Source organism: Pipistrellus hanaki (genome assembly GCF_964339955.1).
Source record: "Pipistrellus hanaki genome assembly, chromosome: 2".
Classification (NCBI taxonomy): Eukaryota; Metazoa; Chordata; class Mammalia; order Chiroptera; family Vespertilionidae; genus Pipistrellus; species Pipistrellus hanaki.
In genome coordinates this window covers 71,174,125-71,318,303 of record NC_140504.1, presented here as the reverse complement: position 1 = coordinate 71,318,303, position 144,179 = coordinate 71,174,125, and the positions used below count along the sequence as shown (strand labels likewise).

Below are 144,179 nucleotides of genomic sequence, written 5' to 3'. Positions count from 1 at the left end.
CACCTGAAACAGTAACTTGCTCCAGGCTCACTTTGCTCTAGTGTCTAGGAGATCTTGCAATGTGTCTGCCATGAAGATTCCCAGCATACCTGGTACTCCCCGCACTCTTGGTTTCTGCTGCCAGTCCAGGGGCTACCATCAGAACTATGATTCCTAGAATTCTTGGTGCTCCCCGTGCTCTTGGTTTCTACTTCTGGCCCAGGGGCTGCACAAACCAAAAGGACTGTAAACACTCCGACTGTGAACACTCCACCTGCCCCCAGGACAGGCTGACAGGACCGGACACTCCAGTGACGTCCCTGGGACCCCAGCCACCCAGTGCTGGCTCGTGTGTGTGCTGGCCAAAGGCTTGAAGTGGGTGGGGTCCTAGGAATGCCTGCTCTGTCACTCTGACTACACAGAGGGCAGGTGGGCACCCTGCCCTGCCCCCGTCCGCTTGGTGCCTGCACATATGTGTGCTGCCCACAGGTCTGCTATCTCTGCTGGATTAATTTGCATACTCACTCCTGATTGGCTGTGGGTGTCATAGAGGTATGACCAACTTACATATTTATCTATTATTAGTATAGATAATGCTACAATAAGCATAAGGGTGCATATCTTATTTCAGATAATTGTTTAAGGTTTTTTCAAGTACAGTCCCAGAAGTTAAATTACTGGGTCATAGGATAATCTTATTTATTTATTTTTTTTGAGGTAACTCCATACTGCCAATAGACCATGAGGATTCCCTTTTCTCCACATTCCCTTTCGCCTCTCTGTAGTTGTCACATCGTCTACACTGACTCATATCTCAATCCCCCTTTCTCTGCTTGCCCCATATTTTCCACAGGTGAACTCACTGATCTTGTGAGCCAGCATTTGTTGTTTGTTGATTTATTAATGATAACCATTCTGAATGGTGTGAAGTGATATCTCATGATAGTTTTAATATGATTTCTTTTATGATTAGAGATGTTGAACATCTTTTCATATATCTATTGGCCATCGATATGTTCTCTTTAGATAAACATCTATCAGGCCTTCTGCCATTTTAAAATTAGATTGTTTAGGTTTGGTTTTGTTTTGAGTTTTATAAGTTCTTTATACATTTTTGACATTAACCTCTTATCATATGTATCATTGGTGAATATCTTCTCACATTCATTGGGATATTTTCATTTTGTTGATGGTTTCTTTTGCTGTGCAAAAACTTTTTAGTTTGATGTAGTTCCATTTGTTTATTTTTTCTTTTGTTTCTCTTACTCAAAGTGGTATATCAGAAAAAATATTTTTATGAGAAATGTCAGAATTTTACTGACTATGTTTTCTTTTAGGCTTTTTATGGTTTCAAATATAACATTTAAGTCTTTAATTCATTTTGTGTTTATTCTTGTGTATGCTATAAGAAGGTGACCTAGTTTCATTTTTTTACATGTGTCTGTCCAATTTTACCAAAACCATTTATTAAATAGACCATAGACTATCTTAACCCTACTATATGTTTTTGCCTCTTTTGTCAAATATTAATTGACCATAAAGTAAATCTTCCCCTTTGGGGCAGCATGGATGGACCTAGAGAACATTATGCTAAGTGAAGTAAGCCAGTCAGAGAAAGTCAAATACCATATGATTTCACTCACATGTGGAATCTAATGAGCAAAATAAACTAACAAACAAAATAGAAACATACTTATAAATAGACAACAGACTGGCAGCTGCCAGAGGGGAGCAAGGCTGTGGAGCTAGGTGAAAAGAGTGAAGGGATTAAGCAAAAACAACAACAACAACAACAACAATTACAAAACCCTACAAAAAAGCAAACAACTACAACAAAACAAAACCAAAAGCCTCATAGACACAGATAGCACCGCCGTGATCACTGGAGGTAGAAGGGTATAAGGGGTGATAAATGGTGATAGAAGGGGGATTGACTTTGGGTAGTGAACACACAATATAATATACTGATGATGTATTATAAAATTGTACACTTGAAACCTGTATAAGTTAATTAAGCACTGGGCTGACATTGGTTAATAAAACATGTTGTAATTATGAAGGAATTTTAGGAACTTCAATCTATCTATTCCATTTGATTGGTCTTTGCATTGGATCACCCTTTTTACAGTTCTGGGTGAGGACACAGTCGTTGAGATATTCTTGCTGCAAAACTCACTTGGCACATTTATCTTTTCTGTAATCACTAGGACTCTCACATGGCTTTTACATCACAGTTTCCTCTAACAGAGAGTAGGTCCTCTACACTTGATTTTCTGAGCCCAGGGTCACTCTGCACCTCAGTTTATAGCACTGATCACCATTTCATGCTTTGCACTAAAATCCTACATGTTCCCAGAAACCTTTTAAAGCCTGGAACTTGCTTTCTTCCTGGGGATGGAGGCCAGCTCCTAATATCGAGCAGCCCTCCTTGATGCCTTTTGGCAATCTGGGTTTTAGAATATCACTATCCCCTGGATTCTCTCACCACTGCTTTTCACCACCTGCTGGCATATTTTAGACTCCTTGGAAATTTAGAACTTATAAATTACCCCATTTGTGGTTAAGATTTCATGATCTCTTGGCCTCCATGTATTGTGTACTAGACTGTGCTGTCCTCAAACCTGGTTGCCAGTCTGCCCAGCTGTGTAAGGTTCTTATCAGGCCCCCTAACCATCCTTTCTCACTCCACTGTCTTACTGTGAGTAAGTAATGTGTTTTATATGTATTATTGCCTCAAATTCTTCAGAATAAAGCTCAATGACAACTTATTAACATTGAGGACATCTATACATCACCATTTTATGAAAACAGGGTCCAATCTTGGTTAAATATTCAATGAAAGTGATTTCTGATGCCAATTAGATCTGATATATGAGAACATACATCTTAGTTTCTATGCTGACATACTGATCATATTCCATAGAAATTTAAATATATTACTGAGATAGAGACAAACTTTTTTTTATGAAACTTATCAAATAATAGAATCGTCAAGAAAATCCACTTTGTTCTTTTCCGCCACTATTATCTAACTATGCAACTGTGCTTTCCCCAAGTTCTCCATCTCTGATATTGCCCAGTGTCTGAGTTTCAGTGGCTCCCATTGTTCACAAAGTTGTGAAATTTTGATTGGGCGAAGCTTTGTACACTTCCTGGGAAAACAATTTGATTCAGAAGGAATTTCACCCTTAAAACAGAATTGTACATCTTCCTGAACATTGTCTCAGTAACATCTTATTACTAAGATGTAATTCTTAAAATTCAAATTCATAGTCTAACATTTTTAGCTGCTTAAGCTGCTGTGCAAGTCAGAGGAAAGATATCTCAATAAAAGGAAACTTTTCAAGAAGGATACAGCAGTCTTATGCTCAGGAAGTCCTGATAATATGCTGGCATAGCTGTCTTAGCTTTTTGTACAGGAATATGATTTTTTATAATTTTGAAAAATACAGTCATGGAAATTACATAGTATATGTTTATTAGATTGATAATGTCTGTCATATGTTCTGATCAGCCCCAATTATTAAAATTGTATTACATATGATAATCATATTTATATATTATTTATTTATAATATTATGTATAAATCTCAATATTTTAGAAAGATTAAAAATTAGAAAACCTGTAAAATTTAATATTATTAAAATATGGTATCTGAAAATATTAAAGTTTATCTTAAGATGATACAGAAGCAAACTCATATTCTAGAACTAGTAGTTTGATCACCTGTTTACAATGGCTTGGCCTGTATTGCTACCATAATAGGTTGAGGCTATGGTTAGTTTTTATAAAACTTTGCATTTGAAATTCATGTGTTGCTAATACCTAGACATATCTGTGGATTACTCTCCATTCTAAATTATTTCTATTCTCTGCTACATTATAACAATTACCAGTACTCTTCTAAAAGCACATTCAAAAAAATGAAATCTTAACCATTTTTCATCTGAGTTAGGTAACTATTGAGGAAAAATATAATGCATTTATATGTCATATTTAAAATATAATAAATCAGTTATAGAGTTTTACTAGTCAATCAACTTATTATTCATTGAATAATTAGTTCTATAGAATTTATCAATTTATTGTTGTAAAATGAAAAATATTTAATTATGGCTACCACTTACTAAGTGCTTATGTGCTATGTGTTTTAACTATTGTATATAAATGTTCGTCCCCACAATCACACTATGAGGCAGATAATTAATTATTTTACAGATGAGGAAACTGAGATTTAGAGATTAAAGATCTTGACCAGATCACTCAAATAATGAGGGGGAGGCCTGGGACTTTTTCTGACTCCCACGTTTTTTACATTATTGCCTCCAACACTTCAGAATAAAGCCCAGTGACAACTTAACATTGAGGACATCTACACATAACCATTTCATGAAAACAGGGTCCTATCTTGGTTAAATATTCAATGAAAGTGATTTCTGATTTAATACCAATATCAAGTAGGTGATGTTACAGTGTATGAAGCTACAGAAAGGTATGAGGGAGAGTAGCCAACAACACTCTACACTGGATATCATCAAAGTGTCACTCCAGATCAACGAGTCCACTGATGAGCAACATTGTTCATAGGGGCTGCTGAGCCACAAGCAGCAGGGACTACACCCCTGCCAGACAGTGGGAGAGAACAGACTGGGTCTCTTTGTCAGATCACCACTCACCCCAACCTAGGGGAGCTAAGAAAAAGCTCTTTAAATGAAAAAAGCACAATAACTTCTAATGTCTTGACCATTATCAAGGCTATTAAAAAGATATAAAAAGCACAGCAGCTAACCACATTCATAAATAGTAAACTAGCCTTTGAGAAAGCAGTAAGAAGTCAGTCTCATAAGTAAGTAGATGTACGTTAATTTAATTTTATTGGCAGGAGAAGTAGGAGAATATAAAACATTAATCACTATCTCAGGAATGATTTATTTTGCATATATGCCTGCAGAGAGAAGGAAAGCTGTTTGCTTTTGGTAATCTTCCAGCTGCTGCTTCCTTCTTTATCATCAAGGGGCTGGAATCATATATCATCCAAATGTCTATAGTAGATTAGCCCTGATGTGGCTGTCCTCTGCTTTCCTGTGCAGCCAGATCCACTGACTTTCATGGGTGAACAGTGGTGAGTTCGATATTTGTGATTAAGCTATCATACCTCAGACCTCTGTGCCAAACGCTCTGATCCAAGGACTGTAACAGATGCCCAAATAATTACTTCTCCCCTATTATATATGAAGGGGCCCTCTTTTTTGGTATTTTTCTAGGCTTACCGAGATATAATTGACATACAATACTGTGTAAATTTAAGGTTTACAGTGTGTTCTTTGCTATACATATACATTGTACGATGATTATTGTTCGTCTTATAGCTGGGAGTTTGAACCTTTTGACATCTTTATCCATAACTCCCAACCCCAACCTCTGGCCACTGACAACCATCTTTCTAATCTGCTTATATGAGTTTAACTTTCTTCAGATTACACATTAAGTGAGATCAGATGGTTTTTTTCTTGACTTATTTTATTTAGCTTAATCCCTCTAAGTTCATCCATGCTGTTGCAAATGGCAGGGTTTTCCTCTTTTTTTATAGTTGAATATTATTCCATTGTCTACATATACCAGTAAACCATAATTTCTTTATTCAGCCACTGATGGACATTTAGGTTGTTTTGTGTCTTGACTATTGTGCATAACTCTGTAATGTACATGGGACTACTAAAAATCTCTGATTAGAAAATTTTATTTCCTTTGGATATATATCTAGAAGTGTGATTGTTGGATCATATGGTATTTTTATTATTTTGAAGAACCTCAATACTGTTTTCCCCAGTGGCTGCTCCAATTTACATTCCCATCAACAGTGCACAAGGGTTCCCTTTTCTCCACATTCTTGTCAGCATATTTCTCATTTCTTTTTGATAACAGCCATCTTGAAAGGTATGAGGTGATATCTCATTGTGATTTTGATTTGCATTTTCCTGATGATTAGTTATTTCGAGTACCTTTTCATGTACCTATTTGCCATGTATGGTTTCTTTGGAAAAATAGCCATTCAAGTCCTTTTTGAATGAGCCTTTTTCTAAGAAAATGTGCCTTTAATTGAAAATTCCTGATGGACATAGGTTAGTACATACATTGTATTCTAGTTGAGGGAATTGTTTTCCTATAAAGAGTTACACAATGGAATACTATGCAACTGTAATAAAGAAGGATCTCCTACCCTCTGAGACAGCATAGAGGGAACTGGAGAATATCATGCTAAGCAAAATAAACCAGGCAGAGAAAGACAAGTATCACATGTTCTCACTCAAATGTGGAATATAATGAACAAAATAAACTGATAAACAAAATAGATCCAGAGACATAGAAGCATAGAACAGACTTACAAATTTCAGAGAGAAGGGGTAGGAGGGAAGAGATTAACCAAAGAACTTGTATGCACATATACATAACCCATGGACACAGACAATAGTATGGGGAAGGACAGGGAGTTGAGTGGTGGAGGGCTTCACTGGGGGGAAAAGGAGGACATCTGTAATACTTTCAATAATAAAGATAAAGTAAAAAAAAAAAGAGTTATGAGAAGTTCATCTAATACATTGATAAAATATAACATCCATAGTCAGCTTGGCTTTTATTCTGCTTGGGTCTATCTGTGTCAGAAATTGTAGGAATAAAATAAAAATGTTAAACTTAAAAATAAATCAAGCTACCCAGGAAATGACAATCCTAGCTACAAGGAGACCACTATGTGTAGAAAACCCACTGCAAAATCCAACATGCCAAACCTGAAGTCAAGAAAGGCTGTGGACAGGAGGGTAGATCTACTGGAATGCCACTGGTTTGACTTTTTATATTAATGGAAAATACCCAAACATAAATCTTAACCAGAAGATTTTATTGTACAAAGGGCCAGTATACTAATAAGGTAATTTTCTACTGTTAGAATTGTTTGGTAATAATTCGAAATTACCAACTCCCCAAAACAATTTCAGTAAAGTTAAGCCTTGCTGAAACTTGTGTTTCCGATGGAAATATATAAATACATGAATTTTGTAAGGTACGTTTTTAAGCTTTTACAAGTGAGGGTTTTATTCTTAAAACTTATCAGGAGATTATAAGCATTATAAACTATCCCATTATTACTCAAGACATTGTTGTCATTAGGCGCATCTTTTAGGAAATTTCCTACTAAAATTATTTCAGCAGAAGTTATTATTATTTTTGAGTGTTTCTTTAGCTTTTTTGAGGTGCAATTGACAAAAAAACTGTAAGAAACTTAAAGTGTACAATGTGATAATTTGATATTAGTATACATAATGAAAGGATTCCTCCCCATCCAGTTAATTTAACACATCCATAACCAGAGGAATTATCCTGACTTTGGTGGGTTCTGAGCTTCTGAAGAGGTCAGAAGGGATTCTGAACTAAACCTGACAGTTAAATTGAGGAACAGGATGGGACCATATGATTTACATGAAGGTCTGATGTTTTGCATAAGTTGTTAACTATCTCTAAAAATTTTTCAAATGAATTCTAATCCAGGCTTGAGTAACAACAACCTTTATCAAAATAAGTAGTTAGTTCTCAAACATATAAACATTTTTTAAAAACAGCACTTACTGGGGATCCTACTTTAGCATGTTTATTAAAAATCCACTTAAAATCTTTCAGTTTAGCAGGAGACCAAAAGCTAGGCATTGAACTCAGAGTGTCTAATTTTAAGTTTCAACTTGCCCAGCCTAGAAGTAGACTTCTTTTGCTCAAGGATGGAGTCTATTTCCAGGATTAATTTATATTGCTCTGGAGACAAGTACTAGGAAGTAATATTCTTTGTAATTATAGTTACTAACCCCAGCCCACATTAAAAGCAGTCTTATTGTGTGCCAAAAATGATGGAGAATTGGGAATTGCTTCATGACATTAAACCTTATCTTTATAAAAACGATGCTAAGCACTTTTTACTTTCCAGGAAGTAAACTTGACTCTCTGTTGAAAATAAGTGAGAAAAACATTGCTGCTTCCAAACTGTAGGTGGGAATTGAAACACTTTAATAATACACAGTTAAATGTTCACCCATTAAAAAAATTCTAAAGTGGTTATTTTGGAGCAGCAGAATTGTAATACTCTAAATCATATAAATTGATGGGTAATAACAGCATCAAAGTTACAGACAAAAATCAGTATTTTTGTGGATAAATTAATGCCTGCTCTGCAGAAAGTCTAGAAATGCTCAGATTCTTCACCCAAATACAGTGACTCCCCAAAATGTATACACACTTTAAAACCTGATAGCTCAATTTTGAAAATGAAATGTATTTTAAAAAGCACTGCCTTTATAATTATTCAAGGTGTGTGAATACATTTTGGGGGGACACCCTCTATATTGGGTTTGCCAAAAGGATATATCATCTGGCCTCTGGGAACCAGTTTCTCGGTCTTCCTGTGGTACTTGCTGTAGGTGTCCTGTTTAGCTTTGACTTATTGTGGAGGTGCTTGTGTTGGCTCTAAAGTTTAGAAGCAAAACCAGCATCTGGCCAAAACCGGTTTGGTTCAGTGGATAGAACGTCGGCTGGGGGACTGAAAGGTCCCGGGTTCGATTCCGGTCAAGAGCATGTACGTTGGCTGTGGGCATATCCCCAATAGGGGTTGTGCAAGAGGCAGCTGATTGATGACTCTCTCTCATTGATCTTTCTAACTCTCTATCCCTCTCTCTTCCTCTCTGTACAAAATCAATAAAATATATTTTAAAAAAAAACACAAACAAACAAACCAGCATCTGTATCTTTCCAATCTGCTAAGGGCCTGTCTACTTTCCATAATGCCTGCCCATGTCTTGTTATGTGTCTCTAGTTATCCAGGACAGACTAACCCACCCTGTGATGGTTAAAACTTAGCCTGAACATGCTAAGACACCTAATTCAGAGTTTCTGTTAATGAGCCAGCTCTTTACTTACCTGGAGTTTACTGACCAGGAATTACTGCATCATTGAGATTGTCACTATCTCTTAGGAGTTTTGCTTCAACTACTAAAGGGTGAAAATGGAGAAAATTGTAATAAAAATCATAACTATTATAACAGCAGGTAGCTAACATAAAGTCCTACTGTATGCCACAGATTGTTCTGCATTGTGTTTTATATTGATTAACTCAATCTTCACAATAACCCTTTAAATAAGGGCACTTGTAGCTCCCATTCTACTGTGAGGACAGAATGTGCCTGAAGTCATGGCTGCTGGATTCAAGTCTCAACATCTGATGACTAGAAAGAAAGGGGAAGGGAGAGGAGTGAAATTTCGCCTCTGTTATATTTTGTTCTTTATTCTTATTTTTATGAGTAATTAAAGGGAAATAAAAATATTTCTCTCACATTCAAATGGTAAGTCTCACAAAGCAGCGGCCATTGTCTGTTTTCTCTCTCCAGGATATCTCTGGCACCTAGTTTGTGTCTAATATAAAACAGACAAACATTCATGGGGCAAATGAATGAATGATCTCAAAAAATTTTACTTTTTCTTTGTGATCTACATCCTCTTTCTTGTCTTTCCAATTTCTGTGCCTGTTCTAATCTCCTGTAAAATAATTTCTGAACAATGTCTGGATTACAGTTATCTAACACTTTGTGAATAATTAACACAGATTTTTGGTTGCTATCATTGCTAGAAGAATTAGGCTTGGTTTGGAAGATGAATCCATTAAGAGCACGTTTTCCTTACAGGATGTCATCGACAAGACTTCTCTGAGATCCATAATGAAGACCATACTAAAATATGGAGTTTATATTTAGATGGTGAGCATCCTGTTGTGAGATCCTTTACTGCAGATGCCAGATGTGGTGGGGGCCAGATATGGCAGGGATCTCCCTTTTCTGTGTCCAGAACGGAAAGAGAGATGAATAAATGGGTTCTAAGTGGAGGCAGCCAGGATTTGAGAGAGACAAGATAGAAAAATAGAAACAAAGCTGTGAGCCGGGTGGGATGCTGCCACTTTGATGAAGAGACAGGAAGACCCTGAGCCCATGTAGCACATTTATTTTATACCCCCAAATACCAGGAAGTATCACTAAAACTTAGGATCAAAGGAGTTTATTTGCATTCTTGAGTAGACCCTAACATTCCTGGTGCTGGCTTTGATTTACATATCAAAGTCCAATAGGCAGGACACCTGGGCTGAATGAAGGCCTAGCTGATAACACTATGCCTGTGGGAGTGTATATCCAATACGGAGCTCTGCCAGTTGTCTCAGACTCAGCAGACAATTTAAAGAAATGCCCGTGTGCCTTCCTATGTGGTCCTCTACACTTTACCTTATACTATTTTGTAATTATTTCTGGTAGTAGAATATCTCTAAAGAACAATCTCTAGTTGCCTGTGCCAAAGCTGACAATGCTGATAGAACTAATTAAGTTTTATATAATGTGTCTATAAATTGACTTACAAAGCTATTTATTGACTAGTACATACAAGGTTTATGTAAGTATGTAGCTTCTAAACCAAACCATGGGAATTCCAAGGGAACTGTATTTCAGTTCTTTATTTGATTATTAGTCCTAATATTCCTCATAGTTTATAACTTTTGACCATCTTTTATTTATTGGTTCTGAGAAGATGCTAACCATCTTCATTAAAGGAATAATAAAATAACTTTACTTCATACAATGCTTTTTTTTTCTTTCAAATTCCTTGATAGCATCTTAGAATTTAAAAACATCCATTCATAAATTATTCTTATGATTGGACCTTAATTAACTCACTTAAATTTAATGTACCCTCTTCTCCATTTCCAAATGAAAGGATAGTCTTGACCTACTTTTCAGAAGAGCCAATAAAATATGATTATTTAAGCCTTCCCTATAAAGTACTTTAAACATAAATAACTGTTCTGTATATAGGAAAAACTAATCACAATTAAAAAAAATAAAAAATAGTTTAAAAATATAGGATGCAAATAAGAACTTGCTAATGCTAAATAAGGCAAAAGAACATAATTTTCCCACTTAATTATAAAAATCTAATTAATCAGTGATGGAGTCATTCCTTTTAGTGAGTGTCTAGTAGGGGAGCTTCAGAGCACAATCATGACCTCCTTCTGTTGTGCTAAGTTCAAGATCACATTTAAGGAAATGTGACAATGGGGCAGTTCCCTTGATTAAAGCACTTAAATAAATAAATAAGTAGATAGTAGACACATTTGCCAGCTAAGTGGGGTAGGGGGCCGCGGAGAGAAAATGGAGCTATAAATCCTGTAAGAATAGTTTTATTGTTTTTAAAAACTTTTGTGGATTATTTAAATTGTGCTCCTCTGATTGCTATAGTTTATAATGTTTCATTTTGTTGCAAAGCATTTGCTTTGATTGTCTCATAATCATAGTTAGCAAATTGCTCTAGCATCTACCTTACAGTTTCTCTCCAGTAATGTGAAGGATAATTGAAGTTATGTGAATGTGCTTTCTTTTTCTGTCCCTAGAATGAGACCATAATAGTCAAATCTGAAGTTTTATATTTGTAGAAAATTTATTTCAGAGAACCTTACCGATTTGCAATATTTCAGACTTGTTTCTTGACAGTTTAATTTTATATACTCATCCATTGTAATCAACCCCGCACAAATTTTAATAATCCTATTCAGTTTGGCAGTATTGAAGCAGAAAGATAAATTTTCCCATTTTTGTTCTTTTTCTTTTTGAGTAGATCCACAGCATTGCAGAGAACATTTTTTTTTTTTTTAAATCAATTGTCTTGTGTGCCAAAACTCTGCTCTTACCTTGTACCCTAATCCTCAGCTCCGGTTTCAGAGGTTATCAATGGGGAGAATCCTCTCCCTCCCTCTTGCTTTGCATGATCTCCTAGACCTGATGTCCATTTATGCAACTTTCCCAGGTTGATTTGAGAGTGAACAAAAATGTCATTGTGCAGGAGTCAAGCAGGGGCTCAAACCAGTTTGTGAAGGTTTTGCTTTACCTTGTCTTTGCTCATGCATCTTTTGATATTTAAAGGTGTGTGTGTGTGTGTGTGTGTGTGTGTGTGAGAGAGAGAGAGAGAGAGAGAGAGAGAGAGAGAGAGAGAGAGAGAAAATGGTTATATCTATTCTAATAATAACATAATCACAACCAGGTCAAACAACATGTCATTGATTATTTTATAGTAACTATAGTTCCTGTGGAAAGAAAAATGGTGTTGTAGTACAGTAGAGAAAATAAAGGTTTAAATTTCAGCTCCGAATTCATAGATAGTTAGCTTTCATTTCCTTCACAAGTTCATTAAACCCATCTGAATCTGTTTTCTTATCTGTAAAATAGAAATAATAATACAATGTTATGTGTTCTCTTCTGCTCCTTAGTACTCCAGTGAGGTGGCTTATCATTATATATAGAAATATGATTAATATCTGAAACAGAGCTATCAAAATATCCTAATATGTAAAAAGCCAGAGGCTGTCACAACCTGGATGACCTACATACATCATGGTAGGGAGCTGAGGGAGAGGGAGCTGATCAATCTGTTGCAGCGGTGACTGGGAGCAGCTGGAAAACAGACCTCTTGGTCTCTCCTCCTGGCTCTCAGTCTCCAATCAATAGGTGGTGGAGGAGGGGTGGAACAAGGGACTGGCTCATTTAGTAGTGCTGCAGGTTCAGTCTCCAGAGGACAGGCCAGGTACCAATGGACCAGCGCTGCCAGCATGATCCTAGCAGTGCTTCCAGCCTCCTGGAACTTGGCCTTGGGCACTGAGGCTACTTCCCCTTCCTAGATGTTCCACAAGGAAGAAAGGATACCGCCAGCAGCACCAGGAGCAAACAGCAGTGACTGCTCTCCCCATGCTTCCTCCAGGTCACTTGAGCTGGCTCCAGATGAAGTGTGATCACTGCACATGGAAGGAATATAGTAAAAAAAAAAACAAAAAACAAACAAACAAAAAAAAACAATGACCAAGGGCCTGCCTCCACGAGCTCTCAGAGGCCTCTGAGCACTGGGGACCCTGACTATTTTAGGGGCTTCAGGTGAGTGGGGGACTCAGAGAGGTCAGGAAACCTCCCTCGAGGTTCGGCTGTGGGTCTGATCGTGGATCCAGCCATCCTGCCTTCTGCCAGCAGCCACCTCAAGGAGAATGGGAGAACAAAGGAAGGGGGTGGTTCAGCAAACCCAAGAGGGAATCCATGGTCCCAGGTACTCTGCGCTGCCCGCTGACACTTTCGGTTTCTCCCCGAGTCAGAGGTGCTGCCTGAGAGACCCTGGCTGGGCGCCTGGCACAGCCACCTCTCCGCATTTGCCTGTTCGTCTTTGTGTCTGTCTCTGTGTCTGTCTGGCTGTCCCCAAGTTTGCCTCCATTTCTAGAACTAAACTTCTGGTATAGCGACAACCTCTGAACTCTCATCCCTTTCCTATGGCAGGATACTTGCCCCCCACAGGCTATACCCCTTAGCCCCTCCTCCCTTCCCTATGACCACTAGGCAGCCAGAGCAGGTGCAGCATCCTGGGCCTGGACCAGCGCCAGAGCCCACCCACGTGCCTGTCCCTGTGCTTGGCTTCCCTCTCTTCCCCTCGCCCGGCCCCAGTGCCCTGGGGTCTGCTGCCGGGCCTGCTGCCCTCCTCTTACCAATGTCTGGGTTACCTTCTGGCCTCGAATTCATGGTTCAATCTCCAGAGGACAGGCCAGGTACCAATGGACTGATTCACTAGAGGACTGAGCGAGTGGAAACGCTCCTAGGCTGGGAGACAAATAGCAGGTATGAACTGCGCTCAGGGGCTGGCTTAAGAAAGAAATTGCTGTGCACGTCTGTGCTGTGGGACCCACTGGCCTCTTCACATCCATCTGGTGGACCCCGGGGACGAGAGATGGAAGTACAGTCACTACCAGGCACCACCATTGGCCATGTGCTGCAGACCTGGCATCCCTTCTGCCCAAAGTTCTCCATTCAAGATGCCGATCGCCATAGGAGCCGTGTGTGCCCCATTAGCAGTGCGTGTGTGTGTGTGTGTGTGTGTGTGTGTGTGTGTGTGTGGCGGGGGGAGATGGATGCACATGACTTTGGCTTGCAGTTCCCCCTGGATCTGGATGTGAGGGTGAAGGCTGTACTGCTAGGAGCCACATTCCTCATTAAAAAAATTGACTACATGTTCTTTGAAAAGCAAGGAGGCAGTGGGCTCTCTGCCATCAGCCAGAACTCAAGGTGGTCACCTGGCCTGACCCCTCCTCAGAGGCAGCCCTTTCCTCCATGTACACTGCAGAGACAGACCAGGATGCCTAAGAGGCTGGGACCATGATGCCCCATGCCTACCCTACTCCCCTGGCCTCCTTCACCTGTGGCCCCCACAGAAGGATATGTATGAGAGCCTTTCCCCTGCTACCTCTCACCACTGTCTCCAGCCATCCCTCAGCACACAGGCATATCGGCTTTCAAACGTGCCCTACTCATTTCCTCTCACCCCTTTCCAGGGCCTCTGCTGTGGATGGGGCCTTGGGAATCCAGGGCTCCGGGGTTTTGCAACAGAGCTGCGGTGGGAAAGGGTAAACAACACCAAAAATGGCTGATATGGCCACCCACCTCTGCCTCAGCTTGACCAATTAGTTCAGCCTCAGAACATGGCACTCAGAGGGGATCCCTACTTCCCCAGCAATGGCTCTAGGACCTCAGGCCCAGTAGCAACCTCCTCTCCCCTTCAGCCCTTCCCATAGTTGGTGCTTGCTGCAACTCCATGTGCCTTACTTAACCACCCCTTCCTTCCCTGTTCTTACAAAGGAGGGTACATCTTTGTATGTCATATTCATATACATTTTGTAACATTTTGGAAAAACAAAACAAAACAAAAACAACAACAACCAATAACCAATAGAATGCCGCAGTCACAATCCGGAGTCCGGCTCAGGAGAACGGAAAGAAGGGAGAATTCCAAAAGTTGGCCAATACAAAGATATTTCTGAGTGACTGCTTGACGTGTGACAGTTGTGTGACTGCAGAGGAAGGAGCCCAAGTTTCTCAGCAGAACACCAAGGACTTCTTTCGTGTTCTGAACTTAATAAGAAATGTGATACCTCACAGCACAAGGTGCTGGCAGTATCCGTGTATCCTCAGTCTCTGCCTTATTTTGCTGCTAAATTCAGCCTCAATGTCACTGATGCATCTAGAAGGCTCTGCGGCTTTCTCAAAAGCCTTGGGGCTCATTGTCTTTGACATGAAGATAGTTGTGGACTTCAGCATCCTGGAGAGTCAGAGGAATTTATGCGTCGGTACTGCCAGCACCATGAGGAAGAGCCCCGGCTACCCATGCTGACCTCCGCCTGCCCCAGCTGGGCCCAATATGCAGAGCATGTGCTCAGTCACCCCATCACCCCCACCTCTGCACGGCCAAGGATTACTTCACCAGATGGCAGAACCTGTCCCCAGACAAGATTTTCCACGTCATTGTGGCCCAGTGTTATGACAAGGAACTGGAAGCCCTTTGAGAAGATGTTCCTATAGCCTTGCATAATTCGCAGGGTGCTGACTGCATGTTAAACTCAGGTGAAATTGTCCAGATAATGGAGCAAAGTGACCTTGCCTTGAATGACTCTACCGTGGATACTCTGTTTGGAGACATGAAGGAGGAAGAGGTGAGGCTCCATGAGGGTGCCGGCTCTGATGGGTACCTGGCTCACATCTTCAGGCCCATGGCCAAGGAGCTGTTCAACGAGGATGTGAGGGTGCTCACCTACCACCCCCTGAGGAACAGACTTCCAGGAGGTCACCCTTGAAAGGGACAGAGAGGTTCTGGTGCTCTTTGAGGCTGCTTATGACTTTCGGAACATCCAGAAGTGGTCCTGAAGCTGTAGAGGGACAAGTTCCCCTGCCACTTGGTGGAGGTCCTGTCCTACACCGGGGATGCCTACGCAGCAGGGGCCAGGCCCAGGCAGACAATGGGCCTGCAGACAGGGCACTGCTGGGGCAGATGGAAGGCATCTATGCTGCCATCCCAGTGTGGCCCCCGGAGACCAGTGCCCATATGCAGGAGCTGTACCAGGGGTGACTGGGGAGAAGGCGACTCTCCCCAAGGCCAGGCTGCCCTGCACATCACCTAGCAGGACTCAGGGCAGCCTGCCAGGACATCAAGTGGTAAAGGTCCAGCAGATGCCCGGCCTTTAGGCCGCCTGAGGAGGGGTGTCAGACACATGGAGGAAAGGCTTAGTATCTCTGTCATCGCTTTGGTTTTCAAAATTCCCTGCTCCCCATCTGTTGTCTCTCTCCCTATGAGGGGCCCTGTCATCATCACATGGGTGCAACCGGAATATTATATCTCAAGAGGATTGCTCCAATGTATGTATCTTTTTATCCGTCGATGAAGAATTCCAAATAACAAAAATGGAGACAGACTACTGTCCTTTAGGCTTAAAAAAAAACAAAAACCCATAAGTGTCTTGGGAAGAGTTGAGACTTAGTTCTGTCCACACACCTCAGATAGATTGGATGAGGAAATGGCCTGGCTTGGCCCTGACTTTACTCACTTATGTTACTCTTGAAAGTGTCTTTGCCAAAAGATGAATAAACTGACACCTTTTGGAATAGGGGCTCATAAGAAAGTCTGCCTTCCCAATTTTTCTTGAAACAGATCTATGTTCTGGAGCTGTGGCCACTGTCCTGAGACCAGGCCCTGTCGACCAGGTCCTGTGGATGGAAATCGGGGGGCACTGGAGTGGAGGCCCCATGCCCTTTTATATTCAGGGATTGAGCTGAACTCACTTTGGGGGAGGCCTGGCAAGGGTGACAGGTGTCACAGATGGAAGGATGGAGAATGGAGAGGCGGACACTCTGCTCGGTCCCTCCCTGAGTGGGGTCAGGCAGATGAAGGCCGGCCAGCCCGCCCCACAGTTGGGTGAGATGCTGTCCTCTGTGTTCACCTCTCACCCTGTGGGCCCGGCCACTCCCCTCAACTCTGGGCAGCCCTCTGCATTCCATGACAGCACGCTTTGCCCTCACATGATGCTCGCCCTAAATGAGAAGGAAGAGAGCAGTTGGCCTGGCACACAGGCAACTATACAAAAAGATAGGGCTCACGTCTAGTGAGTTCAGTGGTAGTGGTGAGAGCCTCTTCTGCCTTCATGGCAGCACTAAGAAGCAGTGAGCTGAGTGGTAAGGAGCAGTGAGCAGGTGGGCAGTAAGGAGCAAGGGGTCCCAGACTATGAGAGGGATTTCCACCTGGGGACTTAGGCCGACATCCTCTGAGGGGTCCGGGACTGCAAGAGGGTGCAGGCTGGGCTGAGGTACCCCCCTCACAGTGCACACATTTTATGCACTGGGCCGCTAGTGAATAATAAAAAGGAGGTTAAAATAATTAGACTAAACTAATGCCTAATGTTGATACTGCAACAAATTGTAGTACTTAGCTCTCAGATTCTCTTTGTCTTGATGGACAAAGTGACAAGATAAACACAATAGGTTACATTGTTACTGATATTTGAGAAGATAAAATGAGACTCACCAACTTTTTATGTATTACTTATCTTACCTAATAATAGACAAACATGTAAATTGACCATACCTCTGCTACGTCCACAGCTAATCAGAGTGAGTATGCAAATTAGAAGGCCGAAGATGGCGACCGTCCAGCTGCTCCAGGCATGGAGTGACCAGGTGGGGCAGGATTCCTGCTATGAGAGGGAGGGTGTGGGGCAGAGGGAGGGGGAGAGGCAAAAGGGATCTGCAGGAGTGGAGTGCCACAGCGAAGATAAGACTGCAGTGAAGACAAAGAAGGCAGACTCTGGCTTGAGCGAAGGCCTGGGTCTTCATAGCAGAATTATGAAGGTTCTGCTTCATAGTTCACCTAGATTTGGTTCTGATTTGCCAGTTTCTGTGCCAGTCAGTGCCTCAGGGCCTATCTCCAGGCCTGATCAAAGAGGTGGGGCTGATCAGCCGCTGCTCCAGGCTGCTGACGGTGGGCTGAACTTCTGACCTCTCAGGGAGAGAGAAGAGAGGTGTGGCTCTTGCATGGCTCGGATAGAGAGAGAGGCAAGGCTTGATCAGCAGTTGAAACAGAGCCTGCGGATCAAACCCTGCTTCTCTCTCTCTCTCTTCAAGAGGTCAGCAATGCAGCCCACTCGCCAGTCCTTGCCCACCTGAGCCTGTTGTGTGCACAGCCTGTTGTTCAGTTGTCCCTTAGGTTGTTTCGGATGTTACAGACCCTGGCTCTTATATATATAATGAACTCACAGAAAAAGAAATAAGAAAAACAATCCCATTTACCATTGCAATGAAAAAATTGAGATAACCAAGGAGGGCTGAGACCGGTTTGGCTCAGTAGATAGAGCATCAGCCTGCAGACTGAAAGGTCCCAGGTTCAATTCCAGTTAAGGGCATGTATCTTGGTTGTGGGCACATCCCCAGTGAGAGGTGTGTGGGAGGCAGCTGATCGATATTTCTCTCTCATCAATGTTTCTAGCTCTCTATCTCTCTCCCTTCCTCTCTGTAAAAAAATAAAATAAAAATAAAAAAAATATATATATATATATAAAGATCCTGTACTCAGAAAATCACAGGTTGCTGAAGAAAGAGATAGAGGAAGACATAAAGAAATGGAAGAATATACCATGTTCATGGATTGGTAGAATCAACATCATTAAAATGTCCATACTATCTAAAGCAATCTAGAACATACTCTCCAAAAACTCTTCTGGAATAAATAAATAAATAAATAAATAAATAAATAAATAAATAAATAAAAGACCCCAAATAGTTGCAGCAATCTTGAGAAAGAAGAACAAAGTTGAAGGAATCACAATACCAGATATCAAGCTATATTACAAAGCCACTGTTCTCATAACTACCTGGTACTGGCACAAGAACAGAAATATAGACCAATGGAACAGAACAGAGAACCCAGAAATATACCCAAGCCATTATGCTCAATTAATATTTGACAAAGGAGGCAAGAGCATACAATGGAGTGAAGACAGTCTCTTTAATAAATGGTGTTGGGAAAATTGGACATATATATGCAAAAAATTGAAACTAGACCACTAACTCACACCATACACAAAAATAAAATCAAAATGGGTAAAGGACTTAAATGTAAGATGGGAAATCAAATATAATATTTAAGTTAGCAGTGTTTGCAAAGAACTATAACTGATAGTGCATACTCAAACTCTGACAAACACCAGTAAAGAATACTGGATTATATTCAACTAATGGAATGTTCTGAATCCTAGCAAAATTAACGTCTCTTACTACACAGGATCATGTACCTAAATTGCCAATATAAGGACTTATTTTGTTTCCCAAACTTACTTCTTATGACATTATTCATAGGATTTGTTTAAATTTATATAGCACATGCATATAAATTTATTAATATTTATTGTATTTGCAACCATGACTTACTGTTAGCAGCAAACAGGGCTATGAACACACAGTTAGCAATAGCCACACGCCATACAGGAAACTCTCCTCTTGCTCCTATTCAGTTTCCATAACTTCTGTGTCTCCTGTCACCATTTCCTGCTTCCTCTCCCAGTTGACTATTAGAATATTTTGAGCCAGTGCTATTTATTACATTTTAATTCTTACAAGATAATTATAATTTTTTGCTTTTTCCATATCTCAACTGATCTTTCTCCTGATTCCAAAGAAACATATACACCACCCAGAAATGTTAGGAAGAGATTCTTTATAAAAACACCCCAAAATAGGCCCTCTTTTTAGGACTGTGATTCTCAACGTGGGTGGCACTTTAAATTCACATACATGCTACTTTTGAAATAGCTGTGCCTAGACAGTGTACCCCAGGGAGTTGACTTAATGGGTTAATTTTTTCAAATACTGGCAATTCTGTTATGTAGCCAGGCTTGGCAACTGCTCCTCTGGGAAGCACCCAAAGGATTACTCACCATTTTGTAATGCTATGAATAGGCTTTTAAGTATTTTTCATTCTTTCCTTGTACGTGACTTTACTTCTGAATTCTCTAAAATTGTTTGTAAGATTTGTAGGGAAAGATATATTTACTGTTGGAAGCTTATTTTTAATCGGTAATTTCAAAAACTAAGAGGTTGTTTGCATCTTCCTAGATATTTTAGAAGTAAATTGTATAAAATGACATCTAAAAAGAAGAGGTTGGGTCTTATAACCCCAAAGTTGGGTTTTAGAAGTAAATGGGTATATGAGAAATACAGGAAACCATAATATTTAAAATACTTAAGAGATTAATATATTAAATGTTAGTACCTTTATTTTATATGTTGGCAGTTATAAGTATTTAATTTATCTTATTTTTTAGTTATCAAAGAAACATGCACTTGTTAATAAATTATTCATAATAAAAATAAGACTTGCGTTCCAAAGCTTTCCTCTCCAGAAGTATCCAGTTTTAAGTATTTCAGCTTTGTCCACTTGCTATCTTAGAATTTCTAAATAATATGATTATGCTGTTATTTCTTAATTATTTCTTTAACATCTATTAATTTCCTGCCATGATAGGAAGGATTTAGCCATATACCATCCCCAACATTTCCTCCATCCTTCCATTAAATACATTATTATTTTTCTATTCTCTCCTGGCCACTTTTCTGATTTCAATTTATATATCTGTATCATTTTTCTCACACATTACTTATGAGCTGTATCTCTTGAGTCCTCACTTTATAAGACAAGGATATTAGCACCCATGACCTTCTCTTCCATTCTCATGCATCTTCCAACTTCTGTCATTTTTAATTTTACGCAATCAAGCTTGATCAAACACATTCCATTTTATAGCATATATATTTTTCCTGTAGCTGTCTTAAAATTTGATAGCTAATATACATTTTCACATTACCCTGACTATATAAGGATAGTAAATTGAAAAGATGGTTTGACTTCTGGACTTTGAGATACCCTTCTCCTTTTTCTTCCCTACTTTCTTTTGTATCTTGTCATTATTAAAACATTCATTATATTAGATATAAAGTCCCAGTGCATGAAATTCATGTATTGGGGAGAGGGGAGGATCCCTCAGCCTTGCCTGTACCCTCTCGCAATCGGGACCCCTTGAAAGATGTCTGAATGCCAGTTTAGGCCTTGTGGGATCGGACCTAAACTGGCAGTCGGACATCTCTCTTGCAATCCAGGACACCTGGCTCCTCACCACTGGCTCCTAACTGCTTGCCTGCCTGCCTGATTTCCCCTAACCACTCTGCCTGCCTGCCTGATTGCCCCTAACCACTCACCTGCCTGCCTGATTGCCCCTAACCACTCACCTGCCTGCCTGATTGCCCCTAATTGCCTTTGCCTCAGCCTCTGCACTCAGGACCCGGGCTTTTATCTCTCTGGCTGGCCCTAGGCACTTGAGAATCCGGGCAGCACCACCCAGGCCCTGGCTTTGTCAGGAAGGAGGACCAGAATGCCCTCCAGAAGACGTCTGGTCTATCTGGTATAATTAGCACATTACCCTTTTATTATAATAATATAGATTCTTTCTTGAGTCCCTTCCTCAAAGACCACTATCCTTGTTCTTTTTTATGAAAAGTAACTATATTTTCCAAAGCAAAAATAATTTAGTGAGAAGTAAGGCATTGTTTTCATTTTTACAAACCTCTTTAATATCTGGCTTCAAAGAAATGAGCTGGATTATTACATTTGCATTTTTAAAAAAATCATTGTTTAAAGTATTACACGAGTCTCCATTTTTCTCCCATTGACCTTTCCCCCACCACCCTCTCCCCCAAGCACAGAGACCACTACCCTTAATTACTAATTTGGTTTTCCTGTTCTAACAATCTATACTCATTCTTGATTCAAAGCTATAATTCTGGCACTTCCTTCTATGTTAATAATAATTTTCTCTCCTATTTTGAAGGAATTACCATATAATTTTCTGTCATCCAGTATTGATGATGTCTTCTGGCGATAATTTTCCTCCATTTTTAGGTAAATTTAAATCTCCCCAAAGCATTTTCAATTTTCTCTTTATCTTTAACACTCCAAATTTTCACAATAAAATGTCCAAATATGGGTATTTTTTTCTTTCATTATGATAGCACTGAAATTGATGTTTCAATCCTGAGATTGTGTCTTTCAATTTTGAGTAAATCTCACTCATTTTTTTCTCTTATGATTTTCTTTTTTTTTTTTTAATATATTTTATTGATTTTGTACAGAGAGGAAGGGAGAGAGATACAGAGTTAGAAATATCGATGAGAGAGAGTCATCAATCAGCTGCTCTTGCATACCCTCCACTGGGGATATGCCTGCAACCATGGTACGTGCCCTTGACCAGAATTGAACCCGGGACCCTTCAGTTCCCAAGCGGACTCTCTATCCATTGAGCCAAACCAGTTTCGGCTCTTATGATTTTCTTATCTCTGCCTACTCTGGTTTGATCATCTGAACTCTAATAGGTTAGATGTTGGATGTTCTCTATACCTTGTATTTTCTTCCATTTTCTGTCCAGTTTTTCTAGGATTTTGGTAATATTTAAAAATATTTATTTCTCAATGATTTTAATTTACTTTTTAAGCTATAATTTTTTTTCTAAAATATATTTTATTGATTTTTTTTTTTTTTTTACAGAGAGAAAGGGAGAGAAATAGAGAGCTAGAAACGTCTACGAGAGAGAAACATCATCTGTATATTGTATTGTGAGTTCACCACCTGTGCTGCCTCTTGCACACCCCCGACCGGGGATGTGCACACAACCAATGTACATGCCCTTGACCGGAATCGAACCTGGGACTTTTCAGTCCGCAGACCGACGCTCTACCGCTGAGCCAAACCGATTTCGGCTAAGCTATAATTTTTAATTTAAATATATACTGTTGGTTTCCCCCCTGTGATATCTATCTATCTATCATACATCTATCATCTATCTATAATCTTTATGTCTATATACACTACTTTATTTCTGAGGATGTTATTTCCATTATATTAATGTTGTCTTCTAAATCCTATATTATGTACATTTCCTCTGGAATGACATTTTTCTCTTTAACATTAGTTTCTCAATGTTGCAGGCTTGCCTCAAATATCTCCTGCTTGCTGCCAATTCATATTTAAAAACAAAACAATATAAATTACATCAGAGGTTAGTGCACAGTTGAGACTTTTGATAGGTTTTCTGTAGAGCAGTTGGGCATATTTGTGACTGTCAAAACTGTTAGAATGTGATACATTAAAAATTTTTTTTTGCACTTGGGGAATCATTTAGAAGAGGCTTTCCTTTTTTTGGTCCAAGCAATGGATACCATAGTGTCAGATGATGATGAAGAGAGTGGGAGCTTGACTTTTAGTTAATGTTCCTATTTTACCCCCAAGTCTGACCTTTTTCTTGGTGTTTAGAAATCCCAACCTCCACCCTCAGCTGCATCTCTTTTCAAGTTCATTTTCCCAAGCAAATGCTATGTTTCCCAACACCATCATTTTTGTTGCACAACCTCCCCTTTGTGATTCTTTCCTTGTGGACACAGGCTGTACACTCAAGCGCCCACATACTCAGGTAGGGTAATTAAGTGAATGAAAAGGGCCAGTCCTTAAGAAATTAGAATGGGGCTAGTATGCCTTGATATGGGAGAGATTGTCACCACTAAGTTTCAATTATTATGTTTTATTCCTTTACAATTGATGTACTGGATTTTTCCCGAGGCAAAATGATAAATATTTATAGTTGGACCATTATCTTGACTCAGAGAGTTTCTTGAGCACTAAGATTTGTGCTGGTTATTTTTATTATTGAATGTATTGGGGTGACATTGGTTAATAAAATTCTATAGGTTTCAATGATATAATTCTATAATTCATCATCTGTATATTGTATTGTGTGTTCACCACTTCAATCATTTGGAAGGTTCACCTTCCATCATCATTTAACCCACCATTACCCTCTCCTATTTCCCCTCATCTCCCTTCCCCTTTCCTTCACTATACAGTAGTCTCTCTATGAGTGTGGTTTCATTTTTTCTCAGTCCCTTCACCTTTCTGACTTAGTTCCCCCTCCCCCACAGCTGTCAGTCTGTTCTCTGTGTATATCAATCTGCTTCTATTTTGTTAGTTAGTTTATTCATGGTGGGGGTTTTAGGTCCTACTTTTTCCCATCAAATGTTTCCAAGATACCTCAAATGAACATAAATTCTAGGTTAAACCATGTCCTTGCCATGCTCAAGCAACTTCAAAGAAAACATTGTATTTCCTATTCAACAAATTTCAAAGTAGGAGGTTCTGAATAAACGAAAAGCAATAACTCTAACGTGATTTTACGGTGCCATGGCAGCATGCTTCATGTTTCTCATTTGGACTCGAGGTATAAATTTTGGAGCTGAATATTAAGACATAACTCAGGGAAAGTGATTTTGCATGGGTCTAGGTTAATGTGGCTCATTTATATAGCTTTCTGGTTCTATAACTTGATCCAAAGGTAGGGATGAATTTAATTTATAACCCAAGAATCAGATGAATTGCATATTTTTAGATGGTCACTTTTAATATCTTCTCTCTTGCCAGGCCTTTAGATAGTGCAACAGAAAGTTAATGATTATATTCTTAAATGAGATCTTGAGTGTCATGGTTTTCTGATGCTGATTGAAGTACAGATTATTGAGGATTATTTGCATTATATGAAAATGGTAAGGCTGATAGCATATTGGATATTGAAAATATGTAAATGTGTTTTGAATTTGAGGAAGGCTGGCTTGTAAATGAGGCCAAAAGGGATATCCAATTTATTATACCTTTCTTGTTATATTGGCAAATTTGTCAGTTTTCTGCTGAAGGGTGGCAGAATATGCCAGCTCAAAATATGATTGTAGGAGTTCAGGATATGCCACCACTAAGTGTTCTGCTTTAGTGTATTATCTTGAGCTGAAGGCATAGAAAAAACAGTAAATGTAGAGAGGCTTTCTCTGAATTCCCTTAATCTGTTTGGAGAGAGGAACTCCATTGTCCTCAAACCCCTCCAGGGGAAATTCCGTTATTCAGGGATGATTGGCACATCACAGAAGAGGTGACTAGTCTTTGACACCATATTCAGATAACTCTTGTCACAAACTGTCCTACCTCCCATCTATTCCTCAAAAGACACATTCCATTCATTTTTCTTTCTTTTTTTTAATGTATTTTTATTGGTTTTTAGAGAGGAATGAAGAGGGAGAGAGATATAGAAACATCAATGATGAGAGAGAATCATTGATCGGCTGCCTCCTGCATGCCCCTTACTGGGGATCAAGCCTACAACCTAGGCATGTACCCTTGACTGGAATTGAACACAGGATCCTTTAGTCCACAGGCTGACACTCTATCTACTGAGCCAAATTAGCTAGGGCCCATTCATATTTCTTAAAAGTCATTTCCTGTATCTATATTACACCTTCCTTTTCCCTGTTTAGATAGTATTTAAGCCTGAATGCTAAGCCACCTTAAAGAGTTACTCATTTTCCTCTTTGGGATCTCCTATGATACATGAGTTATACATGTTAATAAACTTATTATTCTTTTGTTAATCTGGTTTTGTGACCCCATTGAGAATTTAGAAGGGTAATAGGAAAATTATGTTTTCTCCCCCACAATTATAAGGCATGGCTTGATAAAAGGGGATTATCAGGAGTGAGTATGCAAATGAACCCGACAAAGATGGTGGGTGAATTTGCATACATGGGCCCCGAGTGGCTGGGGGCAGGGCAGGATGCTTGCATCATCACTGTGGCAACGAATCAGGCGTTCCTCACCACCCCAGCCGCTCAGGGACTCTGGGCAGCATGGGAAGGTGGAAAGATGGCTCCTGCTGGAGCAAAGGTGATGCCAGCAGCCTGGCAAATGAAGGCCCATTCTTGGATGAATCTTCGTGCATCAAGCCTCTAGTATATATTAATACCATGTGCTTTTCCCACAAAGGTAACACACAATATAAGAACAGTGTGCTTTCTCTTGTAAATAGCTTCAAAGCAAGTTCCCAACTTCAACTCTCAACCTGATTTCTAGCCTTAAGTTTCTCCTATTTAGAAAATTTGTTAGCACTATCATATTATCAAAGGAAATATTATAACAGCATGTAACCACAGTTTATAATCATATCTGTACTCACAATCTGCTGAGAAATAGGGCACATGTGTTTTGAAATCCATAAAAACATGTCTTGAAAGCTTTAATTCAGTTAAGTCTGGTGTGCTCAGCTATTTAGAGCAAACAACAGGTTTTTAAGTTGTGCGCATTATCCTAGCAATTCAACATGATGCAGATGTCTCCATTAAGGCTGCCTGTCAGCTCCCTCCCTGAGCAGGAGAAAATCAAATCAAAGCTCAACAAACATGAAACGCCTGGTTTGCTGCTATGGGTCTTCATGATGGATATAGAACTCTAAACAATTGATAAAGTTGTGGTTTTCTAAATTGATTGCTGAAATGGGCAGTGGTGCACACCACAGCCTGTCTTATCCTTGCCACACACTGCTTAACTCGTCACTCATAGCCATGTGTCTAGATCAATAACCCAACCTGTGAGAGCTTGTTGGAATGTTGCAAAGTGAAGCAATTTAAAGGTAGGTATAAGCTGTTAAAATTGAAAAGCATCTCAAATAATAAAGGTGTAAGACCAGTGATATTCTAGATTCTCAAATAAAAATCTTAGAAAGGGATCTCATGTCCTTTTTAAGTAAATTTTGTCTCCTTGGGAAACTACCCAGAAGGGAAATAATACATTTAATAAATTCTTCTGTTTTGGTTTGCCAATATATTGACTTACTTTGTTTTTTGATTGACTTTTTTAGGTGCCATTGGTTAATAAAAAGATGTATGCTTCAGGGATACTATTCTATAATTCATATCTATATATTTTACTTTGTATTTACCACTGCAAGTAAAGTCTTTTTCCATCACCATTTATCCCCCTTTTATTCTCTCCTACTTCTCCCCCTTCACTCCTATAATCACTGCTGTCTATGAGATTTTCTGTTGCTTAATACCTTCAATTTTTTCACCCAACCCTTAAAGCCCCCTCCTCTCTGACAGATGTCCCAGTCTGTTCTCTGTATCTGTGAGTCTGTTTTCTATTTTGTTTCTTAGTTTACTTTGTTCATTAGATTCCACATATAAGTGAAATCATATTGTATTTGTCTTTTTTCTGACTGGCTTATTTTATTTAGCATAATATTCTCCAGGTCCATTCATGCTATTACAGAGGGTAAGATTTACTTCTTTTTTTATGGCCAAGAAGTGTTCCATGGTGTAAATGTACCACAGCTTTTTTGTCCACTCATCTACTGAAGGACATGTGGGCTGCTTCCAAATCTTGGCTATGTAAATAATGCTGCAATGAACATAAGGGTGCATATGTTCTTTCAAATTCATGTTTTGGATTTCTTCAGATATATTTTCCAGAAGTGGAATTGCTGGCTCATAAGGAAATTCTATTTTTAGTTTTTTGAGGTAACTCCATACTGCTTTCCACAGAGGCTGCACCAGTCTGACTTTGTTAACTTACTTTATACAAACTGAAGAGTTGCCCTTCTGCCAGTTTTTATTTGTCATTGTTTTTAAAGAAGCGTACAGAATCTACTGTCCATATTTAAATCCTGCAAATAAATATGTTAAACTTGCAGAAAGTTTTATAAAGTACTTCAAAGACTTCTCTAAGATTAGACAATAAAGGTATATATTTTAATGTAGCTATGCTCAAACCTGCCCCACACTAGAAGCAAGGAGAGAAAACTTGAACTGCAGGTCCCAAGGGAAAAGTATATCATTTTTTGAAAAATTTGCTTGGGTACCGTGAGGTGGTACATTCCCAAAAGGGCCACAACAGTGTCTCCCATCTCACATTCCTTTCTTTGAAGGTCCTCCCATTGAGGTGGGATGTCAATGTTCCAACTCCTTGACTCCGGGTGGACGTGTGGTGACTATAGCGAAATGATATAATGAAGCTAGCTATAAAAGGTAATACAACTCTGCTTAATTCTCTTGGGACACACTCTTAGGACAGTCATCATACAAAAGAAAATGTACGTAACTGGGAAGAAACCAATATCCTGAACCCTTTCACCAGCCCTGAATGAACTATTGTGGACACTAATCCTCCATTTCCAGCTGAGCCCTAAGCTCACAGTCCAGTGGTGCAGCAGGGCTCTCCCCACTGAACTTGGTATACATTGCAGATCTATGAGCAAAGTAAACAATTGCCTCTGTGCTTTTGAATTTTTGAGTGCTTTGTTAGGCAACAAAGGACCACTGGGTCAGGGACTCAAACTTAATTTTGCTGAGAATTAAACAGGATATTGTGTTGTTGTTTTTTAAATATATTTTTTTACAGAAAGGGATAGAGAGAAACATCAATGAGAGAGAAACATTGATCAGTTGACTCCTGCAAACCCCCTGTTGGGGATTGATCCCACAACCAAGGTACATGCCTTTGACTGGAATGCAACCTAGAACCCTTCTTCAGACTCGGGCTGAAGCTCTATCCATTGAGCCAAACTGGTTAGGGCTGGACATTGTTTTTATTTCCTCCATACCAGAAGTTGGCAAACCTCAGTCTGTAGGCAAATTGAGACCCATAGTTAGGAATGGTTTCTATATTTTAAAAGTGTTATTGAAAATAAAAACCACAAACAAGCAAGCAAATAAACAGAAGGCCAAAGAATGTGTAACAGAGACTACATGTGGCCTGCTACAACGAAAATATTTACTATCTAAACCTTTACAGAAGAAATTTGCTGACCTCTACTCTATAATCGTCTGCTCTCAGGCACTTAGTGTGAATTAGTGCCACTGGTTTGATGCTGGAACAAAAATTTGGCAACAAGAAGAACACTCAGAAATAAGGACCCTACCATGACATTTTTTTACAACTAACTTAAACTTCAAAAGCAGTTGAGTTTTACTGAGTTCAGGCAAATTTATTGATTTCCTCATTAAGATACAATAGGCCAGAGGGATCCAAGATAGTAGTAGAGAGGATGAAAGCTACACTCACCTCCTTCCAGGACCAAATTGGAATTACAACTAAATTATAGAACAATCAGCCTGAATAACCAATTGAAGACTAGCTGAATAGAAGTATTATAACCAAGGATTTACAGAAGAAGCCACATCAAGAAAGGCAGGAAGGGTGAAGAGGTAAAAAGGGCAGGCCCTACTCCTAGAGGCAGCAGCTGAGATTGTGGAGGGAGAACTCAGCTACAAAGTTTCTTCCTGAGTGGCATGGCTTCCCACCTCACGGTTGCTCCCCAGCCCACAGCACCAGTGCTGGGAAGAGGCACCCACATAACATCTGGCTGTGAAAATGAGTGGGGATTCTGTCCATTAGGGGAGTTCACTAGAGACACAAGTCCCCTCTTAAAGGGCCAACTCACAAAATCTCATTCATGGCAACTCACCCTAATTCCCAGGGGAGGGCAGAGCAGACGAGTCCTATGAGGAGAGACTGTGGTTTATGGCTCTGGGGAGAAGGATGAAGGGACAGCTGCCAGGATCCCTGAGCTGAGTTCTTTGCCCACACTACAGAAGCCCTTTTTCTTGGGTGGAACACTCTCCTCAATATGCCATCAATTGAAAGGAATGCAATAGCCTCACCCTCTGGATTTGCTGTCACACCACTCTGTGGAACTTTCACCCTGCTGAGTAATCAGCTAAGAGGGGCAGGGTTTAGAAATCTTATAAGTGACTGAATGGAATGTCAGGAGCCATTTCTCCCACATTCCCATGAACCTAAGTGGTCCTCTTCCCTCATGGGAGATCCACTAGCCTCACTCTCCTGAGTCATGGCTCCCAAATACTATCTCCTGCTGGCTCTGTCCTGCTGAAGTCTGGGCAGATTCCAGGTCAGACTGAATAGTATGGCTCTTGGGTGAGGGTCACTCTTCCCATATTTTTCCAGGCCTAACCAGAACCTGCCCCTCAGGGAGATCCACTAGCCCACTCTCCTGACTCTGGCAGCTCTGCCCTGCTGAGATGGGGTTCTGGGCAGAATCTCAGACAGAGTTGTGTGGCTCTCTTGAACATTTTCCCCTCCTATGTTCAACTGGTGCAGAGCCCTCCCTTTACACGGCTAAATCTGACTCTGTTTGGGCCTGATAAACTCTGCTGGCCACACCCTGACATCTCCCTGAAACCCTGCTCCATACCACAAAGGTGTGTGAATACCCAGTGGATGGCTGCTGGACTTAGTAAACCCTGCAGCATTTTTTGAGTGGCCTGACACCCAGCACTGGTACCAAAAGTGAGCCTGTATTGATCTGGTGAGCACCACTTGCCCTAGACTCACTGAGAATCTACCCATGCAACCTGAGTACCACTCTTTCAGTGACTGAGCCGAACGGGCATGTGGCAGGCAAAGGCAGGTGAAGGTGGGTCATAGGGAGCCTAGGGCCTTTTGCTGACATGCCTCCTAGCCCCGTGATGGAAAGGCCAGTTTTGGTGTGCTTTTTGGTCCTTCCTATGCAGAGCCAAGCCCATAGAAAATGAACGTAAAGCAAAGTGGGATTTAATGAAAATACACTCTAAGGGAGAAGTAGGCCAGTCAAGAGAGAAAATGGCTCTAAACTCAATAGGTTATTTGGTTTAAATGAGGGATTTTATGGATGAATGAATGACAAAAAAGGGTTAAGTAACTATATTTCTTCTGTGCATGCCCTTACCCATAATGCATACAGAAAAACACATACAGAAAAAAACCATGGATGAGGATTAAAACCACAATGCAAATTTTATTATAATTGGTGAGGGGCCTAGTAAGGTCCCATGAGTTCACTGTTCCCATTGGTTCTCTGCTACACTGAGAACCTGCTCCAGCAGCTTCAGCAACTGCTGGCTGTAGGGCCACGCATAGACAGGCAGTATGAAGGCCACGTTGGTTAGATCTCTGTCAGGACCCCAGGCCAGGCTCTACCCCAGCTATTCATGTCTGACTTTCTACCTAACACTATGCCAGCCAACTACCAGCCCAGAATTATACTAAGCATCTGTGCTGTTTCATGTTTTCAGTGTACCTGTAAAATCATAGAATTTGGCCAAAAAATAATTTTGTCTTTGTTGTTACTACAATGAACAGATAGTTCTATCATGTATCTAATCATAGGTTCAACAATTACTGGTATACAAACTTTCTCAGTGTACTATGAGTAATAATAGTATTTTAGTATATTAGTATTTGGATTTAGATGAGAAACAATGTAAGTTTGTGTATTTGAATTCTATTCTGCTTACTCTTCTGAATCAAATTTTCTTCAGGGAGATGGGGAGCTGTCTGAGGACGAGTAGATGTGAGCCTATGGATTTGTACTCACACCTTGCATCTGTTCTTTGGAATCTTTGTTTTTCTTTCTACTTTTTATAAAACCACTTATTCTGTTTCAAAGCTAGAGTTTTGAGTTGGTAAAATTTTTAATTGGAATATCTTTGATATTTAAACTACTATCACTTTGTCATTTGTCACTGAAATGTGTCGATGGAAAATGAATATCAAAGGAATGATTCACACAATCAGCATACTGACTCACTGACCTCTAGCTGGGGTCTTGGTGATTTTTAGAGAAAACAACATAATACAGGCTATATAAGGCTGCATTTAAAAAGCTCTTGTTAGGTTGGAAATTGCTGTGGAGCTTTAATTTTTTTGAAATATGTTTTCAGCACAAAGTAAAATTGATGTGATAACATAAAGAAGCATAACAAGTAACAACCTTTCAAAGAGATTCAACATAATTGTTACAAAGTGAAAAACCTTTTAGAGCCCCCATACATTTCAGCAAGAATTGTGTTGTTTTCCATTATGGTTTTTATAGAGCTTCTGTAATGTTGCTTCATAAAATGTGTGTCTGCAGAAATTATCTACGGAAGTTGGAGGTAGAAAGACCTGTTAGGGCATCTATTTCATTTACAAGCCATCAATAACTAATGTAAGACACGACAATAATGCAACATTAAGGTTATACATTTAAACACAAAAGTCAGGAAATGAAAAAATCAAGTATCTCATAATAACATCAAACACCACAGTGCACAGATAAAATATTTTTGATTGCTAATTATACTGTTAAGTGTTATACCTTAAAATGAAGCACATGAAATATGAACAAGCTAATGTTCTCTTGAGATACTTAACTTACATTTCCTGGCTTTTATGTTTAAATTGGAAACTTGAAGAGTTTCATTGACATAGATTTCTGTTTTTCATTTCCTTCCTTATTTTTTAAGAAAGTGGGGGGGAAAGATGTCCATTGATCACTAATGTTGTTAACTGAGTTAAGAGTTACCCACAGTCTCCATAGAGCAGACTGAAGTGATTTTAAATCAGAGTGGTAAAATTAACCAGAATCATGGCCTCAGTCCCCAGTTTGTGGTCATCCATATCTTTGAGCATGAACCTGGTTTTGTGGTTTGACCCTTTCATTTAAACATAGAGCTGCCTTCTCTAAACAAATGGACTCTGACACATTTATCTATTTCTAAATTCTATGAAGTATAATTTGAAAGGGAATGGGGGGGGGTATGCCCACATCTAATAGATTTCATAGTGTTAACATATGAAAACATTCAAGTTTGTAAAAAAATAAAATAAAATAAAATTGTGAGTTTATTTGGCCAAACTGTTGACAATTGCTAGGAAGCAAAATCTCAATGTATTGAGAGAATGCCCCAGAGTATGGTGGTTTTTCACCTATTTTTGTAAGTTACCAGCAAAAGTGGAGATGTAAGTGGGTTCCATTAAATCCATTGGTGATAGATTAGTGAGATGGGAGAAAGCAAAGAGGGGAAACCTCTGGCATTGAATAAAAAGTAAAATAATAGACACATGCTTTTTTTCCCTTATAGGTAGGTACAAAATAGTTAACAGTCAACAGTTAACAGGATAACAATAACAATGAGGGAGTTTGTGGTCTCCACCCAGGCACCATTTGTTGTGCTCGGAGGAGTCCAGAAAAGGGGAAGTTACAAGTTACCTGACATTCTACAAGTATGTTACCTTAGATACAAGAGGATAATAGGCTCAGTAAAGATCAAAGATGATCTTTGAGAGGGACAATACTGACTTAGGACATTACTACCCACTATAAACTGCTTTTTTAATTAAAGGTTTTAATTTCAGACCATCCTTTGTGGTTACTTTAGGTCTCTAAGTTTGCAAGGCTACCATGCAAGCCTTCTTTGAATTAGTCAGGTTTGCATATGGCCCCTTTTTACCCCACGGAATGCAGTGTCGCCCTTTCAAAAGACTACTACTCTTAAAATATGATGAAAAGAGAGAGAAGAATTAAAGATGTGGAATACAGCATCAGAAAAAACACACCTGAACTGTGAGATTAGAAACTGAATATTAATTTAGATTAGAAAATAGATAATAGCAAGCAAAAACGTCAACAGGGTAGAGGAAAAGAGGACCCAGGAAGTAGAAGGCAATCTTTATTAATGCTTTACTACTTTGATCAAAAAGTCTAAATGTCTGATGTGATAAACAGAGTTCTCTCCAATTGACATTCTTGCACTTCATTATGCCCTGATAGGAGCTCTTGTCCCTCCCAGCGATCTTCCTGTTATTCTCATTATAGGTTTCATGATAATGATCTTAGGCTTCCAGTAAACTGCCTCACCCAGTTTCCAGTGGACCACCTACACCTGGCCCCCACCTGCACCTGGCTCAACCAGTTACCTTGACTGACCCTTATAAGAGACATGAATATCCCACTCTCCCTACTCTGCCCCACTGATGTCATTTTAGCCTCATCCCTTCTGCTCACAGATATAACAATCCTATATAATAAAAGCCTACTATGTTAAGTTTCTGGTTGACTAGTCAGCCATTCAACCAATCAAAGCATAATATGCAAATAATATGCTAAAGCCACTCAACCACTAGCTATGATGTGCACTGACCACTAGAATTCAGATGCTCTGACCGGTAGTTTAGCTTGCTGCTGGGGTCCAGCTGATTGGGACTGATCAAGATGGGCCGGACACACCCTGGAGCTCTTTCACAGTCCTTTCTTGGCTGGCCAACCTCCCCAGCCTTAATCGTGCACTGGTGGGGTCCCTTGGCCTGACCTGCAACCTCTTGCAATCTGAGAGCCAGTTTCAGCCCCATCCCACAGGCCAGGCCAAGGGACCCCATTGAAATTAGCATTTCCAGAGACCCCCCATGGGGGGATGAGATGTGGTTAAAAGCTTTATTTGCATGAAATTATATCTACACCCCTTTTGGCCTCATGTATTCCTCCTTTGGTGACCCTAACAAGACCCAGCTTACCTTATGTGATGGGCAGAATCAAGGACACCCAAGGATGTCCAAGTCTTAATCCCCAGATTATCTGCCTATTATTACTTTACATACCAAAAATGTGATTAAATCAAGGGTTTTGAGATGGGGAGATTATATTGGAATATCCAAATGGGCCCAATAGCCCTGACTGGTTTGGCTCAATGGACAGAGTATCCGCCTGTGAACTGATGGGTTCCAGGTTTGATTCTGGTCAAGTGCATGTACCTGGGTTGTGACATATCCCCAGTAGGGGGTGTGTAGGAGGCAGCTGATCAATGTTTCTCTCTCATCCATGTTTCTAACTCTATCCCTCTCCCTTCCTTTCTGTAATAAAAATTAAAAAAAATTAAAAGAAAAACAACCATCAACAAATGGGCCTAATGTTCTCACGTGGATCCTTATAAGGGACAGAGAGAGATAGGAAAGTCAGAGAAGGAGATACAATGACAGAGGCAAGAGTCAGAATTTCTGGCTTTAGAGATGAAAAATGGCCAAGAAATGCAGACAGCTCTAGAAGCTGGATAAACAAGGAATGGATTCTTCCTTAGTCCTCCAAAAGGAAGGCAGCCCTGTTGACAACATTGTAATGAACCTAAGGGGAAGGTCAAATATTTTGGGCATGCCATTTGTGCAGCTTTGCTAGACTGCTGCAATTTAGACACATGCCCAGTAAGGTCTGGGTGAAATAGGGACGATACTTGTCTTTCATTCACACCTATGAACAGGTAATTGGCCAGAGTAGGCATGGCCATTACAAGTGTAGGAGGATTTGAGATCTATTTAATTTCCTAAAAAAAAAAAAAAAAAAAAAAAAAAAAAAGGAGCTATCTCTATTGCCTCTTGCTCTCTTGGGATTCTTGTTGCAGAGGGGCACACTCTCTTGGCTCCTCTGCATTCACCCACATAGTTCATGACCATTTGGACCCCACACCCAATGGACTAATAGACTACAATTAGCCTGATGCTACACTGGACCCAGCTACACCATGACATGGAGATTCTGGAGGTTGGCTTTGTTTCTAACTCTGCTGAATCCCCAGCTGTACCTCCTCCAGGACTGGATTAAGGAAAATGGGACTTTGGAATTTTAGGGGTATAATTCCATGCAAATAAAGCTTTCAACAACATCTCATCCTCTCATGGGGGTCCCTGTAAATGCTTATTCCAATATTAATCCAAGAATTCCACCCCCACTAACAACAGAGAAATTGCACTTATGCATTTTTCTGATAACACTGCCCTTATAAGACCTAGTTTAGATTTCTGACACCCAGAACTATAAGACAATATATTTGTATTGTTTTAAGTAACTAATTTTTTAGTAATTTGTCACAATAGCAATAAGGAAACTAATACACTTCTACACACTCATAATGATAACATCATATTACTTTGTCTCAAAGATGCTATTTATTGTAAGTTACAAAACTAATTTTATAAAAGATTTGGCAGTGAGTACAAAACACAAACATTTGTTTTATGAGTTAACAATAGCTTATCTTAATCAATGCAATTACATATTTTAATCTTTTTTTAATATGACAAGCAAACTTGGAACTCAAGTTTTCCTTGTAGTCAGAATCTAATGATACTTCTGATATTCTTTAGGTTATTGAGAGTTGTTTGATTTTGATATACTGTTTTTCATAACCATGTACAATTTCCTTAGAGATAGACATTATCATTTTGAGGTGTTTTGTTTGCATTTGCTTCTTGTGGATTTATAGTTGCACACACACACACACACACACACACACACACACACACACACATTATATATATTAGAGGCCTGGTGCATGAATTTGTGGATAGGTGGAGTCCGGCCAGCCTGGCCAGGGCGAGGGGACATGGGTGGTTGGCTGGCCTGCCTGCTGGCCGAACTCCTGGTTGAGGGGGCAATTTCCATATTAGCCCTTTATTATATAGGATATACACTGAATGGCCAGATTATTATGCATTCAGAGATCATAATAATCTGGCCACTCAATGTATACATTTAATTGAATTAAATGTTGTTGGAAGTTCAATGGTTTCTCTTAAAACCTAGTAAAGTGTTTGTCAGGCAGATGTTAGTGCCTAGTGATAGTCCTTCACAATGCATGAATCGCCATGCTATGCTTCACTACCTTTAAATGTCTTATGATTTTTTCTGAAACACTGGTAATGTCTTCTGTTTCTAATTGCATTATCTGGATGTGACAGTCTTCTGCATACTCAAACTGCTTCATTGCCCTCATAGTGTAATCTTTTTTGAAGACATTTAAGTTACAATTAGAGATCTGTAGTTCAGTGAAAATTGAGTTGCATGTGTTGCTTCCAATGCAAAAAACTGAAATGAGTTAATGAAAAAACTCTTTTAGGCCGAATAGTTTTCTCTGCTCAGGACAAAAACAACTGGGCTACATTTTACTCTAATGCTTTTCAGATGAAAAGGTTATTTATATTGATTATATGACCTCTGGATATTTGGAGACATCAAACTAAAAATCTTGCCCTTTTTGGATCCAAGAAACATGGCAATGATATGAATAGTACCTAATATAGCACAGTCCAGATGAGGAAACTGAGGCTGGGAGAAGATACATCACTTCCCTAAGGTCACAGAGTTAGCAGAGGCAGCTTTCAGAAGATGCTGGCTTTCTCTCTAAAGCTTGGTGTTAACTACTCTAGACCCTACCCCCTTTGCTGGTCCCACAATCTATACTAAACTTCTCTGGAATTCATGAACATGCTGTTCCCTTACCACACAGCCTCTGTGTGGTAAGCACATGGTCTCGACTTACCCATCTGGCAACCTTTCTCAGCAGTGGCTCAGGGAATGTGCTCTAGACCCACATGATGAGAATCTTGGCCCCACCACTGACTAACTAGGCTTCAGTGTCCTCATTTCCAAATGACAGATTACTTAATTCATACCTTGTAGGTTTTCAGTGAGAGTTAAGTAAAATAATGCAGGTAAAATGTTTAGCAACAATGACAGGCAGATAGAAATTATACTTAATGGGAAGGAGAAGAGGAAGACAATAAGAATAAAATGTTTCTTACTTTCTTTCCAACCACTTCTACCACTTCACAGTATATTTTTTCATACTCTTCATTTAAGTTACACTCAGAAAACTTTTTTGGTCATTGACCTTGTACATACCCATTGCTAGTTTTACTATCATCAGTGAGAATTAATGATGTTACAAGAAATGTAGTGAGAACCCCTATCTAGAGTCAAAGGAAAACAGATCCAGATGCTAGTTAAAAATGGTAAAAACAGAGTTTACTTTATATTATCACAGTAGGAGGAAAAGAGACCTCAGTGTGGAACTGAGCTTAATTCACAATACAACAAGAACAAGTGGGGATTTATAGCCAAGAGTAGAGTGAGGGGGTCAGTGGGTGGAAAATTACTAAGAGGAGATAGCAAGGGCAGGATTATTCTTGCTAAACCAATTTAATAAGATGTTTGCTGGTGAAAGATGATCAGACATCAAAGTGGAAAATGAGAAACTTGATCAGATATAACAGGTGATCAAATATCAAGGATGCAGAGGTGACAAAGCAGAATTTTTGATAAAAGTGGATTCAGCAGGGATGGACATGAAAGGCCAAGGTCAAGGCCTAGTTGAGAAGTTTAGTCAAGGAGAGAGTCTTTGCCAGTGGGAATCAATGGCAGACTGAACAAGAAGGTCCTCTCCATTACCTCTTTCCTCTAACTGCTTTACTATAATAGTTAATGGCAGACTCTCACTGGTTACACTTTAGTAAGATCCCTTCTTTGTAAGTGAATGTTGCTTGTAGAAAGAGGGCTGACAGGAGACTCTTCAATCAATGTATCAATCAGTCTTGTGCTGATACTAAAAAATAATCTAGGTACCTTCCTCAGTCATAATTTGTAAATGAGTGAAGTCTGATAAGGTATTTTAAGGGTTGATGTCTCAAATTTTCAAAAGCAGGGACATTTAGACTTCTTATATAGGTTCCTTCTACTCTGTCCCTCATGGTGCATCACTAGGTCTGGTGAAGCCTAAATGCAGGATGTTTATGCCAGTGACTTCTCCTTATTGCTGGGTGAATCTAGAGGATGGCATTACACTGTCTGTCAGGATACTACCTCACTCAAATTCCCTTATTTGCATACACACTGGAGCTCAATGAAATTACAGCAATATTTTACTAAAGCATCTTAAATGACTTGGTGTTTTGTTTCCAAAGGATAGACTGTACTCTTTGTTAATCACCATGGCTTTTAAGTTCTCCCATTTTGGGTTACAATACTTTCTCTTAGGTACTTGTAAAAACCTTTACTTTCTCTAAATATGTGGTAATCTAAATGATAGTCTCTCTTTAGAAGCATTTTCTGCAGCTTAGCTAATGGTGACAGATCACTTCCACCTTGGAGATCAATGTATATGTGAATGTACACATGCACTGCATAGACACATAGGCATAGACATTCAGGAGGGCAAGGAGGAAAATTCTGATGCCATTTAAATAAAAACCTTTCATTTTAGAAAAATTTTAGAAATTAGAGACAACTTCCAAAGAAAGAAAAACATTTTTGAACTTGGGAGAAACCACAGTTCTCATCTTTCTCTTACTATTGGTATATTATTTATTTAGTAGGTTGCATCAAACATCAATGTTTAGAAAAGGTCATATGAAGAGCCAGATTCATGTAGTGTATTTGAATAATGCAGGCAGCAGGGTCTAGAGAATCAGTGTACTTAGGCTAGGTAGCCTGATTTTTTTTCAGCCTCATCTCATTTCTGCCCCTGATTTGTTGTTTGTGCTAAAGGAAGCCATTATTTTCTTTGTCTGTAAATGGTGATAAAGAGATCTCTTTTTTCGCTTTCTAATACAGATGTTGTGAAGAATGCAACAATCTCATAACTGGCCCCTCCCCCTTATATACAACCTCCTAGAACTTCCTATCTACTACTACTTTCTAAAACATTGCTGGGCATCCTTGCCCACTTCTCATAAATCCCTAGATATCCCCCTAAGGTCTGATATCCAAGATTTTACCCATTTTAATCCTAAGAAATTGATGACCATTCAATGTACTAGACATTGTACTGTGCACTTTTAATATCAACTCTATCTTCACACCAGTATGTAGTTATGAATGTTCACACCATCTTATGTAATAGAAAATAATTATCTTTAAAGCACAAGTTTGAAGGTAGGTCTGTTGGATTTTTGGCTTTTTGATCCTTCCATAGGCTTATGCATATTCATGCTGTTGCTACTTAGCTTTTACCTTTATGCGTACACAGGCACACAGGTAGACTCTCTCTCTCTCTCTTTTACATAAAACTTTACACTTATAGCTCACCTACTTTCAAAGGTGAGAGTAAAATACAGGTGTAAAAGGACACCATTACATTAGAAATAAAGGAGTATTGTGTAAATGAAATTAAATCAGCATTTTATCTCTAGAACGTTTCCCCAAGCAATTTACTCCACAGATTTGCACTGCCGGCTCACCAGGTCTCCTGCACGAACTGCGGCAGTGACCACCTATCTGTATCCCCACTCCACGGTCAGCCCTGTCCATACAGAGGGTAGAGTGACTATTTTATTTGTGTGTTTTATTTTATTATTATTATTATTATTTGTGTGTGTGTGTGTGTGTGTGTGTGTGTGTGTGTGTGTGTTTTAGAGTGAATATTTTAAAACATAAACCATGGCAACTGCTTAAAATATTCTACTGGTTACCACTATAATTAGGATACAATGCCACTCTCCACCATCACCTCAGAGCTATATACCTTCAGACTTCTATCTTCATCTCTTCCCTTCCTCATCCATCCCAATTCAGTCCTTGGTGTCCTTTTTAATAGTGTATCCTATACAAGGTGTCTTGCTTTTGCTGTCACCTAATCTGGCACATCCTAATCTTTCAGGTGAATATCTCCTCCTCTGGTTCAGGTGTCAGCTCTTAGTTTGTTGGCTCCAGGCCAGTATTATATGGCATACACTGTCCTTCCTTATTGCCTTCAGGGTACTCTCATCGGGATACAACTTAACTCACTCATCTTGTCTTCTGCCAATTGGCATTAAGGTTCTGCCCACTGTTTTGCAGTTACAGAAAAAAAAAATAAACTGCAATATGAATGATCATATATACATGCTTAAAGGAGGTTATTTATAGGAGTGATTGCCTGAATTGAAACAGATAAAAGAATACAAGATGGTTATTTTTGACAGATTTTTGCCAAGCCAGAGAGTTTAATTTTATTTTTTCTAGCTTTATTGTGGTAAAGTTAACAAATTAAAATTATATACATTTAAGGTGTGCAACATGATCGTTCAAAATATGTATGCATTGTGAAATAATTACCTCAATTAGGCTAATTAACAAAACCATCATCCTATCAGGAAACATAATCTCACATTATTATTATAATACTAGAGGCCTGATGCACAAAATTCATGCCTGAAAGGGTCCTTTAGCCTTTCCTGCATCCTCTCCAATCTGGGATCCCTCAGGGGATGTCCCACTGTGGAATCAGGCCTAAACCGGCAGTCAGACATCCCTCTCACAATCCAGGACCACTGTCTCCTAACCACTCACCTGCCTACTGGTCTGATCACCCATAACCACCTCTGCCTCAGCCTGCCACCCTGGCTTTGTCCTAAGGGATGTCTGGAGGACATCTGGTCCAATTAGCATATTACCCTTTTATTAGTATAGATTTGGGTGTGTGTGAATGCTTAAGATCTATTATCTTAGCAAATTTAAAGTATACAATATGTATTATATCAACTATAGTCCTCATGCAGTACCATAGATCCCAGAACTTATTTATCTTATGAGTGAAAATTTATACCTTTGATTAACATCTCCACATTTGTCCCATTCTTCAGCTATTGTTAACCACTGTTCTATTCAGGGAGCTTGATATTAAGGCATAATTCATGAAGGACATTTTAGAGGTGAAGCTAAGGTGTCATGAAATGAACTTTATGAAGCTCTAACTTGAGCCAAGCTAGAGCTCAGAAAGCCTTCAGGAGTGGATGGCTTTAATGATTTTCCTTGATTTGCACTTTTCTCAGCAGGTTTTTAGTTAGAATTTTTTTTTTTCCTGAACACAACCTCCTGCATTCCCTTGTGAACTAACGGGTGAGCCATAGGCTCAGTGGTGCTGGGGCTAACACAACAGTTTAGCGATCTCCTGCTTTGCCCACTGAGAAGTCTGAGCTGTACTTTTGCCTAGATGGAGGGTCCCAAGCTTCTCTGTGGAGATGAGCCTTTGCTGAATGCCCACCCTCTGCCTTCTCCATGCTTAGAAAGGCTAGCACCAAGGTTGCCTCTTCCACAATTTCCCCCTTGCTACAGCAAAAATGGTTATCTTTTTTTTTTTTCTTCACTCCTTCTATGCTTACTGGCTGCACTATTTAATTGGTCTGAAAATATGTTGTACTTCATCACTGATTATTTATCTCTTTCATGTGTCTTCCTTCCCTCACTTGAGTTGTGTGGTGCTGGGAGGCAGAGATGTTGCCACACCCCCTTTCTCTTTTCCAAACCTAATTCAGCGACTCTCACATTTTAAAGAGAAAAGTTAAGAATGGTCATGTTACATTTCTGACTGTTCACTACAGCTGAGGGAAGATTGACCTCTTAAACCAGTGTGTCTTTGGCCTAGGATATTCCAGCAGGAGGCTACTGACCCTGAGCAGAGCTGATGCCAGATGTGGAATACTTTTCTTTCATATGGATTGTATATCAATGAGCCTTTGACCTTCATTAGCTGTTTTCTAACCAACTGAACTCATGACTAAATATTTTTAGGGCAAGATTTCCATTACAATTCACTGTTAAGCTGACTTTAAGAAGAAAACAAACCATAGCCTAGAAGGAAAAACAGCATCAAAAAGTTGCCAGTGAGAGAAAATTGGGGTTATATGGTCAGTTTGCATGCCTTGTCAGCTACAGTATACTTCCTCTGTGGTGAGCTATACAGTTTTATATATATATATATATATATATATATATATAGTCTCCAAACTGCTTAAATCAAATTCCTAGATGCAGGCATTATTGGTATTTTTATGTCCTGGCATAGTAACATTTCAGAGGTTTATACATTTTTATGCTTTCACTGCTCTGAAACTATTTTAACAGTTGCATATGAAGAGCATACAATGCAAGGAAGCTTTTCTTGTGATCTTTTCTGAATGTTTTGCATATTATGGGCACTCAGTCACTTGATTGACAGGTTGTCTTCACAGAATACTTTAAAAGGCTGGGTACTTTCTCCAGTTCCTAGAAAGACAGCATTGACTGGTGCTCTTTGAAATGAGAGATCAGGCACTACTTAGGCACCAGGAGTCATGACAGGACCCAAGCCAGCTAATTTTGCCTGAGTTTTAATTTGTTAAGGTTGGCCTTTGACACTGCTAATTATTGGATTGCCATTGTTTGTTATGAAAAGAAAACTACTGTGTAGAATGCCTAGTACAAGCTTGACGTCACCCTTGTTTATGAATGTTTACAATTATCTAAGCTTTCTGTTGCAATACATGGGAGATAAAAAGTGAAGGAGAAATGGAAATAATTATTCGGGTAATTTAGGCTCCACAACTCTTTTTGTCTCATTTTAGGTTTCAAAGGTAAGAATTTTTAAACCAATTTTAACAAAAATCAAACTTAAAGTTATCCCACAATAAATGCACTGTAGAAAAAAGCAAGTTTTTTCCTAGAGTTTTGACTACTTCTCTTAGCAGCTCTTCAACCTATGGTCCTTTTCAGAATTAAAGAGCATTATATGTAAATTTTTAAAGCGTCAGTACATTTGGCATTTCTTAGCCTACAATATCTCCATAAATGCTTTCCAATGACAATTTTAAGTATTTTAAAATGCTCTTTTTTTCTCTCTTAAGTATTTTACTGGTTTTCTTTATTTCTGCCTCTTAGGTTAATTATAAAATACTTTCATTTATTTAAATATGTCTCTTCCACCATTCATTCATTTAATGAGCACTAACCCTTTCTTGTTTAATATGAAAACATGCCTGCTTATAAAGCAGTTTTATCTTTGCTTGGGATGGTACCAAAGCTTGAATATCAAGTGAACATTTATAGAAAGACTGTAGTATCTACATATTGGTACTTTAAGTGGGATACTGTGTAATGGTACAAAACCCGAGGATTCCTAATATGGAGACATTGGAAATAGTAAAATACATAAAAGCTAAGTCAGTAGTGAAAGGATGTAGATAAATCTAGATATGCTCTGTCTATAGGGTGTAAAGAAATTACATACAATACTGCAGACTAAGAAAATCCTAACTGTGCAGAGTTGTTCACATGATGCCCTGGATTATCTGTTGATTATGAGCAAGCTTCTTTAATGCCCCATATTTATTCAAGCAAAGACCCAAACATTCAAAAAATCCCAAGCTTTTTCCTTCAGGTTGGGTTGTGTGAAAGTGATATCTTTGGCCTGTCTTGTGAAATGTCAAGCATATGAGTGGGTTTTAAACACAATTTTCATAGCAATAAAAGTTGTGGCTGCGGGTTTGTGATAAAAGTGAAACAATTAGTATTTTTTTAGCTTTCAGCTGTGGGAAATTTCAAACATATACAAAATAAATAGAATAGTATCATGAACTCCCATGTGCCATTGCCCAGCTTAAAATATTTTCAATATTCAGCCATTCTTGTTTTATTTTTACTTCCACCTACTATCCACCCCTACTGACTATTATGATTATTATTATTATTTACATTTCTGCTTTTGAGATATAAATTAAAGACACTGGAATGCAATAATCTTTATCTGTAAAATTTTTGTAAATAAGTACACTTAGCTCCATCTCTACTATGATTAGCTGGGGGATTTACATTTATTATTATGATGCTATAAATTCTGTATTATCCATATGGGAGAGAGGGAAATTCTCCTTTCCTCTACTCCCTGTTGCTCAGACCTGGTAATTGAGTATTATATAAAAGTTTAAATGACATTAAATAGAGGAGCTTTTGCTTCCAAACTTTTTCATATTTTCTTAATTATTGACTCTAAAATATCTTCTTCCACACCTCTTCAAGGTACAAGGAAGAGGAGGTAGTTATTGTGAATAGAGAATGGGGAAGTAGAGGAAGAATTTCAAAATTCCATGTTAATTTGTAAAGTTTTTCCTTTGTTGCAAAATGTTTGGAATTAAAGTCAAATGATCTATCTGAGGTTTTTATTTAAGCGAGGCTATATTTGCTGTCGCTTTGATTTCTAGTAACTTGTTTTTGAGCTACTATAACTTAGTAGTTTGATCATACCCTTAGATTTCTAAAAATCTCTTAATGAATCAGGAATTGATATAATTCTAGTTCATCCTAGTATTTCTTAGTTGTGATTGTTGAAGTTGTATCATTGTGACTGAATGGAGGGTGGGACATAGAACCTCTCGGGGCATATTAGGATCTGTGAGCAGTAGACAGTGTGGCTTGAAAAGGTTCTACTCTTCCTGTGTTTTCTCCTCCTGACTTTGTTCAAAACAGAGGCTCCTGCTGATGAATAAGCCCTTAATTCAATATATCAGAAATCTTCACAATATTTGCTCTCTTGGCATTGAAAATTACAAACAGGGGGATACTTTTTAAAATGAAGTAAAAATTCTTCACTTGCTTTTAAGATATTGTTATTTATTCATACTCAGTGGCTATTTGCAAGACTGATTGTTATAACTCTGCAGAAAACTGCCTGAATTCCTGTGTTACTCTTGAATAAGCACAGTCCAGAGCTTCAATAAGGGTGCTCCTCATATACAAGGTTAATTCCTCCAATAATGATATCTATACCCTCACACACATTTCAGAGCTGATGATTTATTGCATGGGGCACAAATTCATTGAATTTACAGTGTAAATAACCTTTTCAAGAGTGCAGTGAGAGGGTATACATTACAGTTCCGTTGGGTCAAAAGGGTAAACACAACAAGAAAATGAGGGATTTACCACTAAGTAGTCTAAGTGATTTATTTTCCTGTATCTTTTTTATTGTGAGCCTTTGAAGCACAGATAGCATGGGTACGCTGCCCTCATTGAGGCATTTATTTAAAAATTCTAAATTCTACAGTGTTGGAACTGTCCCAGAGAACAATGCTAGGGACTATGTGTTAACCAAAGTGAGAACTGAGACAATGCTTCAGGAAAGGGTGCATTGATAGTAAATCTGCTTTTGCTTTTGGGCTCCAGGTGTTTCTGTTAGGATTCATTATAACCTATGATGAAGAATTTAATTTCTCCCTGCCAGCATTAATAAAACTCTCTTGATCTAGATCTAAGAGGTGACATGGTTCTAAGTAGAAACAAGAACCAAGATGAAGCACAATGTACTTTAGCTGCCTCCTACATGGTCTGTATTTCTAGTTCAACTCTAAATGCTTTGATAGAAGAAAGTTGCTGTTTACTTCTTTCTTTTTTTTTTTTTTGCCAAGAGATGGCACCCAATATAGCGGTGTGCTAATGGGAAGAGCTCCTTCAGTCAAGTGGTCTTTTGAGACATGAAATTACATTTTATATAACAGAGAATCCCATATCAAAGCTATAATATTCTCAGGATCCTTTACCCAAGGGCCATTTCACTTCGTAGTATATATTTTTCCTAGTACTTGTAACAGAAAACTATTTTAAGTACATTAGGAAGACATCAGTGTCTTTCAAATTAGTAACAACTTCTCTAATATTTATTTATCTGACAATACTAATGATTATAGATTCTTATTTTCTGTATTATAAATGTCATAATCTGGAATGGACTCATTATTAAAGCATTTGGTATTACGATGATCCCAAAATAAGAGTTATAGTGAATGCATCTCATAACCCGTATGTTTCTCTAAATAAATAGAAAAAGCTTTTTCTTTACCTTTTGAACAAGGGGTCCATATTTTCATTTTGCACTAAGCCCTGTCAATTATGTGTCCAGCCCTTGTCTTAGGCCTTTATAAACTTTTTTTTTTTTTTTTTTAGCAAGAATTCGGAAGTAGCAAGAGCATCACTCTTTCAATATTGTTTTATATACAGTATAACATATAAAATATGTAATGTAGTATAATTATATGTATAATGTAGAGTTATTTATGTTATAATCTCAGATCTTATTTCTTGTGTTGTTTTTTTTTTTTCTTTCTCTGTAGGTATTAGCAACTGGAAGACTAATTCATGTCTACCAACCTACAAGAATCTCATGTATTAGCTCATTTTGAATTGATAAATGGTTGAAAATACTGGTATTGAGGGGTCAGTACCTTTTCTTCATCTGTTTGGGGAATCAGATGATTTTAAGAAAACCCAAACAGGATTTAGCTGATCTTTAGTAATAATGTTAATGAATTGGTATGCACTGCTCTTCACTGCGATGACATCATTGCTGAGGAGCTTAGAGGACAATCTGGGTGTCCTGTTTTATGAGGTATTCCAGAGACACAGCTACACAATATTTTATGCTCAACTCTTATTTACCCAGACTTCCCCCTTCTGAAGGCATTGGTTGTTGCAATCTTACAATGTCCTATAATACAGTTTTTCTGTCAGTAATATTTGGTGGATATCCTCCCAATGAGATTTTAGTCTATATCTCATTATCCACAGTTGTAAAACATTTGTAAATAATCTTCCAGGATGGATACCTTTTTAAATGGTTGGTTAAATATGTAGGTTCTGATTAGCTTCACTTTCTAAAGTACATTTTGCTTGCTTCCTCCTCAAATTCTAGGTCATTTTGACTAGTTTTTTTTTTTTATGATAGAACTAAAAATTTTCCCACATTTAGTATTTCTTAAAGAATAAATTATTTTTATTGTAAGAAATTGTTAACAGTGTTTAAAGTTGAAAGAGAATGGCTAATTCTAGCCATTTCCTAAGCACCACCATAATTCAGTTCCTATTTTTCCCTTGTAGTGAATCATTAATTAATAATTAATTAATAAATACATGGTGTCAATATATTTATTTTATTTCTACAATGGGATGGTCAGCTTGAACAAATTATGCAAGTATTATGAGAAATAAGTTATCACTATTGACTCCACAAAGATGAAAATTATTATTTGAAGGTATTTTTCAATATTCAAGTAAATGGTACTTAACAAATCCATTCTGCATGTTCTGCAAAGACTCTTTTGGGAATAACTCATCTTAGATATCATTAAGGTGTAGTTCTCTACAAATTTAAATTATTGTCTATAATAGAAATTGAAAATTACTAGTGTATGCTCTTTTAAAGTTTTCCAGCTAATGTGTAATGCAGAACTCTGAGGATTTAATTGTGAAAAGGGGGACTTATGTAATACTTTCAACAATAAACATTAAAGAAAAACTTTGGGAAGAACTAAAACTGCTCTTGAGAGGAGTCTTGTTTCTGCCAATTTAGTTTCTTGACAGCTGGGAATGAATACAGATAAATTATTCAATATTTACATAAAAATATAAATACAGTGGAACCTCATTTCTCAAACTTAATTTGTTTCAGAAGGCCACTCTAGAAGCCATTTGTTAAAAAAAGAATCATCTTTTCAACTAGAAATAATGTAAAATGAATTAATCCATTCCAGGACCCCAAATTATTCTCTATTTTAACCTTTCTTATATACAGTACATGTTTAATGCACTGTTTAATCTATAAATAAACACTTATTTTCCTAAATTTTTTAAACCACTTCCTATTAGCCTTAAAGGAGTAACTTTTAGCACTTGGTCCAGTGGAGCCTTTCAGGTCAGTATGCAGCATCTTTGCTTGTTCATAAATCACTGCCTCTGAAATGGTTGTCATGGGCTAAGTGCTTTTTTCTTTTATTCAAATCAACAACAGTTATTGTACCCCTTCAATTGCCTGTGATCATTGTTTCTTTCACACCCTTAGCAATATTAGCACTCTTGATGGCCTCTTTATGTTTTAAAAGTGTGTTAATCATTGATTTTCTCAGCAACAAAAACATTCTCTCTTTTGTTTGTTGCCTGAGAGATGCTTTTTGTTATGCTGAGGTATCAGCTTGAAAGGGTTGCCAATAAGAAAATCAAGTCTGATCCACAATAGAGAATTTTTTTACTGTGAACAATGTGATCCAGAACTGAATTGTTTGACATGGGAGATGCTCAAGAACTGAGGTTTGACTGTATCATTAACTATACAACTAGTAGCTAAATCAAGGACATCAATTCATTAAAAAGACAAAATGTCTTCATTTCAGGCACTTATAAAACCTTAATTTTTAAAATATGTTACATACACTATTGTTTCAGAGGCCATATGAGATAAACAACATTTTTTCTAAAATTTATAAACTCCCTTCTGCTTTAAGCTAAATCAGTATAAAGCTATACAATCTCATTCTCAAAAAAAAATGTCTCTTAGGGATTTATTTATTTATTAATTCACCTCCTACTATAAGTTCTTTTTGGTACTAATTATAAACATAGCAAAGACTCTGAACCCCTGGACCACCATAGTGTAATGTGCAATACCCAGTAGCAGATGATGCCAAAATGACATTAAAAAATAAAGGAGATGTTAGGTTTTTAATACTATATTTATTTATGTTATTCATGTGGTTTCTAGGGCAGAGCACAATTATTATTTTTTATTTATAACCAGTAATATGCTGGCTCCCTTGTGCTACAATGTCCTCCTTCTGGGGCCATGCAAGGAGAATAGGAGGTCACTCTACACATACTGTGTCTGTATTGAAGGTGAGTAATCTCTCCCCCCCAAAAATTCTAAATCTGGGCATTTATACACAAGCAAGAGGCAGCTGTCTTCCCTCACCTTCTGAGAGAGTTTTTTTTTTTTTTTTAATATATTTTATTGATTTTTTAGAGAGAGGAAGGGAGAGAGATAGAGAGCTAGAAACGTCGATGAGAGAGAAACACTGACAAGCTGCCTCTTGCACACCTGGGGATGTGCCCGCAACCAAGGTACATGCCCTTGACCGGAATCGAACCCGGGACCTTTCAGTCAGCAGACCGACGCTCTACCACTGAGCCAAACCGACCGACGCTCTACCACTGAGCCAAACCGGTTTCGGCTGAGTTTTTTTGAAAAGTAATGGGAAGGATCTGGAGTTCTCACTGTTTGGAATGTCTCCATGGTCCTTGGTCTTATGCCTCCTTGAAATGTAAACAAGTATGTCTTGAGTTCACCTTATATATATATTCAGTCAGATATTATTTCCTAAGAATTGTGGTTCAGCCCAGGTTTCAAGGTTTGGTAAACAATTTCTCAGAAAGCTTTAATTATGCATAAACAGAAATATTTTCTCTTTAGTCTCACAGAAGAATTATGAGGTAGACACTTGATTAGGTCCTTTAGATTGAGGCAAGAAGCTGTCAGCCATGTGAAAATCTGTGGAAATGGAACATCTGGCATAAAGATCATAAAGTGAAAATTAACTTGGAATGTTTTAATAACTGAGAGAAATCTAATGTGACTGGAGTGTAATGGAGAGAAGGAAAGGAACTATATTCAGAGAAGTAGAGAGTAACCAGATCATGCTAAGCTTTGCAGAACATCAAAATGATTTGGATTTTATTCTAAGTGCAATGGGAAGGTATGGAAATATTTTAAAAAATAATTTGTTTCAGTTACAGTTGACATAAAATATTATATAAATTTGAACTGTACCACATAATGATTATATATCTGATCACTTACAAAGGGATCTCTCTCTCAATAAATCTACCCATCTGACACCATACATAGCTATTACAATATTATTGACTATATTCCCTATGCTGTACTTTATATTCCCATAACTGTTCTTATAACTGGAGGTGTGCACATCTTAATCACGACCTTTCTTTCATCTATTCTCCCAAACCCCCTCCCACTGGCAACCATCAAAATGTTTTCTGTATCTATAAGTTTATTTCTGTTTTATTTGTTTATTTATTTATTTATTTTTGTTTTGTTTTGTATTCCACATATATGAGAAATCACATGGAATTTGTCTCTCTTTGTCTGACCCATTTCACTTAGTACAAAACTCTGTAGGTTTATCCATGTTGTTGCAGATGGCAAGATTTCATTCATTTTTATGGCTGAGAAACAGTCCATTGTATATATGTACCATCTCTTCTCTATCCATTTGTCCATCTAAGGACACTTAGGTTGCTTTCATACCTTAGCCATTGTAAATAATGCTGCAGTAAAAGCAACACCCATACATATGTTGCCTACAAGAGACCCACTTCAGATTGAAAGACACACAGAATAAAAAAAAGGTATAGGAAGAGATATTCCAGGCAAATGAAAGGGTTTTGAACCCGGGGAAAAGCAGGGATAACCATGAGGAAGCTATCTCAGTAGTCTAGGTAGAAAAAAAAAGAGAAATGTTTGACTCTAGTGTTTGTATCGAGGTAGATAGAAGTGGACTTTGTACTTAATCAATAATTTCTTTATTATTCCCTCATTCAACAAATGTTTTAGGACCCTACTATGTGCTATGTAGACATGGACAAATTTCTGAGGACATGATTGATTGAAAGGTTGATATGATATCAATCTTCCTGAAATTTATGATGTAGTGAGGGACAGAAAATATTATGTTTGGGATTATAGGAAATGCCATGGGAACAAGAAAAAGCACCTAAACCAGAGTGGAGCTGAGACACATAAAGGAAGTCTGAGTTACAGTTGCACTCCTCTGTATGTCATAGAAACTCTAAGTGCTTCATTTCACCGTATCTTTCATGAGTCTACAGGCAGACAGTAGTCCAGAATTGTGAAAAATGACATGATGACATCAAGGTCCCAGACTCCTCCTCCTTTTCAGCAATATCTTCCTGAGGAAAGGGAAAGGGAAAGAGCATAAGATATATTTAGCAGTTTTGCCCATTTTTTTCAGGATAACAATAATGTTACTCTGAAAAGCCCAACCCATAACTCCTCCTTAGACCTCTTTGCTCAGAACTGAGTCATAGGACCATCTTTAGATTCATGGAAGTATGGAAAGGTGAGTATTTTTAAACAGAGGCATTACCCACTAATTTTTAATTTGTGTTCAATTAGAAAGAGTAGAGTGAATCAATATTAGAAAGACAATTATAAATGACTGGTACAGTGATGATTTCTGAAGAAAATGAGAGCAAAAACTTGAGAGAAAAAAAAGAAAAATTCTCAGACTATTGAGAGATTAACAGGCAATACAAAGTTCCTATCACTTAACCTTTTTTCTCAAAAATTTTTATTTTTTTAATTTATTTTTAAAATATATTTTATTGATTTTGTACAGAGAGGAAAGGAGAGAGCTAGAGAGTTAGAAACATCGATGAGAGAGAGTCATCAGTCAGCTGCCTCTTGCACACCCCCTACTGGGGATGTGCCCGCAACCAAGGTACATGCCCTTGACCGAAATCGAACCCGGGACCTTTCAGTCCCCAAGCCAACGATCTATCCATTGAGCCAAACTGGTTTCGGCATTTTTTCTCAAAAATTTTTAAAGAGCAATGATAAGAAACAATATAATAAGAATGTATGTGCTCTTTATTTTCTGTAAAGTTTCTATTGAAGATACTATTTAACTTTAGTCAATTCTTTTTTATACTATTAAGTTGAATTCCCCTTTTATTGCCCTTTAAATTTTCATAATAGCTTTATTATATCTATTCCTGATACTTATAATATCCTTTAAATCAGTTTAGAAGTAGCCAAAAACCACCTGCTTCAGCCATGACTTTTAAGAAATAAACAAATATAATAATACTATAAACTTGATAGAAAAAAAATACCACATTTGAACATTATGATTTTCTTAACCAAATATTTAGTACAATGGACCTTGAGTTGGTCCTCAATAAACAGAATACGTGACTATTATAAACAGAGCCACGTATATATATAATTGGCCAAAGTATTACCCTTGTGATATAGGAATCATGCAAATTAAGACAAATTTCAAAACATACTAGTACTCAAATATAAAAGATATTCATCTTATCCATTAATTTCATATTATGCGAAATATTTGTTTCCTGATCCATCTTAATCTTTCTAAATTGCATTTCTTTAAACTTGAAGAGAAGGAGAATGACTTAGGAAAAATATCAATAAATAACTCTTGCCTATGGATTTCCACATCTTGCTGAAATAGTGATTATAAACTGATCCTCCCTGAGTTATTTGTTCCAGCAATGCTCTCCCTCCGCCACGCCCCCCGCCTTTTTTTTTTTTTTTTTTGAGTTAAGAGCTCAACGGTGGATTTAAATCTAATGTATTTTTACACATGGTTTTGCATGATCCCATGATTTAAATGTGGATATTTAACAACCCCATGCCTCAGAGAGCACAGAAGATGCTGGACAATGCTTAGGACAAGAAATCACTATGAAGATGGTAACAGTCAAGGCTTACACAAGCCTAACAGCATTGGTGGGACTTAGCAAAATTATTATTGGGGATTCATTATATCTGTATAAAACTTATTTTTTAAGTGACTGATTACATATTATAAAAGCAGTAGTTTTAGTGTTTTCTCTCCTGTTTAATTTCACATTTGATAACTTGGTGAATTCCCCATTCAAGTGTGAGTTATGTTTCATTTTTATCTTGATTATATTTATCTAACTGAACATGAATATGTGGAAACATTCCCACAATCTGGACTTTGGAATTTATAGATTGGACATTCATTGGTGCATTCCCACCCTGAAGACCTTTTTCTTTTTCTACTCAGATAATAAGTAAATATTGAGAATCCATATTGGGCAAATACATGTATTTCATTACTTTTGTTTTCATGTTACTATACTGATTATTACTTAAAGTACCATAATTTTTATGTCACATTCTTTCTTTAAACTTGTAATTTAGAACATCCACAGAAGAACTGTTTTCAAAAAGATGCTCAAAAGTGTGTATGTGCCTTTAACATAACAGATTGCTAGCTACTGCAATATTTCATACACACACACACACACACACACACACACACACACACACATACACCAATACATCACTCACTCAATTTATAAAGCCTCTTAGGCTCATGATGGTACAAATGAAGTGAACATTCAGCAACCTAACACTGGACTTCAGAAATGGTGAAATTGGGGAGCCACTTAGAGTTTAATCCCCTCTCTATTAAGAATTCTTTTGAAGAAACCTAAGAATTGCTGTTTGGCACCAAAAATGCATAGGAAACCTGTTGAGTGGAAATTGGCTCAAGTCTCTGAGTCTTGAATGGATTTCTTGTTCCTAAATGGCTTTCTACAAATACCTGTGTCCAGAAAGAGGGTAGGGGGATCAGATGGGTGATTAAATAACAATACCCATGGATTTCTGTGACATTTCAAAATCTAACTTTCACCTTCCAAAATAGTAGTTGGGCAAAATGGAAAGAATCATTTGACCTAATAATTGTTTATATTAAAGTTAATACATATTTCAGGAAATAATTTTTAAAGGGCATCATATTATATGAAAGAACTGTGTCTGTTTCAACAATACCCTTTCAGCATTCTTAATATTTCCATCTATGTTCATTGTGAGGAAGAAATACATTGGGTTCAAATAACACAAGGTGATTGCAAAAGTTTGTCTTACACAGTCAAAGTAATTAACTGTGGGATGAAAAGATGGGAGCTGGAGGAAAATTGGATTCTACTTCTCCAAAGCTGAGAGATGTAGAAGCCTTTGCCCAGCAGAATGAGCAGATGGTCTAAATCCCCTTGGAGTACAAGGGCTCAATTCAATACTTGGAATTATTTGAAATTATTCATTTAAAAGGTTTGGTCTCTTCTGAGAACGTAATAAGCCAAGGAAGAATAAACTGTGTCATTCAATTTTACCATTATAAGTTGTCTAATACAATTCAAAAGAATTATTAAGGGAGCTTTTTATGCTTAGGAAGAACAGTAACAACATTCAACACTCAACATTTGTTGTGGCTTGGGTACACCATATTTTTTAGAATGCCAAGTAACTTACATTGATTTGATTTAAAACCTAGCCTGGATGAAGCAAGTATGAGTCTATCCTCTGTATTTGAAATAAACCTAGGCAGACAATAAAGTTGTGGGAAACCAAAGAATCATTCAGCCAAGAATAATGAGTTGGCTCTAACAAAAAAAGTTTATTGTGAATAAATACAAATTCCTTCATTTCCAGTGCAGATGAGTAATAACTAAAAATAAAAAAGTCTGTTAAGTTATACGACAGGGGAGAAGGTATTTAGTAGCCATATGTATAAAATAAACTTGCTATATTAGTTCTGGGTCCTCCAAAGAAACAGAAGGAGCCTTTTCTCTCTCTTTCATTGTTATATTTAATGCTAACTATATGAAAAGTGTTAGAAGGTAGACACATTTATTTTTATCCTCACCTGAGGGTATGTTTTTTTGCCTGTGTGTGTTTTTAAGTTGATCTTTAAAGAGATAGGAAGGGAGAGAGAACACTGATGAGAGAAACATTATTTGGTTGCCTCCCATATGTGCCTTGGCCAGGACTGAACCCTCATCCTAGGTCTGTGCCCTGACTAGAAATTGATTCAGTAATCTTTTAGTGAATGGGACAATGCTGCAACCAACTGAGATCCTTGGCCAGGGCGAAGAAGCATTTTTAAACTAGAGGCCTGGTGCATGAAATTTGTGCATGGAGGGGGGTGTTCCTCAGCCAGGCCTGGACCCTGTCCAATCTGGGAGCCCTTGGGGGATGTCCAACTGCCAGATTAGGGGCATTAACTCCAGTCATTAAGAAAACCACACAGAATGTTCTTGACATATAAACAGTGTGGTTTTATGAGTTGTTTTTAATAATAATGTCCATTCCTTAAAATAATATCTACTTACATACAATATAGCTGGTACTATGTGAATTCAGAATGTTAATTTCACAAAATCATAGAAAGTTGTAGTGGAAATAACCTTGAATTGTCTAGTCCAAACTTTTATAAATATTGGAATTCCCTTTTCAAAGATGGGTTTCCAGAAACCCATTTTCTGGAAAAGGATTGGGGGACTCTGGTGGCAGGTGAGCGGAGCAGCTTGGCGGGTCTGGCTGTGCCATGTGCCTGCCGCCCCCCCTGGGCTATAAGGACTGGGGACTTTGGCAGGGCTAAGGGGCCTGGGCATTGCCATCTTGTGGCTATGGATGCTGCCATCTTTGTGATGGCATGGTAGTCAATTTGCATATTCCCTCTCTATTAAATAGGATGATGATACAGAAAAAGTTATTAATATTATTCTATTCTTGAAGAAAAGTACAGGGAATGAATACTTTTTTAATTGATACATTTCTATAGTTCAAAGCCATATGTTTAAAAATGTAGGAAACATTAATTTTGTTCTTTATCTCCTACCCTCTGTTTTCTTAGAATGCCACCAAATACCTTTTTAATGTGCCAAAAATTAACTAGGATGGTATGGTCAATATACTTTGAAGTAATTATAGTAAAACTAATATCAAGAGTACATTTGGACTTAGCATTTTTTTCCTTCAATGTATTATACTTTTTGTTACAATAAAAATATATGCATAAACCTGTGATGTTGGGCCTCATAAACATTTAGTATAATCTATATATATACTAGGGACCCAGTGCATAAAATTCATACGCAGGTGGGGTTCCTAGGCTTGGCTGGCAATCAGGGCCAAGCAGGTTCTCTGCCTCCCCGCCTCCTCCTTCCCTCACTGCCCTTGTCTACCACCACCCATCCCCAGTTCCCTATCCCAGCCTAGGGCCCAGTCCTGGTCAGGCAATCAGGACCTGCTGGCCAGGGGGGGCAGGAAGTGGGTCAATAGGAGCCTGCTGGCCAGGGGTAGGGGCAGAGGGAGGGACCTGGGAGGTTGGCCATTGGCCCTGAGGAAGGAGCTAGCCCTTGGTCCCCTGGGAAAGAGGCCATGTTCGCCGCCAACCACTCCCAGTTCCCTGTCCCAGCCTGTGGTCTGGCCCAAATTGGGTGATTGGGCCTTCTGGCTGGGGGGAGAAACTGGGAGGTTGGCCAGCAGGCCCCCTAAGTGATCAGGGTCTGCATGCTGGGGCAGCTCCGGCATTGAGCATCTTCCCCCTGGTGGTCACTGCATGTCATAGCAACCAGTCATTCTGGTCATTTCAGTTGTCCCATTGTAACAACTGTTCTTAGAAAAAAGCCTAAGTGACCAAACGACTGAATGACCAGATGATCAAATGACCTGGCTGCTATGATGCACACTGACCACTAAGGGGCAGATGCCCAATGCAGGAGCTGCTCCTTGGTGGTCAGTACACTCCCATAGCCAACTTCCCATGGCCAACCTCCTGTAGTCCCTCCCCCAGCTGGCCAGGTGATCAATACGCTCCCATAGCCAACCTCCTACAGCCAGCCAACCTCCCACAATTCCTCCACCTGGCCAATCAGCCCCATCGTTGGCCAGGCCGAGGGACCCCACCTGTGCACAAATTTGTACACTGGATCTATAGTGAATGTATAAATGGGCGTAAGAAATTCATTCTGTGTCTCACAAAAATTCCACTACTGGCTAATTAGGGAGTACCACCCCAAAAGAATAAGATTTTAGCAGAAAACTAGCTTATTTTTCTTTAGTTATAAAATGCTTTTGACTTTTCAGACTTCTAGACAAGGTGGCAAACTGGTTTTTCAAAAGTTTAATCCAGTCCAATATGTTCCAATGATTTAACAACATGAAAGAATATATGAAGTTAGAGTGGTTGCAAATAAAAAGCATAATCTCTTTTCTTAAAATACTGGAATTTCTGGCAATGTTGGGTAATGTATTTCTGTATGACAACAACCTCCTGCAAGAATGTAATCATTGCTGCCTTCAGGCAAGCTCAGTGTTCTCTAATTGGCCATGAGTCCAGCTATTCACTTGATATGCCCACATGTCCATTCACCAGGTGGCTCCCATTACTTACATTGCCTTCCAGACCTTGTGATTCTTGAAGTTTGTTTTCTGTCCAAGAAAAAGGTGAGACTCAATTTAAATAAGGAGTTCCGGGCAAATTCCTACCTTTCTAAAATGTATAGTGAAACTATTGTGATAGCCTGAGTTTCTGTCTTTGACATTTCTTAGAATTCTTGGTTTTAAAAGGAATAATTCTGGCACTAACCGGTTTGGCTCAGTAGATAGAGCATTGGCCTGCAGACTGAAAGGTCCCAGGTTCAATTCCAGGCAAGTGCCATGTACCTTGGTTGCGGGCACATCCCCAGTGGGAGGTGTGCAGGAGGCAGTGAGCTATGTTTCTCTCTCATTGATGTTTCTAGCTCTCTATCTTTCTCCCTTCTTCTCTGTAAAAAAATCAATAAAAAAAGGAATAGGCCTGTCTTACTATGACAATAGAGATATGATTAGAACAATTTTCCTTACCATTATCCAGTTTGTGGCTTTCAACAAAGATTTGCTGTAAATACAAACCACAATCTCAGTGCCTTTATTGGTAAATAGAGTTGTATTGGTGAACTGATACAGTAATTGCACTTTTATAACCATCAATACTCCAACTTACAATTACTTTAAATTTAATGCTTTTGGCTAGGCATTTTCAGAAATAAGTGTGCTTATGTAATCTAAGAAATAAGGAAATGCCTTATAAATCTAGGGGTGATTTAAAAGCTTTCTTAAAGTTATTCAATATCAGATATCTAGTAAAGTTGGTTCCTGGAATTGATCATCTGTAAATTAATAGTTACTAACCAATTATGTACTATAAAAACTGTAATAACCATGAAGAGCATTTTGCAAATATCAATAAACCTTGTATATAAGGAGAAATTTCTAAAAATACCTGAAAAAACAAACAAAGGCTTAAGCATCACGTGATATATGAGCAGCAATATATCAGTATTTCCACTGGTGGTTGTAAGATAATAAATTCAGCATTCCTTTAATAACATTTTTTCCCCTTTGTGATACAATAATTCCTCAGTACAATAAAGCTTTATCCTTATATCTGCTTGCTAACTTATTAACTAACAAGTTATGCTGATCAGGCTAATTTATCCTGTTTTGATGCTCTTGAGATTGGAAATATTTTGTTAAATTACTTGCACTGGTGGTAAGGTGATTGAATTTATGTGTAAAGCTTGTTTGGGCCCTCTTTTGAGTGTGGCTGAATCTGTTTTTACAATTTATGTACAATGCTGTGTGGCCTGAAATTTCATTAGAACATAAACTCAATCCATTTGTGTGTAAGAGTACACGAGCTACAGCTGATCCTGTAAGAACCTGAAAAGCCCACAGTTCTGTAGTCTAGCTCTGCAGTCATAAAGCTGTATCTAAAATATGGCCACATGCAATCTATACTAATAAAAGAGTAATATGCTAGTTAGATCGGGAGACCTTCCAGATGTCCTTCTGGGCAAAACCATGGTGGCAAGGCCAAGGCAGAGGTGATTAGGGGCAATTAGGCCAGGAAGGGAGGGCAGTTGGAGGCAATCAAGCCAGCAATGCGGGCAGTTGGGGGCAATCAGGCTGGCAAGGGGGGGCAGTAGGGAATGAGAAGGCTGGTGAGGGGATAGTTGGGGGCTAGCAGGCCAGCAGGCAGAGTGGTTAGGGGCAATCAGACAGGCAAGCAGGTGAGTGGTTAGGAGCCAGTGGTTCTGGATTGCAAGAGGGATGTCAACTGCTGGTTTAGGCCTGATCCCATATCGGGTCTAAACCAGCAGTCGGACATCCCCTGAGGGGTCCCAGATTGGAGAGGGTGCAGGCTGGGCTGAGGGGCACTCCCCCCAACCCCGTGCACAAATTTTGTGCACTGAGCCACTAGTTAAGAATAAAAAAATAAAGCAAGTTGGTGAGGGAAGATTTATGAGGTCAAAACTATTTTCTGGCTGCTGGATTAATTGAATGATTAAAATTAAAATCAATGTCTACATATTTTCTGATTTTCTTTATATAATTGGGTTCAGATCCATTTTAAAACAAAAAGGAACTCTGTGAGTGAGGCTAAACATGTGGATGATACAAACTTCATCAATCCTAAATGTATAGAGATACAAAATTTTTATATTTTATAACATAATTTTTAGTGTGAAGCTAAATTGGTTTAAATAGAAAACTATGCTAAAACTGGTCTTGCCTACCTTTTCCTTTAACTTTGAGAAAAACATATTTTACCACTTTCAAATTGTATTGAAGCATTATATACATCTTCTGTAATCCTTTATTATCTTTCTTCATTAATGTATTTATTCAAATATTATTGAGGCCTCATATGCCAGGCAGTCTTGTGAGGACAAGGAAAGTATTGGGGACAAGGAGTTACATTTAGGTGTGTTCAGAGGGAGAAGACCTATAAATAAGTGCATTATGGAATATGTGAGGAAATGGTACTACCAATATGCTGAGATGGAATCATTCTGGTAGTAATTTAATATCAGATACCTTGTGTATAGCTAGGTGAAGAGGGAAAAGATAGCTCTGAGCTCCATCACCGAGAGGTAACATCGTGAGGCAGTGGTGAAAATCTGTCTTTATTCCTCACCCATTGTACCAACTGCTGGTGAATGTCAATTTCATCATTCTAGGTGTGATTAAAAATAAAATCCCACTGTCTTGTCCCGTATTGAAAATATACTTATGTTGAATGCTAGAAAAGATGTAACTTTCCTCTAAGTAGGATCCTAAAATACTGACTCATTCACTATGTTTTTAATGGCTGCATCTGACCAAGAGGGCTTTTTACTTTCATTTTCTAGCTGGGGCAATTCAGTCATTGTGGTTTAGTTACATGATTTCTAAAGGAAGTTACGAATGAGCCTGCTAGTTTGAGTTAGGGTGCCTTCCTAGTCTAAATTTGTGTGTGTTTTTGTTTGTTTGTTTGTTTGTTTGTTTTATTTTATTTTAGGAACTGAAGGACATTGGTTACTTTCCTCCTATTATGAAGCATTATGTCCTTTTCTGGACAGGATGACTGCTTAGATTTCCACTTCTGGTTGTATCAGGTACTAATGAATATTTTATATGGCTAAAATTATTTCCTGATATAAGCACATGCTCATGTAGCCCTAACCAAACAGTCAGCCAAGTCACATAGCCTGTAAGACAAAAAATCCTCTAATAAAGAATTTTCAGAAAGCTGGTAAAATTTTCCCTTGAAAGTTTGTGGAATGTATGACATAGCTGTTCACCACATTTTAAAAATGAAATAGTAACAACAAATGTCAGTTACTTTATCTCATCTATTTGATCTTTTCCTTGCTGAAAGCCTCTAATGGAATTACTGTCTTTTTAGCTAACCAGCTTGTAGAATATGTGGGTAGAGGTATTCAATATTTATGAAATGTCTATTTTCTCAGAGGATAGAAGCGACTGATTTTTCCCACCCTCATAAATGAAAGAACATATTAATTGCTACTTGAACCCGTTACATTTTCATTTTAATTAAAACATAGTATAGGGCATAACGGTCATGCTTTCAAAGTAAAAGCTGAACATTTCTTGAAAACATCTTGCTCAAAAGTTTCGGAGTCAAACAGCCTCTGGAAGAGGGAGGAAAGCTGCAGTTCCTGTCAACACAATTAGGAAGAGGCTTCCTAGAATTGTTTTTATGTTTTTAATAAGAGTGCTTAACCACAAAAATGCAAGGACAGTTTCATTAATGGTATTCGAAAAATTGGTAGGTTTCCATGTATCTCATATTTACTCATGAGTTAGAATGGCATCATAACTATGCCTGTTTATGGAGCTGACATGCCTCTGAAAAACATGAACCTGGGTTTGAGGTAGAAAGCACTGGGAATCTCTCTCAACACTAAACAGGAGCTCAAAGGCAATGTGAAGGCCTCTGGCTACTATTTTTTCAGTAGTTGCATCAGCTTTAAATTCACCTACCCTTTAGGGAAAGAGTGTGGTTAAGGGGGATTGATTAGAAATCTTAAAAAGCTGAAAACTGTTGTATTTTAATCTCCATTCCCAGTAGCCATAGGCAACTTGCCTCTATCACAGAGGCAATTCAGAACGTAAATGTTGTTAGCGCATCCTAAACTGATTGAGCAAAAAACAATTTTATCAAGGTATATTCCCACGCCTTTTTAGGGCAGCCATTCTTATTAAACAGCAAGGGGAGTAATATAAGCCTACACAGTGGGTTCCAGTCTTCCCCCACACTCATCCCTAAGAATGCTAGTGCATCAAATAAAGCCTTAAAAACTTTAATAAGTTTCTCAAAAAGCTTTCCCTGTGGCACAGGAATCCCAGCTTCCCACTTTTCTTCCCCGTGAGAAGTTATAATAGCTATTGGAGTGGAATCCTTAGATGACATCCAAACTGGGCCCAAGGCTCCAAAGGCTGGTGGGTTGAGAGTTGTTCGGAGGCCTCTAAACAAAAGCCGAGCTTATGAGATAGGTTCAGTGCCTCGCTCATTCTTCACAATCGTGTCCTGTTGAGTTCTTTGCATTGACAGCCTCTTAGTCATTTTTTTTCCCTCAATCAAAAACAGTTTCACGATGATATTCCATATCCCATTTTCATCGGTACTTGAAATGTAGTATTGAAAGGACCAGGCATCTTTCACAAAGCACAACGGGACATTGATAACTGTGCAGATTAACTCTTGGTCCAATCTCAGGCCTTATTTCTTACTTTATGATTTTTTTTTGATTTTTTTTTTAGACCAGCAGGCTTTCCCTCATCAGGCTGATGATGGCTCCCTTCACACATACCCCTCAAGACTTCTGTACAGTATAAAGTAGAAGATCAAAAACAGATAGGAAAAAAAAGAGTAAGGGAATGAAATGAAAACTGAAAGAAATGTAGTGGGAAGGAAACAAAGGTCCGTGAAAGATGAGCTCAAGTTTCATGTTGGTGATGATTAGTCTTGCAAGCTCTTCTGAGACCTGTGGATTTTGCCTAAAATCCATTTTTTTTCTTTCTTTTTTTAAAGACTTCTAATAATGAGCAATTATTCTCTCATCTGAAGGGTTGAATCTCTTCTGAAAACGTTTGCTAAGGCCAGGCATTTGGACACTCAGTCACATGCGGCAGAACCAGGCACATGGAGGACAGCTGACTCCACAGAACCAGGGACTTGGGTAAGTGCCCAGCACTGAAGCCACCTAAAGTGACTGCAAACGCTGTCTTTTTAGGCAGCACAGAAAAAACTCATTTTGATTTAATAATGTTTTTATGACACAAGAAAACTTCTGGTGGTGTGGTTCCAGGGATGGGTAAGGGTTGGGCCGGGAGGTACCTTAAATATAGCAAAAGGAAGAGAAAATCATCTTCCCATAGTTGGATATAGAAAGGTAGAAGTAAATTTTTACCATGCCAAATAGTTTGATTAGATTTGGAGAAAGGACTGACTCTTTTGGTAGCTTCTTCAATTTTTACGTCAGAACTTGAGGTCAAAGTTGTGTAGGATTCATCACACCATTGCATTTCTGTCTAAGTCCTATCCACAGTCCACCTCCAGTCAGCTACAGCTGACAGGTGCTCCATTAATCGAAGCAAACAGTTTATATTTGAGATTTCTTATCAGGATTTCATCATACCAGAAAAGCTCGCTGAATGTGTAGAAAAACATCTCTAATTACCAAAATAATAGGATCATTGAAATAATGGTTTGGTTTTCTTTTAAAATGAAAATTATTTTAATGATTAACCTAGAATTGTTAGAAGTGACATGGCGCTCACCTAACCTGAGAGAAGGCATCCGTGACTCAAAGGAAACATTGTGATTTCCATTTCTCAGGGGGTCTCTAAGGCTCCTTCCATTCCAAGATTGCCCCTGATAAAATCAGGTGTTTTTTTTATATATATATATATAAAGAAAGAAACTTCACTTCTTGATTTCATGTATTTAAGATAATATTTTTGGTTCTTAGGAGCATGACATTATTCATTTTGCTACTCTGAATTGGCCTTTTATAATTCATTTTAGGGGACAAAGAAAAAAATCTAAAATGTCAGTTTAAGTAAAATTGGTAGCAACACAAAAGAGGCTTGAGTATAGTTAAAATCTAATAATTCTTTTAATACACAATAGAAAATACCTATTATTTTATTTTGCAGTCACTAGCTTTGCAATTTGAGACACATATCAGAACTATTATTTGAGCCATTGTTTCTTGTTATACATTTTTAAAGTCCTTAAGTGATTTTTTAGTTTTCTTCACTATTATAATACTTAGATAAATATAAAAATCTATACTTTCAGTTTAGAGATTTTTAGAAACAACTTCAAAATAAAATATAGTAATCATTATTGTTAACAGCCACATAATATAGAAGAAAGATCATGCTAGATATCACGGCAATTCTACACTCCTTTTTAGACATTTAAAGCTCCCCTCCACCTGTTTCAAGAAGGACTATATTAATGATGCAAAGGTAATAAACAATTGAATTTTCAGCTACAGAATCTTATTTTAAAGGTAACTTTTGAAGCATGAGCAGATGCTCACACTATAATCTATTTAGTAACGGCATCATAGAGTTCATTATTGAAGATTTATGTTTTTGTAGCTTTTTCAATAGCTTGGAAGGCATTAAGTTCATTGATAATGAGAATGATAATCTTTTACATCATTTAAATACCTATTAGCAATGTTTGCTTGCAAGGAATTCAATTTTTTGGATAATTTACCAAAAATTCCCTTTTTTTTCTGTATTTAAACTGGGTCAAGACTATGAGTTAAGCTTGATATGGTTTTCTGTGTTTTGTCTTTGTTACAAAATGGTGTAGCTTGGGAGCTGGGCTTAACAGCTTTACCAAGACATGAAAAAGTAAACATCAAATTGTTTTACATATTTAGAGTCATTGCTGATTGTTATTAGATGTCTATGTCGATCTCCAGTAGAAAGTTATAGGAATTCCAAACTCGGAAGACTTCAGTGATGAGGTGAAAAAAGGTACACCTCAAAAAAAGTAAACGATTGATTTGACCAGCTTCCTAATACTTTTCCAAATATTGAATGAACATCATGGAAAATATTTTATTGCTGATGGCCTATGGCCTTTACCGAAGCTTACAGAAAAAAAAAATATATTAATGATAAAATAAAAAAGATGATATTGGCTAAAATAAATCCTTTTAGATATATATTATGTCCTCTCCCCAAAATGTAGTGTTGCATGTGGATACAGTCATACACTAATTGTTTAAAGCAGGATTGGAAAACATCTCTAGAAAATGCCAGATAGTAAACATTTTAGTCTTTGTGGGTCTTTGCCATGATTATTGAAATCTGTCATTGCAGCTCAAAAGCAGCCATGGAAAAGACACCCACAAGTGAGCATAGCTGTATTTTCATAAGATTACATTTGTAGACATTGATATTTGAATTTTATGTGATGTTTGCTTTTCATGAAGTATTTTTTTATTATTTTTTTAACTATTTTAAAAAATGTGAAACCTGCTTTTACTAATACTCTATGCAAAAATAGGCGATGGATAGAATTCAGCCTGTTGGCTATGGTTTACTGACCCCTATTTTAAAGCATTAATTTTCTAGAATTCACAGGAAGATATACCAGCACCTTCAGAAATATAAAAACAACAAACCCAAAATTACATACATTGATTTTTTTTCACTTTTTTTATAGCGACAAAAATATTTAAAAATATAGAGCTAAACAGTGAAAAAGATTGCTAATCTTCAAGGACAGCAAAATTAAAGTCAGGTTAATACGACCATTTTGTTATTTCTATTGCTATATCTGTGAAAAATCCAAATAATATATCTGAAAAATATTTTTACTTTGTTTAAAAGATTGTTAAAGCCAAGTAAAAATGTCTGCATCTTTTTTTGTTTGTAAAATTAAAAAATGAGATTAACTTGAAATTTCCAATGTCATTATAGTTATCATATTTTCAATTACTATGTATGGATGCAAAAGTTGGACAGTGAAGAAGGCTAATGGGAAAAAAAATCATTCATTTAAAATAGTGTTAGAGAAGGCTCTATGAAGCCATGGACCGCTGGAAAGACAAACAAGTGGGCCCTTGGGCAAATGAAGCCTGAAATACTGCTGAAGGCAAAAGTGACAAAACTAAAGCTGTCCTAGTTGGGGCACATCATAAGAAGGCAGGGTTCTTTGGAAAAGGCAAAATAGAAGGCAACAGGGAAAGAGGCAGACCAAATATGAGATGGGTCGACTTCATAAAGGAAGCTGTAGATGTGAGTCTACAGGAGTTGTGCAGGACTGTTGAGGACAAGACTTTGTGAACATCAGTCATTCTTTGGGCCATCAGATGTCGGAGCTGACTGAATGGTACTTAACACAATGTAAACTTGCATCATTAAAGTAAGAAAAAATGAAGACCACTTATTGTCAGGTATTATAATTTAAAGCGCTATATTTGCTCATATATGCTTATTTAATAAATAGCCAGAATTCATATAACTACATTGTCCCTCAGTTGAACACACCTATCTCATCATTAAACTACTGAATAAATCTTCTGTAAATTACATGAATTGTACTTTCAAACTAAACAATTTTTCTTTTGAGGAAATACATTGTGGCATTGGAATTCATTGGAATTCATGGCTACTTTTTTTTTTCTATTTCAAATGTAATTTATTCTAACCTGGATTTAAGAAGTCAAAATAATTGCATAATTAAAAAATACTAATCTTTTAGAGATTTTAAGTCATTATCTGTAGAATATATACATTTTAAAAATGTGTGTATATTAGTGAATTATGCATATTTTTGCTCATATATTTGTATTCTGGCACAGCAATTCCATTTAGAAAGTTATTTTGAATAAGCACTTAAAATTAAAGTAATATACAGTATTTCTAGCTTCCAAAATTTCTTGCTTTATCAATTCTTTCTTAGAAATGTTTGACTTCAGTGTTAAGTGGTGTGAAAATGAGACTTAGCAAAGGATTGAATTACTTAAGCTTGGTGCTTTTTAGTTTTTTTAGGAACTTTGAAGATGGAAAATATTATTTATAAGGCATAAAAAGTACTCACTAAACATTCTTTATAAAAGTAGGCAATTAATTGAAGCTAATTAGATATCATAATTGTACTGACTGAGCATTTAACAAGATGTAATAAACCGACTTTTATTAAAAATTAAATTTTTAATCCAAGTTTTACAAATGTACCTATAACTTCAAATAAAGTTCTAGACCCCAGATTCATTTTATTTTGTATTAAAAAATATTAAAAAAATAGTGTAAGCTATTTCTAGCAATGGGTTAATTTGAAGATTTTAATTATTTAGATGGACTTGGAAATTTTAATTTCATTATTAATGTAATCTTTAAAAAGTGAAGCATTATCCTGACCAGGACTAGATGTTGACACAATTGATATTCTGCATTGTGATAGTATGGTACCACCCCCCTTGTATCATGATAACTATTCAGTTAACAAATATATCTTGAGAATCTACAGTGGACTCTTCACTCTGCTAGATTCTAAATACCAAAGGTGAATACCTATTCTTGACCTCATGAATATTGAGGTTTAAAGGTTTATCAGGGGAGAATGAAAATGTACATCTTAGTCAACTAAGGTGATTTTGACCCCAGGAGACATTTGACAATTTTGGAAGAGATATTTTTGAATGTCACAGCTTGAGGGAGAATGCTCCTGGCCTGCAGGAGGTAGAAATCAAGAGTGCTATTAAACATCCTATGGTGATGTTAAAACATCATATATAAAGAATTATCCAGTCTAAAATGTCAGTAGTGCTTGATCTAAGTGTAACACACTTTTAAAGCTACTATTTTAGAATGTTGCACAGACTCTGATGAGAACACAGAAAAGTAATTGGTCAATTTGACAATTCAACAAAGCAAGCATGGTTGTCTCAATAGAGGAATAATTCAAAAGAAAAGCTATGTCTGAGTTGATTCTTGAAAGGCTGAATGGGAGATGTTCCTGTGGAGGGGAGGAAATGGAATCAGAAGCTTTCCAGACTAAGGCAGCAAAATGAACAAAGGTGTGAATGTGGAAAATATTTTCTTATCTTTGGGAACTATAAGAAGTCTAGGCTGGGTAGACTGGGTGTGGGAGTATAAAGACTTGAGGTTTGGGTGAGTAATTAGGAAATTTATCCTGAGAGCTTTTCTTACTCTGCCATAGAGGTAGATTTTCTCCTGAAGATGGGGGAGAGATTGAGGTATCTTAAAACACACACACACCACACACACACACACACACACACACACACACACACACACACTCACACTCACACAAAACAAGCAAACAAAAACACCCAGATTTACTCATGAAAATATGCTATGGATACAAATTATTAATCTCACATTTTAACTTGGCTTTGCAATTATTTCCATTTTAAAATTTTCACCAGAAAACTTACCATTTTATTTCCATTAAGAGTTAAACTACATTTTCATTTTTTGGAGCGTATATCAACTTTCAAATGATGGCTTTCTGACAGTGTTACAGACCAAAAAAAAAAAACACTAGTGTATGATTTCTTACTTGTAAATTTCTTACAAATTTACAAGTTGGCTGAGCCTTATTCAGGTAGCAGAGAAATAATTAGAAATTTGAACATGGAGTTTTGAACAGTAATACTTATACTTCCAGAAGGTCTTATTTTATTTTCCCAGCTCTGTGATCGGTTGGTTAATGTGACTAGTAAGAATGGTGCAATCCAGAAAAGCCTAGGAGTCTGATGTTCCTGTAGCCTATTCTCTGTTCTTTAGCTGTAGACCATACCGCCATCCCAGATGGCTACCTTGAAAATGTAGGCATTTTCTTGTTAATGTGCCACAGGATATTGTATTGGGCTACTGTAATTGTATCAACACTGACTCATTCTTGTAAAAAGTATTAAAATTACTAGCTCTAACACTTATTTAACAAATAGTTATATGTTTTATTAAAGAGGATGAATTTTTTTTCATCTATCAGGAAACAGAAAATAAATGGAGGTTTAGTCTTAATTTTCTATGAGTTGTTTATAACATTGCACCAATGAACAGAAGAGAAATCACTATTGTTAAAATTGTCTTCTCCCTATGCCCCTGAATATTTCCCTTTGCATTTCTCTTCTCTGCCATCAGTGCTCTCTTTGTGAAAAAAAAAAATTCCTTCTTAATTTTTTTACTTCACAAACTTCCTTAAGCAAGTATCTATACCTTTTACTTCCTTATTATATTTTTTTTTAACAAACATCATCCTAAGACAGAAATAACCAGTTAGACCCTATTATCTAACTTTGAGTCATTCCTCAGAACATTAGGACTATATTTTCTTTCAACATTATTCTTATAGGTAGTTCAGTCTGAGAATGCTGTTTTTTTACTTGCTTTCTCTGTGAGGATAATGAAAAAATGTTTGTGGGTAGGGACATTGAGCCCATGGGTACCATGTTGCTACCATGTTCTAAACCAAATGGATTTCACATTTTTTACTATAACTGACAGTCTGATATTTTACATTATGATCTAGAATACCTATACCATAAATACATACATACACTTTTGCATTTTACAAAAATATCCTATTCCATCAAACCTAAAATATCATCCTATTCTATTTTATGAGAAGTGCTATTCTTCACCTACTAAACCAATATCCTAGAACAATAATTATTTCAAAAAGTTATTCTAATCTAAATTCATGATTTTGAGGGTCTAGGTAGCATCCTTCTAAGGGTCTCAGTAAAACTCTCAAGAATGTGTAGATAGTTTGAAAACAAAGCTGTTCTTTATTCCATTGCTTGATTTATGTTCAGTAAAGAGAGTTAATTTATTTAGATTTTCAAATATCGTATATAGGAGAAAATGAGATTATTTCATGTTTTTTATATACTTAGTCCCTTCTCTTCAAGTCCCAATTATACATATATTTTTTCATGGAGTCATTCAGTGAATGACCAAACTAAATATCCACTGAAATTCACTTAGCAGTTAATTATGTATTGCTGAGTAAAACCGTTTGTGTAAATCTTTGATTCAGAGACATTTTTATTTTGGTCATGAAAAGTCTTGGTTTTTATACTGTTCTTTTTTATTAAATTTTTAATGATTATATTATTTTAGGTGTCCCCCTTTCTTCACCTCTCACTTGGCCCAACTCCATCCACCCTTGCTCCCCTTCCCTTGGCCTTCACCACACTATTGTCCATGTCCATGGAGTATGCATTTATGTTCTTTAGCTAACCCCTTCACCCTTTAACAGTCACCCACAAAATAAAATAAACTCTCCAAAAGATGGGGGAATTCCAAATGCCTACAAAATTAATGTTCAGATTTTCCAAAGGCCCTGATTTACTAGTTATAACACAATGTTGTCTGCAGTCTCATCCATGATAAATCATCCTTCTGGTAACCTCCTTCCATGCTCACCTCCTTCCCTCTCACTTACCTTTGAATGAGATCCACTGTAAGGACAGCTTATGTTACCTGCTGTGGCCCACTGCCACATCTAAAGCTTGTTTGGTGCTTTGGATCCTGGAGGTCATTTGTTTTATGAGATGGAGCTTAAAAGTTGTACCTAGAGTTACATTTTATATTACTAAATCTGGCTATTACAGGTTTATGATTTTGTTAAAATTATGTTCATCTTACCCAGGACATAAGAGCTCATAAGCTATCTTCTAAGAAGTGGTAGCTTTCCTCCGTTTCATAAATCTCATTCTCCAATGTCTTAAACCATTGCCTTTGATCTTATAAATAAATTAGGCTGATTTCTGCCTTTTCCCTAACTAGGTAAAAGATGAAATGTCCCTTAAAAAATTTCTATAGCTAGGTCTACTTTGTTATAGTTATTAAGTCACTTAGATCATGTAGGTCCTTATTTTATAGATAACAAAGGACCTTAGAGAAGCAACATGAGTTATTTAAATACTATAGTTAGAATAAGTTGCCTATATAGGTCACTTGATTTTGAGTTTTTATTGTGATAAATTTAAAATATACAAGAGATTAAAATAATATGATATTTAATATTTTGCCATATTTCCTACACAAATAAATACACACACACACACACACACACACACACACACTTTTTTTATGAGTTATTTTAAAACAGAAATATTGATGCTACTTGAAAGTCAGAATTAATGTTTAATATCTACCTTCTAATTACTAATTTTCAAAGTAAGTCTTTGATGTGATGATCATTTCAATTCATAAAATAGAAACTATTATTCTGGTGTTAATTAAAATGTTTAAGTAGCTGAAACCGGTTTGGCTCAGTGGATAGAGCATTGGCCTGCGGACTGAAGGGTCCCGGGTTCGATTCTGGTCAAGGGCATGTACCTTGGTTGTGGGCATATCCCCAGTGGGGGGTTTGCAAGAGGCAGCTGATCGATGACTCTCTCATTGATGTTTCTAGCTCTCTATCTTTCTCTCTTCCTCTCTGTACAAAATCAATAAAATATATTTTTAAAAATGTTTAAGTAGAATTATTTAAAGTTTGGATTCTCCCTGATTTGAAAATCAATTTTTAAGTCACTTTTGGATATATACTACTTGACCCAACTGGCTAAAACTTTGGGAAACTGATTTCATCATTCCCAAGTAGCAAATTTTATGGATGCAATTTTGTTGTTAAGCAACAGCTAAATTAGCAATATTAGAAATTATTATCTCAGGACCTACTTTTAGTTATCTTTTTTAAAATTATCTCTAATGAGTTTGCACTAACTGGGAACATATTTAGCCACTTGAACTCAATTCCCACATCTAAAAGCAGAGGCAGCTTCATTGACTTCAGGGTATTTTTCAGAGTGATGAAGGTTAATATTGCATCCCCCCAAAAAGCTCAACAAATAAAAAAATACCATGAACATTAATGAGAATAGGGTTGAGAATGTATTTGAGGGAGAGTGAAGTGCTGTTTTACATTACCAGCAGCCTATTTTATTTTGTGATTATTGCTTCCTAAAGACCTTTGAAGCCTTTGAGAAACAAATAGAAATATAGACACAAAGCGGGGGGGGGGGGGGGGGGGGGGCGGGTAAATAAAAAACCAAAAGCAACTTACTTATGTTTCTTTCATGTAATTTTAATTTTGCCATGTTTGTCTGTGGAAGAACAAGGCCATTCGAAAGTGGAAGGGTTACAGCCTTCCTTTAACACTATGGAGATTAGCCTGTGGGACCGCTTACTGATTTTTCTAGTATTGCTTATTAAATGACAAGAAATAGATATGAAGGTGATCCAGATTTGCCACCTCAGCGATTGTCAAGGATAGGGAGAGAAAATGGTAGAAGATCTCTCAAGCCTCCTGATGTAGTAAAGCCAGAATTCTGAGATGGAGGTGATTTTAGAAAGAAGACCTCGGGGAATTTATCACTATTTTTTCCTGCAGTTATTAAAACGTCATGGCTTCATTGGCTCTTAATAGCTGGAAGTGATCTTAGTCATCTTCTAGTCAAGCACTTCATTTCACACATGAGGTAACTGAGAGTGAGGCACATTATGTGACTTACCAAGACCACGCAGATAATTCATAATGGAATGAAAACCAGAGTCCAAGCCTATGGTTTTATTTATTCAAGGATATACTAGTTTACATTGCATAAATGTCATATTAGATGATTGATAGGCAACATGAAAACAAAAATATCTCAGTGAGCTTCTAGGAAGGTTTTGGGAGGCCTGGCCTAAGGTTTATGATGATAAAGCAATGTTTTTTTTTCCCCAAAGAAATCTTTATTACCCTAAGATCATAAAGATACTCCTATAAACTAACTTGTAGAAGCTTTAAAATTATTAATGTTGTTAATTGATTAAAAACTTTTTAAGAGTGGAAATTTGTATTCAGAAATGCATAGTCTATGCATTTAGTGAAGTCACACCAATCTGACATTTATCATAAAAAATTCAACTATGTAATCTTGGGAGGGAAAGAGAAATGCAATTAATTAAATAATATATGTAGTCTTCCTGTTATTCCAGTCAATGAATTTATTTATGACTCTGTAGATGTGAGACAGACCACATCAAACCGACATCCTTTAGTTGATATTGGTTCCCCTGTAACTCTTTGAGTGTAAGCATCTCAACACACGGTGGATGATTTTAGTGTTTACAGATGCGGATTCTATGTCTAACATGGCTTTTGAAGCATGGCAACCATGTATTCTGTGATTAATGTGAGGTTTCCTTGATGCTCTATATTGAATAATTTAAAAATACATTCTAAGTTTTTAAGGATTAATATTCAATTAAAGCAGTAAATAACTAAACCAAGCCATTCTTAAAGATTTTAAGTTTAAATTCAGACTTTTTGTCTATAAGTTTTATAAATTTTACCAATTATTTTATGGGTATTTAAATTATATCTGGTACTATATGCAAAAGTAGTTAATGTACTGAAAAGAAATCAAATATACTACATTTTAATTAACCGATGTTTAATATGTTTGAATGGGTTTAATTATTTGTAATAACAAGCCATATAAAATATTTAATGCTTACGGATTTAAAAATAGCTTTTAAATTTGTTTAACCTATATTTTTGTGAATATTTCAATGTTATATGTAATCTTGGTAGCATGTCCATTTCTCAGCTGCTGAGAATGTAATCCTGATAATACAGATCTCATCTCTAAAGACAGCAATCAGTTCAACTGTGAGAAGAAAAACTAGCTGTGAAGAGCTCATGGATCAGTGTGTCTCTGTCCTGGGTTTTGTACATAAAATTTGTTTGTATCATGGGTACATCTGAATGAAGTTTTTGCTATTTCTCATTAAGTGAACTCAAATTACACAAGAGTCTGTTTTTTGCCCCTGGCAGAAAACATCTAATCTTGCCATTTCAAGATAATTTTGATTTAGAATTTAGTCACTGATGGTTTGAAATTTAATTTCTTTGGAGTTAACTATTTAGTTACAGTCAAAATTTACTTTATCCTCTGTCTTCTAACCTCCTTATGTGTGATGTGTAGGAAGGGAAGGTAAGGAGATAGGGTAGTATAAGTTTAAGAGCATAGATTTTATAGCCAGATTACCTGGGTTCAGAAGTTATCTCTTCCTCTTTGTAGGGAGTGACATAGAGTAAGCTACTTAACCTCTCTGTGCTTCATTCTTCTCACCTGTAAAATAGGGACATTTATAGTACCTATCAGATAAGGTTGTAGTAATAATTAAAAGGTCATGAATAATAAACTATAACATGTATGTAAATAAAATAAATAGTACTAATTATTGTTTATATTAACTATTTAAAAAAGTGATTTTCCTGGCTTTGGTGAGGATATTTGGTTCATTTACTATCTTGTGATCCTATTTTGGCTTAATGGATAACTCTTATCTGTTTAATCTTTAGATATCGCTATTGCCATTGCTGTGTCCACCATGGCAGGCATAACTTATGATTTCTTTTCTCAAAATAATGAAGGCACAATGGTTTATCCTATCTCCTACCAGTGACTATACCTTATACACATAATTTCCCACTGCTGCTGTATGACTCAGACTTCTGACACATTCCACAACTATCCATAGCTTTGGACCATCCATCTTGCAGTTCCCTACCACCTAACAGCTTTCCAGCATAATATAACACATCTTGATTTTTAATTAATTGGAATATTGTATGGAGGTTATATGTGAAGCTATTTTAAGCCATCTATTTTTCTAGATCTGTCCTATCACTGTCGCTCTCAATTCTGACTTCCTAATGTGGGTGCATGTACTCTGGCATGTGTTCTTGCTTAGAGATTCCATGTACCTGCCTGGATATTTTTATCTAAAATGGGGATCAGACAGAAAACCCCACTGTGTCAGAATCTAAACACTCTTGCTTTCCCACTTCTCTTCAGGCTCCTTCCCATGGAGCAGAGCATTTCATTACGACAAATGCTACCTCACGTCTCCTCTGTGGGTTTTAGTGTAAACCAAGGGCTCAGGTCTCCAAGCTCTTCACCTAAGAGCCCAGATGTTGGAGACTCAAACATCTTCTTTGTCTTTAGCATGCAAAAACCATGAATTTTTATAGCTATTTTCTCTAATTTGAGTTTAAAAGAAGGATATTTAGAAGTCAGAATTAGGCAATATTTCCTTTTCATATAGGTTCTGTTCTCATCTTCCTCAAAGAGTGGGCCATCATAAATGATCAGGAGGAAACTTACCCAAAAGATTACTATGCTATTACTCATGAATCTCACATAAAGATGGGAAAATTAAGAAACTTTGGGGGTGATTTTGACTATATGAGGTATCTATAGACTCTAACTGCTCAATAAGATGTTATCCTTCTGACTATGTTAGAAACCTTCTCCTGTCAGTATATATTATATTTATGTAAGACCCTCTATGATAAGCAACAGAGGCTTGCCCTGGCAACTTATGAGATGGATGCACTGCCTACTGCACTAAGAGGGCAACTTCACCATGGCAACTTAAAATGAGGTTGTTATACTGCCTCTTACTATGTGTTTCACCTTTTATAATATTTCAGTTTCTGTACGGAAAAATTAGACCCCCTTGCATTTGGCCCTAATTCACTGATATCTTGTTTTTTCTCCAGCCTGCTTCCTTCAAATTTTCTCCAGCTCAATATTCTTGAGTACTGCTGTTTACCTGCTTAACCAAGACAAACTTGAGAGATACCCTTGACTCATTTATCTTATTTACCTTTGCACTTAGAATTAAACACCATGTCCTGTTATTTTCGGTTAAAAAGAGCATTCTAAATTTGTTTACCTCACTCAGGATATTACAATCCTAGTCCTCAACTTAAAGGCTTTTAATTGCTTCCCATTCCATTTAGGAAAATAATGGTGCACCATAGTCTCCTGTTCTGTACCTTCAGGTTTTTTTTCTCCTGGCCCTTTCCTCTTTGCGTGCATCATAGACCTTCTTTCAAATTCCACTCCCTCCCACACACACATCCCTCAAATTAATTGATTTTACATCTGGGGACCCATGGTCATGCAGTGAGCTCTATCTGGAGTGCTCATTTCCAGACTGCTTCTAACTCAAATTAATCCTTTAATTCTTGCCAAGTGTGACACTTCTAAGGGAGTCTTTCTTGACATCTCCCAGCTAAATTAGGTTGTAAGGTTTACTTTCTTGAAGCACTGTTTATTTTTCTTTCATAGCATTTACCAAATATATTTTGTGAGAATACTTTTATGTATGTAATTACTAGTTAAATGACTATTTCCTCTCTACATTGTAAGCTCTGTAAGAGTAAGGATCATGCTTGTTTTGTTAGCCACTGGATTCCCAGTGCCCTGAGTCTGACACCTAGAAAGTGCTCAGTAAAAATTTCAGAATGAATAAATAATTGAATACATTAACAGAAAAATATAAAATAGTGAAGTATTGATAGATAGGTGCTCTTTTACTTTTAAGCAAGAGTAATAAAATATGAACTTATCTTTCTCTTATCATTACAAATGCTTTTGATGTTTTGGAAGTGGGTTAATCTTCAGCCAGAATATATCAGCATGGTATCCCTTCTTATTGCCGATTCTTAAGCTGTGGTAGCTCATAAATATTTGTATATCATCTCAATTGAGAAGGAAATATCTTCATTCTGAAATAATCATAGTAATAGTTAATTGTGAAATTAATTAAAAGAAAAAGAACATTTAAGATAGTTACATTTTTAATTTGTTTTTACATTTCATGAAATGAGAAAGTCAACATATTAACATCTTCACAGCTGCTTCAGAAGGATGAAATAGATCTTGAAAATGAACCTGGTGAATTATTATAAAAAAAACTTTTAGAGTGACTTAGTTCAATTTCTCAGTACCCCCCAAACAAGGTGCTAGAATAAATGTTCTAAACTAAACACAGATCATTTAAATGCTACTCAAGAAAACCCTGAACAGACAAGTGAGAAAGGCAGGCAAAGGGAAATAAATGAACATTCACTTTGTGTCAGAAAAAATTGGAGGTTTTTTTCCTTAGGAACAGCCTTTAGCATTTATACTTTCTTTTGGTATACATCAGCAACTTTAGAGTTATAAAATTTCTGAATGTCTTCTTGATGGCTAAACTTATTTCCTTCTGTTTGCGGCATTATTCTGAAAAGTACAAGTGTCTAGCAAGACAAGGACATGCTCTGTTAGAGGACATATATAATAATGGGTATTTTTTATGAAAGTTTTATGTTTTCATTTTCTTTTGAATATATATCTTGCCTCTAATTTATTTTGAATACATATGTTGCCTCTAATGTTCAACAAGGGAATAAAGAACATAGAGCATCACTTACTCCATTAGAAAGCATGTTTCTTTATTAAATAGTAATGGTTTATAGCACTTTACAACTGGTGATTTGGAGGGTGAGCTAATAGTATTTTTTTCTGGAAGCAAGACTGTGTAATACCATGAGATTTCACTAAGCAAGACATTGCTGGCCTATTTAATTGCAATGCCTTTTTGTTCCAGATCTTATCTGGGCTCTGTTGGTTGCTTTGAAGGCTAGAGTAAGACTTTATTCTTTTAATGTAAACTTTGATCTATGTTAAAATACATACATCTCTTCTCCTTCCCTTTCCTGAGAACATTAAACATTTTAATCATTTAAAGTCTAGTGACCTTTTTCTGATCTTTCCTGAGGATCAGGCTTGGGCAGGTGATACAGAAGCACCAGAAATAAAGTTATGCCCCCTGTAGGGCAAGCAAGGCTGTGCTGAGAGGCTAGTTGGTCAATAAATGCAGGGGAATGCTGGGAATGACAGGACTGGGGCCGTCACCAATGCCATACAGCCCATTCCATAATTTTGTGACTGTATGACAAGATAAGCAGATTTAGTTTAGTGGGAAAATGCACAAATCTTAGATTGATGTTTAGACATTTGAAGAATTGCTGTTTGGTTTGAGTATTTTATTTTTCTTCTCAACTAGAGCAGCATGATGCAGACTGGCCTATATAAAGGCAATAAAATTAAAGAAGTATGAAACTTTGATAGATTGTTGAGCCCACTTGTTTTTGCAAAAGTCATTTCTCAAGAGTAGATTAAGGCACTTTTGAATGTGTTCTCTTTTTTTCTCAGGTCGCAGGAGTGTTATTTAATGAATTACTTTTCTTGGGCACTAAAAGCTACCTTTATTCATTTGAAAAGGTTAACATAGCTGTTCAAAATGTCCAAGATATTCCCAGAGAATAATTTATGCATTAAAAGTGTATTTTAATTGGGAAATGTCTAAATATAAAAAAAGTAAAGTACAAATTAAACACAAGTTGATACTATAGTTCATAACTGATTTTTTTTTCCTCCTTGAGCTTCATGTATATGGATTGATTTATAACCCCGTCCATCCCATTTAAAATTTCAATACTCCTTCTTCTTTACCCCAGAACTTCCTATCATTCTTTTTACTTTATTTACCTCCATAACACTTAACATAATATAGTCTGTACTTTACTTATATAGCTTGTTTTCTTTTGACTGCCTTCTAGAATGTAATTTCTATGCAAATAAATGTCTTCTAATGACTGTTCTTCATTTTCCCTGGACAGTCCCAGGCACATGTAAGCATTCAATAATAATAAATAAATACAGAAATAAATTGCTACTGATCAGATTTAGTAAGGGACTGACAAATTACATCTATTTCCTCTTATAAGAATCACTTTTTGGAAGGCAGTACCACCTCATAGTTGAGGCTGCTTTCTGGAGTCATTGTGCATTGAATCTTGATTTTAACACTGGTTGTCTGTTTAACCCTAGACAAATAAGTTAACATCTCTGTGCTTTAGTTATCTCATTCCCAGGATAAGGGTATAATTCACTTATCTCATGTATGAAGTGCTTAACAAAAAAGATAGATGTACATTCTCATAAACTGTCACCCTTTAACATTCACTGAACCTATCATTAAATCAATTTGTGCAAAGAACAATATTCTTGATGCACTCATTGCCTAAGTGAAATAGTGCCATGACAATTATGTAGAAGCTAAAAATATTTTGCCTAAATCTTCTAAATCTTTTAGTTCAAAGCATATTTTAAGCACACATTATTTATATAATTTACTTTCTGAAAGTTAGCAGGACATTAATTTTATTTATCTGACAAGTTCCAACCAAGTCAAACAGTAGAGTTATAATTCCAAGAGTCAGGCTTGGCTTTGAAGTCTACTATGCCATTTCCTGGGTATGTGGCCCTTGGTAAACCAAATAAAAACTTTAGGCTCTGTTTCCACATTTTTAACATGGGTGAAATTTAAATTTATGTTAACAGCTGAATATCAAGCAGAGTGCAGTGCCTGGCACATAGCAGATCTCAATAATAAGAAGGTTAAAAAAATTAAATATATAAAATCTAGAGAACCATGTTTCTGACATAACTGTATAATTTGATATAAAATTAAGTGAGAATTGAAAGTGAAATTATATTTCTCCGAATCCAAGTTTAATCTTAAGAAAATATATTAGAAATTCATATTTTGGAAGAAGCTATTTTAAAAAATTTTAATATGAGAAATGTTGAGATACTTGACAGAAAATTATTTAGAATCTCCTTTGTTTGTTAAAGATAAAACACAGAGCCCATTAGTAGCAGTTTAAAGATGAACATGACTCTTTTTAAAATCAACACCTCTGAATTCCTTAATTCAGCTCTTATTTTGAAATAAGAGATTCAAATAAATGGATTCAAATCCCCCTTCAGTCAATCTCTAGAGTTGTCATTTAAAAATCAAGGTGAGGATCAGAACACAGCATGGTCAGTCTGGATATACAGAAGGTATTAAAATATTAGTTTCACCACACATGGATGTGCAAGGTGTACTCTGCACAGGGACATTCAATTTAAATTTATGGGAGTTCTAAGTTAAGAAACGTACAAAAACTTCAGGCAGACATATATTGAAGATCATTATTATCCAATCATCTATTATGTAATTCTCTATTGTTGATATTTTATAATTTGGCTGTATTAGGCAGCCTTGTACACCTTGTTAGCACCATGATAGGGGCACCTGTTCCTGCACTTAATTACGGTGGAGTAGAGGGAAGATGCTTTTATCTGGTTCTCTGACCAAAGTTTGCTGGAGCCACAGTGGAACAGCAGACACCTCAGGCCACCCCACAGCAGACCACGGGAATTAGACTCTGCCCGTGACAGGAAGCTCAGCTACGTTTTCTGGAGTACAGTTGTCTAGAACTGCTCCTGCCCAGAAGCTAGGGAGTCCGAGCAACCAGGACATTATGCTTTGAGGAGTATAAAGAATTTCAACCTGCTTCTTTCCTTTCTTTAAATCCCAAGTGACCCTATTTCAGAAACGAACTTTAGGAACTGTGGCAAGGTAGTATCTCCAAGTTAGCTGCTGTGAATTGATGCTCAGATTTTCTATGTTCAGGGGAAATGATGGAGATAGGATTGGGAACAGGAAGTTTGCAAGTTAATAATTCATCGTTTGTTTTAACCTGTAGACGGAATATAAAAAGCCTCCCAAAGTCTTAAATATGCCACAAGTACTGCTAATGTTATAAGGGACCAAATGTAGATGCTGCCTATACAAGAGATGTGAATGTCCTTTCAAAAATGCCCTGCTCAATGTTTCTTCATACTAAAACACAGACCAGTGCAGATAATGCTATAAATAGAATAATGTGATTCAATTTATCAGAACTGCCCCTAGTCTATGGACTCCTCTGTGTCGAGCTGTCTAGCTCCAGCACACGTGGCTTAGCCAAAGGAGAACAGGCTCTGTCCCCACCTCTTTCCATTGGATGCCCCTGTGCAGGGTACACCTTGCACATTAATGTGTGGTGGCCTTGAAGCTAATATCTCAATACCTTCTGTGTGTCCAGACTGACCATGCTGTGGTTCTGATCCTCACCTTGATTTTTAAATGGCAACTCTAGAGATTGACTGAAGGAGGATTTTAATCCATTTATTTGAATCTGCTTATTTCAAAATCAATGTATTTTCTGTTGAAGCAAGCTGCCTTCTGTTACCTTCCTTTCTTTAAAAATTTCATTAAGGGTTTTAATCTCCATGACAGTGCAGGAGGTCTTATTCATGATATGAAGGGGAGAGGCATATCTCTTTTGGACAACCTCAGATCAGATCTAAAGTGGTAAAGCAAAGACTTACTATTACTGTCAGTAGACTCTTTCAAATAGCTTGAATTTCTTATCCATTTTTGATAAACACACATGTGTACAGTTTAGTCTATAGTAATAATTCTCACTCTTTTCATAATAAGAGTTTCCTTTCCCTTATCAAAAAAATAATGTTTCCCCCTTATGCTCATATTATAAATACACCTGTTAAACATATTACATTCACTACATAAGAATTTGTTTATTCATTTTCAGTTGAACAGATAATATTAAAGAGTACATAATTCAAAAATCGAAAGAAAGCAACTGATGATAAATGGCAACCAAAAAAAAAAAGAAAGAAAAAAACAACTGAATTTATTTATTAACAGATATTTAGATAATTTGTGCAGTAAACTCTGTTATCAGAAAGACCTGAAGTTGAATTCCAGTTTTTCTATTTGTTTTCCATGTCCTTTAAACTTCCTAAGATGATTTTTTCTTTCACTGTACCTGTACCATACAATTATGATAAGGAATATGAATGAGACACTGTAGGTAAATGGTAAATGCCCTCTATGTGTACAGTGTGTACTCAGTAAATGTTATTTTTCTCTTATGAAAGAATATAAAAGCTAGAAAGCATTCAGAATAATAAAATAACTCATTGTTGAAACCGCTTGACTCTGTGAGTTCCTAGGAATGGGAGACATCTCCAGAGTGAAGACAACAGTGTGGGCATAGAGTCTCAAGGGCATCTATCATGAGAAGGGAGGGGCAGGGCTGAGATAGGTGTGTGTGAGGTGGAAGATACCATTCAGAAACAAGCTGCTCTTTTTTGCTAGTAGTCTTCCAAAGTCTCCAAACAAGCAGGGATGACTTCATCTATCTCCAGGGTCTCCAGGAACTAGACAATGAAGGTGTAGGTGTAGCCAAGAGAGCCCACATCTGGACCAGCAATTGTGTGAGCCTTTTGTTTAGGGACTGTCCTGGGGGAGCAGAACTAATCAGGCCTGTGGTTATTCTCCCAAAAGCCATTAGGTTTGTGCCTGACTATTATGTTATAATGCTGAAGAAAGGAAGCTCTTGTTGAGTTACTATTTGTTCAGACTATTTTTGAGCATAAACTCATGCCTTCCTTTCCCACATCCTCACCAAAGTGAGGTCGCTCACCATGAACTTGTTATATTAAAATGATTATTCAAAAACAAGATGTATTTTCTTCCTTTTGCTAAAGACTTGAGTAATTATCCAAGGGCAGATCTTTAAGGACATCTAAAACATCATTTTCTCCCCAAAACCTCAAGCTTTTAAAGTGCACTAAATTATTTGAACCAACCATTTACAATTTTATTTTATTTTTGCTTTTTATGCATAAACCAAAACCACCAACCTAAAAGATTATTATTATTTTATTTTTTTTAGTGAAAAGACTATACTCTATGAATAAGTTGGGCACTCCTGGAACAACTTTATCAAGCCAATAAAAAGAAACTTTATCAGGCCAATTGAGGAGAAAACAATAATTAAATACCAGACTAACTGGTGCTTAAGTATTAAAGTCAATTTATGTTTGTTTATTGACAACTTAAAAATATCATCTTCCATTACTTTTTAGTAAGAATCCAAGGTTTTCGTGTGTCTAGTAATCCTTATTACCCACCAGTGAACAGCCAGCCATTGGAGGATCCATGGTGTAGTTCCACACACAGTGCCTTTCTGTTTTCCTTTTTGCTGTGTTTCCTGACAAAATGACGTACAAACCAATGATTTGGAGTAGTCTGAAATTTCTTTGTTGAGGGGAAATTTTTCCTGACATTATTTGGTCATTGAGAGTATTACAATTCTCTGAGGATCGAGTAGTAAGTATTAAATTCCTCTGCCTTTATGTATATGGGTATTTTCAAGTGCAGAGTTTTCTCCAAATTGGTCAGTTTGCCTGACGATGGTGTTCTAATCTGCCAAATACTTAGTTTGAGTTCTTCCTATTTATGTTAAAGATTTTCCTTTTACAAACTTGATAACTTACACCTGACTAGTCGCTCTTCTATGAAAAAAGCCTGGCTTTGTCACCTTTTGCAAAATGAAGCCAACGAATGAAAATAATTTTGACTTACTGTAACCAAAATCTCTGCCTTGTTGCTAAGAATTATTTCTGAGAGTCTTTGGGCTTTTTATGACGTTTCCTTGCAGGAATATAGACTGCTTGCCTATCCAACAGTGAGTTAGATCAGCCTCAGTATTTCCAGCAAGTAAGAGTGAAGGCTAGTGATAACATCATAAGTAATTCTTTTCTAGGTTTTGCAATGGAACAGATATGGTTGCTGTTGCTTCTAACAATAAGAGTACTTCCGGGGTCTGCTCAGTTCAATGGCTACAACTGTGATGCCAACCTCCACAGTAGATTTCCTGGTAAGTCTAAGCCTAATCTTTTCTCTAATTATGTCTGAAAGAGTGATTATGTTTGGAAAGTAAATCATTTAAATACATATGAAAAATGGTGTGGGGATCCCTCTATATTAAGTGGATATTAACAAATGGCAAATGACAAAAGACATTTTTCTAGAGTTGTAAATTATATCCACATTAACATACAAAGTGTTCATCGTAGTTAATATCATTATAATGGCTGCTCACAGATGTAAAAAAATATTGGCTAGTGGGTGATAAAATTGGGAAAGGCTAATTTTATTCCAAATTTTCTTAATTTATGCCTTTTTTCCCTCATAAGTTAATTCAGATTCTCCAAACTGCTCATATATGCTAATAGACTTATTAGAAATAACACTTAAGAAATGATTGTGAAATATTATGCAATACTCAAAAAATACTATTTCAATAAAATGTTGGTCACCACTAAAATACACGGCCAGCTTCAGAGAGCATTTCACAGCAACCCATCAATTTGGTGACAGATAGGAGATTTTGACCATATTGATAAACATGTGTCTCATCTTCCTCAAATCTGCACTCAATGAGATGTAAATCTAACAATTCATTTAAATATTTGTCATTTCATATGAGATAAAATTATAGAACCACAGTTCAACATTTTCAAAATAAAAGTTAGATAATCTGAAACTACTTTTTCAGTCTGCCATCCAAATTGAAAAACTTCTACCACGTTTCACATTCTTCATACCTGTCATTACTCCTGGGTCCAGAGCAGGATAGAGCAACCACACACAGTGGTGTCTCGCATAACGAACGCCTCGCACAGCGAACTTTGGACAGGTTTTTCATGAAACCATCGGCCAAAAAGCAGAAAATGGATGAAGATGTGCAAGATTCCGTAGACTCTACTTAGTCTGTCTTAAAATTAAAAAAATGTGTGTTTTTTTTTTTTTTAAATTATGTTTTTAGATGTATCTAAATAAAAATATGTCATCTTAGCATATTTTTTTTATGTCATCTTAGCATATTTTATGCTACAGAACGAATTATTTTTTTTAACATGTATTGTTATGGGAAAACGCGTTTCACATAACGAACTTTTCGCATAACAAGCTTGCTCCTGGAACGAATTAAGTTCGTTGTGTGAGGCACCACTGCACTTGCATAGAGCAATCAGTAGCTTGTTACATAGTTGATGTGAGATTTTTAGTTTATCTGCAGAGAGGCAATCTGGCTTGCTCCAGAGTAAAGACCAAAGAGTGTGGGAATGTCTTCATGAGCTCAGACCTAGGAAGCAGATGTTTGGCAGGTTATCTAAAACATGGAGGTCAGGAAAGACAATGTCTAAAGGTAAGTATGCAAAAGAAGGTTTGTTAATGGTTTTGAATACCAGAAATGATGTTTTGCATTGGTTTGTTTGTGTTTTATTTTATTTTTTATTATGGAAAATTTCAAATCTATACAAAAGCAGAGATTAATAAAAAGAGCACTTATGTTGATTATCAGCTCCATCAATTATCAACATTTGCAAATTTTGTTTTATCTTCCTTATCAATCCCATCTCTGGAATATTTAAAATAAATTCAAAACAAAGAAGAATTTTAAAAAATCATTATACTTCATGTGCACATCTAATAAATGTAATGAGTCCTTAATATTATCTAATACTAAGGCATTTTGTTTTTAAAATATCCACATTTTTTAATATGTGTCTTAAATCTAAAATAATTTATAACCATTCCTCCCTGTCCTTCACTTTTATAAAATTCTATCTATCTCTTTAAGTAATTTGGTCATTTGTTTTGTAGGACTCTGACACTCTAGATCTGGTTGACTGCCATTCTGACATGTCATTTAATATGCTCCTCCTTTCCTGTATATCCTATAAACTAATTAGAGCTAGAAATTTGAGTAACATCAGGTTCATTTTTTTTTTTTACAAGAATACTTGATATGTTATTTATTTAATAAAAGTATTTGTTTTTATTTTATAGGCAGAGAAGTTATTTAGTCTTTTTAAACATATCTTCTGAAGCGTTTGCAAATGTTACATTTTGTTGTAAAAAGCAGACATTAGGAAAAGTAGAGACACACTTCAGAAGGGACTCAAGGCCAAGAGAAATATCACAAAGGTAGTGACAATGGAAGCATAGATACTGTGTGGTGGACTCCCACAGCACTTAGGACTGATTCCATTTGGGACATGAGAGAAGACTAGAGGATGTTTTGAACATGGATAACTGAATGTTGATACTGTTACCTGACAGCAAAAGTATAGGGCATATTTTAGAAAGAAATTTTGGGTTTGGAAAACATGAACTTCTGGAGCTTTAAGAACTGAGAGTAACAGCGCCTATCCAGTAGTAGGAAATATGACGCTGGGTCTAAGGAGTGAGGTTGACACTGGAAACAGCTATGTGAGAGCTGAATCGCTGTGCAGCAAGTGAGCAAGAAATGGGGAAACAGGAAAACTAAAGTTATGAAAATAGACTACCGTATTTTCCGGTGTATAAGACGACCCCTTAATTTTTTACAGTTAAAGCATAGGTTTAGGCCTATATTCGCTGTATAAGACTACCCCCCACTTCCGAGGCAACACCAGTTCTTTTTTTAATAGACCGCCTCTCTGATTCTGGCCAATCTGAGCAGGCTTTTTACTAGAACACAGTGTACACATTCTGTACCCAAAGCTACACTGTGTTCTAGTAAAAAGCCTGCTCAGATTGGCCAGAATCAGAGAGGCGGTCTATTAAAAAAAGAACTGGTGTTGCCTTGGAAGTGGGGGGTAGTCTTATACAGCGAATATAGGCCTAAACCTATGTTTTAACTGTAAAATTAGGGGGTCGTCTAATACGCCGGAAAATACGGTACTAGCTAGATAACTTTGGTGGTGAAAGAAAGGAAGAAGTTACCTAACTCAACTATTTAAATGAGAAGAAAGAATTTTAGGATTAGAGGACTAGAAACAACTGAATATACATGAGTAATGCGAAAGTACTCCAGAGATTTGAAATAATTGAGATAACAAGGAAATAAAATGTGGATAAGACTTAAGGTACAGGTGAAAGGGTTAACCTTGAAAAGTGGTAGCTGATTCTTTGATTTAGAAGCAAAGGAGAAATAAGACACAGGCAGAGGAGTTGAGAGATGCTAATTGTCTCTATCTCTGCAGTGAGGTGGGAGGCAGGGGCTCTGAGAGTGAGGGGCCAGGGCCTGGGCCAGGCCTGAGAGGGATGGTCAGTGTTTTCTCACTTTGTGATGAATGAAAAGGAAAGCTCAAATGTAAAAAGATTGCTTAGCAGAGAGGATCTAGCTGCTGTTGTAGTTATATATTTGTAAAGGTAAGTAAAATATATAAATGAGCCAGTTAGTGATTAGATTAAGCAATAAAAGGAAGAATTTTTCATATGGTGAATTTTAAAAATTATTTTAAAATATCTCTTTACAATGGTGCCCACAGACCACTTGCATCAAAATCACCTGGGCTACTACTTCATCCAAAATATGTAGTGGCAGAACCTCTGAGTATGGTGCTTGGAATCTGTATTTTAAATCCTGCAGATGAGCCAAATGCACATTTATGGTTAAGAACAAGTGCCAGAGTATATTCTATTATTCTCTCAAGTCCAATCTTCCATCTAAAAACTCAGTCATGTGTTATGGAAACAATTAAAAACAAAAATCTCTCAATCCGGAAATCCTCTCCACAAAGGCGGTAGAGATAAAAACACTTTTATCATTGAATAAACATTAAGCTGGAATATGGTGCTCATCATAGGCAATCCACCAAGAGGTTGCAAAAACAGAAATAAATCTCATTCTTTTATTAGTGTATAGCCAAACAGATGCAACCCATTACGGATATGTTTTCAAGATAAACAACAATAAGACCTGAAGTAGGAGGACTTGACACCACCATTTGTCACATATGGTTTATCCTAAAATTACTTGATAATTCTCTTAGTGTAATGGCTTTATCCAGAGGAAAAATAAAATCCGAATATCTTTATGAAAGGAGGTACTTTTGCCATCTTGAAGCAAGGATCCCACTGAAGTTAGCTTCTCACCCTCCCACTGGGTGCTTTCTTTTTTGATATTTACATTTTCAAGAGATACTTCCCAGGTCTTCAAAAAGACATTTCTAGGTCATGGAACTGACAAAGACCTGTCTAATTTTCCCACAGGATTTACATACATTTCAAGGAGAGGAGAAAGTACTTACAATTATGTTTTCTGATGTAAATGATCTAAAAAAGGGAGAAGTCCTTTCCTTTTCTTTTTTCCTTTTTTTTCAACAAGGATAACTAAGCCTTTTATTTTTAATTTCCGTTTGTCTTTGTAAATCTTAACATTTTTAGTACTGTCTGGCTTAAACAACAACCTATACACACATACACACAACATTTGAAATCCAGACAAATCAGGAATTCAGGAGAGGCTTTAAGTTTATATGGGTACCAGAGGCCCAGTGCACAAAATTCATGCATGGGTAAGGGTCCTAGGCCTGGCCAGTAATCAGGACAAATCCGTGGGGTGACCTGTAGGGTGATCAGGGGGTCCCAGCTGGCACCCACCCTGGTTGGCCTGGTGCTGCCCACTTGCCAGTACCAACCCCAGCCCTTGCCAGTCACCTCCCTTGGCTGACTGGGGCCTGGGTGCTGCGGGTAGCTCCTGTGTTGAGCATCTGACCCCTGGTAATCAGTGAATATCATAGTAACTGGTTGTTCCACTGGTTGTTCTGCTGTTTGGTCAATATGCATATTAGACTTTTATTATATAGGATTACTTTCAAGTAAGTCTATTTTTGTAGGTCATTTGCAAAAGATCAGAGTGAGCTAATAAAGCCTAGAGGTTAATTGCTAACTCTCCTCTTGACTCACTTTACCATATCAAGATCACTCTTGATGTCATTAGGAGCTTCAGAAGCAGTTCAGCTACTGAGCAGTGGGCTAGAATGAGAATGAGTCTGGTATAGGAGAGGGGCTATCTAAATGCAAAGTAATGTTAATAATGAGAGCAATCATTTCACCCTATCTGACCTTTGTGTTTCATGGCATTAGAACTATTTTCTTTAATTTCCATGGCATTTATCCTTGAGCCAAGGGAAATACCATGGTCTAATTCATTTCCAATTTAAAGGGATAATATTTAATTTTAAGATGGTTAACTATTGGCTTTCCAAATTAATAGCAGGGAATAGAGATATGCCCAACTAACATTATAGTGCTCTTTCCAGTAAAAAACACAAACCACAGTTGACTTTGAGGGTATCAAGGAATTATTTGACCAGAGTGAAATACATAGATAATTGCATTTGACCTCTGTTACTGATGGGTACCTTCTGGAACTAGACCCTTTTGAGGACAAGTTGATAAGGGTTAACCTAAACTTGCAGATTTCTAAAGAAGTCTTTAATAATAAAGGTACAACCAAGGAGAGATTAGGTTTATGGTACCATAACCTTTGAGGCCTGACACTGTTTTATGGTGACTAACCAGTTATGGGAAACTGAATGTATACCAGTGTCACATAACTTATCATTAATAAGGAAGAAAATAATAGCTTCCACATATTGAATGCTAGGGAAATTACATAATTCTCTCTTATATTTCTTAAAACAAGCATGCAACACAATTTTTTGAAAATTTTTATGAGTTTTTTTTTTAGGCAAACTAATAACATATGTCAGGGAGCAAGATCTCAACGTTTTAGAAAATAATAGTATTGCATTTTCTTTCATGCATTTGAAATTGAGGGAATGTCAGGAAAATAAATCCATTTATTTCAAGAGCAGAAGGGAAAGGGAGAGAAAGATAAAAACATCAAGGATGAGAAATAATCATTTATTGGCTACTTTTTGAATGCCACCTGTTGGGGATCAAGCTCACCACCTGGGAATGTGCCCTGACCTGGAATTGAACTGTGATCTCCTGGTTCATAGGTCGATGCTTAACTACTGAGTCATGATGGCTGGGTGCAAACAACTTTTTAAATTGAAGAATAGAATGCTGCCAAGTTAGCAATTGATGAATAAAATAAATTTATAAAATAAAAAATTGACTTTTTTAATCAAACAATGATGCCTAAAAGTGAATTTTAAATAGTTGAAACAATGATGTATATAAACAAAAATAATCCAATTAAAGATGGGCTCCAAACCTGAAAAGATATGTGAAAATTGTTGAACCTCACTATCATCAGGGAAATGCAAATCAAAACTACAATGAGACATCATTTTATAGTTGTTTGTATGGCTATCATTAAAAAGACAAGAGATTATAAATGCTGATAAGGATGTAAAGAAAATTGGTATAGCTGCTATGGAAAACAGTATAAAGGGTGTTTTTATTTAATTTAAAATAGAACTACTATATTATGTAGTAATTCTACTTCTGGGTGTATATTTGAAAGAAACAAAATCACTATGTAAAAGAGATATTTGCACCCTCATGTTTATTGAAGCATTATTTAAAATAACCAAGACATGGAAAAACCTAAGTGTGTATCAACAGATGAATGGATAAATTAGTTTTGATATCTATCTATCTATTATATTTCTATATCACCTATATTTATATCTATATTTATATCTATATTTATATCTATATCTATATCTATATCAATATCTATCTATCTATATCTATATCTATCTATTCATATATACAATGGAATACGATCCTATCTAATGAAAGAGAAACATGCTAATAGGCCGTACCTCCACTATACCAAAAAGCCACACACCTAGCCAATCAGGAGTGAGTATGCAAATTAACCCTACCAAGATGGTGGTGGCAACAGAGCTGGAGCAAGCAGAAGACTTAGGTTTCCCCTGGTGATGCCCTGCCCTGGCCTGCCCTGGCCTGCCCTGGCCTTTGCTCAGGGCTACAAAGTCTCAATTATAGAAGATACATAAATACCAGATACCTGCTTCCAGCCTATGCTTGGGTCACTGGGCGGTGTGGCCAGCCTGTAAACCAACACAGGCCCCTTGCCCAGGCTGCTCCATGCCCCAATGGAACCCCCACCCTGATCCCGGATACCCTTTAGGGCAAACCAACAAGCCACCACCTGTGCACCAGGCCTCTATCCTATCTAATGAAAAGGTAATATGCAAATTGACTGTTACTCTAACATACAAGATGGCTGCCCCCATATAGTCAAAGATGGCTGCCCCCATGTGGACACAAGCTGGCTGCCACAAGATGACCAGCAGGGGAGAGCAGTTGGGAAGAACCAGGCCTACAAAAAAGGGAAGTTGTTAGAAATCAGGCCAGCAAGGGAGGGCAATTATACCCACACTTGCTTCCCCAAATCCTACAGGGACCAGGCCTGCAAGGAAGGGCAGTTGGGGGCAATCAAGCCTGTAGAGAAGGGCAGTTGGGAGGAACCAAGGCCTGCAGAGGAAAGCAGTTGGGGGAGACAAGGCATGCAGGGGAAAGGAGTTGGGGGGTGACTAGGCCAGCAAGGGAGGGCAGTTAGGGATTATAAGGTCAACAGGGGAGGGCAGTTGGGGAGGACAAGGCCTTCAGGGGAGGGCAGTTGGGGGCAATTGGGCTGGCATGGGAGCACTTAGGCATCAATTAGGCTGGCAGGGGAGTGGTTGGGAGTGATCAAGCTGGCAGGCAGAAGCAGTTAGGAGCAATCAGGAAGGCAGGGAAGTGAGCAGTTGGGAGCCAGCAGTCCTGGATTGTGAGAGGGATGTCCAGTAGATCAGGCCTAAACGGGCACTTAGAGATCCCTCTAGGGGTCCCAGATTGGCAAGGATGCAGGCTGGGCTGAGGAACACATCCCTGATGCATCAATTTCATGCACAGGACCTCTAGTTCATTTATTAAAAAAAGAAGAAAATCCTGACAATTGTTACAACATAGATGAACCCTAAGGGCATTGTGCTAAGTGAAATAAGTCAGACAGAGAAAAACAAATAGACAAATACTATATGATCTCACTTACGTGTGGAATCTTAAAAAATCACATAAAAAGAGATTACAATGAGAAGCGGTAATGAGAGGTGGGAGTAGATGGTGAGAGAATTGGATGAAGGGTGAATAAAAAGTACAAACTCCCAGTTACACAATAAATAAGTTCTGGGATGTAATGTACAATATAGTAATGATAGCTAAGTAAAATCTAAAAGTTCCCATCACAAGGAAACAAACATTTAAATGAATAATAGTGTTCCACAGGAAATAAAAGAGAGAATCACCTATTTAATCAATATAATGCATGGGGAATGAATTATAAGCAAAATGAACTGTCTGGTTTTGTGTTAGGCTTTGCTTAACCTTTGCAATGTTCTGTATCCCAAAATAAAGTAGGAGTAAATCTATACTAATAAAAGCCTAGGTGGTCCTCATGCATGACTTCATCATAAGATGGCCACCAAAAAATGGCCACTACAAAGATAGCTGCCACAACGATGGCCACTACAAGATGGCTGCCACAAGATGGCCACATGTACCTGGGGGTCCCATGCTCTGCGTGGCATGGAGGAGGCTGGTCCTGGTGGAGGAGGCAGTCACAGCAGAGAAAGGCAGTTGGGGGCCACCAGGCCAGCAGGAAGGGCAGTTGGGGTCCATCGAACAGCAGGGGAGGGAAGTTAGGGAGTCAATCAGGCTGGCAGGCAAAAGCAGTTAGGGGAAATCAGGCAGGCATACAAGTGAGTGGTTAGGAGCTAGCAGTTCCAAATTGTGAGAGGGATGTCTGGCTGCCAGTTTAGGCCTGGTCCCAGTGGGCCTAACCCAGCAGTCGGACAGCCCCCAAGGAGTCCCAGATTGGAGAGGGTACAGGCCAGGTTGAGGGACCCTCCCATGCATGAATTTCATGTACTGGGCCTCTAGTAATGTAATAATTACCCTAGAGAATATGTTCTTGACCTCTGTGCAGATAAGAAAGACCAGTTCCCCTGCCTTCTTCCTCTGTAGTGGTGTTTTGCTCTCTTAAGTTGTGAAGAGTTTGCCTACTTCCACTATGCACCTGTGACTGAAATTATTGCACCCAATGAGGCAGAAGAACTGATCCAGGCAGCAGTTGCTGATCACATCCTGATTAATCTACAGTGATAAAGTGCAGTGGAGAGAAGAGTAATTAGTCAGCAAGTTCAGTGGTTGAATAATTCAGCACCTACCTTTTTTTTTTTTTTTTTTTTTTTTTTTTTACTTTAATAACAAAGTTCTTTATTGAATGAATTTTTCACTTCCTCTGCTTGTAGAAGCAAAACCCATATGCTTTTTTTTTTTCTTCCTGAAAAAGATGCCAAGCTCCTCTGATTTGGGGATGCAAGTGTGGGTATACATGTGCAAAGTTTGCCACAGTGTTCCTACAGCACTGAAACAACAGCTTGCATTTGCTAACAAGAAACAGATGTGAAAAACTGAGATGGCAAGAAACCTGTTCAATATAGAGAGGAAACCTGAGTTCCTAATCCACTTTAAATTCTTCATCAGCTGCTGGCATTTCATGTAAATGAAATATCAATACCCCTTCAGGACTTCTTGCTCTTCTAGCAACAAAACCTCAATTGTTTAAAAACTTAAGAGGAATAGTAACTTTTAAAAAATGAGTTAAAGCAGCATATATAGCATATATACCATGTATCCCCTAAGCAGTTCTGTTTATGTAATGACAAATATTGCTGTTCTTCTCTTACAGGGATAGAAACAGAAATGGCATATCAATTACTCTTTAATCTGCTTAAATGGTATACATTAGTTTTGGAATATCTATCAGGAAGTAAACTGTTTCCAGGTGATGTTTCTATGGCAATACAACATGATTCACTCCAGCATACAGAAAAGGCTTCTCTTATTAGCTTGGAGAGATTTTGGCTCATACGGTCAATTTTAAACCAGTGCTTCTATGAACCATGGATACAGGTGCAATGATATTTATGCGAATACCTGCGTCTGAACTGCACAGAGTCTCCATCTGCTTACAATAGACTCACCTCTCCTCCCCCCATGTCTCTGACCATAGTTTCAGAGAGTTCCCAGGGCATAACTGCCCTTTGAGATGGACTATCTCCTTCCTTCAGTTATTAAACTGCTATGGTTTGTTGAATGGAGTAGAGGTGGAGGTAAGAGAAGACAAATCCTATTCCCAAGTTTGTTTGATACATTGCTACCTAAGCACCAGAATGGATTCATTTGGGCTAAGTCTCACAAAATTTTTTCATGAATCTTTATTCACTGAGAGTGAAATCAGCTAGTTCCTCAGGAAGAAAGTCAGATGAAACACATCCATCTGCTTCATGACTCATTCTCTCTGTCTCTCTCCTGTCCCTTATCCTATAAATTTCTCCCTTATGAGCATGTGAATCATACAAATAGATAATATATATTTGGTAGGAGTATTTGATCTCACCAGACAGACTCTACCTAAGGGTTAGCTTCTGCCCAGTCAAATATATAGTTGTGATTAAGGAACTCAAGTGGTTAATAAAAGATTTGAGACTTTGGCCTCACGAGGGAGCCTCTGAGGAATGCACAAATCAGGCCCCACTCAGATCTACTGAATCAGAATCTGCATTTTAATAAGACTCTGGTAATACATAAGCATAGTAACATAAAAAAGTGAAAGTTGGACATGGTATTCATAATGATTTGTTAACTCTGTATTACGATATAGCAATGGTGCTTATGCCAACCTCAGAGGCTGTCATGCACTTGCTTGCTACTAATGACAATATGGATTAACAAATCTATCACTATTAAGGGGAAGTGATTTTAAAAAAAAACCAACTCATTGATAATGAGGGAAGATAATTAGTCTCTAAGACTAATGCATTTAAAAAAGGTTAAGTAATTAAACAAATAATGAAAATCCATTATATTCATATTATTTAATGGGTTGAATTTTCTTAATTAAAAGTCAGAATATATCTGACATTAAGGATTTGAATTTTCATCTAAAACTCTGAAAACAGGAATCATCTTAGACAGTTGGCAGAATACAGATAGGAAATACGAGCTTCAGATGGACAGTTTAGACAAATCCCTATTAATTGTGCACATTTTTTTTGTCTGTGAATCTTAGGACTTAATATTAAAAAGTTAGAAACTATGCATGCTGTTTGTGAAATAATTAAATCAAGTATATTTTAATAAACATTTGCTGAGTATTTTGTATGCACTCTGGGAAAACTCGGAGCTTTCAATGAGTTCATAATTTAGCAAGAAAGTAAATATTCATTCCTAGATATAATGTAAGCAATATAGTAGACTCACAGCTAAAGTGATGTGGAGAATCATTATGTTCCATCAGGGAAATGAGGAAAAGTCTCATTAAAGGACAATGTAGAAATAATTATTTTGCTCTCAGACTATTTCTCTTATCTGAATGCTCTCTTGGGCAGTTCACCTATTGTTATTGCTTATTATTGACAACTTGAGTATTTGGTGATTCTTAATTTTACATTTTTTACTCTGTTCTATTCTCCAAATATTAGACTCATATTTCCTACTACCTGTTATATATTTCTGCCTGAATGTCCCATATATACCCCAACCTCTCAAAAATGAGCTTATCTTTTTCCTTCCTGTATTCCTCACTTCAGAAAATAATGCACTCAGTCATGAAAGCTAGAAACCTGAGCATCAGTTCAACATTCCTTTCTCTTAATGTCATCTTTTATTCAACTTTTCATAAAATTTAGCCAGTTAGAACTATTTTATTTTCCCCAACAATTCTTTCCAAATGCTTGTATCCTACCAAACATGGTTGTATATAACATGGTACACAGAACTCTGTTGTATCATTATCAGGCTGCATTATAATTGTCTGGCTTTCTTCTATCTCCTTTACTCAACCATAATCTCCTTGTAGTAAAGGAATCTTGGTAATGTCTTTATCTTCAGAGTCCAGCACAGAGACTGATACACATAATATGTAAACAGTACATACTTTGCTTGAATTTGTTGTTGACACGAAGTAGCGTGTAGTTTAGATCTTGAAATTAGGAGAACTTATTTAAAGGAGTGGCACTAATTTTGTGTTTTCAACTCCTGTTCCTGTGCAACCTATCCTTTTTTATATTATGCACTGACCTCCAATATGGCTTTTTATACAGAATTTTACATTTTTATATAATTAGTGAAGGAACATTTTGAGCCACTGTGCTAACTACAAGCCGACAGCTCAATTTGGGGGTGTTAATAGGTTTGTTTGTATTGCAGAATACATGTGTGTAAATTATTTGAATAATTGCATTGATCTGCACTCTTATTAGTCCAGGTAATAATAAAAATGTTAAAATAAATATTTTGATATTAGTAAAAGGAAATATTCTCAAACGTAAAAGTATTGATATGAGTTGAAAGTCATTCTGTTTATCACCAGCTAGGAATACTTAGCCTCATTCAGATGCTGTTAGTTTTAAGCCAGTTGAATATGCAATTGTGGAGTACAAGAACAAAGTTAGATATACTTATTGGATATGTGAATGATATGCTGCAAAGATATTGTCAGTAATTATTAATTATGTCTAAAAGGAAAAGTATAGCCGGGACCGGTTTGGCTCAGTGGATAGAGCGTCGGCCTGCAGACTGAAGGGTCCTGCGTTCGATTCCGGTCAAGGGCATGTACCTTGGTTGTGGGCACATCCCCAGTGGAGGGTGTGCAAGAGACAGCTGGACGATGTTTCTCTCTCATCGACGTTTCTAACTCTCTGTTCCTCTCAATTCCTCTCTGTGTAAAATCAATAAAATATATTTTTAAAATAAATAAATAAATAAATAAATAAATAAATAAATAAACGAAAGGAAAAGTATAATTAGGTGTTCTAGGAATGGAACTTTATTGTGGATAAAGAAGTAAAGCGATTTTAAAAAATCTTTATTGTTGAGAGTATTATAGGCGTCCCCTCTTTTTTTCTCCAAGAATTAGATCCATCTCCTCTTGACTCCGATTTACACGTCAACCATATTCTATGAACCCCTAATCAGAACACCTTTTTATATATAGATAGATGGTTGACAGTGTGATAATATATTTAAAATATAATAATTTTAAAAAATCTGAAACAAATTCATTGCCTGATTCATAGGTGAAAGAGGTGCAGAACATTTCTCTAACCTGAATTCAATGAAATACTGTATTTTTAAAATTTCTATGAAAAGGTTGGCTTGGATAAAGTATCAAGGGAAAAATGCCATTTTGGCAACATAATGGCACATAAATTCTGTAAGGAGGCTTGCCATCTTAGACATAATTGGTATCTTTAAACACAAAGCACTAAAAATTCAACATCTAAAAGCATTTATTCATTGATTTTTGTTGTTGTTTAATAATGGGTTGTTTAATAATCAAGTATTCATTGATTTTTGTTGTTTAATAATGGGTTGTTTAATAATCAAGTATTGTCACAATTCAGGCCAGGGATTGAACAATAAAAAAGCTCAAAACATTTAATTATTGAGAGCATCTGATATTTAGTATCTCAAAAAAAATTTACCTGCCTTTGTCAGAAATTGCCCATTGGCAGCTTGAAGTAACTCCCCCGTCCCCACCCCCAGAGCCTCACAAATGGACACTTGGTGCTGAATAGATATCTTTAGTATCTACAATCAGGAAAAAAAAAATGTGTTCCTTGGAAGAGGCAGTGAAAAGTCTTTAGAAAACTGGGTTAGGATGGATTTGAACAGATCTCTTTTCTTACACTGCAAAAAGCCTTTAGTTTGTTGTCATATCTCCAAGTGGGATCAGCCTGTAGCAATTTCAGTTCCTTTGCAGGGGCTACACCTCTTCAGTGATAAAGCAGAAAACCTCTACATCTGGACAAAGTAATCACCACCATTTGTAAAGCTATTGTAAATGTCAATGAATTCCTCTGAAGTAAAGGTGATAAAACTCAAGTCTTCAGTTGGTTTAAGCTAAGAAGAATGATATTTCTCTTTTGTAACATTTAATGATATGTATTCACTTCGACACGTTTATGACATGCCAAATAATGCAATGATGCTTGCTCTCTATTTCCCTGGGCATACAGAGCTCCTTGTGAACCCTCTAATAGCTGAGGATTTGATGTGACATTCGGGTAGACATTGCGTTATTTTACAGAGACCGTTTTCTATAGAAAGGTTTCCGGTGATCTTGCCTGCATGTTTGCCACTTGCTCTCATTCCCTGCCATTTCTTCCTTTGCACTTTAAATCCTAATGAAAACTGAACTCTCCAGCTCCAACTAGAGCCTATTGCACACGTGTGTCATTATTTACACTGTCCCCTCCATTTTACACATTTTTCACTCTGTGCAGCTAACTCCTGTTGATACATCAAAATTCAGCTCAATGCCATCTTCTCTAAGAGGCCGCTTCTAACCAGTGGGTCTGTGTGAGGCTCACTTCCTATGCCCCTCCACCTCTCTGCCCAGTCCTTCTGATACTGTGGGCCACGTCTATCTCCCCTTATGAACTGTGATCCACTTGACAACAAAGGCCACTGCTTTGTAAATCCTCGGTGCGGTCTGTGGCTCCAGCACTGTATGTAACTGATTCATTAATTCATTGAACACTCACTGGAGCACATTGATGAATATCATAGCTTCCTGCTTTCTAGGACTTTCACTTTAATGAAAAGATGAATATACAATACATATATGATTTTTAAGGCAATAGAACAACTTACAACAGAGTGGAATAAATTAGATTGGAAATCATGGATGTCTTTGGGAAAAGGACAATGAAATCTGAGACCTGAAGGAAAAATAGGAGTTTCTCAGACAAAGACTGGGGGATGGGAAGAGAATCCCAAGCAGATGAAAGAGCATATACTGAAGACCTTGTGTAGAAAACCTCTATTAGGGCTTTAAAAAGGCTTGATGTAGGTTATCAAGGAATACTTCACATATAATACTATACAGTTCTCAAGGTACATCTTGAAATTTTAACATGAACATATGCTCATGCAATCACTACCCAGAATGCAATCACTACCCAGATTAAGATAGAGAACATTTTCGTTACCCCTTAATATTTTTCTTGTTTCTTCTATTCTAGGCTGCTCCACTCCAGGATGTAACCACTCTTCTGGCTTCTATCACTCTTAGTAATGCTTTTAAAGAACTGAGAGAAGTTCAGTGAAACACATGTAGGGAGCAAGGGGGATAGTAAAGAGTGGGAATGCAGAGGCAGGTGGGCGGCAGAGCATAAGATCACAGGCTTGACGACCAGGTTCAAGATGTGGCCTTTTGACCCAAGTAAGTAAGCTATGGAAGATGTGAGCAAAGAGGTGAGATGATTGGATTCATGTATTAATGGCTGTGTTAATGAGAGGGATTAAGAATGGAAATAAAGGGATTAGCTAGGGAGTTAATGTAGTATTCCAGAATGGTAGCAAGGGCCAAGGAATATCATGAGGATGGAGAAATATCAATAGATTGAAGATATATTTTGAAGTAAGTAGGCACTCACTAAACCTTTATTAAATTTAATTCTACTCTTTTAGTAAAGAGCATCACTTAAAAACCATGTTGACATTTAAACAGTTAATGTTGCTGAAGGCTCATAGAGATGCTGCCTCAACTGGAAGTTGTAATTATTATTTTCTATGTTAATAAAGTATACTTCATTATGAATTAACTTTCTGTTTCTATCTACAAGGGAAATATTGCTTGGAATTTTCCATAATAACTAGCTGAATGCTGCCTTTTGGTCACGAAAAAAAATTTTTTATTTGTTTTGTAGAGTTTAAAATTATTATTAAGCATAGGTGTTTCCATATTGACTTATTCAGATACTCAAAATACAATTCACTTTGCCAGCAAAAAAAAAAAATAATAAAAATGAATAGAGGTTAAATACTCCAAAGAAATATTCCATTGAATACCTCTACCCCTATATTAGAATTGAAGTATTTAAGGAAAATAATTCTATGCCAAAAACCCCTGAATAACATTTACTTTTTCTTAGGTGAACATCCTATCATTTAACAAAAATATTTTTAATTTGCTTGTATTCTTTTCTTTTTTTTTTTTTTTTTTTGTGAACAATCAATCGCATTTCTCCACATAGTCTACTCTGATTTTGTTTGTGATCGCAGTCTGGAAACCTGATGAATGCTTTGCATTCTTTATCAAAGTGGTAAAACAGAGTGTAAAAAACCGGCAAGGTTACTGCATTAGTTTCCTAGAGCTGCCATAATGAAATGCCACAAGCGGGGTCATTAAAACATTGGAAATGTATTTTCTCACAATTCTGGAAGTCAGAAGTCCAAAATCAAGGTGTCAGCAGAGCTATGCTTCCTCTGAGGCTCTGAATATAATCCTTCCTTTCCTCTTCCTAGCTTCTGGCGATGGTTTGCTGGCAATCTTTGGCACTCCTTGGCTTATAGAAGCCAATTCTCTGTCTTCATGTGATGTTCCCTCTGGGTTTCTGTGCCTTCACATGGCATTCCTTAGGACACCAGTCATATTGTATTAGAGACCTCCCTACTCCAGTATGACCTCAACTAACCTACTTATATTTGAATAACCACCTTTCCAAATAAGGTCACAATCTGAGGTACTGGGGCTTATCATTGTACTTTTTTTTTTTTTTTTTTTTTTTTTCCTGGATGGAGGGCACAATTCAACTTTTAACAGTTACCAAAACCAATAAAAGTAAATGCCTTTGCCTCTGGCAAGTTACCTCGCAGGACACCTCTTCACTTTCTACACATATTTCTTCATTACATGTAGAAAAGTAACAAAATAGAGATATTAAAAGCTTGTTTGTATGTGTGTGTGTGTGTGTGTGTGTGTGTGTGTGTGTACCTCCACAAACCTATAATGGATCCCATCACTTGCTAACCCTACAGTCATGGAAAACTGTGCAAATTGTGTTTAACATTTCCATACCTAGTTCCTTTTATTGAGGCATAGTGATTGGTAAACTTTTCTTTGACTAGTCTATGCATATTTTTGCCATACCAGAATACTATTTTTCATTTTCTTTCTCTATTGGAATTTAATATAGGTAAAACAAAATGGTATTCTAATGAATAGCTTTTGTTTCTACATCCTGGGTAAGATAGGTTACTAAATATCAAAGTGCTCAACAATTTTGGCTTAGGATGGATTTTAACTGTTTTTCCCTTATGATGGGAACATACATCATGTGGTGAGCCTTACTACTCTAGACAGGAGATCTGAATAATTCAGTTACTTTAGTTCTGAATTTCCTCAGAAACCTGATTTTCCCCCCCACTAAATTCTCTAATCATTTGATAATACCCAGCCAACATTTAACACACATCCCTATGAGGGAAACAGAGATAAACTACTCCCTATACCTAAAGATCACTTCCTGAATAACTAAATCAAAGATTGCTTTTCCTGGCTCCTTTTCTTCTATACCTTTCACTTTGGATTATGGTGTATTCAAACACAGGAATGAGTTGAACAGATTGAGAGGGCAAATAAATATGTCAGGGGATATTAGAGTCATTCTTGTATCCTCTACTGTGCTTTTATGACTTATATTTGTTTTTTTGTGTATTTTTATTTCAGCTGAAAGAGACATCAGTGTCTACTGTGGGGTGCAGGCCATTACAATGAAGATTAATTTTTGCACAGTACTTTTCTCCGGTTATTCTGAAACAGATCTTGCCCTGAATGGAAGGCATGGGGATTCCCACTGCAGGGGGTTCATCAATAACAACACCTTTCCTGCTGTGGTTATTTTCATCATCAATCTCAGCACCTTGGAGGGCTGTGGCAATAACTTAGTGGTAAGATTCGTGTAAAATAGTGTGCTGGGTTTGAGGTCATAACTGAAAAAAAAAAAATCCAATTCCATGAAATAACCAGAAGTTCAATCTATCTTTCAAGAGAAAATTCCAATAAAACTGAACAAATCACTTTCCTTTGCCTGCTTGAGGTGTCTGCTCCCAAACATACAATTTTATTTTTTCAAAAATGGTTTTCTTTATTGTAGCTGGGCAGTTGAGGGACCTGAGAGGGGCTGTGCTACTCTGAGCAACATTATTTTGTGTGAATGACATTGATGAATATTTCTCTCCAGTCTGTCATTAGCTACATTCCTCATGCTTTTTATGGGAGTATCTTATCATACAGAAATTATTTATTCCAGTGAATTTGGCAATGAATCCCTTGGCCTATTGCTTCTTAGTGACCTCATTCAGAAAGAAAGATAAGGGTAGAAGGGAATTTTTAGAATTGTCTAGGTTTTTTTTTTTTTTGTTTAACATTAAATAATTCACACCAATGTTTTGTAAAAGAGGGCTGTCAGCATATCCAGTGTGAAATTCTCCATTGTGTGAGGCTGTCCTTTGAATTTCCTAATGCTTATCATTCCCAATCTTACCCATGAAATCCCAGTAGCACTCTTTCTAGTCACTGAGAATATCAAAACATCACTTCAAATATTTCCACCCAGAATAAGAACTACTAGTATGAGTCTATGCTGTTCCTTTACTTATTCATGCATTGAACACCAAAAACAGAATTGAATAAACTATTGGCTCTCCTGGGAATTAAAATTAATTGAAGTAAAAATGTTATGATCTGAGATTCATTTTGTACTTTTTTTTTTCATTTTGCTTACTTAAATACAATATTATTGATAAATCCTAGCAAAGACAAAAATGAACTATGATGAGCAAGGTCTCTTAGCCTAGTGAAGAAAGAGAAATTGGCTTTTCCTCTTCATACATTATTGTTTGGGATTATGGGGGAGGCTTGCTTATTCTGAGGGCAGAGTTTCTAAGACTTGGTGAGAGAGAACGATAGGAAAAAGAGACTTTTTTATCTCCTCCCGGGGGTCGGTTAAAATATTGTGCCCATGACCCCACAGCTTGAGTATTGTTGACTCTTTATTAAAAGCATTTATTCATCTCTCTGAGTTGTGTGCAGAGAGGTTATGAAGTGGCCTAAGGGGCAATGGTGCAGGTTGATTATTACATGTCTGTTTCCTGGTGGAGAGAGCAAGCCCATGTCGAGAGCAGCGGCCATTGCTCTGCCCCCACCACAGCCCAAGGCCTTCCTTCACTAAGCTTTCTTTTCTGGATTAGTCTTGCCCTGCTTCCTAGAAAACAATTCAGGTGAAATTCCAGGCAAAGCACGTGTGTGTGTATTTCACAGACAGAACTGGTATGCTTAGCGAGGGGTCAGATAAGTGGTGAGAGGAGAGGAAAATCTTCTTGTTTTCTGATTTTGTCTTTGATGTCACCAGCATTGGAGTCTATTCCAAGGATAATCCTTCATGGAAAAAAATTAAGTAGACTAGTAATTACTTGAATTTGAATCAAAGTGTTCATAATGATCTGGCTCTGTTCATGAATTATGAGCACATTAGCTTTGCCCATGTGCTCCTAGGTTCATATATATCTAAAGTTTATTCTGTTGTCCAAAATTAACTACTACAGGTTTCCATAATATTTGCCACAAATATTTATTGAATGTCATATAGGTATTTGACATAGTGAAAGAGGCTTCATTCCTCTATGATATTATGAAGGTCAAGAGCATTACCTTATTATGATTATTCTTAATATGGTATGGTAGTTCTTAAATTTTAGTGGGATTGGAAAGTACAGTGAAAGTAAATCAGTCCCAGGAAAATACACACATGGACTATACTTTTGGGAGTTTGTGATCCCCCTAAAACCCATGTATGAACTATTGCCCTGGAAGGAGATAGAATCTGTATGTACCACAGAGGAAGCCTGGCTGAGAAGATCGACTCTCAGAACATTTGTGGCCTTAAATCATTTATTTAGAATTTATCTTGGGATCCCAAGATGCTGGCCTCACTGGGCTATACTGAAGATATGAAGGTGAACAAGGGGGTGTGACTATGACTGAGCAGACTGCCAAGTCAGGAGGCTGCTCATGCACTGTGGCCACTCCTATGATGGAGATAGACATTGCATGTGCAGGGGCAGGAGGGTGGCAGAAGTTTCCTAAGGAAGATGAGACGCAAGGCAGGAGTAGCATATATCATGGTGAAATGGGGAAAGAGGAGGCAGAGGGGTCCTCACAAAGCCCTGAGCAATAAGGCCCAATGGGTCTGGGGCATTATTATTAACCAAGAGTGGGAGCCTGGAGATATGAAGGTAAAGTGGAAAACAAGATCAGATTAATAGGAATCTGTTAAACCATGCCACAGAATTTGGAATTGTCATGAACATTTTCAACATCTTCAATTACTTATTGTAGCACTATGAACATATAATCTCTTTTTTATTTATGAACTGCCTTTGGTAAATATAGTTTTATTTATTTCAGACACATATAATCACTTCAAGATAGCATTATGTTTGTTTAATTTCCAATCATGATATGTTATAGTTGAAAGAGACCCTAGTAATGATCTGGTCTAATGTTTTATTTTGCATATAAAATGCTGTGATTTATACATAGCTATTTACCACCCCAACAGGTATCCACAGTCCCTGGAGCCAGTGCTTATGGAAACACAACTTCAGTACAAATAGGAAATATTTCAGGATACATTGATACTCCAGATCCACCAACAATCATCAGCTATCTACCTGGGCTTCTTTACAAATTTAGTTGTAGTTATCCATTGGAATACCTGGTTAATAATACACAGCTTGCTTCGTAAGTTGCATTTTATTCTTGGTGTCTCATATTGCCTTTATGTTTGAGTCATTTCTTATCCTGAAAGGAATTATAAAGATTTATAAGAATTTATTTAGAAGAATTTGTTGAGAGTAGCGAAACTAATGTAATGGCAACCCTATTAGGCCTTATCTATCTCCCATCTATCTAAATTGTTATGGTACATATCAAATATCAAAAGCTCAAGAGATAAAATATATGTTATATTTTATATACTTATTATATATATTTCCCTCCAAATTAAACCTCAAACTAATCAGGTGTCTGCCTCAGGTTCTCTTTGCATCCTTCAAAATAGCCCAAGAACCTAAGAACTTTAGGTGCTTGTGCAGTCCAGAAGGACCTGTCATATTTCCAGTGTGTAGAACATTCAGTGACTACCTTGTTGGGTTTGTATGCCTTCAGTCTTTGCCATGTACTCGTGGTTATATTCTGCTGTCTCAGAATCCGAGGTGTCACCTGCCCAGATGCTGATGATTGGCAAAGAAATGTGGCATGGCCCAGAGCCAAAGAGCTCCAGCCATACACTGATTTCATAGCCTTTGTTTATAGTTATGTATCATTCATTTTTCCAAAAACACATATTTCAAGACAGGGTTATTTCCACATACTATATAATAAAGCCTAATGTGCTAAGTGTCTGGCCATCTGGTCATCTGTTCAACCAATCAAAGTGTAATATGCTAATGATATGCCAAGACCACTCAACTGCTTGCTATGAAGTACACTGACCACCAGGGGCAGATGCTCCAACCAGTAGGTTCGCTTGCTGCTGGGGTCTGGCTGATCAGGACTAGGCGAGATGAGCAGTACACACTCTGGAGCCCTCCCATGGTCTCTCCCCAGCTGGCCAACCTCCTGTATCCCTCCCCAGCCCCGATCGTGCACCAGTGGGGTTCTTTGCCAAAACCAGTGCACCAGTGCGGGATCGGGCCAAAACTAGGTCTCCAACATCCCCTGAGGGGTCCCAGATTGCGAATTTGTGGACCAGGCTTCTAGTTACAAAATAAGCATTAAGATTTGTCAAGTATCTTTGACAAAATGGGATGTTCTGTAGGAAATCTTCCTTCTCCAATTCAGGGTTTTCTATCACAAAAATATAGTTGTTTAATCTTAGCTATAAGGAAATGTGAAGAACACATTTTGCATCAGATAAAAAACATTCATAGCCGATTTTAATGGCATAATGATGTTAAATATTTTGGTCAAAAACAAGTTTTTAATATGGAAAACAGGACAAGAAAGTCCTTGAGTCTAACAGAAACAGGTGTAGAAAAAAGCAGGTCTTACTCTGCCCACACTCTATCTCCACACTAACATACCTGAGCTCCACTGTGCATGGACATTCATTCAATTATTTAATAAATATTTTTTATACATCAATATGTACCATGACATGTTCAAGTAATGAACAAAGTAAAAAAAAAAATCCTTGATCTCATGAAACTTCTAATTGAATTGATGAAAATATATTTACATCAGATTCAAATTCTGCAAAAAGTATCATATAGGTAATGCAAAATGGGGGTAAAGATGCTTTCATAAATAAAAAAATATAAAGGACAGTTTATCTTTACTTTTGGCTATTCCTGCTGTTTTATTATCTATCTCTAGTAATTTAAACCATATGCCCACTCCAACCAGGCCTTACTTAAAAATATGACAGGCCTACGTAAGAATTTTATTGCCTTAAATCTAGCCTTAAGGTATAGCTGGAACTTTTAGTTTGAAATTCCATCAATGTGTTTTCCCCCCCTAAATCTATTTTAGGTCCTCAGCTGCTATTTCTGTAAGAGAGAACAATGGTACCTTTGTCAGCACTTTGAACCTGCTCCTTTATAACGTAAGTTGATGGGTGAAGGATGCTATTTTCTCTGCCACTGTTCTGAGGAACCATTTATTCAAATGCATTTTATATAAAAATCTACTTAAAGCCACATTAACTTTGTTATCCTTTGGTACATTTATCCATCTTTCCTACCATTTTCATATATCTTGGTAATAAAGGTGTTATAAAAATTCATTATTTCCTAAAAGTTGATAAATGACTTAAATTTATTTCATAAATGTGATTCTGCATAGTTATTCTAAGTGTCTCTCTACTTTCTAGTATATATGTTTATTTATGTGTGTGTATGTGTGTGTGTGTAGCCACAGTCAGGGCCAAGATTTGAAGAATAATAAATTTGTATTAAAAAGTTAAGAAAAATCCAAATGACACTTCTCTTGAAGGCATACTTGGTTATGAATGTGTTAATATCTTTAACATGGCTTTTGATTGATGTCAATTCTGTCACATTTAAAATAATTTGGGTTGACTACATAATATTACCTAAATGTTCATCATGTAAATATCAACAGTGGCAGCAAAATATGAAAAGTACATGGATTTCTATTTATAACTCTAACATTAATCCTTTAAATGATATTTTCATGTTGATTAAAAAAATTTATTCATACATTTTAAATGCCTGATTTAAATATCAATTTTTCAATCTATCAACCAACATTTCTGTAAATTATGAATCTGATTTTTACATTATTATTCATGTCATCATGGCACTGAGTTATAATTCACGCAACTGATTTAAAAGTCAGTGCTTTATACTTTGAATATAATGAGCTATAAATATTGTAGTAGGACATTTTCCAAAGGCATTTTAAAAATCATGTTTATAAGTTTGTAGTCTGACACCACAGAGTTATAAACAACAAATTAAAATCTATTGGAATGAAGATTGCTTTGGTTGGTGTGATTTTCTGTCATTTCTAAACTTTCTTGTGTAAAGGGCTGCTAAGTTACTTGGTTCTATAATTTCAGCAAATATGTGCTAATATCCACTCCCAATATGACCAAATGTTTATTATTATTGTGAACAATATTTTAATTCGAAAAGTTTCTATTTTGTTGATTTGTATGTATAAGCTCCTTGTGTCAAAATGACTGGTGTGGATTCACTATTATTTGTTATAATTGAGTGAAACAAGAATGATAATTTCTTGTCTTAAAAAAAGTGAAAAATATATCCACATGGCATTTTATAACCATAGTAGGGGCCCAGTGCATGAATTCATGAACCTTAAAAGAAACTGTGGGCTGCAAGGCTGCAGTGGGCACAGGGGTGGGTCTCGGCCCATCCTCTGCGCCCCATCCAGCCCCTCCTGTCTTGGCCTCTGGCAGCCCCAATCCCACTGCTGCTCCTCCCAAATGCTGATTGTGCCAGTCCCCTTGCACTCACTGACATTGTGGAGCGATTGGGGCTGGCACCAGCAGCGGGCGCTAGCTGGGCTGGCGCCATCAGTGGGTGCTAGTGGCAGCTGCCAGCCCCGATAGCCCCTCAGGAGCAGGAGGAGTTGGAGAAGCCCTCAGGGGCGATTGGGGTAATCAGCCACTGCTTTCACCTACTGATGGTGCCAAAAGATCAGGGCTGGTGCTGGGCACCAGCAGCAGGTGCAAGTAGTGGCTCCAGTGCTGGCAGCAGGTGCAAGCACCATGCAGGACCACGGCATGCAGGAGCAAAGAATTTTCAGTGACTACCAGAGGCTTACCCTAATAACAGTGACCAGCATCCCACCTTGGTCTGGAGTCCCCTGCTAACCTGCTCCACCATCCTGCTGTGGCTGACACCAGTCATGTTCCACACATGCCCCCTGGTGGTCAGCACATATCATAGTGACCAGTTGTTCAGTTGTCCCATCGTTCAGTGTATTTGCACATTACCCTTTTATTATATAGCATATCCTGTGAATTAAACTATTTCTCATTGGAAAAGCAGAAAATATAAATTTAGACATGATAATTTGAGGAAAACTACTGTTAAAGCCTTCCCTTTATTATTAAAAATAATGTAATAGTACCATTGCTAACTAGATATGATTTTTTAGAGAGTTTCTACAATCTTAATGCTAAACAAAAGCTTATAATTTAGTGATAATCTTAAAATTTTAATTCCATGGTAAAAGATAATGAATTGTTGGATATCAGACTACAGTGAAATAGGTAGTGCCAGAATACTTCTCATTTTTAATAACTTTGCAATAAAAATATTACTAATGATTGAATTAAAAATTAAATTTAAAATTCATTTAATAACCAGTTATTTAATAGAGTTCAACCATTTCCCCCCCACCAAAAAAACTTGTATTTTATTTTTTATTTTTATTAACAGACTATTTTAAGAGCAGTTTTAGGTTTATAGATAAATTGACCCTGAAAGTACAAAGAATCCCCACAGATCTCCTCTGTCTGTAGCCAACTTCTATTATTTTGGGTTATGCTTATTACAGTTGATAAAGCAATATTGATATACTATTAACTGCAGTCCATAGTTCACATTTATGTTCACTCTTAATGTTCTATATTCTGTGGGTTTTGACAAATATCTTTGACATGTGTCTACTTTTACACAAGAGTTTCCGGCCCTAAATTACTTAAAAAAAAAAAAAAAAAAAAAAAAAAAAAAACAACCACATGGGACTATAATAATATTTTGCCAAGTTATAAGACATCAAAAAGCTAGTAATTTGTAATAGAAAAATGTTTTATTATACTTTCACTAATTAATCCCAAATCTTATTTATTACTTGTTGGAAACACTAACATTTAGCTACCCAAATATAATTTTATTATAGCATTTCAAATTAAACATTATTTTAAAACCATTAAAAGTCCTATCTTCCTATTTCACATGCAGTCTCTTTTTTCTAACCTTTAAAAATGATGAAAAATTACATTATGTACTTACTACTCTTATTCTCTGGTTAGTCATTTAGAGAGGAAATTTATGCTACCCAACTGGGATTCAGTGCAATTGTTTATTTCTATGTGCTCTGGGATTCAATAAATATTACTTAGAAAAAATTATTTATAAAAAGTAATGACTATATCGACTATCATATTTTCATATATGTGAATTTGAGTTGAACTGTGACCTTATTTCTGTGCAATATAAGTATATCGTTTTTCTCCTCTGCAAAAATAGGATCTTGTGAATTTAAATTGTACCTAATTATTAGGTGTCTTATAAGCAAATACAAAAATAGTAAATCTGAAATAATGAATGTTTTTAAAAATTGAATAAAAAACTAAAATAAATGTAATTTATTTTAGAGACAATATTGTACTCACAAGAGTAAAGGCAACTATCCAAAATAGAGAACTATCTTTTAGAAGCAATTTTAGGAGGAAAAAAATGTGACGATTCATGATTAAACTACATTATTTGCAAATGACATTGCAGTATAATATTTGTAAAGAAGTAAGTTTCTTCTGGGAAATATTGATGCAAATATAAGAGAAAAATGCTGGATAGTTAGGGAAAAAATTACTTGAAAGCTGGAAAAGGGAGGGTTTAGGATTTGGCCAGTAAGTGATAAGGATGGTGAAAGAATTCACAACTGAAAGAACAGATGTAGAGAGAAGGTTTATTTTACTTTCCAGGATAGGAAAGGGCCAAGTATTGCTAGTCAGTACAGCTCAGGGAAGAGAGGGTGGCCTACTCTTTTAGGCAGTGGCTGTTATTAAGGGACAAGGAAGGAAGGGGGATTCTGTGGAAGTTGAGCAGATACCAGGGGTTGTCCTGAAAAGTTACCATTTGTTTGCTTTCTAGGAGATAGTACCACAGATGTCCTAGGGGGGTATCATATCAGTATTTCTCCCAAACCTGTAAAACAAGCTTAGATAAAAAGTTATAAATAATTTAAAAGAGGCTTGTTTAAAGGAAAGGAGAATAGGGGAACTTTCTACTAAGTAGAGATAGAGACTACTTGGTATGAATTATCCTTGTGCTGTGGAAACAGCAGGGGGAGGGGGATGCAAGAATGTAGCCTTGAGAATAACTTATCTTGCTGAAACCTGTTTGGCTCAATGGATAGAGAGTCGGCTTGGGAACTCAAGGGACCTGGGTTCAATTCCAGTCAAGGGCATGTACCTTGGTTTCAGGCATATCCCCAGTAGGGGGTGTGCAAGAGGCAGCTGAACGATGATTCTCTCTCACCTATGTTTATAACTCTCTATCTCTCTCCCTTCCTCTCTGTACACAATCAATAAAATATATTTTAAAAAAATAAAATAACTTATCTTGTAGCACAGTATGAACAGAGGAGCTAATAATCATGGGTTTAGTTACCAGGTGTTTTTTATAAATTGTGGAAGGCCACAACAAAGAAAAGGAAAAGTCTTTTTCTGTCCCTACAGGGAGTCAGAAAGATAATTAAATAAAAATACTACCTATCTGAAATGGCTAGAGGAGCTATTATCATTTAGCACAGAAATAAAGAAAATAAGTACAGCACATAATCTCTCATTTATCCAGCTTATTTGGGAATGAAATAATATTCCACATGATTATAACTTTTTAAAAAGTTAAACATACAAACTATTACTGTTTTAATTTTAAAAATTCAAAATTTGTTGCCTTTTTCCCCAGCCTTTTAAAACATGTGCTCTGTATTTTTTCTTGCTTGCTTGATAACTTTGAAATTGCATAATGAATATTTAAAAATTATTTTTGCTACAAAATAACAATAACTTCAGAGTTACTGAATTTGAGAGAAATAATTTACCTCCAGACAAAATGATTTGACAGTTTACAACTATAGTTCAAGCATTTTGGTAACTTGGAGAACATGTTGGTCTCTCTCTCTTTTTTTTTGGGGGGGGGGGGAGTGTTTCTATTAAATTTAGTAATTTGAAATTGTCAGAATAGTGATTTTAGGTAAATATTTTCCAGTGTATAGAGACATTCAATCCCCATGGCAAAGGGCTTAAACTAATGCAGATATAATTTAAATAAACTTTTTAAATAAATGAAATATTAGTTTAAGTAAACTGAATATTAACAATTGAATATGAAACAAACAAAATATTAACCATTCACTATTAACAATTAAGTATAATTTAAATTCACTTATCTCATATATTGTAAACTAGGGAAAAAAGATTTATACATGGAAAAGAGTTTGTTACTTGGATATGGTTTAGGACAGTTTTGACAAGAACTAGGAGATTAACTAGGTCCTTTTTGGAGTTGGTTTGGTAGGTATACATTGATTTGTCCCCTTTTGGATGGCATTACTGTTTTAAATGGTAAATATACTGTTGTTAGAAAGGCAATAATGTATTGTTTATTTTTTTCATCATTAGGATTCAACCTACAGTCAACAGTTAATTATCCCGAGTATAGGATTGCCTTTAAAAACCAAAGTATTTGCAGCTGTGCAAGCCACTAATCTGGATGGCAGGTACTTTCACACTCTTATCTTTTTCTGGTTAAAACATTTTTGCTGTTTTATGAATCAGCAAAACTTCATGAATCACAAAGTTAACTCATTCCTTTCAATTTCAAAAGTACTGTCATTGCCACAATGTTTGATCATGCTACTAAACAGAAATAACAAATTACAAAGATTAAGGGGTAACACTCATTTTTATGTCATTAATTGGAAAAACAGCAAGTCTTCCTATAAAGAAGGAGAGGTAGTGACTGGAAGAGGGAATGGGAAATCTGAGATGCCAGAATATTCTGTTTTTTGTTTTTGTTTTTGTTTTTTTTCTCCTGAAAGATGATTAATCAGATGTTATCATTTTGTGAAAACTTATGATTTGTGTGCTTTTCTATTTGTATGTTACTATTCAATTAAAAGGGTTTATTGAAAACTTAAAGAACTCTCTTCATAAGAATCTTGACCAAATTTGTATAAAATAATCCTCAGAAACATCTATGTAAAGAAAAACCACCAAAAAAATCATTCCATTTCCATATGATACTTAGAAAATTTAGAATGATAAAAATTGAAAGAGAATTCAAACACTAAAGATCCAATCCTCTCCTATAAAAATGTAATATGTAAAAGTCTTATTTTGGGTTTCTCACATATTATTACTTAAACTTTGTATCCTGAAGATATTATTATACTTTAGAAATTTGGTTCGTAGTTTCTCTCTGTCTTCTTTTTTTTTAAAACATATTTTATTGATTTTTTACAGAGAGGAAGGGAGGGAGATAGAGAGCTAGAAATGTCGATGAGAGAGAAACATCGACCAGCTGCCTCCTGCACACCCCCCACCGGGGATGTGACCGCAACCAATGTACATGCCCCTAACCAGAATCGAACCTGGGACCTTTCAGTCCGCAGACCGATGCTCTACCACTGAGCCAAACCGGTTTCGGCCATGTGTCTTCTTTTATTGGCATTCAATTCCCATGGACTAGTAATTTTTATAACACCAGAGTAGAAATGAAGTAATGTACAAATATAGGCATAGTCTGGCTTTGTGGAGGAAGGCCATGTCTTTGCCTCACGGCTTTCTTCTATCCATCGCCACTGATTCTGGCATAATGTAGTGCGCGAAATTTACACACCGAACTCCTTTGCTGTATGTGGCATTGTAATATTCTTGTCATCTGTTAGAGACAGTAACTTTTGGAAACAAACTACCATTCTTCACAGTGAACTTAGGAGCGTCTATGCAGCTCACTTTTGGGTTTTGTTTTCTCAGGCTTTGACCCTTCAGTTGCCTTGTACACACAGCCATTTGATGTAGGATGGCAACTTATTACAGATTTTAAAACACCTTTGAGTTTAGGAGAATGTCTTAATCAATAAGAATCTTCTGCAAATAACTAACAAAAAACTATATTTCATGGGTTAAGACAGGTGTCAATATTTACTTGCCTTACCCAAAGGAGTTGTGACTCTAGATTTTGTTTGCCTCTTCCTGCAGATGGAATGTCTTAATGGATTATTGCTACACAACCCCATCAGGGAATCCAAATGATGATATTCGGTATGATCTCTTCCTTAGGTAGGTGTCTAAGTCCTGCATTGATAGCAAAAACTAAATTGTAGGTAATTGAATTGGAAAATACAAGCCATTGATATAAATTATAGGATACTTTTATATAATAGTTTTTAAATGTAAAGTTTTACATTTTGATCTTTTATTCCTTATAAAGCTGTAAATATAAAAGTTGAGACCAGTTTTCAGCAGGAAATGCTGATGAGGCTATTGTTGAATGAGAGTTGCAAGTAAGTTAGGTTCATCAAAGATGCTTTATTCACGTGTAGGATATATGGGAATATTTCACTGTCTTAGCAAAAGCATGGCTAGGCTATTATTGTCAATAAGAGAAAGGCAATGGGGGGGTACTATTTATTCACAGTTACACTTGACTCTTCGCAAATCAAAAGGAGAGTAAAGTTAAAGTAATGGTCTAGATAATTTAGACCCCAAAATGCTTTTTTCCATTTATCAGTATTTAATATGAAAGTATAAAATAGCCTCTTATTCATTTTTTTTTTATTAGAGCCAGTAACTTCAACTTCATTCCCCAATAGACAGTGATAGAGTGAATGTAATCTAAATTTGGGGAAAGGGGACATTGATCATAAAAACATTCAATCATCTCAGTTCCCTTTCAGCATTTTTATCTGATAGCAGAACAGACTTGAGAGTCAAGCAATGGCTTCTAATCATCCTTACAAAATGCACTTGGCTCAGATCACTGCTGTTTATTGACACACGATGAGAGTAATATGATGAGAAACCAAAAGAATCTATTTTAATGGCTAATCAAGGTGAAGATGATGTTCAGAGGTTATGGTCAAACTGATACTCATATTGTATTGCTGGAAGTGTTAATTTGGGCAATATTGTTGAGAAAGGTTATCAAAATCCTTAAAAGATTTCATGTTCTTTGACTTTATGTTTACAAATTGGAAAGCATATTCTAAAATATTGATAATTTTCTGGTCTATCAGTGCTATTTAAAATGGTAAACATGGGAACAAACTGGATGTTCAGCAATGAGGAAATGGCTAGGTGAATTACAGAGAACCAGTAAATTGAGAGCTCACCCAGGCACTGCAATCATGTAATTATTTGTAAAATAGAAAAAAAAAATGGTTGGTTGTATTTTGCTTTCTCCCTTTCCATCTTCTTGGTGTTTCTATATTTGAAATATATAGTTCTTAAAATTTAATTGTATTAAGTATAAAGTGAAAGAATCATATCTGATTATATGTACAGCTAACTTCATTTATGTTATATATGATAGAAAGGACTGTAAGGAAATACATAAAATGGTTCATGGAGATTACTAATGCATGATGAAATTGTGGATAATTTTGTTCTGAGATTTTTCTTTTTCCAAAATGTCTATAATAATCACAAATTGCCAATGTAGAACACAATTATCAGACTTCTATCTGGTATGATCCTGGCTTCAGTTTAGTTCTCAAACTTTTCAGTTTTCTTGTTGGAAACTATAGAAGAGTGTGATGAGTAACTAAGAGAGATCTCCAAAATGCCATTTTCAGTAAAACTAGGAGGAAAGAAAGCCCATAGAAAATCCAAAATATGATAGTGCTAATAAAAGCACTTAAGATTAAGAGAAAATGGCCGAAACCAGTTTGGCTCAGCAGTAGAGCGTCGGTCTGCGGACTGAAAGGTCCCAGGTTCGATTCTGGTCAAGGGCATGTAGGTTGGTTGCAGGCACATCCCCAGTAGGGGGTGTGCAAGAGGCAGCTGGTCGATGTTTCTCTCTTATCAACGTTTCTAGCTCTATCTCTTTACCTTCCTCTCTGTAAAAAATCAATAAAATAAAAAAAAATTAAAAAAAAAGATTAAGAGAAAATGGTGGAATATTCTCATGAATAAACTTGAGAAACAAAGGGAAGAGAAAACTCAGTTGCACATTTACATTATTAAAAAAAAAATTGCCTGTTATAGCCCATGAATTGGGGAAACCCTTGAGGAAGGTCATTAATATTCTACATTACCCTATGAGTCCCCAAGGTAAAAACAAAACAAACAAATAAACAAACAGGTCTGGGGATATCCAACTCTTTCATATATGAATTAGAGGCCCAGTGCATGAAATTCATGCATGGGGGCAGTCCCCTTTCCCTGATCCTGAGAATCAGGCCTAAACCTGCAGTAGGACATCCCTCTCACAATCTGGGACCACTGGCTCCTAACTGCTCACATGCTTGCATGCCTGGTCACCCCTTACTGCCTCCCCTGCTGGCCTGGTTGCCCCCAACTTCCCCTCCACCATCCTGGTCACTCATTTCCTCCCCTCCCTCAAGCCAGCCTGGTCACCCCACACAGCCACTGCTCAGTCATTTAGTTGGTTCTCACTAACCCCCTGCTGGCCTGGTTGCCCCATACAGCTTGCTTGTTTAGTCATTTGGTCATCCCTCACTAATACCCCTACCAACCTGGTTGCCCCAAGCAGTCTGTTCAATCATCCATTTGGTTATTTCAGTTGCAATGATTATATATATATATATATATATATATATATATATATATATATATATAAATAGATTAAGGCATTTCTGACAATGTTCCTATATACTACAAAAGAAATGCAAAACTGTCAGAAAAAAAAATTGTTAAGGATGAATTAAACTCATTAGGAAAAATATTTTCATGTGCTGGTTGGGTAGCTCAATTGGTTGGAATGCCATCCCATACACCAAAAGGTTGTGGGTTCGATCCCCAGTCCAATTGTGTAATGGAGGCAATCAACCAATGTTTCTCACATTGATATATCTCTCTTTCTCTTCCTCTCAACATATCCTGGGTGATGATTAAAATATTGTATAATAATAATAAATGTTGCCATGAAACACATAGATTTGTAATCAAATATTCTAACAATAATTTTGTTTTAAAATTTAAGAAGTAATTATATTTATGAAGATACAATCAAAAGAACTCAGGTCAGGAAGAACAGTAAAATTTAAGGTCATGAAACTGTGAAAAGAGAATTGGGAGAATTTTAGATGAAATTGAAAAAAAAATCTCTTCCAAATGGAGGACATAGTTAGAAGGTGTGCAAAGGAAAATAGTCACAGCAGACAGTATAGTGGGGACATGGAAAATAAAAATAAGAAATTCAATTAAGAAGAAGCAAATGTGAAGGAGACAACAAAAAGGTTAGAGTAGAAACGGTAGAAATAATAGATGGCAAAGGGAACTAAATTCATGTAAATATGCATAATTGGAATCCCCCAAAGAAACCAACATAATAGAATAAAACAAACATTTAAAAATGTAGCTCAAGAATACTCTCCTAAATTAAAGAAATTTGTACCAACATAATGAAAGGACATTGAATAATATTGAAGCTTTCACAAAATGGAAACTAGAGGAACATAGTCAGAAATATAATAAAAGTGAAGATTAATTACTCGCTCTCGGAAAACTTAGTTCTGGTGGCTGATAATTAAATAAGGATATAGAAGTTTAAGTGACATAATAAATAAACTATCAATATTTATTGATAGCTAGCAATTTAAAACAATATCAGGAAACAGAAAGTCACTACCACTTGGAACTTTAAAACTTTTAAATAACATTTGGATCAGAAATGGAATTATGAATCAACACTTTAGAAAATATAAGGAATAATTAAGTTATTTAAAAAAACATAAAATAGAGTACAAGGTACTCAAATCAAGAAATAAGTGATAAAGTACAACTTCATAAAAACAATAATAAAAAACATGGAAATGAAGGTATAGCCCTACTAGATATTATCTACTTTAATAAAAGAGAAACATGCAAATTGACCATCCCTCTGCTATGTCCACCAGCCAATCAGGAGTGAGTATGCAAATTAACCCAACAAAGATGGCAGCAGCCATGGAGTTGGAGTGAGCAGGAGGCTTGGGTGGCCCATGGTGATGAAGGAAGTCAAGCTTCCCATCTGCCCTGGCCTCCACTCAAGGAGGGGCTGGGGAAACAGCCATCAGCCCCTCACCCAGGCTGGCCAGGCACCTCAGCAGGGACCCCCCACCCTGAAGGGGGTATGGCCAACCTGCAAACCACCACAGACCCCTTGCCCAGGCTGTCCCATTCCCCAAGGGAACCCCCACCTTGATCTGGGGTATCCTTCAAGGCAAACCAGCCAGCCCCGGCCCTTGTACCAGGCATCTATCTATACTAGTGAAAAGATAATATGCTAATTAGACTGGGAGACCTTCTGGATGTTCTTCCTGACAAAGCCATGGTGGTGAGACCGAGGTAGAGGCAGTTAGAGGCCAAGAGGGGAGGGCAGTTGTGGGTGATCAGGCTGGTGGGGAGGCCATTAGGGGTGATCAGGTTGGTGAGGGAGGAAGGTTGGGGGTGAGCAGACCAGCAGGGGAAGAGTTGGGGGGAGCAGGCCAGTGGGGAGGGCAGATTGGGGTGAGCAGGCCAGCAGGGAGGGATAGTTGGGGGTGATCAGGCTGTCAGGGGGGGCATTTGGGGGCGAGCAGGCTAGCAGGCAGAGTGGTTAAGGGCAATCAGGCGGGCAGGCAGATGAATGGTTAGGAGCCAGCAGACCCAGATTGCGAGAAGGATGTCTGACTGCCAGTTTAGGCCCAATCTCTGTAAACCGACAGTAGGACATCCTTTGAGGGGTCCCAGATTGGAGAGGGTGCAGGCCAGGCTGAGGGACACCACCCCCCCCCCCCCCATGTGCAGAAATTCCATGCACCAGGCCACTAGTAGTTAATAAAAACTCTAAAAATATGAATTAAATGTGATACTATGTAAGACTAGACACATAAGCTGAGAAATAGATCCAAAATGTGGGAATTTGCTATATGGTAGGCTGTGATATCACAAAGCAGTGGGTTAAACAGAGGTTTTTAAAATAGTGCTGGATAATGGATAACCATGAGAAAATATAGTACTGGATCTATTGTATACTTCACTCAATACACCATAATAAACTTTACACAGATTATTAACTTAAGTATAAAAACTACACCTTTAAAAGTGGTTGAAAAATATATTGACATAAGAAATATTTTAAAACTTCGGAATATGGAAATTCTGTCTTCAACCCAAATATGAGACACCATAAAAGAAAATATTGAAAATATAACAAAAATAAAAGTGTGTATGTGTGCACACATGCAGACACACACACACACATACTCAAACTGTGAGGAATGTCCAAAACCAAACAACAAATTAAAACAATATGCAACTTATAAAAGAAGCAAGGATGCCCTCTTCCTAACACATAAAGAACTTGTAGAAATCAGAATGGAAAGGCCAAAAATAGAAATGTGGGCAAAGGACATAAGCAGTTTTCAGATTAAGAAACACAAAGTGGCTCTAAGGCATACAAAAAATGTAAATAATAATCATATGGTAGTAGTTTATTTTTCCTATCAAATAGGGGACAATCCAAACATTTTTTTTCCATAGGCATTGTTCCTGTAGCTCTGGGGGAAAATGGGGATTTTTTTTCTTTTCATATATTACTGAGGAAGTACAAAAATGTAACAATATTTATAGAGGGCAATGTAGCAAACTCTATCAATTAATCTCACAGATATATTGCATAAATACCCTGCACATGTTCAAAATGCTGCATTATAAAGGCAACCTATTATTTACTCTGTTTGTAAAAAAGCAAAATATTCAAGGATACACAATTAGGTAACTAAATAAACTCTGTCAAGTGGAATACTATACAGCTGTGGATAAAGAATGAGGAGGCTCACTAAGTATTGATATGGAAAGATCTTTTATGGTACATTGCTAAGTAAAAAAAAAAAAAAAAAAAAAAGCAAGGTCCAAACATATAGATTGTGCTACAGCTTGTGCAAGAAGGAAGGAACAATAAGAATATGTTGCTTGTGCTTCTTTTTGTACATTCCTTGGAGAACACAGGCAAGTGGGATCACCTCTGGCAGGTTTATATGTGGATGTGACTGTGTGATTAGTATGGACAGGGTCAAAGATGGGAGGATATATATATATATAATATTTTTTATTGTTACCATGTGAAATTGCCTCTAAAAATTGACAGTAATATCATAATCAGGAACTGATCTATTTATGTTCTATGATCACAGTCATTCTTATCACCTCTGTTGAGCTAGCTTATTCTCTTATTAAGTGTCTCTAGCATGGCATGATTTTGTTAGCTCTTAATGTAGTGGGGTACTTTTTAAGACTGCAGAGATTTATTTACAAGTCCCAATGGGCTGGTAATTTCCAATAACATCCTGTTTTCACATCCCCAAAAATGCAGCTGCGACAAAGATCCGCAGACCACGGTCATTGAAAACGGCAGAAGCCAGCAGGGCCGGTTCTCCTTTGAAGTGTTCCGATTTGTGAAGCACAAGAATCAGAAAATGTCCACCGTCTTCCTGCACTGCGTGACCAAGCTCTGCAGAGCTGATGACTGCCCCTTCCTTATGCCCGTATGTTTCTGAGCAACTTTAGTCTAAACTGTCAAATTGATTTAAGCTTACTAATTTCTATAGTGAGAGTGGATGTGCATCAGGTCAAACTGTTTGCAGTAGGATTTATTCATTCATCCAGTCGAGATCTATTGAACGCCGACTTTGTGCCTAGCATTGTACTGGGAATACAGAGATGCATGCATGAATTCTGAACTCAGTAAGCTCATCCTTTAGTAGCAGAAATAGTCATGAAATGAAACAAGAGAAAAATGTTATGGCACAAGGCAGACAGAGATATGGGCTGTAGTAAGAGGCAGCGCCCATCATTGTGAGGGAGACGAAGGAGAAGATATTAGGAGGGTTGGTGGAAGAGATGAACCTTGAGCTGTGCCAGAAGATGGATGGACCCAAAAGGAAAAAATAAACCAAGACTGCAAAAGACACTTCATGCCAAAGAACGGTCAAAGTGACAGACACTGAAACAGAGTAGCCAGGGAACCTCCAGTAAGGCTGTGGAGCAGAGGGGAAGGTGAAGGAAAACCTGGGGAGGGGGCAGAACTGGCACTAGAAAGGGAGATTGCCCAGATGGCCTAGGAATCCATCTTTAAAATTAAAAATTAAAAGCTGTAAAAGTTGAGACTCTGAAGAGCTGAAAGCCATCACATAAACTATACACCCATTTACTATTGAATAAAAAAATATTGCCATTGTTGACAGACCTTCTAGGGCCATGTCAATATTAATCTGAGAAAAATACAGGCACATTTTATAAACATGAAATGACTTTAGTATGTTTATATTTATGTTCAAATTCATGGTTTTCTTTATTGTTATAGACTAGCTTAGTTCTAACTAGCTATATCAGATGGGGTTAAATGGAGAGTCCACATTACCTTGGCTCTGTGCTGACCAACATTTCAGGAAAGATTTATTAAAGGCTTGAGAGAAATAAAAGAGGGGAAGTTTGATAAACACAGCTCTTTTTTTTTTCAGGAGAGCCACTGGGCTGTGTAAATTAATGAGGCAATGCACCACTATAACGGGAGGAAATAAGAAATGTGGCCCAAGCCAGGATAAGAAACACTGTAGCAGTTATATGTAAAGTAAATAAATGCACAGAAGTAAATGAATAAAATTAAACATGTGGTATCTCTTCCAAAAGAATCTGCTTTCCCAATGGCCATAAAGAAACCATTTTGTGCCAGTGTGGAGTTTCATTTGTTTTCATTAACTCCTCAGAGTTGCAGCCACAGAGAGAGGAGGGACGCAAGGAGGAGGACCACGTGGAGCCCCCAGAGCACTTCTGGAAATGCCATCCTCTCTGCAGGACCCATCATCACCCGGAGTGGTAAGAGCGCCCCTCCTTTTGTGTGTAGTAATAGTCAGTCCAAAATGGCTTGTTAGTTGGCTTCTAAGGAGAACACAAAGTGGTTCCTAAAGAGCGCTAATTAACTGTAAGACAAGATAAACTGCTAAACAACTTTAATTTCACAGTAGTTTCCTGTTTACTCAGCTTATACAAAGGGCAATATTGTCTTTATCACATTTCCCTTTACGGAGAGGAGAGAGAAAGGAGAGAGAGAGAGAGAGAGAGAGAGAGAGAGAGAGAGAGAGAGAGAGAGAGAGAGAGAGAGTAAGTATACTATCCTGGACAGTTTCACTTGCCCTTCCCAATTCACTCCACTTTTCCAACCCTGCCCTCTGCCCCTGATAGACCTGAGTGAACTTGGTCTATAGGCAGCCTTGCCATCCAGTTTTTGGTTGGGCTTGGCCAATAGGTGGCGCTGTCAGAGAATGGGAGTGAAGTCCACCCAGCTCCTGCCAGACAATGCTCTCCACAGAGCTGGTCTCAGAGCTGGTCCCTCCCCTTCACCCATTGCTGGATTAACTTTACTTTCTCTTCTGAATTCCCTATATTTTTATTAATTGTCCTATTAAATTCTCCTTAAATTGCCCAGTTTGCATACCTTTTTTTTTCTTTCTAAGGATTCTGAATATTACATAACCCTGTCTAATGTACTCTTCCATACTCATGAATCTATGTACACAAGTGTTCATACACATATATTCTCATATATGCAAAATACAATATTTGTGTATGTATATGCTCTCTCTCTCTCTCAAGTGATATTGCTTTATATCAGCATGAAACCAGAGACATCCAGGATAAAACAGACATGCAGTGTAAACAAAACAAATTAAATTTTAATTTAAAAAAACAAACACCAAAAAACTAGATAGTTCCATCTTTTGCCCTAACAAGATTTGTGATTTGGGATTGAATTTTATCTCAGTTCTGTGGGCAGCTGTTTCTCCATTGTTTTAAATAAAGGTTTTGAAAAATACCCTTAAAAATTATTTCAAATCTATAAGTTCTAAATTTGTCTTAAAAAGCAGAATTCTGACTTGGGTTATATTTTAATATTTTTTATCTATTTTATATTAGCCATAAGTCTAATGTTGTATTTCAATTAGATTATCTTTACCTTTTCTTCCATCCCACAGTGAAAAATGTTTTAACTGAAGTAGGTGATTAAGCAAAAAGTGGTTTGGGCCTGAAAAATCTAGACAATTGTTTTATAGACTCCCCTATGTTTGTATCAACATAGCATAAAACAACAACAACAACAACAACAACAAAAAACACCTAATAGACCTTTTAAATAATACAGACATTTATTAAATATAAAATTTCAAACTTAGTCCATACTCCTGAGGGTTTGGTATGTGTTTTGAATGGTTTGAAAATAACTAGTTAGTGGCTTATAAAAGGCCCAAATCTTATCTCGAATTAGCTGTCTGAAATAGCTTCTAGAATCACACTACATGGAAACTCAGCTCTTGTTGCCAATGATTAGGAATGCTTTGGGGTTGGTACAATAAAAATGTTTTTATTTCTATAGAGTGTGATTAGTGTCAGTTTGCTCTGAGGAAAGAACCTTGAAAGGTGAATAGATGGCTTGAAAGGTGAATAGATGGCTTTTCTTCTTGTTAACGTCCTTGTCTTCGTTTTTACTGGAACCAAATTTAATTAATTTGTTCTGTAATTTAAATATTACACATTTCAAATAATTAGCTAGAGTAAGATAATTTTTAAAAACATCAACAAGTAGAAGTTTCTAAATAGTTAACCAGCGATTCAGGTTTGTAAGCTTCACCTACATCATATCTATCAATAGTCATCCAAAATATCTATGTTAAAAACTTAACGAACTAATTAATGTCTTTAATCACAACACCTCTAATGTCATGCGGGATTTCTACCTTTCTAAGTTCAACTTGCTTTTACCTCATGGGTGATATTTATTCCCAGCACACTGAAGTTGTCTCTTAGTCACCTCGGGCTCTCCACTGGCAAAGCTCCCAAAGGACTATGTTCAAACATTACAGATCCCCTTCCTTCCTCTCTGACTCTCTGTGAATTTATTTTTTAAATAATTTAGATAAATAGCAATAGGACATTTCTCAATTTTTGGTGCTCATGATGGTCTCCTAAAAAATGTATTTAGTTACTAAATAATATTTTAAATTCCATGTAAACACAGAATTTAGGAAATCAAGCTGTATCCATCCACAGGCAAATCCAATATAAACTTAATGTCCTGCTTAATGACCAAAGCAACCTTCTTTCCTTAGTTTCACTCTATTTTTACCGTAAGTCAGCTAGAATTCATCTCTCCAGATCCTGTGGCCAATTTTATAGAGAGAAGTCCAATTTCAGGCTTGATTTGCTCTGGTCAAACCTCTCTGATACTTGGAAGTTTTGCTCTTTTTTACTCATTGAACTACTCCTTTCCTCTAGACATTTGGCTTAGGTCAAGTTTAATAAGATGTTAAACCTTAGAACTTTTGTTTTGTTTTGTGTTTTAATGAGATCAAATCCATTCTGGTTATTTTTATCCAACATTGTTATATAATTTTGTTAGTTGATTTAGGAAAATATTTACATCCTCAAAATTCGAATATCTATAAAAGTTCTGAAGTGTTATTCTTTTAAGCTCCCAAATATTAAAACTATTTGATAGGAAAATGCTTATCATGTGGTACAATTCTGGAAATTTAAAGGTATTATCACTGAAAAACAATAGTAATAAATACTCTGTTTACATAAATTCCAAGGGAGAAGTCCAAGACAAACTCTTGTTCAACTAGTATCATTGAGTATTTTTGGTAACTAATAATTCACCCAAGTGAATTTATTTAGCCCCTATAAGGGATAGGCACTCTGGTTGAAATGTGGAATATAATATAAAACAGGCCACAGTCTGCTCTCAGTAATCTCAGAATTCAAAGGTAGAGATAGACTATGAACAAACATAACAGGGTGGAAAGTAAAAAGTTTGAAGGCTCTGAATTTGATATATGTGGTTCCTTTTACCATATAGGTAACTGAAAAAAAAATTTTAATAGCTTGTGCCTGGTTGGTATAGCTCAGTGGACTGAGCATCATCCCATGGACCAAGAGGTCCCAGATTCAATTCCCAGTGAGGGCACATGCCTAGGTTGCAGACTAGATTCCCAGTGGAGGGTGTGTAGCAGGCAGCTGATTGATGTGCCTCTTTCATGGATGTTTCTGTCTCTCTCCTTTTCTCTTCCTCTCTGAAATCAATAAAATATATATTAAAAAATAGCTTGTGTTAAGAAAGAAAACTCTTCATTTTGAATATATCTTTTTACTAATGTTCTTCCCCCCCCCCCATTTATTTCAACTACTTATATGAAAGAAAAGCAGACAATGATAAGTTATCTGCTATTTTCTGGCTTTGGAACAGCTGTGACCACTTTTCTCCTATTGGTCCTCAGCTAACATTGTGTTTTTGAAGAACTCATCAAGTTTAGTATTCTAATCTGATCTAATTCCAAAGGTCTATTTTGGCAGATATGTCTGTTAAGAACAAGAGGACATGAAAAACAAACAAACAAACAAAAAACAGGAGTGTGGCCCTAGCCTGTTTGGCTCAGTGGATAGAGCATCGGCCCAGAGACTAAAGGGTGGTCCATGCATGTGGGGGAGGCAACTAATTGATGTGTTTCTCTTACATCATGTTTTTCTCTCTGTGTCTCTCCTCCTTTCTTCCACTCTCTCTAACAATCAATTAAAAAATATCCTTGAGTGAGGATTAACAAAAATATAGAAACATAATATAAAAAATACACAGAAGTGTGTGGTGACAAACATTTTCTGGAAAATGTCTACCTCCCCTTTCTGGGCTCAATGGGGCTTTGATTTCTTTTCTGTTTTTTTTTAAATTACAATGATACTAATATTGCTGGGCATCAGAAACAGCAGCCAGATTAAATTATTTTCTCTACACTTATCCAATATCAAATACAATTCCATACAATATTCTAGCATCACATGCTTTGATTTCAGCCATCTGCCAAACGTAGGATGCTTCCGGTTTCAAGTCCTTGAACCTGGAGCTGGTATGACCCATGTGGCCTTGTGTCCCCATAGCCAAGCCTGGGTGACACCTGGGATATTGTTCTTACATAAATGTTGGAGATAATGTGGGAGAGGAGGAGATATTCTGACTTTTCTTATTAACCTAAGGGTGCAGAAAATATTTGGGGTACTTTTGCCTAATTTGGGTCATATAGGAGAAAGGAGCTTTCTGTTTTCTTTAACAGAAACATGTTTTAGAGCCAATGAGTTTGATTTCTAAACAAAGAATAACTGTTAGAAAAAATGTTAGAGTGTTATACAATATATTCTTCTTCATGTTCGTGGGAGGCAGTTTATCTTCAGAAAAGAGTCATGTGGACCTTTTGGATGAATTAATCACAGTTCCTTCATCCCATCTCTTTCCACGAAAAGAAAGTGTCTATAAAATGGTGTTGCTTGGAGGTTAGGATTTTCCTAAGGGTGCCTTATAAGGAAAATTGGAGCTGTTTTTCTTTTTGTCCTGTAGCAATGCACCGCACCATTCTAAAGATTCCTGAGAATGTGTGCTCTATTAATTTTGGGCATTGCTATTCAGGGATCAAACAGAGGAACCATCATTTCTGCCAAGACTCACATGTCTAAAAAGAAATGGCATCAGATGTTTTATAAATATCTCACCGAGTTCTCCCATCAATGATTTCAAATACTGAGCTTAGAGTTTTGTAGTTTGAGATATTCATCTCTGACTAAAAATATTTTTTCATACTTGGCTAGTTTATATTATTTTAGAAACAGGAGGCTGAAACTGAGCTTTTACTTAAACACATGTTTACTTTATCAAAGAGGCTGTGACAGATGGAAGTTTCTTCATCTGTAAAGTGGGGGTAGCAGTCATATCTAATCCATATGGCTATTATGAGGATTAAATGTGATAACATACAAAACAGCACTTTATAAACTGTATGGCACTACTTGCACATTAATTGTCATAATATTTACACTCCAAAATCTGTCAACTGCACTCATTTTATGGTTCAAATAACAAACAGTCACAGATGCACACACAACCACATATTTAAATACAAATACAAAGTTCACTCATTGTACAAGCTTGCGGGTTAATTGCTATATGATTACTAAACAGGTAACAAAAATTGTGAACCCAAGTGAATGTGTTCATTGCATCTATTATTATGTTTGCCAGGAAAAACTGAAACATCAACAGCTTCCCAGATGCAAATTAACCTACAACTCAAGCTTAGACTTCATGTTTCCCTTCCAGTTAATTATTAAGTGTGAATTTATCTTCTTGGAATGTAAAATGATGCTTTTGCTGATTTCGATGGGCAAATTGGCAACACTTAAAATAGAGCAGCACTAAATAATGAATATTTCTCTATAACAGAATAACAAATGGCAGGCTATAGGGCTATAAAAAATGTAATAACTGTTAACAATTACTGCCCCCACTAACATGACTAAAGAGATAATGATGAAACAAAGCTGGCAGAAAAGAATACAGAACAGTATATTTTGCAATTATATTGTGGCAGAGTATGGGCTTGGGGAACAGATAGATGATGAAATTTTTCACATGTGGGATGGAAAATTGGAAAGCAGAATGGTTTAGGAGAATTTTTATTATTGATTGCCTTCCCCATGGAGCTTGTGGGTGAAGGTGAAGAGACATGTTGGTAAAAAGTAATTATAGAATTGTAATAAACAGAGATAAATATTTGGAGACCCAATATTGCTATTCTTTTTTTTCCCCCCTTCCAGATGAGACTCCAACCAACAACTCACAGCTTGGTAAGATAATTAACATATACTGAAACTGAAATTATTTTTTAAATTTTAAAGTTTTTTTGATGATCAGTTGCAAATTCATAATCAACTAAATATATTACAAGTTTATTACATTTTAAGTAACAATTCACTGAGGATTTCTGAATTTATATGTAACCTGTTGATCAGGTTTTGCTGAATTTTATAGATGACTATTATTTTTTGATACTCTGAGGCTACCAAGCTTCGAAACAATATAAACCCTTGGTTATTTAATTTTAAAATAGTCACATAGGTTGTTGCTTGATCTAGTGTCATGCTGTTATTCTATAAGATACTGATGGCAGATGCTTGCATATATGCAGGGATAAGGTAATGTGAATCTAACATTGGGCTTTTCCACTGTGTTTGTCTTATTACTTACAGGTTCTCCAAATCAACCACCATTCCAGCTGAATGCCGTCACCAGCGCACTGATATCAGGAATGGTCATTCTGGGCGTCATGAGCTTTTCGCTACTCCTGTGCTCACTGGCCCTTCTGCACAAGAAGGCACCCAACAGTTTGGTGTTGAATGGCATAAGGAACCCAGTCTTTGACTGACTGCAACAGGTTCTGGCTCTGGAGAGAAGGCTCACTGTGTGACCGCAGTCTGTGCTCCATCTGAATTGAATATGAGCCAGCACTTCGTATTTGTAGGTTTGGTAGATTTCACAGTGTAGCTCTTCAGCGTGATGCTAGTGAAAGAATTTTGATAATATTGCTGTTGTCTCTTATGGATGTGGTCAGCCATATTTGTATGGCACCAATGATTTATACTGACAATAAGCAAATAACATTCAGGATTTATATCTTACAAGATAAGTCATATTTTATTTTATTTCAATTTTCTTTTGATTATTGGTTATAGAGATAAAAGATAGAAATAGAAAAAAATGAATTTTTTACATTTTGCCTAATAAGCATTAAAACCCAATTTGCTGGCATTTAGATTTGCAGTCCTGAAATGAAAGTTGTTTTTGTTTTATTCTAGATGATTTCACTTGGGAATATACTTTCATTGAATTGGCCAATTTAGACATCTGAGATTTAACTACTCATTCTATGACCTCCTGTTTTTTTGGATTTCTCAAATCAACATTAATTTTCTAGAAAAACTTTTGGGAAATGTATCTTTTTTTTAAAAAAGTATTGAATTTATTGGGGTGACATTAATAAAATTAAATAGGTTTCAGGTCTACATTATCTGTATATTGTGTTGTGTGTTCACCACCCCTAATCAAGTCTCCTTCCATCACCGTTTATCCCCCTTTGCCCTTTTCTACTTCTTCCTCCACCTCTCTTTCCCACTGGAAATCACTATATTCTTTTCTGGGTCTATGAGTGTTTTGTTTTTTCTTTGCTTAATCCCTTTACCTTTTTTTTTTTTTTTTTTTTTTTTTTTTTTTACCTAGTTGTGGAGTATCCATTTCTGATCAAACAGTAAAAGTACTTTTCAACCTCTGAAAGATACTAAGTGCCCATAGACCATTATTCCTTTGGCTGTGATCAGTTTCCCCAAGTCAGCATGTGTTGGCTCTTCTCCAGCAGCTGTGCTTCCAGCAGTGAGACAACTGCAAAGATTACTTTTAACTCAAGAACCATTATTTGAGAAAGCAAGCTGTAGTTGTGGGAAGAGGACCTAGTCCCCAAATATAAGCAGAATGTTCCTATGTGGGATTTTAACGATCTAGGTCCTTTTATTTCTCTCCTAGATCAAAGTGAAAATAGGTTAAATAGATTTTGCATATCTTTGTTGGAATCTCCAAAAAATATGTTTCTTTCCCACAAATTTCTAATGCTGACAAAACTGTGGAGGAGGCTTTATTTTAAAAGTGTCTTCTTGAAAGTGTCATAATTGCTGTAGAATTAACAGTATTTTCTCCTAATAATAAGCTGCAAGAAGCATTGGACACTTTACAGTTTTGCTAAAGTTTTAAAATTATATTTTATTGATTTTTACAGTGAGGAAGGGAAAGGAATAGAGAGTTAGAAAAATCCATCAGCTGCCTCCTGCATACCCCTTACTGGGGATGTGCCCACAACCAAGGTACATGCCCTTGACCAGAATCAAACTTGGACCCTTCAGTCCTCAGGCCAACACTCTATCCACTGAGCCAAACCGGTTAGAGCCAGTTTTGCTAAAATTTTAAAAAGCCAAGTTTTAAACAGTCTCTGTTCTTACAAGAAGAAAACACACAACCCCCCCCCCAAAAAAAAACCAAAACAAAACAAAAAAAAAAAACCAACCTTCCCTTTGTTCAAACTATCCACACAATTGAACAAATAAAATAATTCAGTAACAAGCACCAAAACCTAGAAATGCTGTGTTAACTATAAAAATTTTTGAAGAAACTAATTTCTATTCAACATCTGTGACCCATTTTTCAGTACTTAAATTACTATACTACATGCAAGTCACTACGAAATTTAGATTTGACTCAAATAAAGTATCTGTATTTTTTTGGTTGTTTTTTTATTAAAATTTTTTAATGTTGACACTATGGCAGGTTTCTTCCCTTTTCACCCTCTTTGCCTACTTCCACCAACCCCCACGTCTCCTACGTTGACCTTCACTAAATTATTGTTTGTGTCCCTGGGGTACATATATGTTCTTTGGCTAATCCCTTCACCTTCGTTATCTAGCCACCACCTCCTCTTAGTCATGGGACAGTCTGTAAGTACTGACACTCTTAAATTAATAATTAAATAAATCATCAAATAAAAAAAGTGCTTTTCTTCCAATTTGCCTGAATAGTTCAGAAGTGTTTATGTTACAATATTTAGCTATATAAAGGTCTCAACTTTCTCTTTCAAGGTATAGGCATAATCAGATTGACATGGGATCTGAAAAGTCTCTGGATAATTTTTTCAATATTAACTCTACTACTTAAAAAGCAAATCTTCTCTGTAATTCTTCACAACACCTTTGATGTGACTTTCTGAATTATATCTGTGTTAGCAAATTTATTTTCTAATATAAAGGGGAAATTTGTGCAAAAAGAAAAATATGGACAATGGTACTTATGTGACCCTAAGTGTATGTAGATTATAGTGAAATATTCTGGAAAATCTCTATTTCAGATACTTTAAGTGAATTGCCATTGTTGGCCTGAGGATTAAATCCTATGAATAGGACATAATATCATTGCCACTAGTTTGTCAGTTTGATTTCTGTGTTTTAGTATGGCTACTGTTTCAGCTATTGACCTTTTAACTTACGTACACCATATTGTAAAACTGAATAACAGGCATAACATTTTTCAATCAACTTAAATCTCATATTATTTTTGCCACCCTTTCTGCATAAAGCGGAACTGTTTTATATATCTTTGTTCTTATAAAACTGCTGTTGCATGTAGTATGTAGCTATACTAACTATTCTGGTTACTATAGTGTGGAAACCTTACAGAATATGTGCAAATGTTCCTTCAGTTTTAATACCTCAGACTGTTATTTGCACTTCAGGGGTAAGGTGTAATGACATGTAAAAAATGATTGTTTAATAAAATAATTGTAAATGCATTTTGTTAAAATAGTGACATTAAAAAAAGGATAATTCTTTCTATTCCTTTTTAAAATGATTTGCTATTTTTTATTTAATATCTAAAGTTTTACACATGTCTCTTTTTCCCCCAATTGACCCCCCTCTCTCCCAGACATTTCTACTCTGGGCAAGCCCCCACCACCCCAGTGTCTGTGTGCATTGGTTATGCTAATATGAATGCATACAAGTTCTTTGGTTGCTCTCTAACCTGCCACCATTCTTGTTCATCAAATTTTGTTGATCAGTGTATTCCACATATGAGTGAGATCATGTGATATTTATCTTTCTCTTACTAATTTATTTTACTTAGCATAATGCTTTCTAGTACCATCCATGCTGTTGAAAAATGATAAAGTTCCTTATTTTATATGGCAGCATAGTATTCCATTGAGTAAATGTACCATAGTGTTTTAATCCACTCATCTGCTGATGGGCACTTAGATTGTATCCAAATTATAGCTATGGTAAATTGTGCTGCTATGAACACAGGGATGCATATATACTTTCTGATTGGTATTTCTGGTTTCTTAGAATATAGTCTTAGAAGTAGAATTACTTGGTCAAATTGGAGTTCCATTCTCAACTTTTTGAGGGAACTCCATACTGTCTTCACAGTGGCTGCACCAGTGTGCATCCTCACAAGCAGTGCAGGAGGTAGGTTTAGTTCTTCACTGAATGGTTTGTAGAACTCTCTTTTAAAGCCCATCCAGACGAGGGCTTTTGTTTGCTGGAAGATTTTTTATTGCTATTTCAATTTCTTCGGTAGTTATCAGCCTATTCAGGTTTTTTTTATTCTTCTTGGTTGAGTTTTGGGAGTTTTTATTTTTCTAAGAATATGTCCATTTCATCTAGGTTGTCCATTTTGTTGGAATAGAGTTGTACATAGTATTTGTTTTTCATAATCATTTTTATTTCTGTGGGATCGGTTGTTACTTTCATTTCTGATTTTGTTTATTTGGGTCCACTCTCTTTGCTTCTTGGTGAGCCTGGCTAGAGATTCATCAATCTTGTTTATCCTTTCTAAGAACCAGCTCTTGGTTTTGTTGATCTTTTGTATATTTTTCTCTATGTCATTTATATCTGCTCTGATTTTTATTATTTTCTTCCTTCTGCTTACACTGGGCTTTTCTTGTTGCTCTATTTCTAACTCTGAGTTGTGGGGAGTTTTAGGGTTAGATTATTTATTACATTATTTTTTGTTTTTTGAGGTAGGCCTGTAGAGCTATGAACTTTTTTCTCAAGACTGCTTTCATTGTGTCCCATAGAGTTTGCATTGTTGTATTTTCATTGTTATTTGTTGCCATAATGCTTTTTATTTCTTCTGTGATCTCTTTGGTAACCCAATCATTGTTTAATAGCATGCTACTTAGCATCCAGATGTTTGATTTTTTTTAAATTGTAGTTGGTTTATAGTTTTAAGCCATTGTAATCTGAGAAGATGCTTGATATGATTTATATCTTCTTGAATTTGAAGATATTTTGCCTGTGTCCCAATATGTGGTCTGTCTTTGAATATAACACATGTTCACTTGAGAAGAATGTATATTCTGTGGCTTTGGGGTGAAATGTTCTAAAGGTGTCAATTAATTCCATCTGATCTAATGAGTCATTTAGGATTGATGTTTCTTTGCTGATTTTTTCTTTAGAGGATTTGTCCATGGTGCTACTGTAGTATTAAATTCCCCTACTATGACTGTATTGCTGTCAATATCTCCCTTGATATCCTCCAGAAGTTCTTTTATGTATTTGGGTGCTCCTGTATTGGGTGCATATATGTTCCTGTATTGGGTGCATTATGAAGAGTTATATCTTCTTGTTGAATTGCTCCCTTTAGTATTATGAAGTGGCCTTCCTTATCTCTTGTTATAGCCTTCACTTTACAGCCTAATTTGTCAGATATAAGTATTGCTATCCCGCTTTTTTTCATTTCCATTCACCTGAAAAAAAATTTTTCATCCCTTCACCATCAGTCTGCTTGAGTCCTTTGTTCTGAGGTGGGTTTCCTCCGAAAAGCAGATATATGGGTAATGTTTTCTTATCCATTCATCTACAGTATGTCTCTTGATTGGGGCATTTAATCCATTTACATTTAAAGTTATAATCAAGACAGTATTGAAGTTCTCTGAGATTCACTGCTCCTCTGTGTCATAGTCTGTTATTAGGCAGGTAGAATTTCTTTGTTCCTTAATCTGCCTTTAGTTGTATTTACACAAGAGTCAAATTCAACCCCTGGTGGCAATGTTTCTTTACTGACGTCTGGGGCTAAAAGTACTCTCTATCCAGTATTTGTTGTTTTGGTTTTTTTCCCCTGCCTCACTTAATACTGGGGGAATTAAGTCCATTCTGGGGGAATGGACTACCCTAGAGCTGGTTTTCTGTTCTTCTCTCCCTACTCTGATCCCCAGGTTCCACAAAAATAACTTTCCCCTGCAGTCTCTGTGAGTGGTTTTAATTGTAAGATCCTATGTACTGGGCTTAGTAATCAAAAGCAAGAATTTAAAGAGAAAACAAAAGCCAGAGTAATTTTTTCCCTGGCACTGCACGGGTCTCTGCACAGGTCTTCCCCCCCTGGCACTGCGCAGCCAGTATGCTGGTAGAACTTCAGGCTTCCCGTTTATTCCCAGCTCAGCTGTGGGATGATTTCTAGAGTTCCCTTCTGCCAGCAGCTCTGTGCAGCCCCTTTTACATTTGAGGGCTACGTTGACCCCAACTGCCATGGATTTTGTGGGGCGCAATCTTCCTCTGAAACTCTAGATCCTGCTGCGCACATTTCTTCCTCGAGCCAACCTCACCTTTCTCTAGGCAATATCTCACCTTTCCATCTGTGGATTGGTGTTTAACTTGCCAATTCCAAGTGGGTGCTGCTCAAATTAGCTGCTCCTTCTAGCTGCTCTGTAAGAAGGTGCAGGGCTCATCTGCGTCCACCTATTCATGCTGCTTTGTCTCCTTTTGGACAGACTAAGTGCCCGAGGTTGGGGTGGCTGGAGACCCAGGGTATTCATGGGTTCACAGTTGAGGCAGCTGGTTCCTGGGTTTTGTAGTTGTAGGGTCCCGGGAGGTACCCAAACTTTCCCTGGTAAGAATGGGTTTCCGATCACAGCTGGTCTCCCCTTCAAGATGGTGCAGTCTCTGCAGCAGAGCTGGTAGTTCTGGGAGAGATTTTAGCAGCAGTAGAGGTTGCCTGGCCTCTTGGAATATAGCTGTCCCTTGGAATATAGCTGACCCTCACACACAAATACAGACACTCCCCACACATCCATGCACTGTCCTTTCACTCTGTCACTCACTATCTTGCAGCCTGCAGTCTTGGCAGCCATCTTGGATCCTCCTTTCTATTTTTTCACAAACATTGAGGAAGCTTAAATTTAAAATAAAATGCCTAATGCAACAGGGAAGGGCAGTGATCTCTGATTGTATTGGGTCGGCAGCTAAGTAATTGCGGGTTTCACACATATATGGCTTCAGTTGAATTTTTAGTTTGCAGACGTAGTACAAATGTAAAACACATTTTGTTATTTGATAGTTGGCTATTCAGCTGTTAATCAGTAAAAGAAGTTTTTTGATCTGTTTTGTAGTTTTCGTTTGGCGTTAGTTGAAAAATGGAAAATCAAAAGGAACATTTTCATCATATTTTGCTTTTTTATTTCCTCAAAGGGAAAACGCATCGCAAGCTCATAAAAAGTTATGTGCTGTTTATGGTGACGAAGCCTTAAAAGAACGGCAGTGTCAAAATTGGTTTGCCAAATTTCGTTCTGGTGATTTTTCACTCAAAGATGAAAAACGCTCTGGTCGTCCAGTTGAAGTTGATGACGCCCTAATCAAAGCAATAATCAATTCAGACTGTCACAGTACAACACGTGAGATTGCAGAGAAGCTTCATGTATCACATACATGCATTGAAAATCACTTAAAACAACTTGGCTATGTTCAAAAACTCGATACATGGGTTCCTCACGAACTGAAAGAATCACAGTTAACGCAACGCATTAGCAGCTGCGATTTGCTAAAGAAACGTAATGAAAATGACCCATTTTTAAAACGACTGATAACTGGCGATGAAAAATGGGTTGTTTACAACAATATCAAGCTGAAAAGATCGTGGAGCAGGCCAGGTGAACCAACTCAAACAACATCAAAAGCTGATATTCATCAAAAGAAGGTTTTGTTATCAGTTTGGTGGGATTACAAAGGAATTGTCTACTTTGAACTCTTACCACCCAACCGAACGATCAATTCTGATGTCTACATTGAACAACTAACGAAATTAAACAATGCAGTTGAAGAAAAGCGGCCCGAATTGACAAATCGAAAAGGTGTTGTATTCCATCATGACAATGCAAGGCCACACACATCTTTGGTCACTCTGCAAAAATTAATGGAGCTTGGTTGGGATGTTTTGCCACATCCACCATATAGTCCTGACCTTGCACCATCTGATTACTTTTTGTTTCAATCTTTACAAAACTCCTTGAATGGTAAAAATTTCAATAATGATGATGATGTCAAATCGTACCTGATTCAGTTTTTTGCTAATAAAAACCAGAAGTTTTTTGAACGTGGGATTATGATGCTGCCTGAAAGATGGCAAAAGGTCATTGATCAAAATGGGCAATACATTACAGAATAAAGTTATTTAGTTCCATGAAAAAATTGTCTTTGATTTTCTTTAAAAAATCCGCAATTACTTAGTTGCCGACCCAATAGCTGCATGAAGCTCACCTCTCCATATTGAGCTTCCTTCCTCATCACGGCCCTGTGTTGGGAGACCTATCTATGAGATCAGCAGAGGGTAGAAAAAAATAGTACACTTTACCTTGAGTCTGAGCTCTCACTAAAACAGACTTCAATTTGTCAAATGTTGAGGGGGAAAATCAAAACTAAATAGACAAGGAGCTCAGCTTCTGCCCAGAGTTGCATAGTCACTCATGACAGTTTCATCAGGCTTGAGCTGTCATCCCTTTTTTGAGATGGATGGGGCACAGAGTTAAGGAGAAATCCTTTTCCTAACTGAAGGGGAATTCAGTCTTACAGAAGTGAGTACTACTTTGGGTCCTCAAGAATTGGCAATTAGCTTTGGGAGCACCATAGACATGATACTTCATGACGGGGCCTTGCCAGCTGTGGAAAATGTAAAGCAGCAAACTGCTAAAAGTAAGTCATGAGCAGGAGAAGACCATGGGAGACACTTGTTTGTGAAAACATATGAGGCATAGTTTGAGGGGTTCCAGAGCACTTAGCAGGAGAGAAATTGAACAAGATGGAAAGCCTTCTATCATTACAGAGGGGCTATTAGGCCAATACACATTTGCTTTCATTCCATATTTATAAGAAAATAAGGCAAGCTGTTCACAGATTGCTTGCTTTTGGGAATGACATTTCTCAATTATGTACTAGTCGGAGACATTTAATATGAAATCATCTAAATCTGTAATTTAGAAAACAATATACTTGGGTAATAAACAAAACAAATAGCAGCGTTAGCTGATGCATTAGTCAGGCTTGTCCAGAGAAGAAGAATGAATAGGATACATATGGAGACACTGATGTTAAGAAATTGCTTACATGATGACAGAGGCTGACAAGTCTCTCTTCTGCAGTCAGCAGACCCAGGAGAGTTGCTGGTGTATTTCTTATTAGAACACCAACAGGCTCAATACCCAAAAAGAGCCACCCTATTTATTTGTGTCCAACACAGGAATAAACCAGTGTCCCAGCCTGAGAGGCAGCCAGGAAGGAGGAATTCCTTCTTGTTCATGGGAGGGTCAGCCTTTTTGTTCTATTCAAGCTTTCAAGTGATTAAATGGGGTCTGCCCACATTAAGGAGGGCAATCTGCTTTATTCGTTTATTCAAATATTAGTCTCATCCAGAAAAACTCGATAGACATACCCAGTATAGTCCTTGACCAAATGTCTGAGCAAACTATGGCCCAGTCAAATTGACACAAAATGAGACATCACAGGGAGTAAACTTGGAAATATACCATCAATTGTCACACATACTGCTGAAAACCAAGTGGTAGTCAACCTAGTAATAGTAAGGTAATGAACAAATTAAAATGTTACAAAGTTTGGCAGTCTACAAGTAAAAGAATTTTGAAATGTTTATTGTTTGGAAGTAGGAGTTTATGAGCATAGGGTTTTCGTTTATATTAGCTGGCAATAAAGATCAAATAGAGAATAGACAGGGGCATCAGTCCATGTGCAGCGATGAGCTCCAAAGTCACATCCAATGACCATATATCATCAGGAGAAACATGGCAGGCAGCCTGACATCCAAGTGCTGATGGCCCCACATCTTGCAGGCGGGTCATTGGAGAGGAGAGAGTCGTGACATCAGTGGTGACAACAGGCCAGAAGTGGTTAAGAGCATAAAACAGCTAAGTGGAAATAATAGGAGGCAAATGCAGAGAAGGGGTGTGACGGACACTGGGAGAAGAGTCACCTTCTTAGTGAAAATGGGTTCACTGGAAGGAGACAGAAGTAGAGTCTTTGGTAGCTGTTGCCCATATTTCTCATGATGGTTCATGAGAAATGAACATCCAGAGGTTCAGAAAAGAAAAAAAAAGAGTGCAAACTGAATAAACATCAATTATATTTCCATGTTTGTGAGAGTATCTTGCCTGGTGGCCTACTGGTAAACACAGGAGTCTCTGCAATTTGAACAACACAGGAGAACTAAAACAGCCTCTATTAAATGCCACTTTTTACTCAGATACCAAGGACAGAATTGATTTGGGGGTTTTCTACTCATGGGTTCTAGACATAATCTTTGGAAATCTCTGTTCAGTAAAATTCATTTATAAAATGCTTTGTGATTTGGGCAAAGTGAAGTTGAGAGCTCAGCTTGCTATCTGCATAGTTCAAAGCTCCCATTCCCTTTTGCCTCCTTATCTGGGATACTATGTTTTACCAAAATTGGCAGTATGATTTCCTCAGTTTTTACTTTCATTTTATGTGTTGAAAAGAGAAGTGCCATCACTGTATGGAGGGCTAGTCAAAGGCAATGTAGCTTAAATGTTGAGGTGCGTTTTCATCTGGAGCTGAGCGGTATCAGCATTGCCCAGAGCGAAAACGGTTCCTGAATAACCCTCTAACACTTGAAGCTCCTGAGAGAGTTGTTGTTTGACAATTTCACACAACTCTTCCTCAAAGTTATACAGATCCTGAAGCTATTTCTCCTCTTGTATGTATTATAGTTTGTAACTTTCTTTTTTACAGTAGTGAACAATCGACTAAAATGAAAAATTACCCTAGAGGAAATACAATACATTTTAGAAATTGTTTTCTACTTGGGAACTGGACTGATTTGTTTTTTAAAAGCTACTTTTTTTATTTTGCAATAACATTTCTCTTTTTTCCCCTCATTTATTTATTTATTTACTTATTCGTTATTGATTAAGGTATTACATATGTGTCCTTATTGACCCATTGCTCTCCCCCCCCAACCCATGCCCTCACACCCCTGCTGTCTGTGTCCATTGGTTAGGCTTATATGCATGCTTACAAAAGCTATTTTTTGCTAACATGTATTTTATTGTTGCTACAATGAGGTGGCAGAAAATGATGCAAAGTGCCCCCTGAGAGGGAAAAAAAAAAACAGGAATTTTTCTTAAATCCTATGAAAACAAATCCTCACTCAAAATACAAATGGAACAAAGGTGATTCACTATCTCTCATTAAAAGATGTATTACAACTTTAATACTTTCTTTCCAGTTTGTCAATAGATACTTAATGAGAATTTCTCTTATTTCACAGTCCACCATCCCTGGATTGTAGCCTTGCTCCAAAAATAGAAGGAAAGGACATCAACAGTCTAGAGAACTTTCCTTGAAGCTGCCACTTTGTCTCATATTCCACTAGCAAACACTTAGGCACATAGTCATGCTAACAGCAAGGGTGTCTGGGAAATATTTTTACTGTGGGTGTCCATGTGGTCCATGATCATCAGAGGATTTCACTTATACTCCTGTTCCATAAGTAGCGCCATCATTTACTCACAGCCTTAAAATGTTAGATACACTCATGTACAAGGATGTTTATCATTGCATTATTTTCTAGTAAACAAATATTAGATGCCACTTAAATGTTCACAAATGCAGAATTCTTCTATGTATTATGCTATTTTTCTGTGATATTAATAATATGTAGAGTAGACACTGAAAATCAGTTATAAAAAAAACTACTAAATGAGAAAATGCTTATCCTATAATAAGAAAAGAAACAGGAGACAGAACTGAATATATAATATGAAGTCACATAGAAAAAAAGACAGGAGGAAAATTGATAAAAATAATAGCTTTGGTCAGTAAGAAAAAAAATAATTAGTTTTGATATTAGTCTTTTTATACTACTGCCCAGTGTGTTCTCCTTTCTAAGAAAATATGCAGATAATTTAAATCAGAAAGCAATTTTAGTTGGCTGGTAATGTAGAAGTTGAGGAAGGGCTTTATCTGTGTTATTGAGGTAATTGCAGCAATTCTCAACATTATGTAATTTTATCTACTGAAAAAAATTCCTTTGTACCTAATCTAATAAGCATATACACAAAGAAAATAAAAATCCAAACTTTCCTGAGAGATAGTGAAAATGCAACTGCTTTGTTTATTCCTAAACAATTCTAACATTTTACTCAACATGCAAATGGCCTGCAATGCACTTCAGATTACACAAAGGCAAATACTAAGCAGAGTTTTGGAAACTCTGGCTTCTATTGGCAGCAATGAATGAGCTGTCTGACTCATTGTTTTTCATTTGTGCATTTGTTTTTCTCACAGTGCTACCACTTGTCATGGCCGCATTGCCAGGCTCACACTGAAAATGAATTTATGCTCTGGGAAATGATTAAAAAGCATCATCATCTTCATTATGCCAACAATGAAAATTATGTTTGCTCATGCTCTCTGGAGTTGATGGCTGGGATGTTTGAAAACAATATTCAGTCATTTTCCTTCCCACTTAGGAAAAAGATCCTTGCTAGTGTCATTTTTTTTTTTTTTTTTTTTTTTTTTTTTTTACAAATAATCTGTTTTTCTCTTGCCCTTTAGAGCTCAGGAAAGCTGCATGTAATGAATGCTGTTTGTACATAAAGGCAATTTCCAGATGAGTATAATGACACTGCCGGTTGGTTCTTCAGAGAAATTGCATATAAAAAAGATACAGAAACTCTCCAGATTACCCCTTTAGTCCAACACTACTTTACTTTGAAGTAAACAAGTAACTCTTTTCTATGCATTTTTTTATCTCACCCCATTTCCCAGTAGGAACAGTGATAATTGCTTTGTCAACTTCATGTTCTTGCCATTACCCATTAAGTACCAGTATCCCTGAGAATGGGTAGTCAGGACTCCACTGTAAACAAAACTCTAAGTTCCAAATTCCTGCAGTTTTTCTCCAAAAATGGATCTTTCCTCAAAATGGCAACCAGTAAAAGTAACTGTATACATACCTGGAATGCTTGAAATAATGCCTTGAAAGGTGTGTGGTTTTTCCTAAATTGTCAAGTATATAGTTCAAAAGGAATCATATTTTGTGCAGCTTAAAATCAACATCTTTCTTTCTTCATATAGGAAAAAGGGAAAAACAAAGCCAAAGATAGCACATCAATGTGTATCTTTTGCTCTTCAGTTAAAATATTTCCCCAGTATCTAAACTCTGCTAACTCTAAATGGAAGTTAAGAAGCAAAGAATAATGTGCTGCTTTAAATGTAGATGGAAGATAAGATGTTGAGACTAAATTAAAAAAAAATACATCAAGATATATTCATTCCACTCTCACATTTAAATAATGCTCACATCAAATAATTGTTCCAAAGGAACTGTCAAAATGAAGCAGTCTGTCATAGCTTACCCCGCTGAGCTCTGACAACTATAAAAGTATAAGGCTTACAGTGGAGCTATGAGAATTATTTTTTAAAAAAATCATTTGCAAAACAGGAGCAAAACCTTTTATTTCTATTTGATCATTGGAAGAAAAGTGAAAAAGTCCTACATTATTGATTAGGTGAGCCTTTCTAGATTACATTGATTATGCAGAGCTCCCCCAAGGAATCTAAACCATGTAGGACAAAATTGAGGTTTGAGGAACTATGCATAAATCACAAAGGTATAGGCACGATTGCTTTTAACTTTTATCTTTCATCTATGTCTGTGCTTTCTATACTCAGGGAAAATCTGGAACTCACTATGAGAAGCATAAACTCTGCAAATCAGTACTTAAGAGTCTTACTTAAAATCAAAGAATTGAGTATTTTTATTAAAAAGCAGATTGCTTATTCTTAAGAACTGGAATCATACCTTAGCCAACATTGGTCTGGAATAAAGAGAAAAGAAATTGGAAACTTTCAATAACTCTAGAAATATAGTCCTCAAAGTGTTATCGATGAATGCCCTCTGTGTCCCCTCCTGATACCGGTGAAAGTGGAGTTTGTTTGTTTTTTGTATGCAATGGGGAAATAATTTTCTGAGGCCCCCATGGGAGGATGAAGTGTCCTGGAAAGCTTTATTGATGATGTAACATTAAGGAGTTTCCATTCCAAGGTTCCATTTCCTTCCTTTTGTCTTGCCAGGGAAGGAGTCCTGCCTTGTCTTCAGCAGAGCTAGAATTAAAGCCACTACCCAGAGTTTCTGCTCCATATCAAAGAACAGTCCAGTCCACCATCTGGTTAGCTTAGCTGCAATCCATTGTGTGTGGGATCCTCATGGCCATGGGCAGCCACATGGCAGGCTAGGGCATGAGCGAGTGTGAGTCACAGAGGAAGACAGTGCAAGGGTATGCAAGAACAACCGAGAGAGAGATTTCTTTGGGGATTATGTATTCCCAAATTTTTGTGAACTTGCCTTGGGGTCCTCGGCAATAATCTTTGTCCCCAGGTTAGACTGACAGACAAGAACCTTCCATACATCACCCTTACTTCACTGCCCATGTTCCCATCTTCCTCTTTGTTGGACCCCTCCCCCCAGTGATCTGTAGGAGTGCACCAGTGGTTCCCTGAGGAGTGTGAAGTTGCAGCTTCCTGATGAAGCTGCCCAGATGACCATGCTTATACTGTCTGGCCTCCTTTTTGCTCTCTTCCTATTTTACTGTTAACTAATCAATTATTACTGTGATAAAAGTATAGGTCCCCTGACCAGCACCATCAGCCTTACGTGGGAATTTGTTAGAAAGGAAATTTCTCAGAAGCCAATCCAGACCTACTCAATCAAACTGTGGGTGAGGAGGCATATTTTCTATTTAGCAAGCTCTGTGATTGATTCTGCTGCATATTAAAGCTTGAGAACTACTGCCCTGTTATAATATTTAAGATAATTCCAGAAAGCAGAAAAGAGGCCCCCATACACATGTGTCAGCATCTCTATATCCCAAAATAAAACGGAAGAGCCATACTACCTAGTGTCTAGAACTGGACATACACCTCCATTATGAAATCAATCTGTACACCTTTTTTACCTGACTGATTACAATTTTACTTATTGATCATCAGAACTGATTCAGCCAACCTGCCTGTTTCAGGTGTATACTTTCCCTATCAAGTCTCTTTATTTATTCTTTGGTTGTAGTAATTTATTTGCTTGGTTAAAAGGAGTGAACTTTTCAGATGAAGACTGTTCTTTGGTCAAGACATACACATACCAAAATTCCTCTGCTCTTCTATATTACACTAGAGGCCTGGTGCAAGAAATTCATACAAGGAGATGGGGGGGGGGGGGTGGTTACTCAGTCCAGCCTGCACCTTATCCAATCTGGGATCTTTCGAGGGATATTAAACTGCCAGTTTAGGCCCAATCCCACTGGCAGTAGGACATCCCTCTCACAATCCAGGATTGGTTGCTCCCAACTGCTCACCTGCCTGCCTTTCTGATTGCCCCTAAGTACTTCTGCCTGCCTCCTGATCACCCCCTAACCATTCCCATGACAGCCTGATTGATGTCTACCTGCTCCCCTGCCAGCCAGTTTGCCCCCAACTTCCCTCCTCTGCCAGCCTAGTCACCCCTAACTGCCCTCCCTTGCAGGCCTGATTACCCCCAACTACCCTCCCCTGCTGGTTATCTTGTGGTGGCCATCTTGTTTCCATGTGGGGGCAGGATCTTTGACCACATGGAGACAGCTATCTTGATCTTGTGTTAGAGTGATAGTCAATCTGCATATTACTGTTTTATAACTTAGGATAGAAGCCTGGTGTATGGGTGGGGGCCGGCTGGTTTGCCCTGAAGGATGTCCTGGATCAGGGTGGGGGTTCTCTTGGAGTGTGAGGTGGCCTGGGTAAGGGGCCTGTGGTGGTTTGCAGGCCAGCCATGACCCCCAGCAACCCAAGCAAAGCCCCTGGTATCTGAGATTTATTTACCTTCTACAATTGAAACTTTGTAGCCTGGAGTGGAGGCCTAGGCCGGGCCAGGGCAGGTGGAAAGCTTGACTTTTTCCATCACCAGGGGCAACCCTAGCCTGCTCTCTCCAGCTTCGTGGCTGCAGCCATTTTTCTTCAATAATTGAAACTTTGTATCCTTGAGTGGAAGCTTAAGCTGGCTACAGCAGGCAGGTACCTTTGCTTCCTCCATTGCCAGGAAAACCGAAGCCTCCCTCCTGCTGTCTGTGCTTGCAGCCATCTTGGTTGGGGTTAATTTGCATACTCGCTCTGATTGGCTGGTGGGTGTGACTGGTGGGCGTGGTTTGTGGGTGTAGTGGAGTAATGGCTAATTTGAATATTACTCTTTTATTAAGTAGGATTGCTTAGAAGGAGACTGAGCTTGCCCAGGGAAATTCCATATTGTCTATATTGTATAGATTATATCTCTGGCAATCCTATATAATAAAAGTATAATATGCTGTGTCTGACCATTCATGTGACCCTTTATTCAACTGTTCCATCAGTCGCTATGACATGCACTGGCCACCATGGTGCAGATGCTCCAACAGGTGGTTAGCTTGCTGTTGGGGTCTGGCCAATCTGGACTGGGTGAGAGGGCTGGACATGCCCTGGAACCCTCCCGTGGTCTCTCCCCTGCCGCCCAGCAAGCCCCCATCAGCCCAATTGAGACTGGGCTAGATGACCCTGATCAGCCCTGATTGCTGGCCAGGTTGAGGGACCCCACTTATGCAAAAATTCATGCACCAGGCCTCTAATATTGTATAATGGAATACAATATATGGTTTGGAATCTAGACTCAATTGGAATCACAGTTCTGTCACTTGTTAGCTGTATGGCCTGGGGGGAAAGTAATTTAACTTATTTGACCTTCCTTTTCTTATCTATGAAGTGAAGATTCTCATAACAACTTTTCAGACTAATTTGAAGACTAGAGATAATTCATATAAATATCTGGAAGTCAGTAAATATTAGGTCTTCCACCTTGCCATTTTCCCCTTATTATTGCACCTGCTCTTTGCCATTATTATGACTTCTGGCTTCTGAATTTGTTTCTAAATAGGATGGTAGGAGATTAAGAGCATGGGTTATGGTGTGAGCCATATGGGTTTGAATCCCAGTGCTGAAAAACATTGTGTTGTTTCTTCATGTTTACAATGTGAAAAGTAATATGGCCTACTTTCACAAGTTGTTCTAAAGAATAAATGAGTATAGGGTACTCATCCAATGACTGATATATAGAAAGCATGCAATTAATGTTAGCTAATTTTATTCTTCAATATCCCTGTTGTGACTTTCCTTTCTTCCTTGTGTCTTAAACATAGTACTTTGGTAGAGAAAATTATTTCTTCATTCATTCATTTAGCAAATACTTTTGAGAATCTACTATGTGAAAGAAATTGAGCACTGATTCTGCCTGAGGTTTTATAGCACAGATTTACATTTACCACTTGTTACTTCTCCACATTTGTTTCCTAATCTCTAAAACAAGGAAAATAATCCCCTCTGTATCTATGTTAGAATGTTTTAAATAAAATGAAATAATAAATGAAATTGCAAAAACAGAAATGAAAAGCTTCAAGGCCAGATAATCACACTCTGAATACATCCCCAGATAGCAGAGCCTCAAGACAGCTACTGCTCCTCCTTCCCAGACATACCCCCCACCTCCATATCTGTATTTTTTGGGGGCAGCCTTAGTGCTTTTAGGAGAATGAGATGAGGGAGAAAAACAACTAATTTAACAAGAAATGAATAAACAGAAAAATTAATAAGCTTTTTCTTTTCTGCAAAAGCTTAAACTAAAGCTCTAGGCAGCGCTTTAAATATGTTGTGTACTATCAAGGTTATTTGTTGAAAATAATATTTATCTGCCAACAAGACTAAACTGTAGAAACAAGAACTTGATTTTTAAGAATTGAATGACATTTGAGCACCCGTGTCTTGGGGGTCACTGAATAACATTTGAGTGTCTGTGTGTTAGAGTCACTGAATGGTATTTGAGTGTCTGTGTGTTAGAGTCACTGAATGGTATTTGAGTGTCTGTGTGTTGGGGGAAGTGCTGGTCCCTGCCTGCTGCAGGCTGTAGAAGTGCAAGTTATTGAGGATCCAGTTTGGAACCACAAAAGATGAACCTCGCAGTGTTAGGGGGCCCTTCTCAATCTGAGGATAATGATTGATGAAGTCTTAAGTTTTTCTTGCTACTTCTAAGACCCATTGTCATTGGGTCTCTGGGAATTCTCTGAACATCTGTGGAGCATCAGGCACCTGTTATTTGTCACCGCTCCTGACTGGAAGTCAGTTTTCATTCCTGATGTGTTCTCCCATTATCTAACAGCCTGCATAGTCTCCTTATCTGCGTCTGTTCCTATCAATTGCTACCCACGCCCTGTTCGGCTGCTGGGAGAGTCCTCTTCGGGACCCTCTCCCACTTTCCTCTCATTGATTTTTATACTAGAGCAGAACCTGTCTAGGTCTGCCTGAGGGTTCATTTTCAATTGTAAATGGTTGGGTTGGCCACTCCCATGGAATCTGGTGCATATGGTTCTTATCCATGCTTATTCTCAGTTTACCTCTCTTAAGCTATATTCTGCTGAGCAGTCTTGAGATTTTGCAGCTTAGATTGGTAGGTAAAGATGTAATCTCTCTAAGAGAAAAATAGTAATTTCAAACTTCCCTAGACAAAAATTTGAGACAACGTAGGCCATTTAAATCACAAAATTTCTAAAAAAGCAAACAAAAATATTGTTAATTAAATGTTTAATTATTATTATAGCTAGCATATTAATTTCAAGTAATCTTAATTTATAGTATAGCACAATCTTATTTTTGTGTAGCATGTGGACTTTATAGCATAAAGTGTCCTCTAGTATAATCAATGTATATATAGGATGTTTACACT

At 37.2% G+C, this 144,179-nt stretch overlaps 1 protein-coding gene and 2 pseudogenes across 3 annotated transcripts; all 3 read left to right on the top strand.

The window, feature by feature from the left end:
- Window positions 1–13,360: 13,360 nt before the first annotated feature.
- LOC311615191 (phospholipid scramblase 3-like) lies at window positions 13,361–14,241 on the top strand (annotated as a pseudogene). The gene has a single exon. The product of its transcript is annotated as a phospholipid scramblase 3-like (transcript).
- Window positions 14,242–14,299: 58 nt separating this feature from the next.
- LOC311615183 (nuclear prelamin A recognition factor-like) lies at window positions 14,300–16,033 on the top strand (annotated as a pseudogene). Its single transcript has 2 exons — window positions 14,300–14,485; window positions 14,812–16,033. The product of its transcript is annotated as a nuclear prelamin A recognition factor-like (transcript).
- Window positions 16,034–62,072: 46,039 nt separating this feature from the next.
- On the top strand, window positions 62,073–125,934 carry ZPLD1 (zona pellucida like domain containing 1; the record flags this gene model as incomplete). The annotated part of the gene is made up of 11 exons (XM_084871789.1): window positions 62,073–62,119; window positions 82,291–82,404; window positions 99,868–100,088; window positions 102,761–102,942; window positions 104,734–104,806; window positions 110,108–110,205; window positions 111,689–111,769; window positions 118,008–118,179; window positions 119,401–119,509; window positions 125,327–125,356; window positions 125,759–125,934. The coding sequence occupies exons 2-11, from the start codon at window positions 82,299–82,301 to the stop codon at window positions 125,932–125,934; spliced, it is 1,248 nt and encodes a 415-aa protein (XP_084727915.1). The 5' UTR covers window positions 62,073–62,119; window positions 82,291–82,298.
- Between the last annotated feature and the right edge of the window lie 18,245 nt (window positions 125,935–144,179).